At 40.6% G+C, this 144179-nt stretch overlaps 4 protein-coding genes across 5 annotated transcripts; 3 read left to right on the plus strand and 1 right to left on the minus strand.

Moving 5' to 3' along the window:
• Positions 1-440: 440 nt before the first annotated feature.
• Positions 441-34523, plus strand: slc22a23 (solute carrier family 22 member 23). Its single transcript, XM_046408073.1, has 10 exons — positions 441-1238; positions 7352-7455; positions 7581-7735; positions 20601-20769; positions 22981-23108; positions 25558-25660; positions 26414-26649; positions 28010-28042; positions 29074-29197; positions 30083-34523. Exons 1-10 carry the CDS (start codon positions 801-803, stop codon positions 31533-31535), a joined length of 2943 nt encoding a protein of 980 aa, XP_046264029.1. The 5' UTR covers positions 441-800; the 3' UTR covers positions 31536-34523.
• A 1087-nt stretch (positions 34524-35610) lies between these two features.
• Positions 35611-40426, plus strand: LOC124069202 (tubulin beta-2A chain-like). 2 transcript variants are annotated; one of them, XM_046408075.1, is made up of 5 exons: positions 35612-35933; positions 36331-36439; positions 36732-36740; positions 37684-37794; positions 38963-40426. In XM_046408075.1, exons 1-5 carry the CDS (start codon positions 35877-35879, stop codon positions 40045-40047), a joined length of 1371 nt encoding a protein of 456 aa, XP_046264031.1. In that variant the 5' UTR covers positions 35612-35876; the 3' UTR covers positions 40048-40426. The 2 variants fall into 2 exon arrangements, with proteins under 2 accessions (XP_046264032.1, XP_046264031.1); XM_046408076.1 differs by lacking the exon at positions 36732-36740 and having other exon boundaries at positions 35611-35933.
• Positions 40427-43614: 3188 nt separating this feature from the next.
• Positions 43615-52603, minus strand: LOC124069184 (desmoglein-2-like). Its single transcript, XM_046408052.1, has 14 exons — positions 52415-52603; positions 51585-51707; positions 50790-50945; positions 50534-50675; positions 50277-50440; positions 49809-49943; positions 49523-49708; positions 49118-49395; positions 48846-48988; positions 48520-48741; positions 48033-48263; positions 47525-47652; positions 47055-47399; positions 43615-46642 (listed from the first exon to the last, which is right to left on the minus strand). The coding sequence occupies exons 1-14, from the start codon at positions 52466-52468 to the stop codon at positions 45626-45628; spliced, it is 3324 nt and encodes a 1107-aa protein (XP_046264008.1). The 5' UTR covers positions 52469-52603; the 3' UTR covers positions 43615-45625.
• A 3489-nt stretch (positions 52604-56092) lies between these two features.
• On the plus strand, positions 56093-65128 carry dsc2l (desmocollin 2 like). The gene is made up of 16 exons (XM_046408053.1): positions 56093-56420; positions 56661-56751; positions 56876-57084; positions 57181-57285; positions 57791-57946; positions 58236-58380; positions 58474-58628; positions 58762-58896; positions 59016-59201; positions 59308-59555; positions 59743-59885; positions 60743-60961; positions 62209-62430; positions 62706-62821; positions 62980-63312; positions 63753-65128. Exons 1-16 carry the CDS (start codon positions 56382-56384, stop codon positions 63948-63950), a joined length of 2700 nt encoding a protein of 899 aa, XP_046264009.1. The 5' UTR covers positions 56093-56381; the 3' UTR covers positions 63951-65128.
• The last annotated feature ends 79051 nt before the right edge of the window (positions 65129-144179 follow it).

Genomic DNA, 144179 nt, shown 5'->3' on the forward strand with positions numbered 1-144179 from the left:
ACATAATCTAAAATATTGTATCTTGTGACTTTCTTGCAAGTTGACTTGATTTCCAGTTTCTGTTATGGTTTGATTTGATTTTATTCTGACGTTAAATGAAATAAACGTAGCATGGTTGCCAAAATACGCACAAAAACAAACAAACAAGCAAGCAAAATAAAACATCATAAAACAAAACATAAAAAACAACATGCTCTTTTATAATAATAATAAATATAGTAAATATTTAAATTATTTTTTAATTAAAAACATAAAAAAACCTTTCTGTCTTTTTATCGTATATCACGAAACAAGCTGTTAAAAGGAATAATAATACTGTTTTTTTTCTTCTAGTGGTAACCAGAGAAGGAGCATTCTGCTTTTAAGGTGGTTACTACAGGTGGCCATATTGGGGCAGAGTGAACAACACACGGCCTTTATGGGCAGGTGTGTTACCTGTGGCTCCCTCTGGAAGCACTTCCCAGTGCTCTGCTGCCACAGCTGAGCGACGGAGAAACCAATGAATCAGAAGACGGAAACGATCGCGAAATAGTTTTCTGTGTCGTTGCTTATCATTCACTGTAGTCGGCCCTTTTTTTTATTGGAGTGAAATCCCACAGTCAGTCCCGGGCGGGTTTTCAGTGACAGACGGAGGGAAGAGCTTCCTGATGGTAAAGAGGTGCGTCTTATTTCCATTCCAGTGATTGACTGCGCACGGCTTTCACCACCGGAGCTGAGGGCATTGACGCATTGTGGAGTCGACAGGGGGTAGCACTGCAACCCCGGCTTCGCTACACAACGGAGGCATCTATCTAAGCGCGATGGCCGTGGTGCAGCTCGACACGGAGGATCATCAACCGGAGAACGGCTTCGTGTCCCCCGAAACTACGTCGCCGGGTCTGCTGACACGCATCGACGAGTCTGTTCTGCCATTTCTCGGGGGATTTGGGAAGTACCAGAAACAGCTGATCGTGCTGACATGGATTCCGGCGTTATTTATTGGATTCAGCCAGTACTCTGATATTTTCCTCCTCGCCCAGCCAAACAACACATGTGTTGAGCCTTTGGCAAACCTGACTAATCAGACTGCAGATCTTTTCTCGCTGACGGACAGTCCAAACAATATCAGCGCGCGGCAGGCTTATATTTATACCATGGGAAGTTACAGCGCCTACAATGACACCAACAACATGCAGTGTAGGTGCAATGAGTGGAGCTTCGAGCTGCACACGGGGCTAGTGCAGAATGTGGTTACCAAGGTAAGCTGCCTGTCTTAAGGATGGGCATCCCTTCCATCATACTGTGTTATGCGTGTGTGATACCCCATCCGCTGTAATCCTCTTAGGGCCGATTCACGTTACTAAGAGGGAGAAATTCAGGCACTTGTCAGTGCTACACCCATCGTTAAAAATGTGACTCTAAAGCAGCGGCACGGTCATATTTAACATGAATTGTGCGCAAATCGCGTTCCTTCACAGCTTCTGTATTGTGATTATGCTTCCATTATTGCAGCCGAAACGGGTATTTCTCCACACTAGCGCTAGACTGATTTTTTTTTTATCATTATTTTGTAAAGATTCTCAGAGCCACGAGCTGGATCACGTTGGACCCGAAAGTGGTGGGATTGTATAAGTGAGACCCCAATGTTGTGCTGACACTGAGTCATCGTAGCAAGTTGACCCAAAGTGTCACGTATCGGTGAGACACGCCACCATTGGCACATTGGGCAAAATTGCCAGGGGTTGGTGGAATTTGCCGATTGTCGTAATGGACATAATAGACACGGAGCCTTCGATTTGGAGCAAAGGTCATTAGTTCTCTCTGTAGAACAACTCAACCCCATCCCTGAACAAACACCAGCCGCCTTATGACTGCCCGAAACAAACAAACCAGTGAGATAATCTTACAGCTTTCATTCTGGGCACTTTCATTGTGAAAAGTGATGTCTTTAGCTCCTACCACCACGATGTTGTGATATTCCTATCTGCACTATCCAGGCTGAGGAGACCATGTAGGCCTGCAGCCGGCATATTTGGTCAGCTATTTGGAGCAGGAGGGATTTGTCTGTCTCATCTTCTTTACCAAGTTTTATTTTAAAACATGAAATTTTGATCCTGTTTTTGAGCTGCTTTGCTTACAGAAAGTGTTGTTGATACACATTCTGATAAGCTCACAATAAATTGCATTTTAATCTGCAGCATCTTCACCACTGATGAGTTTGGCTTGCATGCCATAATCAAAAGGCTTATCAGGGAGAGTTAGATCTGAGGCCGGGCTTTGAAGCTTCTCTCTGCTGTAGTGCTGTAGCGGGGGGTTGTGGCACCCTGAGGTTGCGTCCACTGTGATGCAAACGGACCATCCACTTATCACTGATGATGTCATCATTTAAATAAAACAATTAAAATGCATCTGCAGCTTTTACAGTCAGTCAAGAGGCGCAGGGGAAGGGGGAGGGGGTTAAGTCAAGTCTTCATTTGGGTAGGTGGGGCGAGGGGTACATTAACTAAGGCCAGACTGATGAGCAATTTTTATGGTTGGAAGCATTCTAAGTAGTCTTAACATGCAGCTGAACATGAAGTCATACGTGAAGGGAATCAGTTGGGTGGATCATATGACTAACAATTGAAAAATGTCAGTTCTCTCATGGGTAAAACATGACAAGAACTTTCTTATGTGAAGGCTTTTGTACCAAAACATTACTGGCCCTCCTCTTCCCATGCTGGTGTAACCTGTAGATACTAATATTTGTGTTGGCTTTGCAAGCATACAGAGAATGTCATGTTGACACTACCACCACTGCAGATCGGTGATCCGGGTGACAGGCCTGAGCAGTTGCTGAAAATGTCTCTGGCTGTGCTCGTCTTCCCTAACCCACGCGGTCCACATTCTGACAAGGTCACCGTTGGGAGAAATTGAATCAGATGGCATGCAGGCGATTCCCAAAATGGAGCCAAAAATGGAGCAGAATTGACCCTCCAACTTGTCTCTTTTGACAACCCGTCCCTCACTCTTCCATGGCCGCTTCTCCACCACAGCACAGAAACTAGGATGTAAGACTACTAGCAGGAAGTGATGACTTGGCATTTCTCCTTGTGTTTGGATTGCATAGGCATAACTGCACACGACTGGGCTCAGCTGTCTGTGACATTTTCACCCATAAAAGGCAGAGCAGAGTGTCAACATTGAGGAAATGTGGTAGTGTCCATATGACTCTATACTAACCCCTCGTGACACACAAGGTAAACATGTATGTATATGTAGATGTTTTAATAAATTTCGCCTCCAAAATAACTAGCACAGGTATGCATTTCTACTCACTCGTTTTGCTCTGGGTCAGAACGAGGGCTTTGGTGAAGGATCCAAAGCGGCTAATGTGGAGACCCATTCTAATTGAGTCTTAGCTCTCCTCAGGGTCCGATTTAATTGGACTGAGCCTTAGAAGTGAGACTGTATCATCAGAGTCTCGCTGCAACCTACCCTCCTCAGCCCCTATTCAGACAGGTAGCAGCTGCACACGCTAACCGACATAGCGGCTTGACAACGTCCTCAATGCAAAGATTAACCTCCACACTGATCCCTCTGAAAGTTCGGCTCTTGTGAATTAATCTGAGACGCTTGCTACGTAGGGGCTGATTATGATTGTAACATCTAAAACTGAATGTAGCATTCCTCTTTTGTAAAACTTTACAGGTTGGTATGACAGGCTGCTGAATTTAAATTACTTTTAATCTAGGCTAATGACTTGCGTTTAGACTGCGTTTAGCAGAAGTAACAAATAGCAGGGTCTCCCAAAGTCACTTAGACTTTGGGAGACTTTGAGACAACAAGACATTTTGTAGAAGCAGAAGTAACAAATGACTCCCAAAGTCACTTAGACTTTGGGAGACCCTGCTCTTTGTTACTTCTGCTTTATAGACCTGACATTCACTAATTGTTTCAGTGCTACTTCAGTGCTACTTCAGCTTATACTTGGTACAGTTGCACTGTATGTCAGTGCAGCTGTACTATTTTGTATGTATGTACTATTTTTCTTAGGATGTAGGTTTGAGTATTGTATGAGAGTGATAAGGAAGATTGTAAAAGCATGTTAGTGGGTACACCCAGACCCGGGTCTATCACTGTGCTGGAGGTTGCACACCCATAGATCTGAAAGATGATACTATAGTTGAACACCCTTGCAGGCCTCTCTACTCTGTGTCCCTTCATACTGTTTACCCAGCTGGCTGGCTCCTTACACAGACCCTGGATCAGTGTGGGACACTTTGAAACCGTCTCAGCTGTCGAGAGGCGATGACCCCGCCGCAGACACCGAGTCAGCATGCAATGACAACCACTCAAAGACGCTTGTGACCAAAAGATAAAACTCTGTTGAGGCTTTATGTGCGCCTGTGTCGCAAGCCTATTTCTGATAAGTATTGTTTTGTAACAGGGAGGGGTTAACATTATGGGGCATCCGACCCCTTGAGGTTTAAGTTTGTTTTTAGGATTGTGTGATGGAATTCAAGTTGCAGCAGTGTTGCTCAGTTGCCAGTGTGTATCAGGTGTGTAGTTATGGTTCTTAACTGTCAACAAAAAGAGGCAATGAATAATAGATTGCCGGACAAAGCTTTGTTCTTTCACCATCTGTCAGTGTTAGTCGCTGGAAAATTTAACTGCCATCAGCCATCTAATCAAACATGTTAGTGTTGCTTATTTGTTTGGTATACTCTGGATGCTACGGTTGTCTGAGTTATTTACTTAAAACGTGGTCACACCTGGGTAATATAAACATGCTCCCAGGTTGTAAGCCCCTCAGGCTGCATTTCCAGTGTCAGATACCTGTTTGACTTCTTGACTTCTCTTTTCAACAGAAAGTGATTCGGTGTTGCATAGATTTTGCTCGCTCTCCTTTTGAATTACTTCGTTATTCTCTCTTACCCTCATCTATGAGCTATCATTCACATTATAGGGATTCAACACTCTTTGGCACTTGGAAGCAGAGAGAGCCTGATCAGCATGATCAGTCACTCAATGTGTTGTCTGCCCTCTCACAACTGCTTTTTAAGCATCTATATCCCTCCCTCTTTAGCCTCAGTCATCCTTTCCCATACCTTCCCTTATTCTTTAGTATTTCTTTCCATCTCTTTGAATGATCCATTTCTGCATTGTATAATCTGTCTTCCTCCCTCCTCCTGTGCTTTCTTCCATCTACCCCCCACCCCCTCCCCTTTCCCCAACCGCTCTCCCTCCTTTGAAACCCCCACCCACCTCTCTGTAGTTCAACGAGTGCAGAAATGTGCAGATGAAGTTGAGAGCGTCTTCATGGGAGCTAATGAGACTCGCTGGTCTGCACCGATCATTGGTGGTCAGTCATTTGAGAGAGGTCGGCAGACACCCCAGGGATTTTCAGCTGATTTTGCCCCTCATTGTACTGCATTTTCTATCAGCTAATAGTCTAAATGTGTCTAAGCCCAGCTCTACACAGTGACTTCTATTCATTACTCCTAAAGGAGCCAAAACACAATAGCAAGGGAGCAAATGACAGAAATAACAAAGGCATACCAGACAGGCTGCGTGGATTTGACTCATGCTTCTACTGAATCACAGTTTGCTTGGATTTCTCTGCTATAGGCCGACTATATTTTTTGCACTTGTGCTGATAGCAGTGTGTCCATTAATGATATGAGCTCAGTCAGAGTGTTGGCCTGGAGAGAAAACCTGCTTAATAATACATGTGAATTGATGCTTTTAAATGAGACACATTAATGATGCTAAACTGGCTATCCAAATCAACATTGCTCTCCCCGTTTAGCTACACATTTCAGTGGCACATAATTTTGTTGTCTCTGGCATGTAGCTTCAGAATGCTCATGTGTTTGTGTTTCACAGCACAAATCATCTGTGTGTGGTCACCCGCAGATCTGTGTCCTGTGCAATCACCAGACTGTCATCCATGTCTTGCCATGCTGGTCACTGTATATTTGCAGACTCAGAGTTTAATTTCAGTCTTTATGCTGGTTTGCCGCCGTCTAAAGGGAAGGCAAGCATTAGTTTTTTGGAACAAGCTTGTGCAGTGATTGTGCAACAGGAACTTGTTTGCCTCTCTCTGTCTTTTTCTCTGCTGACATCGATACTGAAACCATGAATGAGTGGCATGCTTGGATCATGTGATGACTGAGTGGCTCTGGGTAATCCTGGAGCGTTCCATTCTGACCAGGTCACTATGGTAGAGGTTATGAGAGGGCAGAGCCCTTCAGACAAAAAAATGGAAGAATTAAGTACTCTTTGTATTTCAAGATGAGGTTGACCAGCCATGTGAAATAAATGTGTTTTTTTTGTGACGATTTTGTGATGATAATATGTTCCCTTTTTTTTTGTGATGAATCCTATGAAATCATAGATGTTGAGTTTATAGATGAGGCACAGTTGAGGTCAGTGTTGATCAGCCTCCCATACACTGTGCACCTGCTGTGTCCACCACGCCCCTGTGTGCTCCTTCCTGCTGCTTGTGTTAGCGCAGACAGCTGGGAGGCATATGGTGCCAAAAAAAGGCCACCTTCTCACCGATATTCAACTTCTGTTGCTCTCAACGTTCCCAGTTGAGCAGCTGATCCTAAATAATGTCGGTGGTAGTTGAAGCGGGTTTGGGTTGTTTCCGTTGTGTGTTGATCTTCTTCATACAAGCAGATCAGAGGCATAAGAGCAGGGTGCACATACTCCACTAGGCTTTACATTTCCTACTGCCCCCCACCCAGTTCTGTTTGTCACAAGTTGTCACTACTGTGGGGGGAGAGAAATCTGAGTGTGCTTGATTTATGCAAAAGCCAACACACTGCATTGTTTGCACTCTAGGAATCCCTCTGCTGCAGGGGTGGAGAGTTCCAGTCAGAGAAGGAAATAAAGAGAGCTGGCTTGACTGTAATACTGTGTGGCTTTTTAACACACAGCTGAGGATTTGTAATTAAATAGTAAATTATAATCACTTATGTTTGTTATTGACATAAGCAGAAATAATTTAGTCCCTTTTTTTGAGAAGCCTCTTAAACCTTTCTGGTGGCACTGTAATGGAATTATGTGATGCATTAACATGCATACTAATGCAGGAAAACCCCAATGCATCATTTTGTGCGTTGTGTGTGTTTTGATCCTTAATTACTGACCATGTCAGTGCTTGTCAATGCTTGTATCAGACCAAATACCAGGAAGCCCTTCTGTTACACACTCTGCCCTCTACTCTCACATTTCAGTGTCATGTGTTTTGAGTAGTAATAATGCACTCGTCAATAGATAAAAAAATAAATCATCCTCAAAAATATATATTTATTTTTCACTTTATCACCCAACATGTTGTACATTTCTCAGAACTAATGCCAGTGTTTATTTATCTCTACAGTGGAGTCTGGTGTGTGACTCAGCATGGAAAGTCCACATTGCAAAGTTTTCTCTTTTGGTTGGATCCATCTTTGGATACCTGGTGTTTGGGATCCTTGCTGACTGGTAAGATTTTTGACAAACGTTTTCCACAACAAAGTCTTATTCATGAGAATGGTAATATCAAAATGTATTTTCCACCCGTTGAAGGTGTCCGTAATCCAAAAAATAATTTTGATCTCACTCTATAGGTTTGGTCGTCACCCAGTGCTGATCATATCGGTGCTGTTCATGCTGGTGTTTGGTCTGACTGTGGCCTTCTCTGTCAACGTCCCCATGTTCAGCACCCTGCGCTTCTTTGAGGGTTTTTGCCTCGCAGGGATCATCCTTTCTCTCTATGTCCTCAGTAAGTATTTATCTCTCAACTAAAGGTTCTGTGCTAGCTGACACTTAGCTAAGCCTAGCCCCTCTTTGTTACTGTCAAGCTACACTTGTCAAGCCCTTCATTGCAGCACAGCATATAGGCCTGTAAGTTTACAATGATAATGTTGACAGATTTACCACCAAAAATATGTAGTAGTTTTTGAAACAGTGGACCCTAGATTTCACACAGAAGTATACAAATACAGTTTTACATTTTTAGGTGGCGAGGATCAATTTTTGTCTTCTGAAATGACAAAGCAAGTCAACATTTTACAAAAGAAGAACTAATTGATATGTTTAGCTAGGGTAACACCTTTTCAGATAAATTAGGCTAGAGTTAATGAAAACTTCTCCAAATCCAATAAGACCCATTATCATTATTCTGAAAACCAATGTTGTATCTTGGCTCCCATGTAGTACATGTCCCAGTCCATGTCACTGGTAAGCCAACCAAATAATGTATTCAGCAAACACCTTGGCTTTGGAACAGTGGGGTAGTGTAGATAATGATAATTAAGCTTGGCATGTTAACATTTGTGGCTTACTTTACAGCAAAAAAAACACTGTTTAATAAATTCTTTTCAGCTTTTTTGTTTATGGTTTTGGGAAGGTAAAAATAAAAAGATCTGACCCTCCTCATTTAATACAGACTACTGCACTTACTGGAATTCCATGCACACCACTTAAGCTTTTTGAGAAATCCAAATCTTTACAGACCAGCCAAGCCTATTTGCGGTTGTAAGCTATAATTGGACAACTGTTCCTCACAGGGGTTTGGCAAACGATCAAATGGCATGTGAATCTGTAGACCTATTTGAATGTTTTCCGCAATACTTGTCTCATCTTTGATGACAAACTCAGCCCTTCAAGAAGCTCGTGCATTTTTCTTGAGGCAGAAGTGCTGATAAGGAATGTCACAGCACTAATGCAGCAGTATATTGTATAAAATGCAGGCCCATATTGGTAACTTGATGATTTACCCATTGGCTGGTGCATTTAGATTTTCGCTCCATATCTAGGAAGTAAGAATTTCAATAATATTATAATTGAAAATAATCTCATATACATATATTATATCATGCATACTTTCAATCATGGATACTTTCAAAATCTTAATCAATCGTCATCATCATTAATTAAATATGTACATTTTATGTACATTTAAGAATGTTGCCTACTAAAAGCCAAAACAAACATTAAAATGAATTAGATGAAAATACATTTTTATGACTCCGCCTCAGAGATAGCCACAGTGGGTGAATAAATACTGCATTTTGCCCATTGTTCCCAGTCATAGTCCTTAGTATTCTCCCACTGATGCTGTTCTCCTAATCAGGCACACCTAATCAAAAGGCTGTTCCACTTTAATTCTTGTCTCTAGCTGAGGGTAGTATTCAGCTAAAAGAAGATTAATTGTGTTGCAGTGACCTCCTAACATTTATTAAACTGAATGCTATTGTCAGGATAAATTCTCATTACAGAACAACTATCAGCCTCCTTACCCTTGAAGTGAACTCTTTAATTTTCATTTACCAGCATGTGTCTTTTCCTGAGATTTTAATCCTCGTTACTGCTAACCAATAATGTGATAATGGCAGAGGGAGATGGAGGTAGAGACTGTAATGTTCTCAGAGATGAATTCTCTCCAGTGATGTGACCTTCTCTCTGCCCAGTAAAGGTTTAAACAATTAGTTCTGCAGGAATATTGTGTTAGTTTGAAAAGACTGGGTGACAGGGGACTTTCTGATAGCTCCCTATTAGCGTCCCATGCAGTTGACTCACATCTCACATCTCATCTGGTCTGGTGTCAGCAATGGGTCCTTAAAAGCTTGTTTGGCCACAGTAATTGACCAGTGCAGAGGGAGGCTTGCAAAAGGGGAGAGGAGGGAAGATGAGAGGGAGGGAGGGCGCAAGGGCAAGATGTTGAAGGAAGGGGCCCTCTGTGTCCTTGTCATTCTAATTTACTCCACACTGTATACCTTGAAAAGCTTCGCCGTTTAGGACCGTTTAGTCTGCTCACAGGACAAAGGACAGAGGGTGTGACAGAAGGAGGCAAAAGGGTGGTGCTAAGCTGTACAGTATGGTGTCATATCAATTTTAAACAGACTTGACATCTGCACCCTTTGTTTTCACATTAGCTTTCAGTTTATAGTTCAGTAATGGCTGGTTCTTGACCTGGTGCTTGGAACCCAGTAGGAGGAACTGGATTGCACAGTAATTTTGTAGAATTTTTGCTTTGATCTTGTTAAATTTGGTATTCAGCCTGTAAACTTAGTCTGACAGTAGAAGAATCAAATGTACAAATAGGATAAGAGAAATAAGTTGTAAGATGTGAATGGGTATAGCTTCATTGTCTAAAGTCTACATTGTCTAAAGTGGTATTGATATTGCAGCTTCTTGTTTATATGTATGTAATTATATTATTGCAACAATGCAACTTGCTTTCTTGTGAAGGTAGAATTAAACCTAAAAGGCATTTGACAGCATAAATCATAAATCATACTTCTTTAACTTTAAATACTACAGTAGCCCAGCAGTATTTGACCTTTCTGACTGATGGAAATGATATTTGAATATATCTGATGTTTCATCAGGAGCAAATCTAGGGGAACAGGACTGCATTCAATAAAATAAACTACATTTGTGCCTAAGAGAGTGCGATTATTGTGAGCTAGAGTAAAGATTTATGCTTTTCTCACTACATCTCCTCCCTACTTTCTTCTCGTTCTTTCTGTGGTTTTGTTATCCCACTTCCCTTTCTCAGTCTACCTTCGTTTCTTGTTTTACCATGCTCTATTTTTCTGTACGGTAAAAATGCAAATACAATCTAAAAACAACTACAATGCAGCGATTGTAAAGTAAATCAAGTGGTCATGAATGATCTGTGGTAACTTCATAGCTGTTACTTATTCTGTCATTTTATGGAAACTCTTAGCAACACCTTCTGCAGCTATCAAGAAAAGGACTATAACTCTAAAGGGAGTAACCTTGTCCACCCTGACATGTGAAAGCCCAACATTTAACACCATAAACTAGCCTGTGGAATCTGGTCAGACAGCCCTTGGTGTTGATCCCCTTGCATCAACAGCAAAGACAAGTCCTGTACCTTTCCTTGCTTTATGCTGAAGCAGCTAATTATAATTCCTGCTACCGGTTCCTTATTTGACAAGCATAAAGCCAGCAGTTTGTCTGTCATCTAGTCAGTTAAATATGTTTCCTCCTTGCAGTTGTTGCAGCGGTTTTCCCCGCAAATTATTCATGAAATATGATTCAAACTAATTTCCCACATTAATATGCTGTTTTCACTAATGAACTGTGCCCAGGACAGTCATTTTCTATTTTTTTTAGAAATTAAAGTCCTGTCTATGAACTGCTCACTGCAGTATAAAATAGTAATGTCAACTTGAGCAAGGCATAGCTGGACAGATATTTGTATGAGCTTTGAATATTTGTATAGGTATTGTGTTACTATGCCTCCACCCTTATTTCTGATCACGCGTGACCTCTGTCACATGCTATTTATCCTGCAGCCTCTGTGTATTGACAAAACTCAACGAAAGCTGTTCCAAGAGTAGGAACATGCTGGTTCAATAATACATTACTGGAGAGAATCAATTGTTTTTATTTCAGGGCTTTCTGTATGGCGTATTTATTGCATTCACATGAAAGTTGGCTACATACATACAAGAGTTTAGCAAAAGCTGATATTCCTTATGGTACTGACTGAGTCATATGATTTTTGCATGTAACATTATGACCCACATGACCCTGTTGTGTGGCTTGCTTTGTGAGAGTCTGCTTACGAAGGAAAGTCAGAGCCAAATCCCAGCTTCAGTTTGTGTTTGCGCTGGAGACTTTGTGCTAATCCCCCCTTTTCCCATCAATGCATAGGTAATTAAGTCTTAGTTCATGTTTCTTGAGGTCTGGACTACACTGTATGTCATAGCTTTAATCTGGAAAATAGCAGTATGCTAAATGCAATCTGTTTGGTTTACCAGACAATTTTATACATCTTTCAGAGCACGGTCATGCAGTAATTAGAACGCCGCACCTTCCTGGCTTCACTGTATGTTACCTCAGTGTGCAGAAGGCGTCAATCAGGAAATCCACTGAGTCTTCAGGATAAAGCTGAGCCTCTTTTAAGAGTGCACGGCTACAAGCCGTTCTGCTAGAATGACCTGTCGAAGTCAGGCTCACCGCTAGGCCCATCATGGCTGAAAATTGCCAGAGGGACACAGAAAAAAAAAAACAGCAAAAGAGAATTGTAATTTCAGACTAAAGGAGAGAATGGAGCCCTGCATCTAATATGAGGAGAAAACAAGTGGAACTTAAAGACTGAGAGGAATGCTGAAACTGCACAGTGGAGAGAGAGAAAAAGCAAGAATGCTCACCTCTGATTGTAGACAGTTAGAAGTAAAAAAAATTAGATCACCACTGCTAGTGACAGTGAAGTGTTTTGTGTGTTAACTGTAAGCAATTCATATGTAGAACAGGCCAGTGCATCTTTCTGCTGCATTGATCTTATGTTGGCTCCAAGTATAACAGCAGAATAGCTGATAGCTACAGAAAGTCATCTGATGCTGTGCTGCTGTTTATACCCCAGTGCTCCATCCAGTGTGTGCTAGCCCCTTTAGCATTACTACAGTGGGGAGGACAGGCAAAGCTCACAGTCCCTTTAGCTCAGCATCACTGTGCTGCTCACTATTGCATTTTTACAGTAAACATCCCTCCCCCGCCCACCCTCGACACTCAACGACTACCCCCTCATATACGAACACACACAGCACTTCAGCTTGCTGAGTCATGCTAACTGGCTGCGCTGGGTGTTTGTGTGAGAATTTTATGATCGGCTTGAGATGAGGGGATTGTGTTCTGGGGCAGTGGGCCAGAGCCCACTTTTAGATTGCAGAGCATCTGTATCAGCTATTTGGGCCTAACATCAGATGCTTTTCAAAGATATAAACAATTTTCTTCCCTGAAGTATTTATTTATGCCAGCTATTCGTTTAGCAGTACTATAATAGTCACAAAAGTACACCTACTGTATAATTTGGTGAGAGACTTTTGAGTTAAAACAGGTTTCTCTCTAAGTGTGTGCACATGTATGAGTTTAATGTTTTTCAACTTTGATTTCCTGAAAGCAACTTTGAAATGTTTTAAGAGGCAGATTTACTCTGAGAGGTCTGTATGACTGCCTTCGAGGAAAGAGCGAATGTGTCTACACTCGTGTAGAGCAGAGTTCTCGCTCGCTTTCCATGCCTGAATCAGAGGTGGCAAGTCTATGCATGTCAAGGGTGCGTGGGAGCAAGACGCGCAGCAGACATACAGAGAGTGAGAAACAAACAAGACAGACAGACAGACAGACCACATGATTCTGTCATAGTCTTGAGTCGTGCATCATAAAGACTGTTGAGTTTTCTCTCAGTAACCTTTGACATACTTGCTCATGACTGTTCTGTGTGTGATCATACAGAATGCAGTGTAATGGAGAATGTACTGAGACAAACTCACACTAAAGGCCAGCTTAAATTGTTATCACGTCCTGTGTTTTAATAAGGGATATTGTTTTCTTTTGAGGTTTGATTCCTCTTCTTTTTTTTCACGATTTCTGAGGCGTTATGTAAACTAACCATGGGATTTCTGCCAGTATCGTTTGTTTTGGTCTTCCAGTAAAACACGTGTTGTTGCCCGGATTTGGTTTCTATTACATTGTCATGGATGGATAACATTAGAATGAGATAGTATAGTCATAACAAAAGCAAACACGCTTTGTTAGATGACAGTGGCTGACTGAATGTTCATTTAGCTAGTTTAATATTTACCAAATTGGCAAACCTCACCTGTTGCTGTATGCCACATTGCCAATAATGGAACCACTCCCCACACTGAAATGACCTTGTTTTCCAGGCTGATTTAGTTAGTGGTTTTGTATGAGTCTTGGCTAAAATGCACACAGCATACATTAATATTGTTGTCCCAATAAGCTTGTACTTTGTTTAGTTAATAATTCCAGTTGCTGTTTATGGAAACTTGTCAGGTCTAAGTGGAAGACAAGGAGAGCGAAATGGACAGAACAGATAAGATAAGTGGGTGTTAAATGCATCAGATTTCTGTCTAGTTACATGACCCTGCTTTATTAGCAAGTGTAATTTCTGAGGAGGAAAAAGTGGTTTGTGTCAATAGATTAAGATTGGTGCTGACTCATCCACTCACTCACACTGATGATGCGGGTAGTGTTTGCTGTCACTCCTTTTGTACATGTGCTCGACAAGAACGGGTACAGATCAAGCACACACATGAACACAGAAGACTACTGGTAAGACTAGTATTTTACAGGGAGGTACAATAAAATTCGATAATATGTGTGTCAGACATTACCTTAGTTCAGTGAGGGCACTATCAGCAAGGTTGCTATCCGAGATTCAGTTTCAGCTTTCTGGACAAATGGAAAAAAAAAATTCAGGTTAAATATTATCTGTGTTCAAAAACAGTTGACACAAACTGCTGATGCCCTTCATCATTCGAGAAGTAAAGAACATTTCCCTCTCCAGTCAGCAAGACAGGCCAAGAGATCTCTTTGCTTTGCCCAGTTCTCTCTACACTCTGCAAATATTTTCAACTTGTGCAAATATACTTTCTATGGCCTTAGGATGTAATCATGCCATGTGAAAATTTGGTTCACGTTTGGTATGAACGCATGGTAATTATTTTCACTGGACATTGTAACCAGAGAGTTTTAAATACATTGAACGCCAGCAGATTTTTCTGGTTTTAAAAAAAAAAAAGATTAGCAAATAAGGGAAACTTTCAGTATGGTAATTTTGCCCAAATTGCCATGCAGCTGAAAAGATCACCCGCAAAGCCCTCCGCATTGTGGATGACCCTGCACACCCATCACACAAACCGTTCACTCTTCTGGCATCTGGGAAAAGATACTGAAGCATTCAGACTGTGCAACAGCTTCTTCTCCCAAGCCATAAGACTCCTCAATTCTCATAGGGAGTTCTGAGTTCACTACACAACACAACATGCACATTGTCGCCTTATACCTCGTAATGTTTACAGCAACTGTTCTACCTGCACTTTATACCGTTGACACTGTGTACTTGTACTGTGTACCTGCACTTTATGGCTGTCGCAAACATTCCATGATAGGACAATGTCCTGGTCGGTGCTGCTCCTTGTTGTTTGTATCTATAGACTTTGTGCAGTAAGTATAGTGTTGTATAGTCTCTGTGCTGTGTGTATAGTCTGCATGGTCCTTGCCCACTATGTAAAGTCTTAGATCGGTTTACACTATGTACAGTTATTATAGGTGTATTTAAATTCTAGTGTAGCACCTGGGCCCTGGAGGAACGCTGTCTCTTTTCACTGTTCACTGTTTCTGTAAACAGCTGAAATGACAAAAACCTCTTGACCTGATGTACTTATATATATATATATATATATATATATATATATATATATATATATATATATATATATATATATATAATAGAATTTATACTTATCATTTATATAAACACATTTTATATTCATAAATTCATAGAAATCTAAATGCTAATACAGGAAGAGGCTCAGAAGTAAATTTGCTTAAAGGCATGCAGTGGTACAGTAGCAAGCAATCAGTGCTGGTGTTCTCAGCACCATACAGGATGTATGTAGCGCGTAGTGGTGGTTAGATGTGACGGCTCAAAAACATGTGACTGAAAAACGACTTCTGTGCCATACTCAGCAATACTCAGTTTTCATTCCTTGTTCTTAAAAATGTAGCTGAGTAAAATCACGTGAGAGCATTTCCTCTTTAAAAAAAAAAAAAGCAAAACCAAACCGAAACACACACTGGTAACATGACAACATCAATTTGCATCCTCGTTTGATCTTTCCTCCATGAAATTTTACAGATATAGTTGTGTGTGCTCCCTAGCTGTTTGCTCGCTTATTGCTTATTATTTTTACGACAGTAGATTAATGCTCTTCTATTCTGAAAGGGTCACTGTTTGTGTGTTATTCTGTATGAGGTGCTTGCCTCCTCTCCTTACCTGTCTCGCTCTGTGTGTTTAAACTATTCGTGTGCACGCCATTGATGGCTATCGCTCAGTCTGGCCTGATCTGAGTAGTGTGCGCCAGATCAGCACTCTGAAGAGAGAAGCTTTTCATTTCCCTTCATATGGTTATGCTTCCCCGAGGATAGCAGCCACGTCCGCCTCACACAACTGCAGAGAATTTGTGCTGCTATTTGACTGAACCTCAGTAAGGCCACTTGAAAGGATAATGAAGTGTACAGAGAGAGGCTTGGTAGGACGTAGACTGTGGACTTTGTACAGAGAGCCAATGCTTCAGCTAAAGACTGGTATTTTCCATGATAGACATGTTGACCTGTCCTCATCCTTCCCCTCGGTCTGCTCTAGCCGTCCCCTGATAAATGGGTTAAGGTGCAGACTCGGTTCTCTTTCCTCTAAGCAGGGCTAAAGTTTCCATTTGTGCAAAGTTTGCAATTTTCATTGCAGACTTCTTCCTCCCTAACGTGTTAGGCTACATATCTGTCTTTTCCCTCGTATTTCTTTATTTTTTTTACTTTCCTGTTTAAAGCAGACTGGGTGACCTAATGTGTTCTAATTGCCTCAGAGTGGAAAGAATTTTTAACCCTTGTTTTTTGTGAGAGTCACTGAATGACATAATCTCAAGCTATCTCACACTGCACATTACTGAGTAAAGTCTAGAGATTGGTGAAATCAGCATGTCTTTTGATGAGTGTGAAATTAAATGAACACTGTTTCAGGTAGTTAAATCTGTTGTGTTTGGGGAAACCTGCAACTTATGCTCATATTTGTGTCAAAGTGTAGCCTGTGTATCATTCTCTGCTCCTAGTTGGTATCTCCTGGAGAGTCAAGACTGTTGGAGGGAGGGGGTGGGGATGGTGGAGCATTGGGGTAGTTACAAACAAACACATGAACATTATCAAGGGAAAATACCCTCCCAGTTGTGTTTTACTCATGGTTTCATTATTGAGAATTTCATCACATGTAGATCAAAGGAAAATTCTTGTGGTTAGTTAAGCCTGGTTGCATTCTTTGCAGCTCCAGATCAGGAAATAATTGATCAGTACGACCTTATTCTTAGTAAATAGCGCCTTTTCAATGCTTGGAAGAAGGGAGGACACCTCAGGATATTTGTGTGCTTACACAATTACCCTAAGTATAAACAACAAGAGACAAGAGAAAAATACTGTGAAATCTGTCAGCTGGATATTTTTACTGCACCAACTCTAAAATAACTGGCACGAGCAGAGAAGACCACTCACTACTTGCGCCTTTAATTGACCTGTAAAAGGCCGTTGTCAGCAGAAGAGGCCTATTTATGCTTCGTCATGGCATTGGCTTTTTGCCCCAGCTTTTTGGATGATTATTCTTTATCGAAATGTGAAGAGTACCTTATGAGCAATGTGTACTGTTCGCAGCCACCCTCCCAGTTAAACCTGGGTCAAACAACTCTGTGCAATTGCCCCTGCACTGTTTGATTTCTTCTCTTCAGTATGTATGCATTTTGTGCAGCTTGTGTCTGTAGTGTCTCCAACCAGCCTGTCACTCAGAGGAAGCACTCAAAAAAACTCATCAGCAGTTTTGCAGATGCCTGAACTGAGTTCAGTCTCACCAAGTATTTCCATCTGTGACCACAGCTTTGAAGGTGCAGAGGTTTAACAATGTTTTGATAAAGAGACAACAGCAGTGGAACACCTTCACAGTGAGGTTTGGACAAGCCCCATCCAGACCACACACATGAAAGTGAACAACCTCTGTGAGCTTACCAAATGCATTATTATGTGGAAGCAGGACAGGAAATGAGTGACAAATTAAAGACATGAATACATAACGAGTGCAGATGCTTCCACACAGGGCACAAAGGGGGGTGCTGCTTGATGAGCCAAAAAATGCTGAAAATTATGTGAATAAGATACTATGGCGTTTACATACGCCAGATGTCATCCCACTTGGACACCCATAGAAGATTTCAGAGTGAGGTGTTTGGGCATCAGTATCATCAGTATGGGGTAGTGAATGCAAGGCAGGATTTTAACTTCCATCTCAACCTTTTTCTTTTCATTCTTCACACACTACTTGCTTCACCTTCAAGGAGAGACTGTCAAAAGGAGGTCTTTGTAGCTCAGGGTCGGTCAGGATCGGCATAGATTCTACACTATGCCAATCCTGTCGAACCCTGCTAACCAGACTTATTTCAGTTTCTGGAATGAATCAGATATGTGGGTGATGATTCAGAAGTCTGCGACCGGGGTACCACTGATGCTGAAGCATCAGAATTGACAGCTGCAGAGGTAGAAGACATTGGAGGAGAAAGAGGGAAGACATGTGCATGCTTGCAAGAAGGCCTGTTGTTCCAGGCGTGGACTGTGCAGCCACTGGAAGTGCTGCTAATAATAAACCATAATTATGCCATAAATATTACTTACAGCAAACAAACCCTTGTTATCTTTCAGTTTCAAGAAAAGCCACAGGGCCTCCTCAGCATTAAGTTATACTTAAGGGATTGTATGGCCAGGACTAGGCATTGAAATCATGGCATCAGGCCATATGGACCTCATGTGACCAGTAAAAGGTCATGACATTAGCCTGTGGGTACATGGAGAGCACTGAGAGCCTTTAGCGGTCAGCCAATCCCTTTCACTTGTCAAACAATGGGCCTCCTTGACTGGGCTGTGTACTCGACAGAAGGCTAGTGAGCTACTATGCACCAGAGAGTCTGATTCATATCTTGTTTTGCCAAAGTCAGCAAACCTGCCAAAGCTTCTTTGGAGATTATCATCGTTATTAACTGGCTATTCACTTGATGATGTCACTTCCTTTGTGCACAGTGTACATTGAGATGCATTTAAATGTCTGTTGTTTTGTCACCTCAGAGATCCCAGGGTTTGCATCACTGGTGAAGTTTCCTTAATGTAACAGCAGAATATTTAGTGGTAGATATATGTCAGTAGAACACAGGCTGCTGCAGCAGAGCATTGTGGGAATGCTGATCTAGTGGGTTGTGAAGGATTAGGGTCAACAGGAGTAAGGAGCTCAGGCCTCCTTTCCTTTCCACAGACTGTGGTATTCCTTCAGCCGCTTCATCTAAAGAGCATGTGCCATATTATATATATATATATATATTCACTCCTACTATCTTGATGTAATTATGCGGCCTGTACTGTGTCAGTACGTGCTAGTCTTTTCTTCCTAGCTCACCACAGGGTGTACATTTTTCCGGTCACGATGCATTGGACTGTTCAGTGCATGTGACATCTTATACATAACCGAAGAATTCCAATCTCATGCAGTCCACAACCAGTGAACTGTTACTTTTCTCCCAGCGGCACATAGAGAAGGGGGTTCGAGGTTAGTTGGTTCAGACTCAGCAGGTCTTGCACCCATCGCCCTGCTCTCAGCTCATTGGGTTTGTCATTCCAGCTGCGATAGTGTCCGTGAACAGAGAGCATTATTCATGTCCTCAGAAGGGGGCAAGTCCTAATTGAAATTCCGGTCTTTTCCATTGGAATGAAGTGGGGCCACCGACACCCACTGTATTATGCTGGCCTTGTCACCTTGAAAGGCCCATCTAGGGACTGTTCACATTCTTTGGCAGCAGAAAAAACACACTAGGAAAAAGAAGCAATGTATAACAAAAACGGTTGAATGAAGCAGGACAGAAGATTTGGGCAGCACAAGAATAGCAGCATTACAGCGCTGTTCACTTTCTATGGTTAAATGTGAAGCCATCCTTGACACTGCAGTAACTAAAGGGCTGGACTGTCTGTGGTTTCTCGCTGCCAGTGTGGTGTGCATGCTAATGGCTGGGTGAATGAATCAGTGCCATTCTGATAGAGGAGAACTGAGTACAAGGAACCTCTTTTCTGTTTGGGTAGTTCACTTTCACAGCAGCCTACTGTCTTGATCTGTCTGCTGTCTCTGAACAACAACTGTACGTGGTGATTTATTGCCTTTGTTAATGTCACAAAATTTGACGTGCTGTAGCTCTAAACGTGGCATTGGTTTTGACACTAGGACATTTTATGGTGTCAAGTGTTAACTTGTATTAAACATCACAGTGAATACATGAATACAGTAGTAGTCATAATGTACAGCTGCCATGGAACTATTATCTCTACTTGAGAATCATCATCTGTCAGTATCCGTGTACTGGCCTGTTGGCCGCACCTACCCCACCTACCACCCTCTTGTAGTTGCATAAGTACTCCTGGATTGGGTTCCACCAGATATTTGTGAATCCATTACCAGTTTTGTGTGAATTCTCTCCTATGTTCTTAGTAAACTTGCTAGTTTCAAACTTCAAACAAACAAACAAACAAACCCCTAAAACTTAAGAAGCTCGTAAAGATCTTAATAAAGTTTAAATAGATTTCTAATCTCTAACAGTGTCCAGTCAAAAGCAATCAGCTAAGTAAACTGGAAGCCACTGGGGATTTAACAATATGTTAAACTGACATAAAGTTTTATAATTTGATGTGTGCTGTATTGAATTTTATCAAATGCAGTTTAAAGTTCTCCCAGTTTACATCATTGTTGGGTTCCATATTATCTCCTGTCTCTTTTATTCTGCATTATGAACGGGTCCGTGTGAGGAAAGTGATGTCAGTCCAGTCAGCTAGCCGTGCAGCAGCTCTGCCTGGCAGTTACAGGCTGCACCAGCTGGTGTCGTATTGACAAGAAAGCTTGAAAAAGGCATATTTGCCTTGTTGCCATACATGCTCATTTTGTGTCTTTGTCTGTTGCAGAAAACCTAATAACACATTTCCCCCCCTCTTTCTTTGCCTCTTCTCTTTGTCCTGTCTGCCAGGGATTGAGCTGTGCCTGCCAGGATGGCGTTTTTCCATGACAATGGTGGCCAGTTTTGTGGTGTTGGGTGGTCAGCTGCTGATGCCAGGGGTGGCCTATCTGTGTCGTGACTGGCAGGTACTCCAGGCTGTTATCATCTGCCCTCTCCTGCTGATGCTGTCCTACATCTGGTAAGGAAAAGACCTGAGCATCTGCTGCACTTTGGCACCAATCCCTCTCTTGTTTTTGTTATTCTGCTGAAGTTCAAAAGGTATTTTTCAGTTTGAATTCTACATGCGACTCATCCTCTGCTGAAATATGTGGTGCCATCTGTGATCAGTTTCTTTGTGTTAGATTCTAGGCAACCAATGTTTCATAGTATAAATAATACCCAGATAAATCAACAGTGCATTTGCAGGTGTACTTGGTTTAAACAAAGACTTGAAGATGGTCTCATCTGAAAGTTCATTTTTCAGCAGTGAATTCCCAACTGAATTTAAAGTAATGTCTTTTGGTAAACTCATTTGCAGTGACCTTTACCTTGACTGTACTCCCCTTGCTCAGGCAATAAATACTTGTGTATTCACTTCCATTTATTCTACCCTGATGCTCAGTGCTCCATGGCACTGCCAATGTGTGCAAAGGCAGCAGAGAAATATTGAGGAATATAGATTTCTATCACAGGGTATCTGAAGCCTTGGCTTTCTTCAGTGGTGTAGAGGAGGAGGGGGGTAAGTCGGAACAGTAGGTCAAACGAGCCACCCCTTGGTATCTAGATGACATTAAAAAAGTAATCATGTGACCACAAATGACGGAAGCGTAGTTCACGTTACACAATCTGTCTTGGACAAATTGATTTTTTTCATGCCAAGGGAATTTATCATGTTACTAAAGTGTAAGTTTTGTATCTTATCTTATCTTTGTTTTCCAGTTTTGGAAATGATTACACATTATTTTGTGTATCCCACAAAACAAGGTCATAAGCATAACATAGCATAGCATAACATAACATAACTTTTTTTTATGGGTCATAGTTCTAAAACCATAATGAATAGATAACTGATTTAATTTCCATAGTTACACAAAAGCTTGGGTCTATATAGTAAGTATTATTATATATAAAAACAAAACAAAACAAAACAACACTTTTATTTTGTAGTAAAATCAAAATGTAGAAAGTGACTCATGTGACTCTGATCCTCTCTAGCTCAATAACAAAGGGGGTTTTCCACTCAGAAACAGTCGATGGTACTCGCTAATCTGATCAAACTTCAATGCTGATGACATAATGCACTTCAGTTTGTGTGGGACACAGAGAGCAGAACTCGTTAGGGATTGATGGGGATTTCTACAGTGATTAAGTGCAAGAGTCAGAAACCAGAAGCATACATCAGGGTAGTCCCTATTACACTGATGAATGGAAAAGCAGAACACAAAGTGAGTCGTGAATACTGGACCAGAAACTAGCCAACACTGTAGCTTATTTTCACATATGTAATAGAAAACAGGCCACACAGCCCCCACTACTGAGATGCACAAATACATCAATGAGCTTGAGTCAGAGGATTCTGGGACTTTCAAAACCATGGACCCATGCTGACTTTCATTATTAAGCCAGACAGCATTTATGGGCTTAAACTGGAGTCATCACTGATAAAGTAGCTGACTACAAATGTAAACTGGTTGGGCTGAAATTTGCTGATGTGGGAAAAGAATGTAAAACCACACCAGGGCAACATCATAAATCCTGTACTTTTACATTGCATAGCCATGTGTGCAATCTTCAAATCAACTGCGAAGAGAAGCTTGACTGCTGAGTGTACCACATAACACAATACCTCTAAGAGATAATAGAGCGTAACAAATGAAAGCAGGGACAACAATGGCTGACAGTCATGTGGTTGTTTATTGTTCACACTGTTAAGACATCTGGTTCTGCTAAGGTGAGACTTTGCCACCTGTAAAGGGTTTGTGGGTGTGCTGGAATGGACTGATTTCCTGTTCATTTATAATCTTGCCTTACCGTTACAATTTTATTGCCTGCCTTTCATTTGAAATGTGTTGAAGTGACGCACACTAGTTAAAGATATGATATGTGGCATTTCCACATTCGGCTGTCTAAAACCTGAGCAGTTCTGCCTGAGTCACGTCACGACAGATTTTCATTGGCAATGGTGACTCTTAAACAATAAAGACTCCCAAGATCCCACAGTACTTATGTCTTCTAATTTGTTTTTCTTGGTGGACCCTAGCGGTCAAAACTACATAGCAACAATTAATAACAAACGAACATGATTCAGTACTGTTTAAGAAAGATTTCAATCACCTTTTCAGAAAGGAGCATTAATTTAATTTTGGCTCCTTCTTATTAACAAGGACATCCTCCCCATCTTCTCTGACAGGATCTTCCCTGAGTCACTGCGTTGGCTGCTGGCCACTCAGCAGTACTGCCGCTCCAAGTGGATCATGGAACGCATAGCGAAGAAAAACGGAGCGAACATGGAGCTTGACGCCGATAATATCCTCACAGGTAATGAGACATACTGACCATAACATTAAAAGGCTGCTTTTTACATCTCTGTTAAGTGTTTGTTTATGTATTTGGTGATACATATTTTTTGTTAAAATAATCTTTGGGTCTGTATATTTGCTGCAGTATCACCATCGAATCCTTTTGTGTTTTGTTTTTTGTTTATCATTGTAGTAATCACCAGCTGTGCTTTCTGAAATAAGCTACACTGATAATATAATAATTAATATTATATGAGTTTGCTGTCTTGTTACCATAGTAACAGAGCACTCCAGGGTTTTGGACATTGCATTATGACACTCTAAAAGGTTCATTAATCTAATTACAGCCTGGATGGGTGGACTTGAGCTGACATGTTAGTGCACAGACGGCAGATGGACGCAGGTCAGGCACTTTGACCCAGGGGTTAACCGTGTCCTGTGCTCACACCTGGCAGAGGCAGAAGTGTGCTGTTGTTAAATGTCGCAGCAGACTGCATCCGTAGTGAGCCTCAACAGTGCTGTTTACTGTGGTATAGTTTTTATGCCTCCGTACTGGTGACAGCTGTGGCTAGAGGGTTAATGTTTTCTGTCCCATTACCGCGAACGCGGTAGCTCAGGAACACCCTGATGGAAATTCAGATTCAGCACAAACGTTCACTCGAACTCAAGGATGAACCCATTTGGTGGTCAAAGATCACTGTGGCCTCACAAAACATGTTTTTGGGAACAACTCAAGAATTCATGTGCGAGTCATGATTAAATGGTGAAGTAATGACATGATATGTCCAAAAGATAAATGATCAGCTTTTGCTGGGACCACGTAAGTTCCTGCAAAAACATTTTTCTGTCCATTATTCAACACCACAGCTCTGCAACAGAAGAGGAGATTAAGACCATATTTCACATTTGCTCGTCATCAGTCATGGGTGTTGATTGTGTGGATCTTCTGTGGTGCTGCGGTGAAGATGTGTTCGAATTTCTAGCTTCTTTGCGGCAACATTTGACACATTGTTCACTGTCACGGCTGCAACTTTGTGTTGTATCACAATCATCTTTATTGTCCAAGCGTGTGAACACATTTGAGGCCTCTGACTGTTCTTTGTTTCTGTGAGCGAACTGACACTCTAGCAGACATGCAGCAGTAGCCCACCCCAAGCTCACTGATTTTGGTGATATTGAGCTTCAGGTGATTGCCGTTGCACCATGTGATGACGCTCTCTATCAGTCCTCTGTACTCCTCTGTAAAAATAGTGTCTAGATGGAGACAGCATGCTTCTCACTGGAAATTATTCACTGAAATCATACAGGTTCGTGTATTTCCCCAGCAAATACACCTAATACATTTTACCAAATCCCTTCCAAGTCCTCAGTACATAATGTAAGCCAAGCATGATGTAAATTACAACTTGACTGTTTGGTGGAGGTTTACGACTGAACAGCAGTAATTTTAGTTCCATCTTTGTACTGCTGTGTTTGCTGTAGTTATCAATACATTTAGAAAAATAGTGCCGCGGCTGGGAAAAGGCTCAAAGAGGAACCACTCGGTGTGAAATTGACTGCACTTTTTCAGAAGTCAAAGACCGTGCGCTGATTCAGCATTGAGAACATTGCCACAGACACTCTTGTTCTTATAATAAGTGCCTGACCCCAACCCTTGCAGTAATAATTCCTGCCACAAATTGTGTGGCACTAAATACAGCGTTGGGGACTGACTGTTCATGTTGCTGCAAGGCACTCAGTCAAACACTGGAACGTGATAGATGTGCCACTGACTGGGTCATGTTTGGAAAGCCAGTGGTGTGATTAGCATACAGTAGATCTGGGTAGAGATTGAGTCTTACTCAAAAGTTTGCAGCTGGTTCAGGGTATTACTGGAAAGGCTGAGCAATACAGCTGGAGATAACCTTGAGGCAGTGGTGTGGAATGCTGTCACATGCCTGAGTCAACATGAACGTACAGTACCACAAAGCAGAGTTTGTGTTTCTGTGGCAACCCGCAGCCTGATACCAAAACATCCACCGTGTGCCGCACCTCATAACACTCATGGCTCAGGGGTGTTGTCCTCAAAGGCAATGTTCCTGTTCTTCTGTCAGCGTTGTCGAACCTGTCTCATAAAGCAACAGGAGACATAGTCATGTGGGATGAAACGTCCTCATCAAATATACATTATAGAATTTTCTGTGATCGCAATAGGGGCGCCCTTGTTTGACTCTTTAGAGGTCTCAGACTGCTGTTGAACTTTCCTACAATCTGAAAACTCACATGATGATATTAAGAAAAGCCCAATAAATATATATAACGTGCAAAATATATTATATTTAGTTGTAGTTACAATAATAATGTTTTTATACAATGACGAAGTGTCCAAGAGAAACCGACTGAAACAGACTGTCGCCCATATGACCAGTCTTCGAATTTAAAATGTCAGATATTGTCCAAGCTCTAACACGGACTTTTTTTATTTCCAGAACTGCAGAGAGCTCTTCAGAAGAAGCCCAAAAAGACGTGCATTGTGAAAATGGTGGGGACCAGGAACCTGTGGAAGAATATCGTTGTGCTCTGTGTCAACTCGTAAGTGTTTGTCTTATGTACTTAGAAAGCAGATTGGACATCTATGTGTTAAGTTAAGTGTGTGCGAGGATCAGGAAAAAGGAGAGAGAAAATAAAGGGAAGTGCTTGTGTGTGCTTGTATGTCTGTGATTTCCGTGTGGGGCGAGACAGTGCCAGTCAGACGCAGTCAAAATGGTGCTATTAACCCAGAGGCTCGATGCAGCATTGATCAGCAGGCCTCAGTGCTTTTGTCCTTCCATATTTATGCTGCTCTCTCTTCATCTCCTTTGGGATCTCTCCATCTGAGACCTCATCTCTAGCTAGGCAAACCCAGCTTCAGCTCTGCACGCTGTGTCCTTGATTCCCCAAATCAGCATAAATTTTTCGTGAGCTGTGTCCTTATGAAATGTCAGACAAGCAGTGGAGAGGGTGCGTGTGTTTGCTTGTGTTGTTATAAATGCTTAGTGGGTGTGTGCTTGTGTGTCAGTAAGTCAGTATTTACATGTGTGCATAGTGTGCACAAAAGGCACTAAACCTTGTTCCGGTTTCTTTCTCCACCTCCTCCCACCCTCTTTATCTTTTAGATTTGCTCTGAGCTATTTTCTCTGTTTTCCTCCTGTGCATGTTATCCCCTCTCTCCTTTTTTCTTCCCACCCTTCACTTATTTCTCTCCTATTGTACATCCTTTAACTCGTATCCCCTAACCTGGCCACTGTATTCTCCGATACGTTGACCCCCGCCTCACCACTTGCCCTGTGTATGTTCTTCACCCAGGCTGACAGGATATGGGATCCACCACTGCTTTGCCCGCAGCATGATGGACCCTGAGGCTCAGGATACGACCATGTTCCATAACTTCTATGCGGACTATTACACCATGGCGGGCATCGCGGTGGCGTCCTGCATGGCGCTCTGCCCAGCGGTGGGCCTGATGGGCAGGCGCGGTGGTCTTCTCATGTTTATGATCATCACTGCCCTGGCATCGCTGCTGCAGCTGGGCCTGCTCAATTGTGAGTACTTCATCAGGGACACGTGTTCTGCTCTTACAGGACGATGTTTATTGGTTGTGAAGTATTTAGTTTTGAAGAAACACTATAAAATAGTGTCAACAATTCCCATAAACAAACAAAAAACAAAACATAAATCATGCTACCTGTACTAGCAGGTACTGTCTATGTATCCAAAGTCTCATATATCATATTCCTCTGTGGGCACTGATGTTTTCCTTTCTTCACACACATGCTACTGCTGGAAATACTCACTTGTACACCAAATATGTATACATTTGTGGCAGAAAATAGTCCCCAACAAATTCACTTTTTCATTCCTGTTTGAGTAACGTTAGCTAAAAACAACAATACCCTGCTATTTTAGGGACTAGTTTCTTTTTTAAAAAACATTACATATTTGTGACTTGTTTTTAATGCTTATATCTTTGAGAGGTTGAAATGTATTTAAAGTACTTGACTAATAGATATTAATGAATACATAAAATATAGAAATGAAAAACAGGCTTTGCACACAGTTTTGATGAGGCTGTAGTCAGAGAGAAACATCTGTCACAACAAACATGACCGGCCAGTGTCCTATTAGAGCTGGACCATATGTCAACAGTATTGTTTATGGACTTTAATTGCGGTCATTTTATGAGGATATGATCTCATCGCACAACGTCTTGTGAATTTCAGGCCAAATGATTGATTCCAAGAAAATTAAAAAGTAAAAAATCTTTTGGATTTGTGTTTTACATATGAACACAATTAATTGCAGTATCCACCAAATCTGAATGTTATTTTGAATACATTTTCCTGCTGATATATGTTGATATATTATTAACATAATTATAGAAACCTCTATTTCAGAATATTAGTTTAAATTGTATAACTTATCCTATCAAATATTTAAACAAAAAGAATGACGAGCCAAATGTGTTGTTTTAATAGCACTACATGTCAAATACTTACTATAGACATTTTGTTTTAACAAGAGGATATATTTTTAATATAAAGGGACTTAGATTTGAGACAAGCAGCTGTTTTAGTCAATGTGTACCAAAAGGCGCTCCGGATCAAAACCGTACACAAGTCTGTTTATTCAGTTACATATCAGCGTGACTTAATGTTTAACATGAGTCAACACATCAAGGTCATGCTCGTGTTTCATGATCCCATTTGAGGTTGTTTGTGTTGTTACGGTGTTTTGCTTGCTTGCTTGGCTGAACATGCGTGCATGTTTTTGTATCCAATGTTTGACTTTGGATCTAATTTATTGTCTGAATGCATGTGATGATTGTACTTTTTCCTTTGTGTTCCTGACTGATGCATATATCTGTCATATACATATCTGTTCATCTCTATCATTCTCTTCTAGTGCTGGGGAAGTACAGCGGCCATCTGAATATAGGTAGGATCACCTGCTGACTTCTGCTCTTATGTCTCGGGGGACAAACTGATAATTGAGCACTCTTGTTTGGTCATTTTTATCAGCCTCACATTCTTTCTCAGTGTGAATTGAATTGTTTAGGTTGCTTGATGAGGTTTTAGAAAATGTGTCTGCATGCAGACATCCTGCAGTACTTCATTACAGCATATACAAGCCCTGCAGAGACACATAATGAAGACCCAGATGTAATTATGACTACCTTTTCACTTATTTATCCCCACTGTGTTGAAGAGGGTTAGCCCCTTTGTTATAGAGCTGTGAATCTCACAAACAGCCTTTCTTCACTGTTCTCCTCTGTGTATCAATCTCCTTATTCTCTCCACTCTAATCCCCCTGTGGGAAGCAAGAGCTGATCACAGAGCAGCCTCCTCTGATCCTCTTTGTGCCATCTTCAGCTTGTCTTATTCATAGAAAACACTGTATTCAAACCATCTTTGGTCTAAATGGGCTATTTATATGCAAGGCAATTGCTCAATAACCCATCAAAATAAACATAAGTGCTGGGAAACCACAACATTTTACTTGACCAAAGTTTATTGGCACTTTACCTCTAAGTCTTCCAAAGGCGTAGTTTGAAATTACTTCTAGTGGTACATTCTAAAATGCTGTAATATAAATGCCTCATGTGATCCAGTAACACACATTTATTCTGCTTCCATTTGCAGAATCAAAAAATATGTGCTATATATGTACTACATTGTTTAGAATTTTCTTTTTTAACTGAGTGGGACACAGTATGTGCCAACTATGGAAGCAAAGCTGATTTTGAACTTTAATTACGATTATGTTATGTTTGAATTTAAATGCCAGTGAATTTGTGGAATTTAGAGAAAGAAATGAGATCATATAAAGAGATGATCTCTTTATATGATCTGAATGTTCTTATTCCAAGCCTTTCAGGTGTCAGTGCTTCAAGTCTACTTCAAAAACCTTGATTTTAATTTTTTTCCAAGGTGATTGTCATATGTGTGTGTCTCCTGCCCTGTCTGCAGATAGCTCAGGTACACTGAATAAGAACTTCTCCATTGCCTTCTCCATCATCGGCATGTTTTCCTCCCACGCTGTCAGCAACTTGAGCATCTTCTTCTGTGCTGAGATCACACCCACTGTGATCAGGTAAAAATAAAACACATACAAAAATACACACAAACGCAGTGTTTTTGATACCGGCATTGTGTGCAGATTGTTGATTAAAAAAAAAAAAATATCATCCTTTTTTGTGTGCATTTTTTGTGCTGTGCTATCAAAAGATGTATCGAGTATTGTTGTTTAATATTAGTATTGTATCGAAGTTGTGGAAAGCATGTGAAAAATGTGCTTTCACTCTTTAGATGTGAAACAGCTGTGCTAATGTATACCACATGCTTGGCCATTACAAGTCCAGGTGAATAGCTGACAATGTGTTCATGTCTGCTCTACTTTAACTTATAAGTAATGAGAAAAACTGGTAAGCCAATATTTGGTTGACGTGCGTTGCAGAAATACCAGATTAGTTTATAATTCAGTTAATACAGTGATTGGTTTCCATTGTGTCACATGTTCCTGCAGATGGATTAGTTGCTCCACCTTCTGTTGCAGGAGAGGAATGAAAATATTGAACTGCTTGAGACAACAGACTCTTGCAGTTCAGTGTCAAATGTAATCCACATCTTGAACAAATTAGCCATGCCCTCTGAGAATAGATGACACAGCACTGGACGTTCGTTGTCTGGGGTTATGTAAAGGGTGTTGTTCTTCTTAGCGGTGCTGCAAGGGCAGCCTCTGGTGGTGATATTAGGCAATTAAGGGAGAGGCATGGCACTGCACACGGAGGATGGTTTTTGGCTGTACTGCAGCACTCTCTCGCTGTCAGTTAAAATGGCAGTGATAAGTCAACAGAAGCATACAGCAAAAATAAAGGCTTCCCTTCCTCTAGTTGGTTTACAAAATGTCTCTGAGGTTATGTGAGGAATATGTGATCATATATCCTACCATGTGATAACATTTTCCATTTCATTGCAGAGGTGGTGGTCTGGGCCTGGTCCTAGCCAGCGCCGGTTTCGGCATGCTGACTGCCCCCATCATGGAGCTCCACAATCAGAAGGGCTATTTCCTTCACCACATTATTTTTGCCTGCTGCACTCTCATCTGCATCATCTGCATTCTCCTGCTGCCCGAGACGCGCTACCAGCCCCTCCCTGAGACCCTCGCTGATGGCGAGAACTACACTCGTCAACCTCTCCTTCCCCCAAGGAAACCTGGAGAACAGCGCCTCTTGCTGGCCCAGTCTGAGAGCAGCAGGGACTACACCAGGGTGCATGACACGCCACTCCACGAAGCAGCCACCACCGTGGTGTCCACCATGGATTCCACTGCATCCTCGGCTGTTGATTTTACTGCTCCATCAGTTGGCGATATGTCTGTTCCCGCATTAATGGAGGTGCACCCCGACAAGCCGGAGCCTAGAGACCCTAATGGTCACTCAGTTGCACTGGGTAAAGATGGTATCATACATGCCAGTAAAGAGCACCTGTTGTCTTCCACTCCATTGCACAAAGTCCCATGCATCACAGACCCACTTTTGGCTGATGCTGAAGAACCTCCAGCAATAGTCGTAGATTCTACTGAGCCACTGACGGATTCTGCTGTTCCTGAAATGAATGACATCGGTCCTTCCCCTACAAAAGAGTCAGCTGCTTGCCCTGCCTCTCCAGGGGACTCTTCTACTCCCCCTATCCCTCAATCTGTGCCTGGCTCCTTATTGATCTGCACCAAGCCCATCATTGAACCCCCGCCTAGCACCACATTAGAATCCCCTGACCCGCTGGCTAATGAGATCGAAAGCATTACATTGAAATTCAACCCACCTTTGCTAGAGGACAATCATGCCACGTTAGCAGACTCCCCAGCTCCATCTATGCATGACAGTCTGCCTCCATCCCCTACTCCCTCTCCTGTTCCGATGACTCCTTCCACTAGAGACTCCCCCAAACCTCCTGTCATAGACTCTCAACTACCACAGTTAGACTCTACCTCTCCATGTGTTAATGATATATCTCCTCATTCCCCTGCTCCTTCTAGTCCAGTCACTGTTTTCCCCTCACCCAGTCCACTTCCACTCTCTGACTCAGGCCATTTGCCCTCAGCAGAGTGTTTGACTCCTTCTCACATAGATTCTGTCAGTACCACTACACCGATTCCGACCATTCTACCCATCACAGAAATTGTGCACACCTCTACTCCAGAATCAGCCACTCAGACTGTCACTGACATTGTTCAGCCCAGACAGGATTTGGCTGCCTCTCTTGCCGTAGATTCAGTACCAACATCCATCACGGATTCAGGCCCTACAGAAGAAACGCCCCTCTCTCTATTGGACTGCACCGTCTCCTCCCCCATAGACTCCGGTGTCCTTTCCATCAGGGACAGTGCAAGCACAGAAAACAACACCGTGAATGGCGTGGCGTCATCATGATCCAGTGTCACAGCCAGGAGACAAAGCTTTACGGTTGCCGAGGAAGCAGCCCACACCACATGAATATCAAGAAGGGTGCACAAACTGTTCTGCTCCGACTTCAGGCACTCAATGAAGACTGTCCCCACCTGGAGTTGAGCAGACATGTCCCTTCCTGCATTTAAACCAATAAATGAGACCACGCAAGTGAGAGAGTGCCAGAGGCTGGTTTGTGACAATGTGACAATATCTTCTGCTCTTTTTGAATGTCACTGGAAATCACCAGCCTATAAACTACTTTGATGTAAATGAATGGGAAATCACTGTCTGTTATTTTAAGGAGACTTACAGCTATACCCACAATCACTGAGCGGACTGGTGGAAAAAAAAAATGCAATGAATGAAACAAGCAAGCATACAAACAAAAAAAAAATCAAATCACTGGTACTTTTGCTCAAATGAAGTGTCTGTCTAACATGTTTGTATAAAAATACCGCCTTACTTGTATGGACAGAAAAAAAAAGAAAAATCTGAATGTTACAAAGTAGTATTGTTTTTTTTGCCATTACAAAGGTAAACAATCCAAATTGGAGGGATTTTTCTAAATACACGCCAAAAACTACTCTAACCAAAATCAAATGTAGACATAGTGCCAAAAAAGTATAAATGCAGTATTTGCCTGTTTTGGGAAATACTGTTTAGTGCAGTCACCTGCCATAGACTGTATGTAGATTTAAGTGAATCAGATGAACCCCACTCCAAAGTTCAGATTTATAAAGGAAGAATTAAATTAGAAAGTTAATGAAAGACTTTTCACCATTTGATAAATTAAAATTAAGAGACAAGATTGAGACTGCTAAATTGCAAAGATTAGACCCATGTTTTGTCGGTCTGAAGAAAACGTTATTTTTCCAATTGTTTTAGTCAATGAAATTGACGGTATGCAAATGCTTTTATTTATAAAAGTGATATTGTACCTAAATGCATAATTAGTTGTTGAGCTTGATTCAGTTTTTTTAAGTATTAATTTGGATAATCTTCCATGGCCTGCCCTTATTGTACAAACCTATACTTAATTCTTACAGTATTTGTGGCACCTCAGTGTGGTGGCAACTTATTCTGTGCAGTGGGGACAAAGCATGAAAATAATTGTGAATGTGTCAGTAAAACAAACTAGCAAACCTTAAAGAAGACACAAAAGCTATTTTTGAAATGAAACCAATGGATGACAAAACGATCGATGTGATTGCCAGTTTTCACAGCATTGCTAACACTGAATTGTGTTTTCCAAAACTTGTTTTGGCATTGACATAGTTTCTGTATGTCACTGTGTTCATGTGTTCACATACACAACTGCGTTAACCTAAAAAGATGAAATATTTACTTGTCAAATTGACATTTTAAAATACAGGTGAGATCCTTAATTCTAGATAGATGAACCTGTTCATACTGTTGAATTGACAGACTGTCTGTGGACAGCGTTGTGCTTGACTTAACACTGTATGTAACCGAACAGTTGTAGTTACACGCTCCATGCACAGGAGGTTGTCAGAGAAAGATGTACGATTATGGCTAGACCACTGTTTACAGCAACAACAATAATGATGAATAATAATTACATGTTACTGTAATACTTAAGAGCCAATTAAATGATGTCGTGTCATTTCAAATGTGATAAAACTCTCTCGCACTCGTCATGATCCAGGAAGTATTTGTGGTCTATTAATGTGTCATTCAGGGGTCAAAGGCAGAACCAGACTTGACAGAAGACTTTCTGTTATTCACAATTGATTCTTCACTTATGAAGGTCCTCACAGGTACTAAATTTTCTTTTGCTTTTATCCAAGACAAGGTTACATATCTTTTGCTATGTGAATGATGGACAAAACCTGCCTGCGGTTGTTTTCCTCAAATACAGCTTCAGTCAAAGTGAGACTGAAAGCTCTGCTTTTTGATTGAGTCAGGATGTTGATCTTCTAATAGGTCATCAAATCAACAAACTTCCATTTAGAGAAAGATTCATGTGAAGATTTAATGTCGAACATACGTATGCCATGCTGCTAAGCCTCAAAGCACAATGCCCTGCAATCATGTGATGTCAATTTTTTTTGGTCTTTTGACAGTAAGAAAAAAAAAGGGAAAATTGAGTGGGATTTTGAATACAATAAACAAACACACATTAACTGCAATATCCCCACATGTGATCTACTTTGTGAGAGGGTGTTGACACTGGATTTTATAAGGAATTTATGGCATCTACAGTAGAGAGTGGGTTGCAGTGGTCAGTATCTTCACATTACTCTGAGTACTCATTGTCTGTGAGTGTTGGTCTCTGTCTCGATGTGTGTGAATTTTATTGTGTATCGCCAAAGCCCCATGCAACCACCTGTGTAAGGTCAGTAACACAGCACAATACGTCCAGTGTCTTCTCTGAGATCTGTTGCTTCCATTTTCACAACACCCATGCAGCTATTTCATGGTGCTGATTGGAGCGAAAATACCTGTAAGCATTTGGTTTGACTTTATTTGAAGTAAAATTAAAGAAAAAAAAAAAATCAGTGAAAGCAATCTAATGTAATGCTAGCACCAGCGATAGCAGAGACTAGAGGGCAGTGGAAGAGCAAAAAAAAAAAATATATATATAAATAAATAAAAACAAATAAAAAAAGATTGGAAATATGCCTTTGTAAATAGTAAATGTGTAGTGGCACCCAGCTTCGATAAATGAAGGATCATAGATCATGAAGCGGACTGGTGAATAGTTCTCAATTTGATAGACAAAAGTCTCAGAGACATGAAGTTCCCCATGTACACATTTCAGGTTTTGCTTCTCTTAGCTGTGCAACTCAGAATCCCTTGACGGGAGATTTGAATGAATGTAAAAATCATGGATTGTACCATTTATAATTTCTGATTGTTTGGTTTCATTTTTGTTTTTGTTTAACAGACATAATGCACTTGTACATAAGCCATACCTGTTGTTAAAATAAACCACTATTTATTGATCAACCATTGATATCAGTCCTTAATTTTTACAACATTTCATGGATTGTAGATCACCAGCCAGAAAGACAAAATAATCAAATATTCCTTATGCTTGAGGCCTTGCATTTTTTAAAAAGTTTAACTTTTTAAGAAACAAAACAAACAAACAAACAAAAAACTGACTCATGTTTTTTTTATAATTCCATTATCAGTTATCCAATATACATGTTTTCAAAAATCAAAGCTTATTTACCAAATTAGCAGAACAAGCTAATGTCCCAGACCACCAGTGTCACAATTACTTTGTGGTAATTTGATTGATTAATTACACATTTGTTTGGTGAAAGTGCGTCACAAAAACACAAGTGACAAAGCAAAGACTTCATAGACACTAGCTAAGCAGCAAGATACTATGAGCTAAATGCTAACATCAGAATGCTAATATGCTAACATTCAGATGTTTAGTAGACCATATGCTAACCATGTTCATGTTGACACTGGAGGGAAAATCAGGGGTTCACCAACCTTATCAGGGTTCTTGCCCTGGGGAATGTGAATGTCTGGCCCAGTCTGTCATGGTTCTCCATAGAATAGTTTTTGAGAAATTTCAGCCTGGATCAAAATGGTGGAATGACCATCAGAGCAAAGCTAGCAGGCTAAATACTGAAAACAAAGGCACCCCGCCCAAGATGGCTTCTCGTTTTTTACCCAGTCCAGAGGACCTCTCTTATGAAGGGCACATGTTTCAAATTCTGGTCTTAATGTTCCAGTGGATGCCATGTGTACTCAGTAAAGGGCCGCAGATCCTTTTGCACCCAGGGTCTCCTAGAGAGTTAATCAGGCCCTGGTCGAGGCATTTCCTCATCTCACCTCATCTGGAGAATCTGCATTATTCAGACTACAACACGAAAATGTAGTCAGGATTAAAAAGCCTACTCAAAATATCAAATTTTATCTTGCAACCACAACTCTTTTATACATGCCAACCGCAGCCTGCAGTAGTACTCTGATGAAGTTTGACATAACCACACAACAATAGCCTGAGTTTTATAGAACAACCTCAGTACACAGGAGGTAAAAAAGACAACATTTTCCCTACACGGGACAGGATGATGTCAGGGCAGGGGATGATGCGGCATGGTTCCTCTGGTCCACTGCATCAAACCGGGGCGCTCCTATTGGCTGACTGCAATACTGTGATGCTGCGTTTTGTGTAACGTCATCTGACCAACAGCACGTTTATCTATCTCGCCGGCTCAACACTCGTCCTAGAAATGAGGCAAGTGCTGATTTTGAGAAACACAGCGGCAAGAGACTGAAGACGGGAAGCCGGCGAAGTCGAGAAAGGACGCTCTCTGCCCGCATCCGCAGCCCACCATGAGAGAAATCGTTCACATTCAGGCCGGACAGTGTGGAAATCAGATTGGGGCGAAGGTATAAATATTATAATTTAATTGAGCAAGGGGATAAATTAACGGAGGGATTGCATTCTTAATGCCTGTAGTGTATATCATTTAAATAATTAATTGATATTATTATTTTGGCGTCTATTGGGCAAGAATAGATAGATAAAGGTTTATTTTTTGAAAAGTTTGAGATAGATTATTAATTGTTTTAATATGTGCAGGGCGCGGTTCAGTCGGGCTGGGCAGTCAGCGGCTGCAGTGATGTGGCCCCTTTGGGCTGCGTGTCATTTTCTCTCTTAGCAGATGCGCAGTTACTGAGACAAGACCTGACGCACATGCTTTAACTCGTCTCCATACCCCGTTTGCTTGCCTAAATGCCCCCCAGCAATTGAAGTTCATGGGATTATGTTTTTTTCCCACCCTAGTTCTGGGAGGTGATAAGTGATGAACACGGCATCGATCCCACCGGTAGTTACCAAGGTGACAGTGACCTGCAGCTGGAGAGGATAAACGTATACTACAATGAGGCATCAGGTAAAAAACAACAACAACGTATTGGTCAAAGTTTGCTTTGAATAAACCACATTTGCATCGGAATAATTTATCACTTGATGACGCTTTGTTTCCATTGCTGCTTGCATGACCTTATGCTGCACAGACCTCATTTGAATGTCACTGTCTGCTAATGCCACTAATTTAACTGCAAGGAGAAAGTAGGTCCCGCCTTGAGTGCAGGAAAAAATTAGGACAGTGAATCTGCTAAAATTTCTCTCTCTCTCTCTCTCTTACTTTCTCCCTCCCTCTCTCCCTCCCCCCCTCTCTGTAGGGAGTACAGGTATCTGCAGTCTCTGTATAGCTGACCCTGAGCTCACTATGCCTTGGTTTCATCTCAGCGTCTGATTTTCTTGTCGTGGCATGTTGAAGGTCGTTTCAATTCCATCTTGTGTCATTCCTCACAGCGCCTGTGCATTAAACAACGAAAAAAAAACGTTCAGTAACCAAGCTTTAGGCAGATGCTGTCAGAAAAGAACAAGTCAGCGCAGTTCATGTATAGCCAGGATTGAGATCAAACAGCCCACTCATCGGCTTTGGATAAATCAAAAGCCTGCACAGGAGAAACTATACAGCATATTCACTACTATTGTCTAACCCTACCCTATTTTTGAATAGCAGTCATTATTGATTCTTTTTCCATGTTGCATGCAGGCATCAGTGTCACCAACTAGTTCACTTTTGCATGTGGACTAACTGAGCATTCAATAAACTAATTTTATGGAATAGAACAAGCGGGTATTTAGAGGCAACATTAAGACTTTATGCAGACAAGATGTTGAGAGGAAAAACAAGTATTGCCCATACTGCAAAGGCTGCATCTTTCTTTGAATGGACTCAGCACTTTGAAAACCCCACTGGTCTAGAATAAGCAGTGCAGCATGCTGTAGCAGTTTGCTTGCAAGAGGGGTTACATACAGTGAGGCTGGAGAAAGGAAAAGTACAAGAGACAAACCTCAGAAGGCACCATGCAATCTTCAGATATGGACCTTGATGGACAGGCTGCAGCATCCTCTAAGCAAAAGAATGCTTACCCATGAAGATTACCAGACAGCTGTGCTGTTGAAGTATCTTTTTAGATCAGTTTGCGTAATATGGAGAAAGAGTTATTTCCATGGCAAATGTTCTGACGTCATGCACGTTGGGACTGTTGATATCTTACTCCATCCTTCTATCCATTACCTCTCTCTGTATCCCCTCTGTCCTCTGCTTTCTTTTGTCAAAAGGCAGCAAATTTGTCCCCCGTGCCATCCTGGTCGATCTCGAGCCAGGAACAATGGATTCAGTTCGCTCCGGCCCATTTGGACAGCTCTTCAGGCCTGACAACTTTGTCTTTGGTGAGTGGATGGTACACCATAGTGTCACCACACATTGTGAACCAACTGCACATACAAATGTGCATATGTCAGCAGCTGCTGTCATATCCTGCAAAGCTGTGCATAGTTTCACCTGAGAGTTCTACACAGTGCTGTATATTCCAGGCACAAAGCCTTTGGAGCCTCTCAGCTATGTGGTGATACATTGTCCATGTACAGCTGTGTCAGACTGAGACAGCTCTTGTGGTGCCTCAGTGAATAAGAAATGTCCTGGGAGATGATGCTGCAGTTCTGAAGGATAAAGAGGCCAGTAAGCCCCACCAGCAGTATGACTCTCCATTTCTTCTTATAACAAGTACAAAAACAGAAGAACAGTCTTCTATTTTTTATGATAATGTGTGTGTAATCAATTCTGAACTAATAAATTAGCCACTAGACCTTAATAGAGCTAAAGAACAAATGTACATTTACCAATGTTTCCTCATGTTTCATTTTTAAATTAAGATACTATATGCCTGTTTCTAACAAGTGATACTTCATGAAGATTGTAATGAGTAAGTTGGAACAAATGGGTTTACTTGTGGTTAATAAAGGATAATATAAAGTCTACAGCCATGCTAGCAGAGGCTGTACTTAGACCCAGTGGTGCTTTGAGCTACGTGCTACTGTCAGTATGGTAACATGCTAACAGCGATTAGCACGTTGCTGTTTAACAGATGCACTTTACCATCCATTTTAGCTTGTTAGCACTGTAACATTTCCTAATGGGCATTAAATACAATGTACAGCCAGAGCTAATGGTAATGTTTTGTTGTCATTTACTTCAGTCAGTTTTTCAGATACTGTACATGTATGACGCATATTGAAAATCTGACTTAATGATGGTGGATGAAATCAGGGAAGAACGAAAAAATAGCACAAATCGTCAAGGATACATGAATGCAAAGATTAACAAATTTCACAACAATTCATCCAATAGTAATATTAATATGTAAGTATATATAAGTCCCAATAATGTAAACCTCATGGTGGCACAGTGGAAAAGTCAGGAAATCACAAAACAAATCAGGATCTAGATTCTGTGACCTTGAATGTCTAATGTCATGGTATAAAGTATGCCTTAGCAAGAAAGTGGTGTTATTATTTTTCCAACATGATGTGTCTCTAAACATTGCAATGCATCATACAGGTCAAAGTGGAGCAGGAAATAATTGGGCCAAGGGTCACTACACCGAGGGAGCTGAGCTGGTGGACTCGGTACTGGATGTGGTGAGGAAGGAGTCAGAGAACTGTGACTGCCTCCAGGGCTTTCAGCTCACCCACTCACTGGGTGGAGGTACAGGCTCCGGAATGGGTACACTGCTCATCAGCAAGATCCGCGAGGAGTACCCTGACCGTATCATGAACACCTTCAGTGTCATGCCTTCCCCAAAGGTGTCTGACACTGTGGTGGAGCCCTACAACGCCACTCTCTCAGTCCACCAGTTAGTGGAGAATACAGATGAGACCTTCAGCATTGACAATGAGGCCCTTTACGATATTTGTTTCCGCACTCTGAAGCTGACCACACCTACCTATGGAGACCTCAATCACCTGGTATCAGCCACCATGAGTGGGGTGACCACCTGCCTCCGCTTCCCAGGCCAACTCAACGCTGACCTTCGTAAGCTGGCTGTTAATATGGTGCCCTTCCCCCGCTTGCATTTCTTCATGCCAGGCTTTGCACCTCTCACAAGCAGGGGCAGTCAGCAGTACCGTGCCCTCTCTGTGCCAGAGCTCACACAACAAATGTTTGATGCCAAGAATATGATGGCAGCATGTGACCCTCGTCACGGACGCTACCTCACTGTGGCAGCCATTTTCCGCGGCCGTATGTCCATGAAGGAGGTGGATGAGCAGATGTTGAGTGTGCAGAACAAGAACAGCAGCTACTTTGTTGAATGGATTCCCAACAATGTCAAGACCGCCGTTTGTGACATCCCTCCCCGTGGTCTCAAGATGTCCGCCACCTTCATTGGAAACAGCACTGCCATCCAGGAGCTGTTCAGGAGGATCTCTGAGCAGTTCACAGCCATGTTCCGCCGCAAGGCCTTCCTCCACTGGTACACTGGTGAGGGAATGGATGAGATGGAGTTCACCGAGGCTGAGAGCAACATGAATGACCTGGTGTCTGAGTACCAGCAGTACCAGGATGCCACTGCTGATGAGATGGGAGAATATGAAGAAGATGAAATAGAGGATGAGGAAGAGGTCCGTCATGATATTCGCCACTGATTGTAAAACTCTGACATGATATTCCCAGGGACCCAGTCCTTGAAGTATTAATTGTTGTTGGACAAGTGCAATAAAATCATAAGAAGTACGCTAGAGATGCAGATGTTCAACTAAATATTGCAGTGTGCAGATGAAATATTGCTGTTTAGCCACAATTACATTGCATAGAGCTATGGCTTCTTCTGATCACGAGTGGGGTTACAAAGTAGAAAAATGCATACTATTGCAAGTCATGCTTTGCTGGTATCAAAAATGAGTACAGTCTTGTCCTAAATACAGTTTTGTAACATTCACTTCGATATGCACTCATTGTCTCTCTCTCTCTAACAAGTCTCGAATAAATGATCCACTCCTGTGAGTACTTCATGTTGTGTTTTTATTTGATTGTTATGCAGGTGTAAAGGTGACTAAGGGCTGTTGTTCTTGTTCTGATGCATGATGTATTTACCCTAGAGCTTCTGTAGATATCCTGTTGTTAAGGGAAGGATCTGGTAACATTTAATATTTTTCTAAACGTCAAACCAACCTAAACGAAGAAACCACCAAGAAATTTAGTTTACCTTTACTATCAAGAATTGCATGTGTATCCTTTGTGCCAAAGACTTCCATAGTTGTACAAACTATATTTAAAATCTCATCAATAAACTACATGATTGGGTGACATGTCCATGACATGCACATTGTGGTGTCTTTTAAGTCACTCCCAGTCCCGGTCAGAAAGCGAGGAATGACAGACAACTGCAAGGCATTGGTGCCTTTGGTCGCATGTCACTACAACTTCGTGCAGAGAGTGAGTGAATCAGGAGGGAAAGCGATGAACATGGCTGAATGTAAAGTCAATGAAACTCTAAAACAAACCTGTGAACGCATCTGCCTGAGTCACGTCTGATGCATTTTCATCAGCAGTGGTAGTTGTTTAATAATTATGACGACTCTCATGATCCCAAGCTATCCCACTAAACTACGTCTCAAGCTACTTCTTGTGTTTTCATTGTTTTGACTGAGTTGTGGCGATGGCAGAAATTCCAAACTGTGTGTCTAAAATTCTCTACCCTGTACAAACATTGTCTGTGGGCCTGCATCTATGGCTGCTCATTCTAGTATCTTTGTGTTATTCCCCCAGTCCTACACCCCTGGGGATAGCAGCCTCTTATCAAATTTATATTTCAATATCTTAAGTCAAGCAAATGTGACACTTGAATCTTGTTATGAAGTATGGAAGAAAAAGTGAAATCTGTATTTTTCTGATAATCTGCAGATCGGTATCAGATTGGCACACATCCAAACAGCCAGGGCAGAGCCCAGATGCAGTAAATAAATAAATGTGCTCAGAAATGCAGAGAAAGTAACATACATTAATTAATGACAGGCCGAGAATGTAATGCACAGATGAAACCTGTTCCTGCCACAGCAACTGAACACAAAGTACTCTCTAAGGGCTATTTGCGTCGAAATATTTTACATGTCTGGCCACACCCCAATCACTGCTGTCAAGGCAAGAATTTTGCATTTGACAGATGATGGAAAATATCTTCTTTGACATGACTGATGACTAAAAATGAGGGTTACAGCAGGGATCCAAGATGTCAGTCCTCAAAGACATCAATAACCTTTTTTTTCCAAGTCATATTTGACGAGTATAACCCATTTCTGTCTTACATGCCAGAAGTTATGAGGTTTTAACAAAATGACTGCAAAGAGTCTTAAGTGTTGTGTCTGCTTTCAGGATGACAAATTATCTGGAGGGCATTTCTCTTTTGGTCAGAGTAGAGTTTAACTTTAAAGAAAAAACAAAACAAAACAAGAAGGTGATAAGTCCTTTTTTTTTGGCTCTTCAATCTGCACCAAGTTTCTGGTTGATGCATTCAGATTTTAATCTTTTCCAAACACTGCAAAAAACAAATTTTTGAGGTGACTGAAACAGGTACACACCTTAGTGAGAGACAGTGAGATCACAAAGTACCTTTGTTATCTGCTCTGACATGCTTCAACTGCTCAGCCATAAAGACAAAGATTCACTCTACAGTACTTGCAAGGTTTTCTTTCTGTTGATCTCACAAAGAATATACCTTTGAATAATGCAGTACATACAAGCTCTAAAACCTTTTTTTTTTTTTTTTTTTTACATACAGCACACATCATCTCTACCTATGCTTCATCGTGCACATACCAACCCCATCTGTTGACTGCAGGGGTTGTTTGACATATGAGATTGTGGTAGAACATGTTCTTTGACTTCTATGCATCCTCAGATAACATCACAAAAGTTAACGCTCAGGCTTATATATCTATACTTTAGTCTACGTGTGAAGACTTTTGCTCACTCCGCTTTTTCGGACTGTGCATGCATACTAATCTGCAAATCTTCTGTCAAGGGAACCCAATTTTCTACTTTATGCTCTTTGTTTATGAGCAGCATAACAGAAGCATGGAAGTGTTTTGTTAGAAAAGCTCACACCAAAATCCTCTTGCATTTTAACCTCGCTGAAAGAAACTTGTTTTAACTGACCCCTGTTTTAACTAAAGAAATATGGAACAGGTTTACAGGTCAGGAATGGCTTTGATGTTTTTAACCTGGTAAACTCCATGTTCTGTGTGTCTGAATGGTTTCCTTTGACAGGTGGCATTTGTCAAATTTTCATTTCAGCTCAACTCTGCTGATTTTACAAATCAAGGTCTTGTGGAGTACTTATGTGACATACTCACATAATATGACAAAAGTTGTATCGGGCATTTTGTGCTTTTACAGGAAGATAGATGACTAGATGACTCAGTTGATATCACTTGAGTAAATGTCAGCTGAAGATTAAGCATGCAATTTTGCAGGCGTGGAGAATAAATGAGCTCACCAGATCTTTGTAGTCCAAAAGCAAGCTGAGCCTACACTGGCTGCCTCCAGTATAACACATCTGAATCTCCAACCGGACTATCAGCAATGACGTTTCGAAAAGGGAGAAGAAGGCATGGAAAAAAACAGAGGACATATCTGATTGTGATTTGATTTTAATCTTCTTTAAAAAAAAAACTGTCCATGATCAGTCCAACAGTGTTATTGGAGTGCTTTGTCGGATGTACTCTTTAATAGACGAGCCCTGCTATCACAGAATTTTTGGTTATGTAGTGGACTCAAAGGCTAAAATGGCATTATTATTTTAACTTATCGGATCCTTTTAGAAAAAGTACTTAGAGTGGAGGGATGTTTGCATTTGCTGATTTCCTGATTTGCTGTGAAAACAAAAACACCGTTTATCTGAAAAATGCTATATTTGTTGAAAGCTAGATGACGAAACATTGCGTTAGTAATGATGGTTAAGACATCCAGACACTTATGCCTCTGCCTTTTCTATGCACTTGTCACCACACATATGTGGGTGTGTGCAGCATTTTAACACTCCCAACAGTTAAAAGGATACACTTAAATCCACAGTTTTGTGTAATGATTTCTGATGAGCAATACCTAACATGACCTCACATGATCTGTAATGTAAGGTACTGCATTTGCATCTTCTTATATTATTTAATATAACAGCGGTGAGAAATCACAAAAAGAAGGACCAAGACAACAACTTTTTCTTTTCTTGTAAGCTTTTATTATGACAGGAGGAGCAAAACAGCAAAGGAAATGAATAAATGAAAAAATAAAAACTAAACATTTTGTCATGTCCAGTACACCTACTGTACCACCACAGCCACAGAGCATACAGCACAAGCAATACAGCATGTTACAAACTAGACATGATGTAAAAATATATACACATCAATAGCAAGAACGGCAATATGAAACAGTGTCATGCCACCAAATGTTTTCAGTGCTTGTAAAGCTCATTCTTGATTACTCTGCTTATCCGAATTCCCAAGTTATGCTACCCTTATATGCACACACAATAAAAAAAAAAATGAAAAGTCTATCTGGTAATTATGCCACAATATACAGTTGTTAAAAAAGATTACAGTTCTGGCACTTAGATCTCTAAACATGTGGCTTAGTGTAAAAGTACAAGAAATCTAAAAGGATAATAAAATGAGTGCAACAATAAAATTTGCGTAGCATTCTCTCCTTCAGTTTATAGCCACCATCTAAGAATGGTGTGGCGTCTGCTGATATAAAAAAAAGGGTTAATCCCTTGCTGGTGCACTAAATCATTCAAACACTTTGATGTTAGTTGTTGTGCAGAGGGCACTTTCCTCAGTTTTACAGTACAAACAGAATTTATCTATGCTGTACAGAATTTCCAAGGAAGCAGCGGCCACCCATATAACAGCTCCAAATTAGCTACCATATAACTAAGTTAAAAATCTAAAGGTCAAGAGATAAGCTCAAGACAAGGCTAGAGCTATAATTTACAAAATGCAACCCAAGCATCTGCAGAATCACATCACACTAAAAAAAACACACCCAGAACACTTAATCCCATGTGAAATGCAACATTATATCAATAGAAACTTTGTTCTATCTCTGCTTTAGTCACTCTCAAAATAATAATGAGCTTCTGAAGACTAACTGCTTACAGTATAATTATACTGACTACATAAATGACAATGCTTCTTGTTGTTCAAACTGAAATATTGATAATAATAATAACCCGGTCAGATTATCGAAACACATGAGTTCAATCACTGGCTTAAAGATGAAATGTTCCCACTAGCTTTTCAGTGTTATAAGCTAACATTGTTTTTTCTTGTACTTTTGAATTATATGTTGTGTGTTTCAGCCTCCTCTTGTTCTTGTTGAGGTGTGGATTTATTTGAGCTACAGCTGGAGTGCTTTGAGCGGAAGGTAAGTTTCATTGTGCAGGTGAGTCCTTGCTCGTGATTGGTTCCTCTTTGCAGCATGCACAGACAGCTGCTATCTGTGCCTCCCTTCACTCCCAGCTTGGGAGTGGAAAAAGGAGAGGAACCATCATGTTGTAAATTACCCAGCTGACCCTTACTCATACTCTACTCTTGGAAATGAAGGGGCAGGCAACCCCCCAATTGTTTGTGCTTTTTCAAGTTTCGCTTTGCTCAGTACTGTTTTTTTCATTTTTGTTTGATAGGTACGTATACGCTGTAGTTCAGACTGGTTTAGTTTTTTGATGTTTACTTTGGCTGTTCCTGCCCTGAAGCCTGTGTGTACCTTAGATAACTGCCATACATTTAGGGATGTCATTTGGTGCCTAACTGATCATTCCTGGGAGAGGAGAAAGAGGGAACCAACACTTGATTTCTTTCAAACTTTCCCTCTGCTGGGATGCAATGACAGGAGTCATGCATTACCTCTTAAAATCTTTTCCTTCGTCAAAATTCTATACTTTGCACTAATACTGTAATTATACGTTTTCATCTCATATATGTGAATCCAGTGCCTTTTATTGCCATGACAGTCATGTAGTACATTTTAACTACAATAAGCAGTGGCGTTATCATTACACAAGGACATACAGTATGACATTTTTAATCTATCCTTTTACCAGTTTTACCACAATCCATCTATCTGTATGAACATATGTATTTATTGCAGTACATGTTAGCATACTAAAATATATTTTGGTATATAGCCAAACAAGATTGACATTAGTGTTGTACAAAAGGGTTTGCTTTATGCTCTTGTGCTAGATTCAATGTTTCTCTCAGTCACTGAGACCTTTTTATGTTGCACAACCACTTTCTGGCTTCCTTGCAACTTGGGTGTGGCTGTTTGGGCAAAGTCCTCATTTGAGCCTAAGGAACCATGTGAACCCAATGAAAAACTCTGAGTTTTCACCTGCATACTTTGACCCCTGACCTCCAAACCCTGCTCTGCAGGCCCATGTGCTATCTTTACAAAGCCCTGTGGTAAATGCCTGACTTGCTCTCCACTTGAAGACCCATTCTCCACCAATACTTGTCTGGACCTGGAGGCGGTTCCTTTGGAAAGGCCCTGTGTCACTTGCCCTGTCACTCCACCCATTGCTACTTGTCTATCTACAAGAACCACACCCTGAGAACCTTGGAGGCCACCAACCTGCACCAGCCCCTGACTAAGCCCAACTTGGCCTACTTGACCAACTGCCTGCTGGGTGCCCTCCGCCACAAGCACCACTTGGGGCTTGGGCTCAACTACATACATGGGTGTGGCAGCATAGTACATAGTTGGCTGCTGTATGAGCAGTGTCTGACTGGGAATCACAATCTTGTCCTGGACATGTACCTTGGGAACAGTGGCTGAACCCTGGACTCTCTCAGTGATTCGCTCCTCCTGGACGATGGTGGAAGATCCAGATGCCACATTGGAGGTGTTGAGGGCGTTGACATTGACGTTGTCCGTGTCCCTGAATGTTTCTCTGTGAGTATGGACATGTGTGTGGGTAGAGCTGGAAGGCCTGACAGGAGACACTGGTCTGGGTGGACGGATAGAAATCCCTGCATCAACAGAATGAGTCTCCAGGGCTGATCCCCGACAGATCTCGGCCAGGGTTTTGAATTTAGGCCCAAGGTCATTGAGGAATCCAAGATCGTCATCATTGTCAAGGAGGCTGCAGCAACCTACAGAACCTGCAAGGGACTCCTGACCCTCATCGTCATAGACCATCAGAGCATCCATCTGTTGGGATTGCTGTGCAGCATGGCTTGATTTCTGCAAAAAAGCCAAACCAGAATGCACTGAGTCCAAAAACTGTGACAGTATGATGCAACTTTTACTTTCACTGAGATACTGTATAATGAAAACTGGTTATGTTCTATATCAGGCATGTCAAACCGGTCCACAGGAGGGCCGGTGTGGCTGCAGGTTTTCTTTCCAACCAAGTAGCAGCACACCAGACTTGACTCATTTAATCAACTGATCTCCGTCTTCAGACAGTTGATTGGTCAAACGGTGTGCTCTTGGTTGGTTGGCACAAAAACCTGCAGCCACACCGGCCCTCCTGTGGACCGGTTTGACACGTGTTCTATATGAAAGTCACATTCTGTAAGATATATACACAATCCTAAAATATCATTCATTAAAAACCATTAAAATTTTTTTAAATGACACCTAATATACTCACACTTGCATAATACTCTCCCAGGAACTGGTGAGACAGAGCCATCCCATCAAAGACACCAGCACTGTACTGAGAGAAAAGATGTTCTTGTCCGGTCATCATCCCACCACCTGCGTAGTCCATCTCCATTTGCCCACCGGAATGGTTGTATTGGTTGTACAGGTGCATGTTCTCAGCTACCAAGGTTGAAGTGTTTACGGCACCAGCTGAGGCTGCTCCTGCACCTGTTGCTGCTCCTCCTACTTCAGCCAATCCTCCCAGATATGCCTTTCCTTCATAGTTGTTGATGTTTTTGGTATGTAGTGTGCCACCATCAACTTCCACTGGGATATGTAGAAGAGGAACTTCCTGTGAGAAAAGTACAAGATCCCATGATGGTATTATAGACAAATTTAATGAGCGCATTTTAAAGCTTAAAATATCTAAATACTGTATAAAGTCCATTCATACCAAAACTAAACTAATCAAAATACCTTGTCTTCCCCCTGTCCCTCAGTGTGATATGAGATCAGCTGTTGTTTCGTATCATATGGAATGGGCTTGAAATCTCCAATAGCTGCTGCACCTCCACACAGGCAGAAGAACAGCAGAAGTGGCACCACTGAAACACATATGTCACTACGTCAATAAAAATTCAAACAAAAGTATACTTGTCAGTTCAAATCAGGTCCACTCCTACACTTAGGTGTTATCCTCCTTAAATCCAGGAAAAATCTGTGAATTACTTCCATCTATCAAAGGGATTTAAATAATATATTAAACTCAATAAATAACTGTGTAACTCATGCTGTAGTCATAGTCTCACTCTTTCAGAAGCTGGCTGTGATCCACTCCCTTTTTCTTTTTCCCCGACTTCTCTATTAGTAATCTATTTGTCAAGCATGCTACAACATGTCCGCCTAGGCATCTTTGTAGGAGAAAGTTTTTGAATCTCATCAAGACAATCACAAAGAGAAAAGAAGTCAGTAACACTTCACTCACACAGCAGAAGCAGCAGTCCCAGGAGTAGAAGCAGGACACCCAAAGCTCCAAAACTTTTCGTCACTGTACTGCGCGACACACAGGCTTTAGTGTGTTCGTGGCAGGTACACACAGTTAGATCAATAGTCTGAACATCAGCACACGACTTTCCCTGCTGATCTTTGATGTCCACTGCCACCTTGTACCTGCCTGGCCACAACTTGGCTTGGTCCCGCAGAATGGCTGTGGTATCTGAAGAAGGATGAGACCCACATTTTACAACACGGTACACAAGTTATAAAGACATTTGTTTGTGTCTTTTGAATATAAAGTTCCGCAGTCATTTCTTTTTGCAGAAGTAATGAAACTGACATTTTTCTTGACATTTACTTGTCATGGCAAGAAAAGCATAGATGAGCCTGTTGAAAGTCTAAATGAGTGTTTGTTCCATTCACTTAGACTCTCTCAATGATTTGCAGAAAATTTGCCCTGCTGTGACTAATCCTACCATTCAGTTGCTCCACCGTCCATTTCCCCTTGCTGCTCCCCTGAATCACAGAGAACTCAAACGGAGCTGAATTGGGGAACTTGTCTTTATCTACAGCTGTGACGTAGATGACATTGTCCTCAAGGCACATGGTCTGAGTTTGGGTGGTCAGTGTAGGACAGTGATCATTAAAGTCCTCCACCTGAATGGCTATGGTCCCTGTGGCAGTTTTTGAGGGAACCTCTGAAAGCCAATGGAGAGAGAGATTAATACTAACCTGCTGTGCACTTCAATAACTGGAGAACAATGAAGAATATAAGAATAAAAAGAATATTTATAGAACTCACCATTGGTGATGCATATAATTTTGGCATAGTATGTTCCATTGACCAAGAACTTGGACTCTCTGTCAGGCAGTTTATTCAGTCTGATATCTGCTGTCTTTTCATCAATAATCAACCAGTTGTCATCATCGCGGATTTTGGCATACCTATGAATATGGCAATCCACATATGTGAGGACCAAAATAAACTATTCATCCAAAATACACTGATTCAGAGAAACACAGAGATGTGTCTATACATGCTGTTCAGTAACATCTCTCATTCTGTGGCTGTACCTTACGTTGGTGGCTGTCCGTAGTGTGTCACTGTCAATTGCAGCGTAGGAGGCGATGATTTTGTTGAGGGAGATGGAGGTGTGGTCCTCAGAGATAGTCACCACTTTGACACTTGGTTGGAAACGGGGGGCTTCCTTCTGATTGACTACGTTGATTTTTATGGGGTAGGACTTTTGGACAATGGAGCCTGTTGTGGACACACTGCCAAAGCTGTATTGGGCTATGTTGGAAACAGCCACCTCCAAGTTGAGCACCTTAAGTTCCTCATAGTCCAACGCCTGCAAATTCAAGCATAACACACACACGATGTGGAGCTCACATTAGTTTTCGTAACACTCGTTTAATCATACTCATTCACTTTAATCCAATTTCACTGAAAATTACAATGAGACTACTCTCTTCTACCTTGTTAATCATGATAATTCCCTCATTGGTCTCAGGGTCAGTAGTGATGGTGAAATAGCCTCCCTCATTGCCTGAAATTATTTTAAAGACAGCCTGCCAGTTCTCAGTGTGAATCAAATCCATGTCGAGGGCTTTGATCCTCATCACTTCCATATTTATGGTGTTCTCCTCCACACTTCCTTCATACTGCAAATAAAACACACAACAACAGTTGTTTCAGATCAAATGTCAAACATTATCCTACAAGCCAGTTAAAGTCAGGTTCTGTTAATTGTGTCACACCCACCGACTCTTTCTCCAGGGTTGGAACATTGTCATTTATGTCCTTAATCTGGATCTCTATTTCTCCGGTTCCTGTGTTTCCTCCCACCCGTCCATTCAAGTCTGAGGCTATTATGGTCAACTTATATGTATCTTGTCTCTGTAAAATAGATCAGAGATACAATACAGCGATTGACAGTTTCCAGATTTTAGTTTCTGATAAAAGTTTTTAAGTACAAAATGCTTCTTTCTCACTGGCGTTGTGATCCAACAAGAAATTAGGTTTACAGTGAAAAATAAGACATGTTGTGTTGACTGATGTGATGGCTGAAATTTGACTTATGAATACAAATAAAGGTCACAGACGGGTATGACCTATTCATGAAAATAAATGGAAAACGTACGTAGTGTGATATGGAGATTTACTGTGGCATACATTGCATATAACAATGACAAGAGCGGAAAAAGAAATCAAGTCAATCAAGTGACTCACCTCCCTGTCTAGAGTGCTCTGGCGAACCATGATCTCCCCAGTCTGAGAGTTGATGAAGAACATCCCACCTATATTACTCTGCTCCACAATGCTGTAGTGGATGGCGGAGTGAAGCGTGTTTGGTTGATCGGCATCAGTGGCTATCACCTTCATCACAACAGTACCTAGAGAACACCAACATCACAGAATAAGTTCGTCAGCTAGGTACCTGTGAAAATACTTTTGCCATGTCACAAATACACTGCGGACGTCAGTACCTGCTGCGCTCGATTCGTTGACATATCCGATTTGTTGCACCTTAATGACCGGCGGGCAGTCATTTTCATCCACAACAGTAATTCTGAGGTCAATATCCTTTTCAGCATAGCTCCCGTCGGCGTATTTTGCAACACCTTTTAACTACAAAAACAGATATCACATCTGTAACATATCCTCAGTGTACAACTTAATAAAGTGTGGATGTAAATGCTTTGGACTTTACAAACTGGATGTAAATACAGTAAGTGCTCTTACGTGATAGGAGGGTATCTTCTCTCTGTCCAGGATTGAATATATTTTCACAAAGCCAGTGTCACGGTTGACTTGAAATACGCCTTCAGGGGGCTGATCTACACCAGGCCCTGTTAGATAGTAAAATATCCTCGTATAGTTCTCCTTATCAGAGCGTATCTGAAAAACAAGTGCGACAAGACAAAATTATTCCATCGGATCAGGTAACATCACACCCTCCAGTTATAAATAAAAGTTGAATGACTTTTTTTAATCCTGAAATAATAAGCTTAACTTTATGAAGATTAGAGGAACGCAAGCCGAAAAAGTGTGACGTCCAGGGTGTTTCTGATTTGATGAGAACAACCACTCACAGATCCACGTTATTGTTTGTTAGCAACCTACCATTACAACATGGCTCAGAGCCAGAAACGTAGAAAAAAAAAGCTGATACATGAAACCAAGATCGCAATATCAGAAACAGGTGTGTGAGTGTGTGTGTCTCAAGAACAAAAAGAGTATTCACCAACATGTACTGTCTGAACTGCATCATTATGAATGTAGAAGCTTGGCAATTTCTGAAGCTGATGTCATACATGTTCATTCTAAGCTAAAACACACACACGCACAAGTAGCCTGAGGATAAAACGTGTGACGGGAAAAAATGCCATCAATTTACTTGACAACGATGGGATTATTTTAGGGAATGATACTCTACATAAATGAAACACTATTTAAATAATTCTAAATGAAGAATTACAACATTCAGTTTTAACAGAAGTGAACCGCCGGACAGAAATGGAACATAAAAGTACACACTCTGGCAATACTCTCCAGGCCGGTGTAGTCGTGGTTCTCCTTCAGCTGTCTGGGCGCGACGATCCACTCTCTCTTCTGTCTCTGTAATGTTGGCCCGTTTCCTTCTGCTCTCACAGGAACAAGCTGCAGGTAAACAGTGAAGGAGGAAACACTTGGTCGTTATTCATGTGTAATAATTACAAATTCATAGGGCTCCTGACTCACACACAAAATTAATTTACACATTATTTTTTATATCTCAAGATATGTATTTAAAAACAAATAAAACAAATAATAAATACATGTGTTCTCACAGCAAATGGACTGTCTTTTTTGTTGTTGTTGTTTTTGTCAGTATAGCCTGACAACAAAAGAAAACAGTACTTTCATCCTTTCTTTTATTTTAATTAGAAGGAGGAAACTCTTTTTACATGACATAATTGGAGCACTTTTAATATATCACCTTCCGGATTATAATATACATCTGAATTCTGCCAAACTTTAAAACCTCCCCTACATTCAGATTTGAGCAGGATTTTGTGCGTCTCTCTTTTTTTTTTTTTTAACCCCACATTTTAGAGAAATAATTACGGAAAAGTGCTCTGCTGGAGAGGAAATAAAGAAAGAGTCGCTCCGTGAGCATGTAGACGTGGAGACTGCGCACTGACTTTTTCTTCCTTTGTAATCTTGAACTGCATTTGGAACCGCTGCATTAACTTTGACGACTCGTACAAAAGCGCCGGACGCACTAAATGGCCCTCACCAGCGATGAGCCACACCTGTGGCTGTCCTGACGGTCATTCCGCATTACGCATGAGAATTGTAAGCGCGTAGTGAATCGTTTTACTTACCGTTAGAAAGGACGCCATCAGGATAAAAAGGCTGCATTTCACCAGCGGATCCATCGGCCTGAAATACAGAAAGTGACAGTCCTCTCTGCTCAAGCGAAATCGAGTCAACTTGTTTGTAGTCTACCGTCGGTTTCGTACAGACTTTGACCCTGTGAGGGGTAGGGAGTTATACAGCGAGAGGCGGGTCCTCTCTCCGTTTGATTGCTCACCAGCTACTGCTGATAACAGGCGGAGAAAAAAAAAAGGGAGGTGGTGTGTCCACTTTGTGCATAGCTGTAATACTTGTGCGCAGGCTATTGTCTCAGAAAGCCAGAGAAGAAAAGGCAGACTGGACAGATAGTATCTGAGGTTAATCCAGAGTTGAAGAAAACACTTTTGCAACTTATGGTTAGACTGGGGTGGACATGTTGGGTTTTTTTTTTTTTTTTTGAGAATTAAAAAAAAAGCTTAACAATGACATTAAAAATAACATTCTTGACTTTGCAGTATGGGATTAAATCTATTCTTTATTCCGATACTCAGATTTTTAAAAAAAACAAAACAAACAAAAATCTCTTGGAGTCCTTTCAGAGCAACTTTCCCACTCATTTGTAAAACTTGACCTGTGCCTGTGAAATTCCCAAGGAGTGCACCTCTGTTGCTGGGATCACAACTAATAAACATTCAGCTGCACACTGGCCTGTGTGTGAGCGTGTGTGTGGGTGTGTGTGTGTGTGTGTGGAGGCATTGGCATTAGAAAACAAAAAAAAGGTGCGTATTGGCACAGTGAGAATTTATGTTGCCAAGTTACATGAAACTTTGACTCCCAGTGTCCAAAGGTGTGTGGGAGATGTAACAAATCAGTCTTATCTTGCCAGATTAGACCATTTCGTTTGATGGTTTGTTTAACAGGGATAACTTATGTTAATAAAGATTGCTCTAAATGTGCAGGGAGTTAGTTAAGAGGCTGATTTTGCATCAGTCGTTGCAAAGTCCCTAACAGTCATCTAGGTGTGATGTGCATTTCACATTTCACTGGAAGTTTGCGTTACTCGTCTCATTTTGGTCAGAAACGGTCTTCATCAGTTTTCGCAACCAGTAACTAAGAACTACTAATACAAAGGCGAATGGGTGGCTACTGGTATCATGACAAATACATGAGAGGCACACCTGAAAACAACAGAGCGAGAGTCATGACCATCAGTCAGTCGTGCTGTGATGACAATGAAGGTAACACATTTAGTCACCACTTCAAAGTTACTGATTTAGAGAGGCTGAAATGTTTAAAAAGACCAACAAAAGTTTTGACTGCTCACTTTTGTGCTGAATATGCAGCAAAGTGGGTCTGTTATAAGACTTGTCACGTCAGTTGGGCCTTGTTGTATTTTCGCCCAGTTTGAGGGACCAAACCACCTTACTGCTGGTGTGTGTGTGTGCACTGGCTCTTCTGACAGATCAATAAGTGTTTATGCTGGGGTGTTGGCACAGCACATTGGTAAGGATGTTATCTTAGGCGTTAGTTGCAATCAAGCAATATATTAGATCATAATAAAACAGTAAATTGATTTGAGAGTTGAATCAAGAAGATAAATAGATAGTTGACTTTATTCATCCCCGAGGAGAAATTAGGTTGTCATAGCAGTCCGGTATATTTGAATACAATAAAACACACGATAACATGAAATACCGAGTAGATTAAGAATAAATCTTGTATTTCCAAGAATTTCTACCCCACCACAAAAATTAATGCTAATATGACAATAAATCCTTTCTACGTGGGCCCTTGAACGAGTTTCTGCTAGTCATTTTGGATGCCGGATTATGGGATGTTGATAAACTGTATGGTGTTATACAAAGAGGTGTTTCTGATACATAAACAAACAAAAAAAAAACTTTCACTGCATAACACCTGTTCAGTAGCAGGAATTACCATTGCATAACTAACTTTGAAATACATAACTTTCATTAAGTCAGATTTCACTAGCGGGTTGTTTCAGGTAGGTGTGTCAGGCTGGAAAAAAGATAATAACTTACTTATTACAAATTACACAATAATAAACAAATAGCTATTAGTCACATCATTTTCTTAGACAAAGCAAACAAGCAAAAACAACAAAAAGAAAAAAAAATGGTGTTCAGCAGTTTGTCTCACCCAAATGCCATGCACATGACAGGCAAGCCCCACCCTGCCTCCCATTGGCACTCACCCATCGGGAGTGGAGAAGCCGCATTAGGTGCACTCACATAACGTTCTTATGCACGTTGCTGTCGTGAACTGGAACAGGAACCGCTTTGGCTATGAAAACATCTGTGGTCGCATTTATGCTGCGTCCGGTTGCATCAGGTTTTGTGTTTTTTTTTTAAATGTAGTGGAATTTCCCTTCAGGGATAAATAAATAAATAAAGGAATTCTGATTCTGCTACTTTCACACACTTTCCAAACTCGATTTTGCAACACGGTGCTGATTCACCTGGGGAGATCATAAACAATACAGAGCGCACCTGGCTACAGCACGTGTGCAGTCCACATAAAGTTGGAGTGATGAAGTCACAATGACGTGAAGACATTTTGAATATAATTCCTTTGAAAGTTTGGCGTCGTCGTCAGAAAATGACTCACTTTCTTCAATTCTGAGCAAATAAGTCCTTAGTTATTGTTATTCACTGAAGCAAAAGTGGCTCATCTTCGCCACACCGTTTCACGGTGAGTGGACAGTGCGTGACACGGAGGTCAGACACAGTGTCACCGAGAGAACAACTGGAAGCCAACCTATCTGTTCGTACTTATACTGCGTGCTGTGTACACACGCTGAAGCCGCTGAGATAATTCATTTTCATTTTTAGCCTGGCAGTGACAGAGGGGTATTTTGCTGTGTCTGTTTTACATTTACTGTACACACTCCCATCCCCAAGCCTGTTCATTATGTCCACGCCCATGACTCATAGTCTTCCTGACATTTTTCTCACCTTTCCTGTAGCAGCCCCGCGTCGTCTGAGATCCACAATGCACTTTTAAACAAGGTCTACCCCCCCACGTTGCAGCAGATCTGAGGAAAGGAGGGGGTGAAGACTTGTTTTTAAAGGACACAGTTGCTGGCTCTGGACACATTTGGTTTTTTTTATTTTTTTTATCAGCAGTTTATAGAGATAGCAAGCGTTTCGCTGTGGGAAGAGAGCCTCCCCCAACACCAGGCTCCATTCAGCACACATTCCTGCGGTGTTAAGCGAAGAGCCTGATTCTGTTCCTCCTAAGCCAATGCTCCAGTGGAGCTGCAAGAACAGAGAGGAGGGGCAGGCGGGGTGGGGTTTGGGTGGTGTTTGGGTCAGTCTCCTGTGTAGACCTGGGAGAGATTTCTCGAACCAGAAACTCTTGAAAAACAAGCAGAGAAAGAAGTAATTATCAGAAGTATATTGATAAAAATAAAATTGCAAAACATGAGCATATGACTTTTTCTCTGTGGCTGCTCAGTGTGAATACAAACCAGTATCAGACACCTGTGGGACATTATGGTGCATTTACAGACACGGCTCAATAACTCTTCCACGGAAAACTAACACTTTTTTCTTTTTTAATGTCTTGCAACAGTTTACAGAATCGCTTTAGCTGCATGAATATTTAAGTAAATGTTTCCCCCTGCTGGCAGGAAACAAAATAGATATATCTGCAAACTTTAAGGGAGTTGACGTGTTGAATAGAGACGAACACAGAGGGGACAGCCCTAAGGTGCTACGCCTGCTAATCCTAACAGAGAGGCTCATAGTCTGGGTGGGGCAGTTTGTCAAGGTGTGTCTGCCTGTTGACTCATTGTCAGCGGAGGGAGATATCTGAGGGAAAGTCTTCACACAGAGCACAAGTGTGGGAACAGGCAGTTTCTTTTGAACACCGACGCCAATACACCGTCCGTCACTCTCTGGCCGGTTTGACCCTCGGCGGTGTCCACCGTATACCCGCACGGAATAATAAAGTCGAGTCTGAAAGTTTCCAAACATGGCGAATGTTTTAATGTTCAACATCTGCCTGGTGTTGGTGAGTGTTTGCACTTTTGTTCTTTTCGGTTTTGTTGTATCCTTTGTGCTTTAACAAGTATTTATCGATACGGATATAACGTCAAGACCATTGTGTTTTAAGTTTTCTCTTTTTTTTACCCTCTGGCTTGTGTTCAAACCAAAGATGAATGTTGTTGTAATGCAATTATTCGCCATTAGCGAATTAATATCAGCAGTTTTTTATTCTGTAAGTCTGTATGAAACTCACTTTCTGCTTCAGATGCTGGCCTGTGTGGAGTCGTGTTTTATCCCGGACTATCTGTACGTAACCGTGCCACAAACTATCCAGGCCGGATACCAAATCACTAAAGGTACCTGACTGATATGTTTGATTTTATCCTTCTTGAACTCGTCATGGCTTTCATTTGGCTAAATTCCTTCCATTTTGTTTCGTAACCCGCCCCTCTCACTTTCCACTTTCTCGCTTTTTTTCAGTCGAAGTTGCCGACTGTGACACCAAGTCACTACACTTAACTCTGACGGACCCGAGTTTTATAATTAAGAGCAATGGAGAAATTGTAGCTTTGACTTCGGTGTCCGTGGCAACAAGCGGGCGGACATTTTCTGTGAGGGCTCGGGACAGCAGCGGACTGGACAGTGAGATGGAAGTGCACCTTGTCCGCAGTGCGGTGCAGAAAAGAGAGGTAACATGAGACATGTTTGGATCCTCGCATAGCAGGTTCATACAAGTCAGAATGTCGATATTTTTACGGTTTTCTGACTTGTTTTATATGCCACAGCACAAAGGTGAAGGCTTCCTGAAGAGGTCCAAGAGACGTTGGAGTCCCCCACCATTCAACATATTGGAAAATGATGTGGGACCTTATCCTAAAGACATTGAAACGGTAACCCTTGTCTTGCAAATGTGTCTGCCTTAGCACCATAGAGTAGCACAAGTAGAGTTAGCACAAGCAAAGTTGTTAAAGTAATTAAACACACCAGTGCTTACTGGTGTGTATTACTTTACTTTAGCACTGTGGTTTGTTTATAATGCAGTATTTGCATTAAAAATCCGCAAACTCTCCTCACTTGTGTGCCTCCATGTTCTTTTTTTTATTTCTGAGATTATCTTGCTCTCACACGCAGCCACACCTATTTAATTACACGACTTTCACATGATTTAATGCAGTCATTATCTCCTTTCCTGCGTTTCAAGATTGTTTGTTAGAATCAGCCAAAAGTTGTTTTGTTTTTTTTTTTGTTTTTTTCCAAGATACATATCAAAGTAATGCAGGCTGAAGGAGGTTATGGAAGGTTTCTTTAACTTTAACAGATGGTGTATGAGTAACAGAATCCATGCTCAATTGTGTTCATTTGTAAAGGGGTGAATCATTTGGTTTCTGTCTGTAGATCGTATCAGACTCGGCATCCAAGTACGATGTGTACTACACCTTCAGTGGACCTGGTTTCAATGAGCATCCAGTGGGAGTGTTCACTCTTAACCGGCAAACCGGGATGTTAACTGTGCACAAGCCAGTTGATCGTGAGGAGTTCCCGTCGTTTACTGTGAGTGCAAAACAGAGCTGCAACATACCATTGTTTTCCTTGTGGAATAGTCTGATGATTATTTCTTTGAAGAATGGACTCGTTGTTAGTGAAAATTGACCAAGACCAACCCAAGCCCAATAACTGTACTGGTTAGTATACTGAACTAACCCTCAAGTGGAATAATTAACATTGACATCAACATACATCTGTTTAAAGGGACTTTAAATTACAAATCTGACATGTTAAACCATATGAGTTGTAGTTTTGACTGTGCTAAAGGTGTAGAATGGACTTTTTCCCTTCACAGTTGGTCACCAAAGTTTTCGACAAAGCAACAAATCAGCCCACAGACGACCCATTACCCATCACCATAATCGTAGATGACGTGAATGACAACGCTCCGACATTCAAAGGCCCAATTCAGTGTACTGTGCCTGAGAAAAGCAGCGTAGGTGAGGAGCATGTAAATACACACCAGAAATTCTGCGATGTTCCGCCTTCAGTGTGGATGATGACAAACTCCGCGATCGTGTTTTGCTCCACAGGTACAGTGGTTGGGATGGTGAACGCTACAGACAGAGACCAAGCGGGGACCTTGCACGTCAAGATCAGGTATGCTCTCTTGGATGGACTGGATCTGTTTTCCATCGACTCAGCGACCGGTGTCATCAGCACAGTCACTGACACCCTGGACAGAGAGGTGAGCACCCGCACCAATGCATTAGTGATTGTGGTCAAAATTAGAGGACAAATGTTTTTTCTTGGCCTCTTGCCTTATTATCTTATTTACCCTTTTCTCATATTCTTTTGTCATTTTTTTTTTTGCTGTTTAGAAAAAAGACAAGTATCTGGTGACAGTACAAATCAAAGATATGAACGGTGCAGTAAATGGTCTGTCCAACACGGGGACAGCAACCATTAGTCTGGCTGATATCAACGACAACCCGCCAACTTTTACAAAGACGTCTGTAAGTGATTGGCCAGTGGCAACACACAAAAATGAAACATAGCAGGTGCATTTTTTTCTTTGTTCTCGCTGTACGGAGGGTGTCTCATTTGAGTCTTTTTTTGCTTCTGTTTCCTTTAGTATGAAGTCAACGTCAATGAAAATGAAAATGAAAAACTTATCCTCAGAATTCCCGTCGAAGATAAGGATTTAATAAACACGCCAAACTGGATTTCTAAGTTCGTCATCACTGAAGGAAATGAAAATGGAAATTTCAGGATTGATACGGACCCCAAAACAAACGAGGGGCTTCTGTATGTCTCAAAGGTGAGTTGATTTTATATTATTAGCAATCCAATAATATGACAGACACTTGCATATTATGGAACAGGCAACAAATTTGTATGTATAATATGCCCCCCTATTTCTCCAGGCCTTAAATTATGAGCAGACCAAAAACTTGAAGCTTAAGATCATGGCGCTTAATGAAGCCGAACTGGTTGGCACCACGGCCCAGTGGCTCTCCATCCCTGTGGATGTCACCGTCACCAACATTGATGAGGGTCCAGAGTTCACAGCTCCTTCCATCCGCTTGACTGTCAAAGAGAACACGCCGAACGGCACAGTGATAGGAACTTACACTGCTGTAGATCCCGAGACCAAAAGCAGCAACGGCATCAAGTGAGCAATGTTGCTTCATAATTGTTTAAAAGAAAGGCACTTTGCTGTGGTACAGTGTGGCTGTACCTCAAGACCTCACAATCAAGTCTGTGTTACTTCTTTTGACCATTTGAGGGCAGACTTTCACTGCTGAATCGAAAAATTTGCTACTAATACACAAGTAACTTTTTCCCTCACTGCCTCTCAGTTATTACAAGGCCACAGACCCAGCCTCCTGGATCAATGTCGACAAAAATACCGGAGAGCTGAGGGTTGCAAACACAATCGACAGAGAGTCACAGTTCGTCCAGGATGGAATTTACAACATCACTGTGAAAGCTGTTGATGCTAGTAAGTGATGTGTAAATGCTGTACATTTCATTTCCTCTTCATCAACTTGTATAAGCAGCAGAACTTCAGATGTAATTACAAAAAAGTACTCAGATGATATCATATCACATCTACCTCCTCTTTCTCTGTAATTGTGCTTAATCTCATAAACAATCACTGATAAGGAGGTCACACGTTTCTTCAGTGAGGTGTTGCCCAATTCTTTAGTTGCAACTATTACTTTTTGGTTTGGCAAATGTCCATGACGCTGTCGCCAGGGGAGCTGTGGTTTGTGAAAGTGTCTAGTGTACACAGTCAGTCGCCACAGACACTATGTTTGTCATCTTCGTGCTTGTTACACCAGCCAGTTTGTAAAAACACCAGCTCCACCCTCGCCAGGAGTTGTCTGAACAAAACACAGGTATGTTGATGACAGGATGGGATGCAACTAGCTGTTTATGGTGACTCACAGTTGCTTGATGTGATGGCAAGGATTGTGCCCTTATCACGGATACAACGCAGAAGTATAAATTTCCAGTTAAGTGACACCCAAGTGATGGCAGAAGACGTACAAATTCGTCTGTCTGGTTCTTGCCTTCTGACGTGCCCTCGTTTCACACAAGTACGCAAGTAAAAACCGCAGTTGAATCAGAGTACTTTGAACTAGTCGGTGATTGAGTGCAAATTACATTGCAAATTTTTAAATCAGTAATCTATTGGATTTTAAAAAAATCTAAAATCTAATCTTAATACTTCTGGATTATTTCAAAATAAAAAAATTCTCTTTAAACACCCCAAAACAGCGCAAGTCAGATGCATTTCGCATATAATTTGTTACTACCCAACCCTGGTGCTAACGTTATGCTAATGTATTTTAGGCTCCAAGACAGGCACAGGAACGGTCATCATTGTGGTGGAGGATGTCAACGATAACGTGCCAGTAATCCCTGGGGAGATGGTCATGTGTGAGAAGGAAGGGGAGCTCGGCTCTGTGCTGGTGGTGGCTGAAGACAAGGACGATTCTCCCTTTTCTTCCCCCTTCAGCTTTAGTTTGCCAGATGACCATGATGGCAAATGGTCTGTGACAAGATTTAATGGTAGGTGTTTTTTTTTTTTTTACCCATTTAATCTGCTAAAGAGTGTCTTTTTGAATGAAATACAAAAACCACAGAAAGGAGCTGATGGACAAAATGTTTAATCGGACAGTTGACTTCAAACAGCAGAATTTTTGGACGGCGAACGAGCCAGAGGAGTAATGCTGACTGTTTACAGCTCCACAGATAATGAGTGTTTGAGGCTGATATCAGTAGCAACTGTCATGGAAGAACAATTCAGGATGATTTATTTAAGTGAAAGTAGTAGTAGAATAGTAGTAAAAATACAATTTAAGTCCTGCATTTAAAATCCTACTTAGTAAAAGTAGAGAAGTATCCTGAGCAAAATCTACTGTAGTTTAGTACTTGTCATGCAGTAGAATGACCCCTGTTATAAATATTACATAACAGGGTCATTAGCACGGATGAGCAGTTTAATAATCTTGAACTCATTATGACTGTACATAGTTGGCCAGTTTGCCAACAGTTTATCGGTTTATTATGTTCAAGAGCTCATTTTATGTTTTGTAACTGTAGCAGCCAAATAAAAAGCAGTACACTTATGAAATACAGCCAAGTAGAAGTGTAAGGCAGCAGAAAATTGAAATGCAAGTACAGTTAAGTATAGTACATATACCTCACATTTTACTTAAGTATAATAACTCTGTAACTGTAACTAGTAAATGTCCAACATCAGAAACAGAGTTTTAAAAATCTGATAATGGTCTATTACCCATAAATGCAAAACATAAGCATTTTTGATGAGGATCCCTTGAATTATTTATTATTATTATAACCATGAAGTGTACTGAGGGGGACATTTTCCAAGTGGAATGTAAACTTGTGCACCCTGGTGGCCAAACTGTGAAAACTTTGTAGAAAGCTAATAGCTAATATAGAACAATAATATTTTTTGGAACATACAGGATATAGAAATTTAATATTTAGCATATTGTATTTTATAATATTTTTTAATATATATATATATTTTCTTGTTTTTTTGTTCCATTTTTTATAGCAACAGGTTTTGTAAGCTGTGTTCAGATTTTTGCTCTTACACTCAATGTCATAGAGATTGAATATTTTGATACAAAATGGCATGTATGGTATTTGTTATAAGGATTTGTTAAAAGCGTCATGACGGACACTTACTCTAATGTGTCCTGAAAAATTCACGTCACGGTGTTGCCTCGTTGTTCCATGGAGAAACATACATCTCATCGTGCTTCTTCCACGTGTTTCCTCCTCAGACACAGCAGCTACGTTGAAGCAGCTCAAAGAGCTTCCTACAGGGATACACGATGTTCCCGTCGAAGTTACAGATCTGCAGGGCTTTGGTAAAAAACAGACGGTGAAAGTCAGGATCTGCCAGTGCAGGAATGGAGCCTGCTTGGCCAAGGAAAGCTCTGTGTCATTGGGGGCACTGGCTTTACTGGCTATGCTGTTGCCTCTGGCCCTCCTCCTACTGCTCTGTGAGTCCCCTACTGCTATACTCTTGCCAGCAGAATTGTGTAGGCTAAACCGGGTAGATAATGAAACAGGAATTTTCTGCTCATGCTTGTGTAAAAGCACAGAAGGAGTGATAGAAATTTAGATGTTCTGCTACAGTTCTATGCTTTGTACTCAGAGCAGTGATACATTGTAGTATTGTAATGTGTGGTATATATGCCCACCGCATATGAAGCACTGTATTATAAGACATCCTCCCTCTGTACCCATTTCTCACATACTTGCTTTGTTATTGCAGGCATACTGCTTGCCCTTTTCTGTGTGACAAAGAACGAGAAGATGGAAATTGAGGATCTCGGAGACAGTGGTGGAATCTTGCTCAAATCAAACACTGAGGCCCCAGGGGAAGAAGTGGTAAGGACACAATTATCAGTTCAGCACCTGGGCTTATACCCGCATCAAGAAACATTATTTTCAGTATTTTTTTTCCCTGACATTTGCCTCAGTTATTTAGTTGTTGCTTGATCCCCCCCTCCCCCACCCCCACATATCTTTTTTTTTTTTTTTGTCAGGATTCAAGTCTCATCACGATTCCCACCACTGGGATTGAACAAGGAGTGAAGGGCTCGACCAAAGGTTCCTTTGTGAATGCAGGATGGCCAGGGAACAAGAGCTCCAGCACAATCGGAGTCCACAGCGTACGTGACAATGAGATGTATAAGACTGGCGTTGTCACTACCGATGCTCAGGAATACTATTCTGGCCAGTATGATAGCCAGTATGGAGGGCAGCAATTCACCGGAAGTCACCTTGTCGGTAGCGGTGTGGACTTTGACAGCAGGTACCTCTCTCAGAACGCCGCTCATCTTCAGACCTGGCAAACAAATGGACGCTATCTACAGCAGGTAAGGTTGTCTTAGCATGTTAAGGTTTTTAATGTATATAGAACAACACAGCAGAAAATGTGTCTGAAGGTGTAAGTTGGCACAAAAAGTAGGAAAGTGTAGCACAATTAAATATTTCCGGATTTGTGTACCATTCATTCTCTGGGGTTTAATAACTTCTTTGTTATCTGTAAGAGCTTCGGTAACTCTCGTGAGTAAAGACAATCTTGTTCTCTAAGCCGCGATGGTATCCTCTGTAAACTTTAATATTTCCTAGTTTCTCGGTGAGAAATATTACTTCTCTAACTTGTTGCCAAGTTGTTTGTTCGCTGTGTAATATCAGTCTGCCAGTCATATCCTGAGCAGCCTTGTGTTATCACACGGTGTAGTGTCTCCTCTCCTGTAGCTCAGGCTTAATCCACACTGAGTAATAACACACTTCCTTCCACTTTGTCTTGCAGAAGCTGAGCTTCATGGGAACAGAGGACAACAAACGGTACGCGGACGACATTGTCCACTCCTACGGGTTCGAGGGGGTCGGCTCCACAGCCGGCTCCGTCGGATGCTGCAGTGACTACGGCGACAACGAGAACCTTGACTTCCTAAACACACTTGGACCAAAGTTCAAAACTCTAGCAGATGTCTGCAGAAAGTCATGAACAATGAAGCCTCAAAAGAATGGTGTTTACTTTTCACTGTACAGGATGTTGAGAGGCCCAGGATCTGAATGCTTGGTATGCGCCTGAACAACAAGAAAAAAAAGCAGGTGGTTTCAGAGTGTGGTTTGTGTGCGTTGTTCTCTTTTTGTTTTGTTTTGGTTGTTTTTGCTGCTTCTTTTTGGTTAAAAAAGTCTTTTGCACTGAAATCTATTCAAATGCATTCAGTTGTACATACTTTGTGTTGTATATTGTGTGTATGTGGCCTTCAGAGTCTTAGTTTTCAGTCCATTCACCCATCAGCTATATTTACCCCCTCCTGCTTTTAGAGGGTGGCAGTTTTTGCAGGTTCATAATGGGAGGTGTAGTGATATATGCATTTAAGGGCTGTGGAGGGTTTGTATCGATTAGTAACAACTTTGGGTATTTTGGTTATTACTGATAATCTTTTATTATTCCCAGGAATTGACAGAGTTTTGCATTTGTGTGGCTGATATTAAAATGTTTATTTTTTTTTATACAAAAATATAACAAAAACCTAAATGAATTAATGATAATAATACACCTACCTTTTGTAACATTTGACATGAAAATATTTCACCTTATGTGCTTTATCCTTTTCTTTTAACAATTGCGCTGGCTGTCTACCACCAGCAATTGCCAATCACGCAGTAATTATCTGTGCAGACGCATTTTAGTGAGGCTCTTGACTGTTGACCGAGCAGAGTTTAAACCCTGCGTATTGTTATGGTTGTTGCAATGTTTTGGCAGTAATCCTAAATGTCAGCACAAGGGCGTGATTGGGTGGAGTCAGCCGCTGCTTACAACTGCCTGAATGCAACAATAACCAGCTGTAAGAAAAGCTGAACCTGCTAATGAAAGGGAATCTGAAATCCCCGTGTGTGCATGTATATGTGCAAGTTTGTTCAAGTTGTAATTTTGCATGACCATTAAAGAATGTTTCTATTGGTGCACTTGTACTACTGTGGCAGATGTTGTTATGTATAGGTCTCAGTTTAATTTAACAAGAACAAGAATTATTAAAAAAAAAAGTGCTATTGATCAGGCTACTGGACTGTAATTAAAGTGCTACTGCCTTTGCTTGCAGCTGGAATCTCATGTTACCATGTGCTTTTTATACATGCAAACTTACGTAATAATAAAAAAAAGGCTCTCTTGTGCTTTTTTGACTTTGTACTTTGGCAGAAAGATAAAACACAGTGTTAGCAAAGGAACAGTGGTTCATTGTGCTTAGGCTCTGTGTGGGCTGTGGTGAATGATTTACTGGATGTGGTACTCAGCTTGCAAAATACGTACGGCACAGTGTTACACCTACTGGCACTTAGCTAATGTTTACCTCCAGATTTCTGCAGGTCAGGCTGGTGCATTTGACCATGAAGAAGAACTTCCCTCCAGGGATTAATAAAGGAATTCTGATGAAGTAGTAGTTAGAAGAAGAAGAAGAATCAGAATCATTTTTACATACACACTGAATTTGTCTTCTGCGTTTGACCCATCCTTAGTTGAACACACATGCAACGCCCGCAAAATTACATGCAGTGAAACACACACAGGAGCAGTGGGCTGCATCAAGCGCTCAGGGAGCATATTGGGGGTTAAGTGCCTTGCTCAAGGGCACATCAGCCAGCTAATGGAGGGGGGGATCATATCCAATTTTATCCAATTTTATTATCCAATTTTCTTCAAGCCAGCAGTACCTGTTACCCCAAGTTTAGTTATAACATAACTGTGATTATTTTTGTTAAAGTGTTATACTTCAGTAGCCATCATCCTTGTAACATCTTTTTCCCCAGAAACAGTTGCAGGGTCCAATCAGCGCCCCTTTGATTTATTAATAATGCATTCAAAATGGGTAGATTCTGTAGATAAGAAGCTGTAGCTACATTAAAGTGCAGGGCTCTATAAATAAATAAAGCAGTAGGCTATAACAAATGTATTAAAACCCAAATTGAAATCCCCCATGAGTTGGTGATCACATTACTTTAAGGCTGATTGGGGATTATTAATTTATAGTTTGTATAAAAATGCACTGGTGCTCGTAAACAATTCTCCAACTTTTGTTAAGATGACATGCCGATCATGCATCTGTGTGATGAATCACAAATCTGGGCGCTGGAAATATAATTACAGGATCTAGAAAGGACCATCTGTCATGTGATGGTGGTGATGAGTATCAGAGATGACAGCGGAGAGCATGGAAAAAGAAGAGAAAGAGGTGCTGGAGGAGGATTTAATCTTGGAATGAAAACGGACTCTTGCTACGATCAAACGCTGGAATCTTGTTAAAAAATACAACAACATTATCTGCACAGATTACAATAACACTGTCACGATTATAGGAGGATGTGAACGAGATGTGAACATCAAAGATTTTTTGCTCAAAATCCCACTGGGGCCAATTAGGAGAATCTTGAACAGTCACTTAACTCAAAATAATGAAAATAAGCAGTTAACCCAAATACCTAAAGAATTCACTCCAAGCACAGACAGTAGCTCTATTACCCCTATTTTAACGATGAATAGGCTTTTTTTATCAATTAGTACTCTCTGCAGAAATAAAATATTTCATGTATGACTGTTATTGGAGAAAACATGCAGTGAAAAGCTGCAAAAACGAATTATCGTGTTTTGAAAAACATTTTTTTTTTCTTTCACAGTTTTTCACGAACCGCATGTTGTCGATCTGAGAGTTCAGGAATTTCTGACTTATCAAACTGGTCACAGTGATGACACACCATTAAGAGCTGCTGACGCGTTTATTTATAGACGCTTACAGATCAGTGGGTGTGAAATGTATCACAGATCACCAGATACTGAGGCGTCAAAGAGTTTGACAGTGGCAGATATTAGAAGATACGATGTGTCCATGTAACCTGACACATTTTCATTAAAAATCACACCTAGTGTAAAAGAAGCACTGCTGCATAGGCCTGCTGCATAACAAGACGCTCAGCTGTAACATATGGTGTGTGCACGCTGTGGGAGCTGCATGACAAAAATACCTTAGCAGCAATTAAAACGACAACAAACTAGAGTTTTAGATAATTTCTTTAAGGATTATCAAGTGCGTCTTTATGTAAAGTAAAGGCACCGATAAGCCACAACATTCAATAGACCACTTTGTGTGTCCACCCTTATCACAGCTGCTTGAGCCATCACTTCCAGTCACTTCTGTAAAGATGCAATTAATTCTAAAGCAGTAGCGTGAAATTAATTTATTTCTTGTAATTAGTTTTCGGCATACTGTGAAAACAATCTCTTCAGATAGGGTGTTTTCACCCTCCACCAGAGATTCTGAGGACACTTGGCTTGACTTGGAGTTCAATATGGAAGTGGTGCCTTCAGCTGCCAAGAATGTGGAGTGCAGAAAGTTCTTAACCCCCTGCTGACTTTGGCTTCAGGATTTATAGTTTTAAATGACACGTGCTAGATATGTTAGTTGGTATCAACGCACATGACAAAGTGATTTCTTCATGGTGTGTCTTGGGAAAGCACAAACCAGGTCATGTATATATGGAATTGAGGTTGGACTGTGAATAATTTAATCGCTGAATGTGCGGGTCTCTGCATGCAAACGACCCTGTGCAAAGTGCTGCAATGCATTCATGAAAGTGATGGGAATTATGCATTGCTTAAAATGATTCTCTTGTTCCTAATCATATATGATACCTCATGATAGGGTGGTACGAATACAAGATGTTATTACCACCAGTGACACTAGGTGGCACACTTACCTCTTGTGTGAGTTTTAACACAGGCTGTGGAGGCGTCTGTGGGAGGAATATTAATAGAAGGTGGCTGATTTCAGTCAAGACACTTTCCCTGCCTGTCACATATGTAACCAAACACTTGAAATCACTTCAATTAGGCTGTGAAGTTAAAGTGAAGTGAGATGACAAGCCTCATTGTGCTTCGATGCCAGGCTGTACATTTATCACGTGTACTTAAGTCACCTTCACTGATATTTGGTGTCACTTATCTAGCAAGATCGGGCTTCCCCATTGCAAATCCATGCTCATTATAATAAAAGTGTGATAGAAGCTGATCACCACCTCAAAAGGATAGTGGCCTTACTGCAAGCAGTAATGATTTTAAAATTTCCCAATGATTCAAACACATAAACATCCCTCGGATGCATTATTATACTTTTACGCTTTGCTGCAGTTAAATATCAACAAATTCAGGGAAGTTGTTGTGCTTTTGTTAGTGTTTTATTAACAGTGACCGAACACTGGATAACAATTTAATTTCTAAGGGTATTTTCCATGAATATCACATGACATTTCTGTTAAACACATCAACTATTACAAAAGATAGAATTAGCTAACAGGCATTTACAGATTCATATGATACGTGTGAGTGTGCTGTCATCACATTGCCTACTCCTCAGGTACCATATAGCAGAATGCAGTGCACCAGCATTAACTATGCAAGAGCTTGAAATTACTTGTAACACCATTTGTTCGAGGTATTGTGTTTCTTCCTGCAGTCGCACTCAATTGAAATGTGCAGCTTACATATTAATTAGATCTGCTTATCAGCGGAAACATCTGGGCTTTAATTAGTCTAAAGGATTCAAGTGGTAAACAGTTTAAAGAATGTATCTATAAATGGTAAATAGACCCATTCAATTAAATCCATAATTGTTAATTATACCCACATTTAGCCTAAATATCGGAAATTTGTCATTTATTTCCTAGCTGGTATTTGTTTTGTGGGATGCAAATTTTTAATCTGATTTACTGCTTTCAAAAATCCCCGACATCCATCCATCTCACAGATCAGAGAATGTTGCATCTGAAAAGGAAAGACTGACCTGAGTAAATATTGTCTGAATGGATATGTCATTATTCCCCTAAAATGATGAGTCCATGTGATTATTACTGAATAGAAGCCTTTTCCATCAGTCATCCGACTCAAAGACATGAGTGACGCACGCGATAAAAGCATAGATGGAGAAATGAGAGGATAAACCTACGGGTAAATTGTTTTGAAATTACGCCCCTCCAAAACAGCTGAAGCAAGATGAAAGCTTGACTTTCATCTTAATTCTCCTCCTGAGATTGCAGAGATTGGGGGACCAAGCTGCTGTATTCATCAAACTCACCATCAAGTGTCCACCACAGCCAAGTGAAGGAAAAGCCTCAGACTCATTACCGTACAGAATGGACGGCTGAAGATGGCCACTGCTGAAGTCATTCTTCTCAGCAGTCACACCTCTGGACCACATCAAGAGACTGTTTGGGTGTGTTTTCATAAAAAAAATGTGCTCCTATCCGCTGAAGAGACGTTTTGGAGTGTGATAAACCAGGGGTCAGGGTCCAGCAGCAGACGTAGTACTCGCAGAAATCATAAAGTACAGTTCCTGATCCTGGCTTGGAGAGAAATTTGTAGCTTGTCTTTGTTTGAGGCTGAAATAACTTGAGCACGGCAAAGTACAGCACGACTACAGAATAAAAAACAACAAACAAACAAACAAACAAAAGAAAAACCAGACACAAAAGATAACAGAGAACAGCTGCAATCCAGTGGCATCTCTGGCACAGAAAGCTTTGCGGGGCACAATAGCAATAAAATGTGCAAAGTACTTGCTCAGTGAATCCAAAAACAAATGCACCTCATCGATTAAATTACAAGCACATATTGATGTAACATGGTGCAGGAGTAAGAGTAAGAGACAGAGATATGAGTGGCATTTATCAATAACAGCATCTGAGTTCACAGAACTGGTATATTACTCTGCTGAAGAACATACCTGTTCTCTTCTGTTTGCCGAACGTGAAGGTCAATAGCGCGTTTGCGAGCGGCATCAATCGGAGCCGCTATATTAGCCCTTCCAAGCAAGCCTAATCTAACAGCATTTTCCATATGTGAGGTGCTGCTTTTGTGTTCGGCCAGTCACTCCAAAAGATGCTTCAGATCCTCGAATCCTGTAGGGGCCCAAGTGGCGTCACCTCCAAAGAGCAGGGAAGGAACGCAGAAGAAGGACTTTTTGGCAACCCTGGCAGCAAGCTATGTCTTTATTTTGAGCCACTTTGGATTGAAGGAGCGGTTTCTTCCTTTTCCCAGCTGAATGATGTTAAAATACTCCCAAATGTTTAATCTCTAATATTTGCTCAACTGGTAAGGTGCTAAATCAAACTTTTAATAAACTGTCCACCTGATTTATTTTCTTACCCTGCTAGTGGTGGCTAACATAACAGCTAGCTGTTGATCTAAAGCCCAATGGCAACGCCACAACATATGTCAGACTAATTAGTGCTACATTTTATTGGCTGCTCTCACCGTTATTGAAAGCACGTTGAACATGTAGATGCAGTTTTCAGCTGCTGACTTGCTTAAACAAACCCAGACGGGTCAGCTCCATGCGCACCAAAGGAACACTGTTAGAGCTGTCCTGACTTTCCATTTGCAATGTATTTCAGTGCTACCGTTGTTGTATGTAATAAATGCACAACAATATTAGTTAGTTGTGAAGAAAAATACATATTAACTGAATTATCGATCATTTTGTGCAGTGCTCAGCAGGGGTTGATGGGGCCTGGCCCCACCGGCTGCTAATGTAGAGACGCCTCAAAAGCCTGTTGTTATTGTTGTTGCCAGAAAGCCTTTCTGATACATGAGTTTCTGTCTTGACACCCGTGACGTTGCTGCTCATCAGAAGCACCGCATTCTAGCACACTGGCCCCGTTACGTTTATCTGATGGAAACAAAAGAACGGGACCTGACAAAGTAATTCATAATGAAAGTGATGTCATATTGGTGTTTGAGAGCTGCTTCTGGGGACTGATGTCAGGTATTAAGTCTGCACAAAGATGGAGGCTCTCTGTGGCTGTGTGAGTGTGAAACCCCCGTAGTGAGGATCTATAAGGCCGATCGGACCACCTGATGTGGGAGCTGCCGTTCTTGCCTCGTTGCCAGTCTCTTTGGCTGGGTGCAGAGAGAAAGACTTCAGCAGACTACAAAACGCAGTCTCACACTGGGGTTATGCCCTGATAACCACACAGTCTTGGCAAGGAATTTAATTGGCCCACTACACATTTGACTTCAGGGAATGTTTTGACACTGTAGGTGTCAAAACAAGTTGAGCTAAAGGTTGAAGCTGTAGATACAAAGCGTGCAACCAAAATCTCTGCCCCCTCAGCCCTCTGAGCTCAATGGCCATAACGAAAAATTTCCATATTGATGAGGAAACTTGGAAAGTTTTTTTCAGCTATGAGTAAGCATTCGCGTTTGAAATCAAAACCAAGGATTACTGAGCTGAAGGTAAATGCTGTTTTCTGCTGTGTTTTTGGACAAATATGTGCTTATTCCATGTATTCTGCAAATCACATGGCAAAGCAGACCTGTATATCAGTCACTGAGAATCTGTGTGAGTAAGTGTGACAAAATACATACAAAATGCACACACTGCATGTATAAGAGGGCACTTAAGAATGCAACTTCATTATCTCTGAAGAAATATATCCTCGGAGGTAGCTAAGTATCCAATACTGCACAGCAGCAAATCTCTTACTAAGCCCCGTGACCACTTTGTTGTTTATTTATACCAAAGTCTTGAGAAGTTAAACCACACCGACACCTCTTACATGTTGATCCCTTTCATGTTCTAAGGCTGAGCTCAAAAGACATTTTTTATATCCACCAACACTGATGCTAAGGGAATACATTTTATTGATTTGTTGTCAAGCTTGGATCAACAACGGTCCTATCAGGAGGCAGAGTGCACAACAACAACAACCCAGGCGGTGGACAGCGAGCACAGCTCAGATAGACAAGCAAATGATGATGTGTTCTGTGGAAAATGCAGAGGCTGACCCTATACTTCACGCCACCTCAAAGGAAGTAGCATCATGCATGTGGGCGTGCTCTGTTCACTTGGCTTGCATTCCCAGACAAGTCTAGTTTAGTCATTTCATCCTCTGCTGCAATGATCACCAAAGCAAAAAGTGTTATATACCTGAAAAGTGCTCTAATTTGATTGGTCAGTGCAGTTCACTGTCACAAAATGCTGCACGGTGTTGGGACAATGGCTGACTCAGATTTAACTCTTTTTTTGCCCATACGCCCCACGTGTTTGTCTCTGAAGTCCTCTTCCTCGCTGGTTTTCTCTGAAATGAATGAGACGACTGCGGGTGTGTCGCTGTCTGCTATCGTCAGAATGAACACAGCCAAAGTGCTTATTCACTGTCACAATGTTAGCACAGCGTTTCCTTTTTAACACCTGCTCACAACACCTTATTTGGCAAACAGGCAACCTTGACCTGCTTGCTTTACATGCGGGATCACCTGTTCCCCTGCTGTTCACCCATTCGCTGCATGTAGTGGTCTGTCTGGGACGAACGCTACGCCTTTCTTTTAAATAAGGGCGAAGTTCCTTCTTTTTTTCTTTCCAAACCACGACTTCTTCTTCTCTCATCGATCACCACTCCAACATCCCAGAAATCACTCCATCTATTGTGAGTGGCAGGTAACGGCACGACGGAGGAGGATAAATCGATACACATTTGGCAGTCATTCCTTTCCTCTGACCTTTCATCCTCTCCGCCAAGAGGTCAAATCAAAGCTCCATTATCAACAATTCCAACAACAGGGAATAAATTGTTGGATGTTTTTCTTTTTTTTTTTTGATTTTATCTTAAATTCATCTGAGTGGTCTGAAATATATCTAACAACATCAAGGACCTGTACATGTGACCTTTTGAGAGAATTGAAAGAAAAAAGCAGAGTTTCCGTTTTGTAAAGAGATCTTCCAGCATTTAAAGTTGTCCAGTGGCATTCATTCTGCTACTGCACCCCAACTGTAATATCATTTAAATATTTAACCTAATGTTTAACATGGTGAGATGTCCTATTAATTGGGATGCCTTCCTTGTCGCACGACAGTAAGATTATTTCCCATTTCTATCTCAAACACATTTAAAATAAATCTTGACTCATTTATTATGCGCATATACGTGGCTCAAAGAGTGACCAACGCCTGGAGAGCTTTGACCTAACATCATATGAAAGTATTACTAAGAGCCTGTGATTAATTACCAACAGTTCCTGCAGCAAATTGCCGCCACAGATGACAGCTCGTGTGATAACGTTTCTTATCGGTGACCTCCATCACCCCCCTTCCATGACTCACAGAGATCACACAGCCCTGATTTAGACCCTCTTTCATGAAAGGTATTAATGGAGCCATTGTTGCTAAGAGATTGGTTCAGTGAGAAGACTTCCAGCCTTTATTTTGTATTTCATATTAAAACTGTGTTGCACGTTTAAGGTACAGGATAAACAAGAAAACCAAGTTTGAGGCGTCATTACACCAAATATGGTGATGTTTAGGCAAATAATAGTGCTCTTTTAAGAATCGTGGCTGTGACAAAATATTATTAATTTATGGCTGAGAGGTTTATGGCAGTGCTCATCCACTGAATGTAAACATAGGTCATCTTAAAGCTTATAAAACTGCAAGGTTGTATCTCTGGTGAGGACAGGCTCAAAACATTCAAACATTCCTCATGTATTATTTCATTTTGACGTCTGTGTTATCTCTGGACACTGTGGGATCTTCACTAGAATTTAAAATGATGTTGTGGGCTTGTTGTCCACATAACATGAATTGAGAATGAGGGAGCCACCAGCAGGTCAGCGGAGTCGAAGAGGCTGAGATAATTAGACCACCGAAACGTATGTGTCACCAACATCCATATTAAAACAAAGCGTGCAAATTAATCATAAGATCACTTTCAAGCTAACATAAGCTGCGAAAACCCTGTCCACACAAACATAACTTAAAGCAGACATGGCTCACACACACACACAATTGGAACATTTTGAACAGTTTAGCAACTTGAAATACCAACAAAACAGTTTTTTAAAGTCGTCATCTTAGTCAAAGTTCAGCTAGCCAAAGAGGTAATGATCGTTTATTATCAACATCACAGTGGAAACCGCTTTTATTGATGTGGCTGGAGGGTTGTTTTGTGAAAAACATCACATGTTTTCCCAGTTGTGGCCAATACATTAATTACACGGAGACCAATGACCGCAGAACAGGTAAAGCTTTGCATTCACTAGCTCTGCAACTTTCAGCCCTCAGATAACACCGGGGTTTTAAAAATGTCACTATTATACACCAAGATACAATATTCCAGGATACATTAGAAGAGCACATCTCATACTTAGGACAGACACACTTGAAAATGTTACTCATCTAAAAAAACAAACAAAAAAAACTCACAGGATTACCTTAATTATTCATTTTAACAATTTTTCTATAATATTCCATTAACAAAACAAATGAAGAGGCTCTAATGTGATCTTTTGTACAATTCCATGAAGCAGTAAATGGAGTACCAAGGCAGCATGAAAGCCTAAATGTATCTGTTTAGAGATTTTTAGGGTTTCTTACAGCTAATGCACTGAAAAATCCCTGAGCGAAGGGAGCATAGGCACACACTGACTCACTCCATAGGCAGCAAGTAGCCATCACAATAGAGAACAGGGCAGATGAAGGTTGCATGTAATTACACGTACCCTCAGGCTTAATTAGGTCACCCTTAAGTGAGTGTTTGTGATCGTGTGCCTGTGTGTTTGTCCCGTGAGCGAATGCCTGTGTGTGAATGCTATCTCCAAACAGAGCAGAGGTCCGTGAGTCACAAGGTCAGGATGAATATACACGAGGCTGCTGGAAAGTGCCTCTCTACTCAGCTGAGAGCAAATACTTATGCAGTGAGTGTGTTCTCATGAGTCAAAACCAGTTTTTCATCCTTTTTTTGTGCTTACATGGAACATGAGGGTTATTATCAAGCCTGTGTTCAGATTTTTTTGATCATTGTTTGTTGTCTGTGCAGGGGAGTTTTTGACTCCTCAACATCAGAGTCATCTGATTACATTGTCTCAACAGCTGAGTATGAAGTCTCTTTAGTGTATGACTGCCAAGATGCTGCTGCATTGCAACACAGAGTCTGACTTTTTCATGTTATTGCAAGGAATGGAAGTTTAGAGCTTATCCTCCTACTGTTTGCTTTGCGTGTCTGACTAACTCCTGTGTTACTCCTGTTAAAGAACAGTCGGAAAAAGAGCTCAGCCGTTTCTGTAAGGGCTTATCCAGCTTTCTGCGTCCTGTAAAAAAAAAACATTCATGTACTGCACACACATTAGTGATGCAGTTGTGGCATTGTTTGTATTTCTAAAATGTATCCTGTGAAAACTAACGTAATGATTTTACATAAATCTGGTCATGGTTTGTGTTGCATGTTGAGACTGAAACTTCACACCAAGCTACTTGTGATTCAGTCATATTGACTTTTTTCAGATACTGTCATCACAGAGGAACGTCTGGACCTATTCATTTAATCATACTGAAATTATTCCAAGGTGACATTACTGCCTGCATTCCACATGTTGTGCTGTTTTTTTCTTCCACTGCTTCCATTTTTCATTGTCATTTTAAACTGTCAACCTTTTGTCCTGCTCTCTCTCTCCCTCTTGCTGTGTCCTTGATATAAGTACCCACTGCTTCTGTCTGAGACACCATTATTACCATGCCTGGGTGTTTGCTGAAAAAAAAGAAGAAAAAAAGAAAGAAAGAAGAGAGAGAAAAGCTAATGATGTTGGCTTGAGCTCAGAGCTAATTAAAATTCTATAAATATGGTGGAGGTAGGTGCCGTGATGGATGTAGTGTGTCAGAAGTCCGGTGAGCAGGGAGGTGCGTGGCGATGTCCAGACGATCGATACCAGCATAGTGGATGCATGACACTGCATATGCATTTAATGAACCAACAGTTTTATCTGTTAATTACACAGCGGGACACACACCTTAGCATTCCTCACACTGTGCTAAACCTTCCTGGCTGTCCTGATAATGCCCTGCTATTTCACACAACAAATTTGTAAAGCGTGGACACATTTCTCTATTTTTACCAACTCACTTTATCTCTCCCTCTCCTGCCTGTGCTTTCATTTATTGCACGTAATTCTCCATGCAACACACTCCACGCTATATTGATAAATGTAATGCATTTCTCCTTTTGTCCCTTGACCACCTAGTTTAGAGTAGCATTCATCCTGCACACATTGTATCTCTGAGAAAGCCGGCGGTTTCTCAATGTGCTGGGAAAATTGTGTGGGCAGGTAGAGGGGCTATGGGCTAATTGGCCTAACAGAAGATGTTGGTACATCAAGAAACTCTCACGTTAAAGCCCCACATAGAAATCGTCTTCGGCAGCTAAAGAAAAACCTGGTTTTACCGTCAAAACTTTACTGGGAGTGCTTATGTAAAACGAAAACAAAGCAATACTTTAATGCCTCTCTTTGCCCGTCTAAGCCGTGATCACAATAGGACCATCGCTGGCAGCAATGTAGTAAAATATCACTCTATCATTGCTTATATTGCACCATCGTAATTCTTTCAGAAGAACTTTGTGCCGTTTCAGTTTATAGCTTTAAAAATCCTGCAGAGGAAGCAGTGGTATAATCCCTTATTACAGACGAAATCCTTCTGTGATGGTGAATTATTTTGAGGGTTAAGCTTTGACTATTATCTCACACAGAGTCGTTTGTTGTGTGGAGAAGAGGTAATGCTGCATGCAGACAGTTGTGTAATTTAATGTGAAATATGAATAACACATAGAGGTGAAAAGTACACAATACAAACTGCGCGCTTTGCTCTACTTTACTCTAAAAATTGTCACTAACGGATCGAAGACCAACCTATAAAGCTATAAAGTTGAGTGAACAGTTTATCCTTCTAATCACTTTATTTTACATCTAAGTAGTGTTATAACAGTATCACAACCATTTTTTTGTTGGCTCCAAACTATGGCACATTGGATATAAAACAAAGGCCAGACAAAAATGAAAACTGTGTTTTTTTTTTAGTATTAAATATTTAAAATAAATATTAGTGTGTTCACATCCACATCAAATTAATCGTGAAGATATTTTAGCCCCTTATCAACTTATTTTAAAAATGGTCCTGCTCTGGTCGCCCAGTAAGGATGTGAACTCTGCGAACGCCCTTAAAGCTGCTCGAAGGCAACTCTTAAAGCCCGCACAGCAGAGAGCACAATGAAAAAGCACCAGACTGTCTTCATAATTGCAGCCTGCGATGTAAGTTATTCATGACACACACACACAGGGAACTGAACATTCAGGTTCCTTAAACTGGCAGAGGTAGAGCAGAGAGCACAGGGCTGCTGGGACAGTGACTGTGCTGTGAAAGCTCTGGCTGTAGTCAAAGAGTGGGGGCGCTGCTGAAAAGTTACTGCAATCCTTTCAACACATCTGCCTTGTCTCTCTGGCTTACATTATCAGAGGAGTATCTTGACAGCTGCCAGAATACCCTCATGTATGATGTGAAAGCTTTATATATCTATATATATATATATCTCTGTCTCTATATATATATCTATAGCTTCACATCAACACAAAGTGGGCTGCAGTAAAATCCTAATAAGATCAGATAAAGAATAAAGACATGTTTCACTTATCATTGTATCTAAGTTGGTATCGGGATGGGGGGGGGCTGGTCTGTCATAATTTTGAATAATGATAAGCAGACTCAGATTCAGACTTGTCAGAAACAAATAAAATATAATGTGAATTGGACTTCTACGTGGAGTTTGCATGTTTTCCCTGTGCCTGCGTGGGTTTTCTCTGGGTTTCTCTGAGTGTGTGGTTGTTTGTCTTTGTGTGTTGGCCCTGCGATTGACTGGCGACCAGTCCAGGGTGAACCCCGCCTCTCGCCCGTAGTCAGCTGGGATAGGCTCCAGCTCCCCCGCGACCCTGATGGATAAGCGGTATAGAAAATGGCTGGATGGACTGAAATCATGTGTTTGAAGATAGACAATGTGTATCTTAAGAAAATCAAATTTTGGGCCAAATTTATTTTATCTTTTATCTTATTTCTTTTTCTTCCAGCTTCATTAGTCTTTAGCCGGAGAGATGTTTGTTCACAAAATCAACTCTCCTTGTCTCTTTCTTCCTCTTCCTCTGTCTCTCTCTCTCACACACACACACTCCCTCACACACACACACACACAGAGCTGTGACCTCTGGACCATTAGGTCGGCCTCTTGAAGCTGTCTCTACAGCTCTTGCTGACTCTCTTCCCGTAAGTAGAGTTTCTGTTTATTTTTAACACAAGCAGCTGTATCTTGTCTTTTCTTTCACTCTTGGATGGAACACGAACACACAAGACTTTCATATGAGCTCAGACAGACGAGGAGGAGGAGGCAAAGAAAACATTCCTCAGCCTCATAAACTCCTCACCCAAAGAGCAAGCAGCTTTGTGTTTGTGTGGGATACAGGTGGTGTTGAGGGTAGTTATTCACAATGAAAGTATGATATCTTAATGACTGATAATGATTTCTACACAGCAGGGGTGGAGTTTTCTGTTAAGGGAGTGACTCACGAGCCATTTGTTGAGTAACTTTGTTCTTCCTGTCACAGGTGAGCTTAAAAACAAAACCAAAAGAACAGGTGTGGCATTTTTTTCCCCTCCTACGATTTCTCATCTTGATAGGATTTAAATTGCAACATAATTCAAAAATTTTGCCTATTTTGTTTTTTTCTTATGTTCTTTAATTTACTGAGAGCATTTTGAAGGAATAGAAATAATTGCTGACAAAAATACATGCGCCATAATTATCATTACCAGTGAAACAAAATAAAACGTTAGCGTTACCAGCATGAACGTTGGGTATTGCACATAAAGATGTTGGCCATATTTGTAAGCTGAAGCCTAAAGAAAAAGTTACTATTGCCTTGTCAAACTCTGATGGTAAAAAGGTTTGCTTGTCATAATATTAATAATTAGACATAATGATGTTATCTATCACATTTCCTAACCTGGTGCTCTTTTCAGTCTTTGAAGAAGACAAGGCGTCTGTTGACGAGCTGCTTTGCCAAAATGGATGTGTTGGCTGCTTTGGCCTGTAAGAATTCATTATGTTTTATTTTTCACCTGACCGTCTGCTATGTATGCGAAATAATTCCATATTTTGCTCCATGTTTATGCTTCGTCGAGAAGCCATGGACGGCTGGCAAGAGCGCTTGTACTTTCAACTACGCCTCTGGTTCTGTTATGCATAGGAGAGAATAAATAAATAAAAAAATTGGCACACCCACCATGCCTGCAGGGAATGGAAGCAGAGTACTGCACGCACGCACGCACACCCACCCACAACCGAACTTATAGGAAATACAGCTCTTATTAGAACATTCTTACGCGCTCTTATAGTGACGCTTTTAACAGCAGGATATTGCGATACCTTTCTAGTGTTGCAATAACTCGCCAGGGAGAACAGAGTGACGTGATCATTTAGCTCACGCTTTGGGAACAAGGCAGGGTGATACTTTTGGCATGAAGGACAGTTCTACCTGCTAAGACAGGTTTTGTAGCCAGAAGCAGGGCCATATCTTTACCATGCCGGGGAATTCTGCCTGGTAGCTGCCTGTTAGGTAAGTTGTTTTTCTAGCATCAGGCAACAATTCTGTCATGCAAGGAAGCTCTGCCTGGTCGGCGGGCAGTTCTTCCAGAGGCAGAGCTACAGGGCATGAAGGCTGGCTCTTTTACAGCTCTGCTTCAACTTCCATTTCCACACAAAATTCTACATTTGGACAAAAAAAAAGTGGTTCAGCCGTCACATTTACTGTAACTGTCTTGACAAGAAATCTTGCTTAAAATGGCAGCCGGTGAAGTTGATAATGGATACGGCAGTCGACCTGCGGAATAAAAAAGCCACAGGCAATTAGGAGAGGTGCCAAAGAAGGCTTACTGCACTCCATTATGTACGAGTGTGGTCCAAATTAAAATCTAATTTAAGGTAGCATCAAGATTTAAAAAAAAAAAATGTGTGTTTCATTTCTTCAATTTGCACAACTATTCCATTCCATTAGACATGTAATTTCTGCTCATCAGACACCGGGTGAAATTGGTGCCCCAAAGGGGAGCTTTTTTCATTTAAAGCAATTAGCCCTGGAGAACAGGGATGAGCAAGCATGCACGCATGTTTGCAGTTTTGTACATGTGGGCAAGTGGAGGAAGACGGGGAGAGGAATAAAGAAGAGAAGGAACAGGGGAGATTGCGATAAGGCACTAATTATTCAGTGATTGAGTTTTGAGGTATTCATTGCAGCCAGTCATCTTCGAAAATACTGGGATCTCACAAAAACTGGTTCAACCTTTTCGACTCGAGGGAAGAAAGAAATTAAGCTGACCAAGTGAATGAAACAACGCGAACCCGTTACATGAATTCTTCTCCTTTTCAGGTTTACGTCCCTCACACGTGGACGACGCTGTACTGTCAGCGTCCCCGTAGACAAACACAGATAAAAGGTACTGGCTTGTAGAGTCAAAGAAGTGAGATCCCGCTGAGATGACCTGACTGCTGCCTGCTCACTTACGAAGCTTATTAGACTGACTCACTATATGGACGACCACGCTCAGGCCCATTTACCAGTATCCAGAGGCCATCCAGGCAGGGTGAACGCGGTGGGTGGTGGTGAGCTGAGTTTCTTCTTTGTACTCAATCCATCAGCCATGACTCTGATTGGAATGTATTTGAGTCACAGTTCTGTGTGTGTGTGTGTGTGCTCTGTTCCCCCCCCCCCCCCTCCATGTTTCTTCTCCCCGTGCTTACCTGAAGTGAGCGGTGGATCGCTCTCACTAATCGAAGCCTGGAGCTTTAAAGCCTGAGGAGAGCGAGTGCCGGATGTCAGTGGGCGAGATGGCAGCATTTGTGCTGTCTGTGAGTTGGCTGACCAGACTTCAGCTCTTACTGTAAACTGCACTTGCTTCCTTGAACAGAGGGTGTGATATTTTATCTTAAATATTCGCTTGACTTAAATTTAACTTTTTTTTTTGTTTGTTTTGTTTCTGTTACAGGCAGGTCTGCAACTTCCTTTTAAGAGACCTGCTTTCATGTCATCTGTCTGGGAAACTCCAGTGGATTTTTTTTTTATTGTTTATTGCAAATAATTTCCCTTTCCTTTCATTGTTGTTTAAAATGCAGTCTTTTGGAGATAATAACAGAATGACTGTGCTCCACTGTGCGTAACAGGCCTTCTGACTAAACAGCAACAAACAAGTTGAAAGTCGCTTAAAGCTCATAACAGAACTAACAGTCTGACCAAAGAAAAGTTTTCATCAGAGACTGCCGATCTGCACAAAAGTACAAGCGTCCGCAGAGCAGCTGAAAACAGCAGACACACGAAAATATACACCAATGTGGCTGCTGCACAGGCACATGCAAGTGAGATTTCTATTAAAAAATAAATAGAATAAAAATTAACATTATTATAGTTTTATATTGATTATCATATCGTATTAGAAATTATTTGTTATTGCTAACAGACAATCCCTTATCTCAAAGAAAAAAAAAGAAACTGTGTACATCCATTAAGTAATCGACATAGTTACACTGTAGCCCCATCCAACTTCCTGGCCAATATACAATAGCTCTCAACTGAAAGAACTCTATTCACAGCACTAAAAAATGTTCTGATCATGGCGACACAATTTTATAAAAACATTCCCACACAATGAGTGAATAACTGTATTCGTTCACATGTTCCTCTATTGAATGTGTTTTTTTCCTGTATTTCAAGCTCAAACAAAAAGCTCTGCAATTAGAAAGGATTCAGTGAAGGCCACAGTACTTACTTAAAACGCAGGGGAAAAAAACGACCGTTTAAATTTGTTATATTGTAGAGCTGTGATGTTATGGCTTTTATTAAGCCATGCATTCCTCTGGTTTGATGGTTTAAAAAATAAATAAATAAAAAATTTAAGCCATGTGATACTGTTATAAGAGCAGTGCAGCTTCGAGGAACAGTGAGTGAGTGAGTGCAAGGTGGCAGGCAGCTGATCTACTTCCTTCCGGCGTCCATGTTAACCAAGCCGGGCTGTTCACACAGAGTGAACTCCAGCATGGAGATCCATGATTGTTTCTCTGTCTCCTCCATTTTCTCTGCATGCTGCGAGACAATAATGCCAGAAAAAAACATCCTGATAACTTATTAGCACTTCTATTCCAGCTGTTTATGGCTGTGTTTTTATGTACTTTTTCCACATGTTTATCAGTTGTGTCTCAACAGACAGGGAGAGGAACACACACACACACACACTTACACACACACACACACACACAGGCTGCAAGCAGGAGAGAAACCCCAGCTCGCTGATTACTGCACAAAGCAATGGTCCTTTTAACTCCATTGTTGCAGCAGGTTGTTCTCGGCAACAAATAAGAGGCTGTGAGCTCTACATTCAAGAGGTTATTGTGAAGATCAGCTCTGAGTGTGAACGCAGGACTGGGAGGCCGATGTAGGGGAATGCACTTTTAACGTGAACAGCCAGGCGACTGTTCGTGTGCAAACTGACCTATCGTAGCTCTTCCGCCTCCTGTGCATCCCAGGCGTAAGCAGGAAAGGCTAACAGCAGCATTGTGATGTGTGATGTTCACATCGCTGTGATCGTTTCCCTTTCACAGGCTTTGTAATCCAGCTTTGACTGCAGTGTCTTTTTGGTTTCCTCATAAATAAAATCTATAATGATAAATTCATCACTGAACAGTTATTGTTATTCATGAGGATATGGCTGTTAGCCGTCCACAGTCAACCCCATGATTCCTCAGAGTGTGTCTCTCGACCAATCGGCTGTGGGCATGATCCCAAAAGCATTACACAGTGTAATAACATGAGATTGACCCTACAAAGAAATTTGCGGTGATAACAGTAATGAGCTCAACTGAGCGGTAGTCATCACGTGACTGCGGTCTTGCGGTCATGCAGTTAAGTTGATCATTGACTGTTTAAGAAAGCAGAGAGTGGGGCAGCCAGCTGCAGAGAGCAATGTGCTCAAGCAACACGCCCTGTCAACGCAGGCTGCCCTGCCAGTTTGATTAAACCGTGTACATCAACAGGCGTGCACCCCAAAGGCCCTGGGTGACAGAACAGCACGGCTCGATGGAGTGAGCGAAGAGTGTACACTGCTGCCTTTTAACATTACTTTTCACTGCAGGTTTGTGTCAGGGAAAAAAAAAAAAAAAATACCGTCACAGGCAGGCACAAGTGGTGAGATCTCAAGTGTAATTCCATGGCGTCAGAGCTGTGAGAGAGTACCAGCTGGTCTGTGAATGTTTTAGACCCACTGTGCTGCTGATGAATCTCTGCTCAGCTGTCTTACTAGGGAGCGTTCTATCTACCCTGCCACACCTGCGGATCCAGATATTCTCAAAATCCATCTCCTTCTCACCCAGGCCGATGTTATAGAGTGCTCCCTGTAAAATCTCGCATGATACCGCCTGCACCAGGCTGGGAGGCCTGACCCAGATATGGCATCCCAGCATCGCGCGCACACAGCAGCTGGCAATATCAGTAAAGCTCGACATCTCTCCCACGCTTGCACACAGCTCTTTCCTGTTTCTCCTTCCCACTCCCCTCCCCTCCCCCCAAACCTTTTTAAAAAAGTGTAGAGAGCCACAGAAAAAAGCTCTCCCGGGGATTAACAATGAGAAGTTTGCAAAAAGAGTTAGAGGGTCTGAGCAAAAATGTGCAAACGTACACTGAACAGTGAGGCAGTGGAGATATTGCTCCAGTTGTTCAGCAAATTTGTTTTTTTCTACAGTATATAATTATGGTAATTATAGTAATGTTCTGGAAAACCATTGGGAGAATAATAGTGTTCATTTATATCAATGGCAATGCTTTAAAGAGTTTAAGTCTCCCAGGTAAAAATTAGCGGCTCTAGTGTTCCTCTATAAACACAATAAACAGCTTCATTTTTCAGAGTATTTTCTGCAGACAGAACAGAGTTTACATAGAAACAGTATAAAAATAGGATGTTAAATATACACCTTTGGGTGTGAGCGAGCGCAACGCTACCTCTGGGTCTGTGAAGCTATATTCTTGTCGAGTTAGTTCTGTGGTGAATGACCTTCAATAAAACTGCACCGTGAAGAACCTTTCTGTCCTTGTGACCAGTTCCACAGCGAAAGAAGGAGACAGATACTGTGAGGCAAGCACCACTAAATCCAGCCGGGCCACTCAGAGTGAGCCGTGGGTTAAAACGGGCTAATTTATCAGCATTACGTCAAATAAGGAATAGATAGAGAGAAGTGGTGGTAGCGGAGGGTTGGGGTGAGTGGGGGGGTATAGTGTGGGTTGAGTACACATCAGTAGGGCAGAAGCATTTAAAAGAGACATCAATAGATAATGACTTCATCCCCCTTCATCTTCAGTAAGTGTACAGAGGTTTGTGGTACCTCGGGCTCTTCAGATTCTCCAAAAGACGACAAAGGAAAGAATGACTGTACTGTTGAAAGATGACAGTTTTTAGCGGCGAACAAATGCTGCTTTCCTTTAACTTCCTCCTTGCTCTTTTATTTCCATCAAATGGGCCACTGTTTAGAAAACAAGATTAAATTCGAGCTATCAAAATAGCAAAGAGGATTCATCATGTCATGCTAACACGGATTTATTATTCTTTCTGCCTCTCTAATGCAGACGCACACAAATAAATACAAACACACGCTCACGTGCACGTACAGGCTCGTGCACACACACACACACGCAAGCGCTCCTCCGACAGATCAAAGGGACTGCCGGTGATGGCGTCCATGACAGATTCATCAGTGGGTGGTGGGCGTGGGTGAGTTGATGTAGTGTGTGTGGGAGGACATGATTTAGTAGACACTGAAGCTTACCGCAGTGAGACATGATGGCTCTGCTGGTGGTACAAAATTGTCTACATCTAGTTGAAGTAAGATCATAGCCCTCCGTCCTCAGCTCGTCTTTAATCTTGCTCTTTAGTCTTGAAACTTTTTAAATATATATTTTTTTATTTCATTCCGCCATTGTTTGTCATTTGCTTCATCTCCGCATTTCATCTTGTTCAGATGATTTTATGCTTGCAGGGGAAAAAAAAAACAAAAACAAAGCATTCTTGGTAATGCCTGAAATTGTTTTTGTTTTTTTTTCATGTCAGTTTCCTGTGTTTGCTACTGACATTGTTACAGAAAGTGATATGATGTTCTTTGGTCTAAACAGCAGCTTTTCTTTGAGTTTCAGAATTTACAAGAAGGAATCATTCTGACAATGTTTCATAAAGTTTTTCCCAACTCAACAACTCACAAAATTATGCAATTTTTCAAAGGGGAATTCCAGTGTTTCCAAACCCGGGCCTTTATTAACAAATTTCGAGATGTAAATGATTCATACTTGCAGTTAGTTTCATAGGTTGTCTCAACAGATAAGAGGACTTTCTTTACAGGCAACAAAGAAGCACATATTGACTGCTGTTAAGTGTGTTTGTAAAACAAGTGAACCAAGATGATGTGTTAAGTATACAAAAGCCAAGCCCCGACAAGTACCACATCAACAGTCACGCAATCCGAACATTGTTATTGTCCAGTTTTATTCTTTATTTAATCTTCCCCAAATGTTTTAAATCAGTTATATGCCTTCTGTAAAGCACTTCACATGACCTTTGTGTTTGAAAGGTGCTATACAAATAAAGTTGACTTGAAAGTAAATACAATTACTCAAAGAGAATCTTGTAGAGCTTGGTACACTATTGAGTAAACTGTTGTTTGACGCTCATAATGTCAGAATTAAATTCATTGTCATGCGATCTGCATACTGTCAATAGAGGAACAAATAATGAAAAAGTAAAATCACAAAATAAAAATCACCGAAACTGGGTGGTTTTCCTATAACAGCAGCAATATGTATAGTTTTGCTTTGATTAAAGGTCATCTCCCTCCTTTGTGGCTGTGATAGTTTGCTCTAGGCTCCAGCTGAGGTTCTTGACACCATCATGCCACAGGTTTATTCCCCTGTTCACGAGGACAATCATCTTTCAACCCTGCTGTGCCCCTTGTAGTGACGGCACAGAGAATAAATCACTGCTGCCCAGCCGAGAGACACGGCAAGGCTGTTAACAAGTTCAAGAGGGGCCCGAGGCACTGCCCAGGAGGGAGCCAAGTGTCAAAGCTTCACAGCTGGGTTAGTAGGTCAACTCCTGACCATGTAGACTGGTATTTGCCTGAGCATGGGCACTGAAATAGCTAAAAGGAATTCAGCCATCAATTTAATTACAAGACCTGCGCTTTCCTGCTCTGACATGTCAAAATGTGCTTTGTGAAAAGGGGCATTTTCCTGCATCTTCCTCCTCCAACATGTATAGCCAATCTCATACTTTCTGGAAAAAGCTAATTTAGAGAAAATAATTACACAGAGTTTGTTTTCATTTGTTTACACATAAAAGTCCAGTGATGTGACAAAAAAGAAGGAGGAATTAAATAGTTTAATGTAGAACAGAATTACGTTGGCTTGGTGAGCATTTAGGATAGTCAGAGTTCTTTTTCTTCGTTAGGAGAAGCACTTTGTGTTGCCTCATTCAGATTCTTCAAATTACTGTAAAATGATGAACAGTGATAATACAGGACAAAAGCAATATAATGGCTTTATTTTGAAAAATTAAAATCTGTGGATTAGTGCTTCCAGCTCCATTCGACCATTATATTCTGCCTTTAGAGGGAAAAGTTTAAAAGCTTTCACAGATAACAGCACATTTTCTCAGATATTCCAAAGTTAACAATTGCCAAGGCCCATCTATTTAAAAAAAAGCCACTCTTTCCATTTGCAGTCTGAACAATTTACAGCCGCTATGCCGTTACAGTACAAACCCTATCCAGTCATTTTATATTAAAACAAAGAGAAAGCTTTGCAATTCTTTTTTTTTTTCAGCCAAAGAAGTTATTTTAATCACAGAGCTCTAATGAAAGCGTTTGAAAACTAATTCCCAGTCTGCACTGAGACATGCATCTTCCTTCTTGTCTAATACCCGGATTAACATTTTTCAGACACGGCATTTTTTTTTTTCCCTTATCAGTATAAGACAGTAGGAGATAATTACATGCCATGGTACTCTATTGCCTGTACAAATCACTTCTTTGGCTTCTTCAATCAATATCAGTTATAGCAAGATGGATAAACAATTTCGCCTGTTTAGAAAACAGAAAGAGTTTCATGGGCGTCGCGGCAGGTGGAAACTTAATTCGCTCCAAACTGTTAATAATAACGCAGTGGTATGTCTTGATTTCAGCTTTAAACTAGTCAGAAGGAGGATTTTGAGGCGTCCACACAGGCGCTTATTAAGTATTGCTTTACCACATATACCTCTAAATTACACGATATGGAGATGAGAAGGTGGGCTTCAGAAACGAGTTTAATCAACTGTAATGTATCTGGACATTTCAAGTCTTTCTTCATCCTTTGACCTTCTGACTGACTGCCACTCGGGAATTCGTTTCCTCGGCGTTGCTAACTTCTCTGATTCCGAACACATGTTGTGCGTTTCCGCTAATACATTCAGACCTGAGCATGGGACTTTTTGATTAGAAGTGACCTTATTAATTCATGATCAATTTGTTATCTTGCAGTGTGTCTGAACCCGTCAAGGCAAATCAATATCACGTTTTCGCAAAAAAAAAAAAGATTAAAAGGATGTTAATGCAGGAAACACTGAAACATGGTCAAAAACTGATTCTTATCACCCGAACCTGAGCGTGTTGCTGATGTTCAGCACTCTAATGAATAGTGATGTGTACACTATGTCTTTCATAAATTATTCATGATTTGTCACTTGTGACATTGATAAGTGAATGAGTTACTTATTTCCTTGTAATTTGCTTTGTAAAAATGTGCTGGCGACGAAATTTTGAGTGTTTTGTATTTTGTTTTGTGTTTAAAGCTTGTCTGTCTTAACACCACTCCATATTAAATGTAAATTAAACATACTCATGTATACTGGCTGTTATGAAGCTCCTCTTTTCATGGTTGAGATCTCATATTCCCATTTCAGTTTAACTGGCGAGTTGCTTTAATGGACAGCATTAATTGAAATAGGTCTATCAGTAAGAATTTTTTTTTTATAAGTGAAGCTCTTATTGAAGCTCTTATTCTTGTATAGCACTGGTTTGGATACATGTGTTTTATTCTGCCGGGGACTGATTTCACAACGTACTGCAAACACCCAAAGGTTCTCTATTGGCCCGAGATTAGGGGCAGGACAGGCGTAAACAGGGGTAAACAAAAGTCATCACCATGGCTCTGGATAAATGGAAAATAGGTATGGTGTTGTGCTCATTGATAGCTGTGCTGGCACTTGGTTGGAGAAACTGTTGACCAATCAGAGCTTTGAAGGTAGGATAAAGAAGGGGGATACTGGCCAGGTGGTTACATCCATGTAGCACAGCGACAGAAAAACAGTCAGAAACATGGATGAGGTTGGAGGTTGTTGTAAATTGATTTCCAGAAATATCATCTCTTAAATGGGCCTTTTATAAATTACTGTGCAAAAAAAATATCTGATTGACTGCTAACACTGCAGAATTTTCAGTGTGGATGGAAGATGATGTTAATAGATACTTGAGGGGCCCAGGCGAAACAAAACACAATAACGCCCCTCCCCCATTCCATCAGCTAACATGTACCAAATATTTGGCCGAGTGGATGAAAGATGTGAACTGAAATGGCAATTCTGTGTCATCAGATCAGATTACAATTTGTACTACGGTGAGTGCGTAGCAAGATAACATTCTGATGTGGTCTTTCACTGTTGGAGATTTGTGTCCTACAAAGCCTCTCTGAAAATCACACTGTTGAGCTGCTGTCTGCTATTTACACGTGGCCTTCATTTGGCTTGCATGGCTCTTGCTACTCACCTCTGACTCCTCTTACACAGCATGGCTGCTACTGACTGGATATTTTTTAATGTTTCTTTCTCTGCAAACACTTGAAGCATAATGCATGAAAATCCCGGGGGTGTTTGTGCTCACAGGGTTTCTGAGATGCTGGAGGCATATCAGGCACCTGTCAAAATACCAAGTTTGAATTCCTCACAGTAGATCACATCGTGCCCATTTTAACATCTAGTTGAGTAGTAAATGAACCGAACAAACCTGCCTGCGTGCTTTATGCTTGTAGTTTATTCATAAAGATTGGAGGAGTGAGGTGTTTGTGTTGAAAGGACACTAAAAACAAATGGCAGCCTTTTACCACCTTCATCATTTCAAAGTCATTTTCGTAGCTTGAGACACTAAATTGCCACCATTCAAAGCTCATTAAACGAAAACATTTTCAATTGCCCATCACGATGCATTTACCATTGCATGTCTTGTCCTTGGATATGCTTATTTTCTGAAATGCATAAATGATGTACTGACTTTGCCTTGAGACTGAATACAAATACCAAATGTCATCAAATTGCAATCAAGCACAACACACGCACAGACACAAAGTGACCAAGGTCATAACCATGGAGTCAACATAGAAAAAAAAGAAGAAAAAAAACCCACTGAAAATTAATTTCTAATTTGTAAAGACATGAAGTTGTGTTTATTCTGTTCTGCTCTGATTTTATCTTCTTGTCCCATCTTATTTCCAGCCCTTCCTGTTCTCCTGTCACCTGGTCCTATATTCTGTTCTCCTCACTTTTGACCTGTTTTCCTCTCCTCTCATCGAGGTCATATAACCTGTGTAACACACAATGGACGTCAGATATTTTCTTCTCTTTTTTTGCAGTCACCAAATCCAGTCAGTTCTTGTGGGAGGCTCAGGGGCTACTTCAGTGGGCCTCACCTAACCTTGCAAGTGTGAGGGCGATGCATTTGCCTGGTGTGCTGAACAAGGCCGCTGACGTGCTTTCTCACAAAAAGCCCCCTCAGGGCGAGTCGAGGCTGAACCCAGTTGTGGTACAGATGATCTGGATGAGGTGCAGCAGAGTGGAAGCCAATCTGTTTGCGTCAGAAACACTGACACACAGTCCGCAGCGGTTCTCCCTCTGGGAACCAAGCAGTTCGGGAAGTGAGTGGGTGAATGAAGTCTCCGTCTCTGCACATTGCAGAACCAAGTTTAGAAGTTCTCAACAGATTGTTTAGCTGTTCAAGACTTGTGAAAAAGTGCACACATGACCAAGTAGTGGAAAGCAAACGCAGCCAGCCAAAACCCCCTTCAGTCCAAGAACACATGCAGCCTTAGTATGGCAAAGCTATTAACATAAACATTGATAATGACTTCTCACTGAGAAACAGGGGCCCACAACTTGTTTTCCACAATAACTACACCATCCAATTATCCACAGATGTTAACTTCACAGAATGCTGGTTCACCACATCTGCTTGTTGGTGGGAGATCTCATTATAACAAGCCTGTTTTAAACCCCAGCATCAAACACCGCTTGGCACATTTTATTGCGGTGCGTTGAGCATTTCAGCAAACATTCCCGAATGCCGTAAAAATCTGCATGTCAAGTCTTGATGACTTCCAACCGTCAGTGAAATTCTCCTAATCGCTGCTGATTGCAGTCAACACATTCTGTGTCGACCTTTGCGCCACATTGTATCACTCAAACTTAAATCGTCATGAGGATTCTTTTTCCCAAATGCTGTATTTCAAATTATAATATAGAATATTTTTTCTGAAATGATATGAGGCTGAAATCAAACACTATGTAAACAAACTAAGCTGCAGCCAACAACTGCAACATTTTTTTTTCACTTACTTGATTAATTCACGACTTGCCATAGCCCAAGGTCATCAAATTGTTTATTTTCACTAAGATATTTACAAGGATATAAAACAAAGACAAGTAGTAAATCCTCACATTGGACGAGCTGAAACCACACACAGTGCTTGACAGTTGTGATAGTTAAATTAAACAATTAATCAGTTATGAAAAATGCTGCTAATTAATTTCTGTTGATCCCAACAAATAATTTCAGTCCTAAAATAAACTAATTTCCATTAAATTCCATATCAAATTAAACAGTCTTAAAACTACACTAATACGTTCTGCTGCAACTTGTTCTTAAGTGAAAATGTGAAAAGGTTCTTCGAAGTCAATTACAAGTAAGGTCATTTAGAACAGTGAACTAGAACAATAAGCTTGAAGACGCTAAAAGTCGTAGTTGCTAAACATTTACTATGGTTTATTACCATTTAGGTCTTTGGCCATCGTTTCCATCTTTGGGACTGTCATTGTGCTTAGGAAAAGTAATTTGTTTTATGTGGGAACACAGCAACATCCCTACAACTGAGTCAGATGGGGGGAAGATATGAGAACTTCAGATTATCCAAATCTCTTTTCTGCAGGTAAAACAGAAAGTTTGGAATGCTCAAAATGTCAGTAAAAATATAAATATATCAAAATATGTCAATCTGAGATTTCATTAAAAACATCTGTATTCTGTCTTCATATGAATAGGAATAACCAGATCTTCAAATAATCATCTTTTTGTCTGTTGGTTCACCAGTTAATATTCTTCTCGCGATTCTTCTGATTCACTGTGAATAATAAAAAAAAATAATAATAATACAATTATAAATTTATATAATATGTAATAATATTTGTAAAAAATATCCTTATGGATCTTCAACTGGTAATCAGGAAAACCAAAACCAGGGGCAGTCGTGGATCAGTGGTTAGGGTGTCGGACCCATAACCGGTGGATCGCTGGTTCGATTCCCCGTACTGGTGTCCATGGCTGAGGTACCCTTGAGCAAGGTACCTAACCCCCACCTAACCCACCCAAGTGTGTGTGCACGTCACTTGGGTGGGTTAAATGCAGAGCACAAATTTCGTTGGAGTGAGTTCCCTCCAATGACAAAATATGTCACTTTCAAAAGACAACTTTGAGGAGTACACCCACTGGAATATCCCCTCTTCCTCTCCACAGAGTCAACCCTTGAAAGGAAACACAGGGTTGCCTGTCCCCTGTGGAGAATGTTCAACATCACACCGTATTTGAAAACATAACTCTCACCTAAATTACAAAAATTGCAAAGTAGACATTTCCACACGTCAAGGACACAGTGGGGGCATGTGTGTGAAACCTCTTTTATTTCATTATATCATAGGGACACAAGATGTCAAGCAGAGATCCCATGCTGATAACATAATTGTCTCCTTGTATGGGAGAAGCAAAAGCATGACATCGTGCTCCCCGTGAGAAAGATGAGGAAATTGAAAAGGAGTAGAAAAACCTTGTTGATGTGCACACATGCATATATCTGTGACAACTTACAGTGTTAGCAAGTCAGTAATTAGTGTGTTTCTGCAATCCCAAAATACCACGAGTGAACAGAGACGCAAGAGTGTGCACTTATCTACTCAGAAAACATTTTGGTGCAATTCTAACAGATCTGTCAACTTCTCGGAGTGCGGAGAAGAGAAACGGGACCTTAGAGATGCCACACTGCGTTTTACACTCCCGTTCTGAGTCAACACTGAGGCCCCTCAGGTTTGCAACATAAATCACTGTTGAGTTGGAGGTTTGTGATCAATTTACATACACTGCTTACAAACGGTGCCCTCTATAAGGATCTTGTAGACACGGAGGCGGTGAAAACATGACCTTTAAAAGCTGCTTTGTTGAGCAATCCGTGCTTGCACACACTGCAGTACCCGGTCTCCGTGTCCCCTGTAGAATTAGGTTGATTGAGCATGACCTAAATTGGATCAACCATATCTTGCATGCTGGAGCTCAGGGCCCGTTAAATCACCTGGAATATGAGGTGGCCAAATACTTGGCAGGACGGTTTGCAATCCAAAGCCTGGGAGAGTTATAAACCAATGAGCCTCTGTGACTGACTGCTGTCAGAGTGCATATCCAATGTAATAACTAATGTAGTATTTATACCTTTCCATTCACTGAGCCTTCGCTGAAACTGTTTGACCCTTCAGAAACTTTTTTACAGCAAGTTTGGTGATCAGTAAATAAGAAACGGGCACATACACACCTGTTTACACACACACACACACACACACACACACACACACTGGTTAAGAAAGACTGTATTCACCAGTGTGACGTGCAGACCGACAGAGAGACTGTTTGACATACCTGACTCGTGCTGTGACACATCTCTGTCAATCAGATGCCATAATGATTACGCAACAAAAGACAGGTGAGGCACAGAGAACTCACGCACGTTTCCCAAACTTGCAATGAGCAATTTTTCGTTGTGTAATACGATAATGACGCTCATGAAACTTCCTGATAAAAGTTTGCATTGCAGCATAATGGCATTTTGAATATTAATAAAGTTTCAAAAGCAAAGCTCTTCGCCATGGGGGTTGGTTCCAAACAGTTTCAGGGGGGGTTTAGTGAATGGAAATGGAAAATATTACACTATTTTTCACACTGGGTATCAAAACCAAATCACATGCAGTTAACATTTCAGTGTCTTTGTGATCAAATAACATAATGGCGATCCTATCGGCAACCAAATATCAAGCAAAAATAAGCAAGTAAACTAAGGGAAGGGATGCTTTCAAGCTTTGTCTGAGAGGAGGCCCACAATCTCAGATTTTTTTTTTTAATGAAAAGGAAACATTAAAGTGCTCAAATAAAGCATGCCATCCACCATGCTTAGCCAAATTTTGCGTCTGTTTGTGAAATTTAACAATTTACTCATCTTATTAGTAACGAGCATCCACAGGGCATGAGGAGATGGACGGCAATGGTGTACCATTAGCTCTCAGCCTAACCACCCTCAAGAGTCACATTACATGAAAGAGAGACAGATTTACAGTCTTACTTGGTGCTGCACTAACAACTATCAGCACCAATTAAAAAACAAGAAAAAAAAAAAAGATTTCTAGCCTCCCTACATGTAAGAGCTGTAGAAGCTATTAGTATCAATCAGGTCTCAGTGGAGAAGGCCATTTGAGAGAAAATGAGGCTCAAATCAGCTCTGCAAAATAAAATTGATGTGAGATATTAAGATTTATCACTGCTCTTCAACCCCGCCTCTCGACACACACACACACACGCACACACACCATCTTCTCTGTCTCCCACTTCTTTCCCAAGTGTCGCCCCGTACAGAGAGCTAGCCTGGGTTGGGCAGACCGTTTCACAGCTGGGGGCTAATGCAGAGAGGGATGGCTGATGAGCCAGGCTGCAGATGGAGATGTGCCATGGGAGATTAATCCCCAGCACAGTCAGAGGGCTCCTGAGATTTTAATTATGCCCCCCCCAAAAATGGAGAGAAACAAGGGGAAAAAAGTAAGGAAGTCTGTGACATTAATAATTTATAAACAACAACAGAGATTTTTTTTTTTTTTTCAGCCAAGGGACTGTCATTGTCTAACTGCATGGGACAGACCCATCCTGGCTGTGAAGGCTGACTGGTTGATGATTATGGCGTAATCGTGGCAATGCACTGTATTAGTGGGGGTGAGAAGGAGAGGTGAGAGCAGAGTGGCACAGGAGAAATTGATTGGCGTTGATGGCTACACGTGACCATCTCTTTTCTTGCACATTAACAGACAATAATACCGTTGTCTTCAGTTGTGTGAGTGGGTTCCTAAAAAATGACCTTTAATAACCTGCTGGCCTGCAGAGACAGACAATTACGTAACGTGATATCCTGATCGCTATAAGCGATTTTGAAAGAGATTAATATATGAACCCATTTGCTGCTTGTTGGATCAGCAAGGAAACGCGGAGCCCTGAAGCACATGTGCAGGCTCCTCGTTCAGTTCACACGTGATTAATAATCACAAAACACACTCAAGAAAAATGTAAAAACTTTTTGCCTTAAGCTGGCATTGATTACTATTCAATTAGATATAAAGTTACAAGAGAACCAGGGTAACTTTTGGTCTGACAAACTGACAAGTATGCAGTAATGACGTTTATCAAATAACAAATGCATAATAGTAATTGCGCACATAATATGATTTGTGATGCAAAACTTCATATCACCACTGTACGCGAGTGGCTAATGATATTCATACTAATTGTTTCCACTATATGGTGTCTGATTGCAATTTAATAAAATTAAATGCAAAATAATTTAAATTGGAAAACATGTGCAGCACATCTCATTCACTTGCCGTATGCAGTTTGGGAAAGGTTTGTGAGAGTAAATTGCAAATCCATGAGGGATAGCCGCATGAATAAGTGCTATTTTTACTGCAGTAATTTGTAATAACTGAACAAGGCTTTCAAGTACAAATGAGCTCATTTGTTTTCCTATTGAAAAGTCACACAAACCGCTGCTTGCTGAAATAATCTCAGCTTGCCTCTAGTCTTTGTGAATCCATTTGAACATTCTCAGTGGTATCTATTTGGTAAATTACTGACAACAATTATCTTTATTGTGTAAATAAACCATCACAATTTAGTCAATATGTATCGGAGATATTCCACATTGTTGCAGTATGTGGACTGAGTGCTGAACAGCCATCTGCATGATTTGTTCCAAAGGGCAATCGTGGCAATAATGGTGTAATGGACTGAAGACAAATACACAAATAATGAGACAAAGAAATCAATAAATAAGAAATGGGCATGAAATGAGCACATACACACGTATTTATGGACACACACACACACACACACACACACACACACACGCGCACGGGCACACGCACTGGTTAAAGAAAATCAGGACTTTGGAGCTGGCAGACTGCCCCGTCTATTCACCAGTGTGACGTGCAGACCGACAGTGAGACAATGAGAGACTGTTTAGCATGCCTGACTCATGCAGCGGCACATCTCTGCCTAACAGGGGCCATCATGACTACACAGGAAGAGACGGGTGAGACATATCAAGCCATATGAGCAAGTCATCCTCACTGCCATTCTCTCAACAAAAGAGATGTTTGATTAAGTTTAGTCACAGTTTAACCAGGAAAAAAAAAACCCAAAGATTTGTCACATGTTGGACACTGCAGATGGCACAAAGTCCAGCAGTGCAGCTTGTTTGCATAAGGGAATCATGTCTGTCCATCTCGCCTCGTCGATCCCTCTGATGTTACATGTAAAGGTAGCGGCTCTTACTTTGACCGTTGGGGATGACAGAACAGCAAAGGTTTAAGTGAGGCTCCAGAATTTAAATTGGTTGAGGCGACAGGATCAGGAGCAAACAGATTTGGTTGAAGAGATAAGTTAAATGGCCACTAGATCGGACAGAGCGAGGAGTCTACGGTTCAAGTTGTCAGAGGTAGCGGAGTGCTTTGCTGCGTATGACAAGGTGGATATGTTACCTGCCCTGGCTTCACTCTCCACAGGGGACAAAAACATTCCTGTGGTTGATTCCTGTTTGCTGATGGGTTTTTGGTTAGATGCAAGAAATGAGTGCTGCGGTTAGCACAAGCTCAAGAGATTTTCACTTTTACACAATGTATAATATAAAATATGTCAATAAATACTCCAATGATTAATTTTGAAGCGTCTTAAATAAGGCGGCTAAATTAGACCTGAAAGGTTTTCAGGGACATTACCTAAACGTTATTGTGCTGGACACTGAAACTCATCTGGGGCTGAAACGTTTCCTTGAGTAACTCGATTAAAAAATAAAATCATCTGTGTGAATTCTTCGCATGGAAGCTTTGTTTAATCCATATAGCAATATCCAGTGTGCGGTGTTTTGCACAGAAGATTATTACTGAGGCACTACACTCATGTACGTTTATTTTATATGTATATATAGGGTTGCCCTACGGCTACTTATTGTTAATAAAGAAAAAGTATTTATTATCCAATGACTCAATTAATCTGTGGAATAAGAGAGAATATTTGATTACTAAAATAACCCACAGCTGCAGCTCTGAACTCCACTGATCACTGATCTGATCTTACAGTCTTGTTGTTGTAGTCAATACTTTAGATGTATTCCTTTGTAAAGTATGTATGGTGTACTGTAGTAGGAAGCTTGGTGGAGATGGTGGTGGTGAAGTTATGGGACCACGATGTTGTTTGTTCATGGCCTAACGTTAGCTTTCTACATCTGCCGATTGCATTTAAAGCTTTCAAGAAAGGATCATTATGTGAAGGTTGTCTTGCTAAACTAAACTTGTATTTATCATAACTTTTGTTCGTCACAGAGGTTATTTCCTGCCGTGATCCAAAATCAACCAGAGCTGTGTCAATGGTGACAAAAATTCGTCGTCCCCGCAGCTCTCTGTCATCAGCTGAGTCCGTCTGATTGGCATTTTGTTGCGTGTAAGAGAACAGCAACGGAACAATTATGGTGTCTTCATTTAATCCTCATTAACACAAGTGCTGTCATGATGATCCTTATTACCCACTTCATCATTACCATGGAAGTCAGCTCATTCTGAAATATCGCCAGTGAAACACATTTATTTTGTATGCTGATAACTCCATATTGTGCTGTACTTACCACACCTTAAAGAGATTCCTGCTCGTTCTGCTCGACCACAGGAGAACCTTGAATTCTTAAAAGGATAAAAATCTGCTGCAACTTGCTGTTGGTATGTCTCGCTGATAACAATACAGGACTGAATGGTGCTCAATAAAGAATCATGCAAAGAGCCTTCAAGGCGAGATATTGTGCAGGAGCATTAGTCAAGGCCAGAATATTCTTCACCTGAAAGGAAAAGGGGAAACAAAGCATTCTTACAACTGGGTCAGGCAGACTCACCGTAGCAATGAAAATGAATCACTGTCAGAGGTTACAAAAGAAATGATTCAGACACCCCTACTGAGACACACACTATAGGTGACAGTTCAGAGAATTACTTTTAATTAGCCTTGTGACTTGTATAGTGTCATCTGGTTATAGGAACCTTACAAAAGTACCCAACATTAGATTTCACTCTTGATTTCCTGCTGCTAGATTTCATTGTTACTTCAATCAAAAGTGAAAGAATTACTTTGCTTTTTTTTATTGAAGCACTACCTCCGTGCATCAAAACGGTGCTTGGCACGATTATTCGCCGGCGGCTCTTGGTGGCTTATATGAACGGATAAATCCTATACATTTTGCTGTAATGGTATGCACATGATCTTTCTCCTGCCTCAGAGGACTGCTGGTAACAATCTGAGCATCCCGACAAAGACCCGAGGAGATGAGTCTGAACAATGCTGCACTGCGCCTTAACCTCTCTGTGAGACCCAGAGAGCTTTGGGTGTGGATGTATGATACTTAATTTTATGCAGCAGCCCACAAGCAAATCCTTTGAACTGTCAGAGATCTACTGTACGTTGCTGTATGTATTTGTCCGTGTCTTTTTTTTTTTTTGCCTCTGGGTTGGCTTTATATGTGTTCTACAAATATTTTGGCTATGTTCAAATAGTTTCTTTGTTTAATTTATGAAAGGGAAAAACACAAAAGGTTTTCATGGAGTGCTTGCAAACACACCCTGAAAATAAGAGTGAGAGAATTTTACTGACTACTCAAGTGTGCCAAAATATGCCAATAAAATTTGAAAATTTCATTCAACAAAGAGAAAATCAGAGGTACAAGAAAATGCATTTCAGTGACGGTACAAATCTAGTTTTAGCTAATGTAACATTTGGTTGGAATCAGTTTGCTACGACCAGGTTCATCCAACAAACAGTGGGCTATTATGTTCCTATGTTCTATATTCAGTCCCTTATCAGACTTAAACTACATGGCACATTTCTCACCTTTTAAACAATCAGACTTCTGCGAGGACTGACAAACTGTCGGCGCGCTGTAGCAAATGATCAGTGATGGGTTCGACTGAATCAACTCACAGGCTGATCTTAAAATGTTATTCATACATTCATTCATCACCGTGTGATGACAAGTTCAACAAGGTGAAAAGTGGGTTGGCAAAACCTTATCTTTGCTGCCTCTAACTGAGTATTGGGGATGCTTTTGCACCTCTTGCTCCACTCTTCAGGTTTTGCACTGAGTTCTCTCCTTGATGAGAGATTTTCTCTGCTAATGTGTACCACTGTTTTTACATTCTTTCTTCACAGCATGTGGATTCCAGTGGGCCTCCTCTGCTTTATTTTTCTTGGATGAAAACACAGGTTTGCTGTTTATCTGTGCCATCAGCATCTGGCACTTATTATAGAGGGATGGGAGCGCAAGCTTGGATTATTAGGATTAGTGGTGGATTGGTGGAAGAACTGGATTCATAGCAAGGTTAATAATAGCAAACTCTCCTTTTACCGACATAACAGCAGATACTCAGGCCTGCGGCCTTCCCTACATTGCAAACGTCTGAGCCTACCCCCCCACTTTTGGAATACGGTCCATGAGAAAAATTCCCCCCAGCAATCTCCTCTGAAGCTGCTTCGCTACCTAAACAAAGGCAAACACATGCACAAGGATGCACACAGCATGATAACATAGCCTGCACTATGAAATACATGTGTATAATATTTTTATTATAATTTTTTTTTTTTTACAGAAATATGAGGATGACTCATAAATTACAGTAATTCAGGGACACCTCGGTGTTCGTTAAGCACATTTACAGCTTCAACACCTCGCTGTTACATTCTTACCATGTTGCTATCCTGTCAGCATGTTTATCTGTATCCGCCATGGTGTGTGCGTTTGTGTTAAGAGTGTGCACTATATGTGTGTGTGTTCTATTCCTCAAAGCAGATATAAAAGGACCACTAATCCAGAGCGACAGTGGAATAAACACAATCCCTAATCTCATTGATCCCTCACAAAATCATTCAATTATACTCCACCACTGAGTATGGCACCGTACACGAGGGGAGAAGCGGTAAAGGTAAGAATCTCTTTCTCTCATTACAAAACAAGAGAGCCAGAACTCAGTGAAACATGGTTATGAAATACCTCACAGGAGCACAGAGATCTATTCAAAAGAGGCCTGTCATGCTGTTTTATGACCATGAAAACATGGCAGTCTGATGATGTGCTATATAACCAGCAGCAACAATACTTGAGAGGAATGTAGTTACTCTTGTCAGGGGTGGGGGCTAGCGGGTGGCAGTGCTACAGAGGAGTACTCAGGGCTTGGATGCTCTGTTTGAGGGTAAATAAGAAGAAAGTCTAAGGAGTGAGGAGAGGAGCTGAGAGGAAGAAAAATTTAGAGAGCTCCACAGATGCATGCACCACTAAGTGACCCAGTTTAACGGCCTAAAGCCTGCTACCTATTATCACAGGGGAAGCCTGTTTTTCTCCTGCAGCTTCAACATGGAGGGCAGACCTGCTCTGATATCAGTGTGACAGCTACAGGGTTGCTGCTGCCTGCTCATTGATTCAGGGGTTGTGTTTTTATCCTGTTCATTAGAGCTTCCTAAGCGGTTGGGGCGCTTGTAGGTTTGTGACATTTCGGCTCGTCACATCAAAGGCTTTGGCAAACTGGGGGGGGGGTTGCATGGAGTAGCTGGGGGTATGAGGGCTGGGAGCCTAAGGTGGGATTGGCTACATACATACACACACAGATAAAATGGATGAGCAAGCACTCCTTTTTTCCTCTCTTCTCATATTTCTCTAAAACCAAACACAAGTACGGATGCATTTCTTGGACTGCCGGTCACCTGAATAATAGGCACAAAATCCTGTTCTGCCTCCGGACCTCATGACCCCCCCACCCCACCCCACCCCTGATAAAACAAATGTTAGTTTTAGAAGTTAGTTTGATCAGGCCAACATTCAGTGTGCGGGGCGTGGAAGGTGGAGGAGCTAGTTTGATGTATGGCACCAGATGCCCGATGCCAGATGTTGTACAGGCTGACATGCAGGTCTGGCATGAGACTAGTTTTCTGGGCTGGCTGTGAACTAATTAATCTACTCCCGCCCTGGTTTCACAGAAGGTCACACTAAAAATATGCAAGTTTGTGAATATCTGAATGTCTGAGTGTGTGTGTGTGTGTGTACGTGCGAATCTGCGCGGTATGAATCGCATACTTTAACAAAAGCTTTTGTGTCTGAGAATGTTCATCATATTCAAACACGGCATGCCTAGTATCCTCTTTGTGGGAGTGTATAACGGCCAAAGAGCATGTCTACCAGTCAGAGGATAAATTGAAACAAGATGTGCTGGCCCCTCGCTCCTTTGAAGGTGTTCCACATCATACCTCTGATTCTGTGGAGGGTAGGAGTACTACCATAAAAGGACACTCTGTTTACCTTAACCTGCCAGCGTCTGCTTGCCAGATGTTCCCGAGTTTTTCTTTCATCTCTTCACACGAACCTTATTTTTATTTTTACAGCGAGTTTGTTGCTCTACATTTTGCACTGATGAGAAGGAAGAAAAGTCAACTTTCTCCTGCTGGAGGGAGGAGAGGCTAAATTTGAACAATGTTTCATATGCCTTTTCGAAAGCTTGCGGAGATTGAAGGATTTGAGTGGAGAGGCAGACAAGGTTCGCCTGCCTTCACTGATGAAGACATTGATACCACAGGGACTAGAGAGGCTGGGACCTGTAAACATGGCCTTCCATTAAGTCCTCAGCTTTGGGGAACTCATCTACACATGTCAGACTTTCCCTCACAGTCCCTGTTATTCTAACTGAGGTGTTTCCTTTCCTGGATTACTTTTGAGCTGATTGCCGATGACTGCTAATAGCCATTTAAATTCTTCTTATTTAGCACAAGGACACGTTCAAAAAAGAAGGTGGAAGGTGAATGGAAATATTCAGTTTCAGTGACAGACCACTTCTGCATTGAAATCACAATTTGTTTTCATGAGAAAATGAGAAAACAGAAGACAGCTTTCTTTTTTCAGCACTATAAGGATTTTAGAGCAGCAAATACTTCAGCAATGAGCCTTAGCGCATGAGTGCAATGTGGAATAGATTAGCTTCACTTTTTTTTTTTTGTCGGCAGTGTTATGCGTTTCTGAAAGATGGCATGTTGCGTGCTCTCTTTTTATAACTTTTCACAGAGTTGATGGTTTATGTTATGATGCAAGACTTGGGTTACTAATGTTATAGAGAGGGGAACGACATCTTGATTCAAATTTTTTCAATGATTGCATTTGAAATGAAGGAACATGTGGTTTGAGGTACTGTGCCCTCAATATTTTCCATATTGTTAGACAGAAAAACTGGCACAGCACGGTAGGAAAAGACGAAGGTTGATTGTTAAGTTGTTATTTTCCATGTTCGAGTGAAAAAGTAGGGCAAATAGGGAAATACCCCCGGAGAAATGCACACTCAATCATAACCTAAAACAGATATACAGTTAAACATATATTGTTCAGTCACAAGTACAGTAGGACACTGAACATTAATCGAAGTTAAGCTCTTAAAGGTTGGCTTAAATGCAAATGTCCTCCCTTTTAATATAATCAAGAAGACCACTTTTCATGGAAATGGTTTTAATGTAATTATTTATAATAAATTCTTAACCTTGAACCTCCACTTATTTTGATTTGAAAGAGAGCCATTGAAATGCAGTGGCAGTTAAGACCAGTAATTACAAGGCCCTTAACTGAATAGAGGAGAGAAAAAAATAAAATAACGAAGAGCAGAAGGTCATTCACTCTTGCTGCCTTGCTGCCATCACCTCCTCGAAAAACACTGAAAACACTGACAGAATAAAAGCTTTGTATGAATGAAAGTGGAACAAAAGGACTTGATTATTCAAATAGTGAAAAATGGTAATAATTGTGGTGTATGTTGGTTGATGTTTTTTAAAACATAAAGAATAGGAATGTGCTAAAATGTTGATGTTTGCACACTTTCAATGTTAGCCTTAAAGGCGTGACTAACTCCACAGTAGATGTAATGTATGTAATGCTTGCATGTATGTAATGTTCAATACATGCATGCCACATTTCTTAAAAACAGGATTCTAAGTATGGATTATGGATACTATTCAAGTGGTGTAAATGAACCAAAGTGTGCAGATGAATCAGCCTCCATTTGTAATGCAGCGATAACATCTAAATGAGGTCTAATGTTTGAGAGAGAAGGTAACGGAGAAATATTTTCTTAAACTGGAGATGAATACCGATAGTGTTGACTTGTTGAAAGGTTCAACATTTCCTTGTGTTTGCGGATACCACAGAGAGAAAGGAATGTCTGACTGATCATAAACAGTTCTGCTTTGATAAAAAGACAAAAATTACAAGCCCTTGCTTGATGAAAAAACAAGCAAACAAACAAATTAAGTAAGACTTTAGAGGACATTTGGCAGCTTTGAATTTTCATAAGGTGCCTGTTGATGATTTCTCACCAATCAGATTTCTTCTGGTGGGTTGAGGAGTGGTTAAGTCCTGTGGAACATTGTTCTTGCCAAGGTCAGACCATTCAGTGCCCACATGAACGTAATCAGGAGAAAATGTGTATAAATATATATATACAAACATCCAAATAAAGACTCTGATAAAATAAAAACAGTCATTGTTCACCTGGGATCATTTAGTGGTTGCTGAGATTCTCACAGCAATGAATCAAGTCAATTATTCCATAAGACCGCCTGTAGCTGTCCTGCACACTCGGTTCTGCTGTATTTTGTTCTTCTAAAGCCTTTTGCACCACAAGACGAAGGACGGATCCTCCAGGAAAAAAAAATAAATAAAGAAAGAAATCTCTCTCTCTCTCTCCTTTTGTCTTCCTGTTGTTACGGCTGCCACCTGAAACCCTGCTCTCACCCTCCTCTTTTTGTCGAGAATAAAGTGACAACATTTTCAAAAGGCTGCTTGATTAGGCAGAGTGCAGTAGTCGCTGGGCCCTGCGGCTGTTGTCAGGCTCGTCTCTGCACCACTGCCTCTGCTGGTGAGATTTATCCTGTTTGTTTTGGTACAGTAGAAAACATGTTTCTCTTTCTGAGCAGATATGCACCTTCACTCCCTCGAAAGAAAAAAAAAAAAACAACATTTTCACAGAAGGAGAAAAAGAGAGGCAAGGAACAGAGGCAGGGACCTGCACCTACTTTCAGGAGGGATTTTTCACTGGCGAAGGCAGTGCATAACACATTTGGTGTTCCTTTGTCTGCTCTGTTTTGAAGGCGCTTACGCACCTTTATTCATGTGAACACTGATTCATACCATAACACTTGCTGTACGATCATACAGCCCAGGCACAAAATGCTATTGTAGCTACACGTTCTGCTCAAAGAACTCAGGTAAGACTGTGGTACTGGGAGTCATTATGCCATTGTGTGTTGGTGTGTGTTCGTGTGAGTGTGTGTCAGGTGTATTCACACATGCATTGCACCTGCTGTGACTGAAAATACTGTGTATACTGCATGTACAGCTGCTTCTTTTCCCTTACATTTATATTCACACAGTACATAATTTTGTATATAGTATTTTTCTCGCCATACGCACACATTAGGGAGGACGAAGCGTGATATTCAGTTAAAGCTTCGAGTCACCCTCTCCCGTGACAACATGTAATTAAAATGATGTTTGAATTGTTGAGCTTTGCTCACCGTGGATGGCGGCAGAGAAGCCTGCTGTTTATTTAAATCAGCCACTGCAAAATAAATAAATAAATAATAATCAGAAAAAACCCACACCAGCCACAGATCATGATATTTCTGTGTTCATGCCGATTAATTTTGATGCAGGAGGATACAAATGCGGTCTGAAGGGTGTCACTTTCAGTGTACTGGCTGTTTTGAACAGACTTTATAGGCACTGTCAACCGGGACGGTGCAGTCCAACAAACCAATTAGCATTACTCAACGGTAAAGTACAAAAGCATCTCAAACCATACAAATGTGCTTTTTTTTACATGGATATTGATAGCAATGTATTAATGAAAATAAGAACAAAACTCACATAAAGGCTGGCACTGAATCCTGCAAGAGGAACGCGTTTCTACCTTCACTCTCTGCCGTCCTGTGCATTTATATGATGAAAATTTTGGGTATAACCGGGCATAAAAGATAATGTAGGGAAAGTAGTTTCACTTGTGACAGTTGCTCCTGACAGGGAATGCCTCAAGAGAAACCATCTGTCCAGGCTTTCTCTGACTTTCCTAATAATCATTAAATCACAGTGTGCCTTGCACAGCGTGGGAACGCTACAGATCTCCCTGTGATTCATATCACACACAGCTAGCGTGTCTCGTTAATGGTGCCACCACGGTCATTGATGTTGCCCTGGCCTGGCTTGCCTATCGGGCAGTGCCTGCCTGCTTACTGCAGGGGGTCAACAAGCAGTTGAAAATGAAGTATTGTTTCGATTAGCTGGCACACTGGTGAAAATAAATGAGGGCCGCTTTAATATCTTGCTCCAGGAAGGAAGGCTGGCACTAAGGATGCAGCATAACAGTAGAAGGTGTACTGCCTCTTTGCATACATCCACAAATCCAGGACAAAGTGTGACAGACTGAGAGTGGGAAGGAAAGAAGACAGGCTTATTGCTTTGTGTGGCTGATCTTGCGAGGCTGACAGTCTGTGTCCACAGAGTGTGAATTGTTATGGCACAGAGAGCTTAGCAGCTGGTTGACGCTAATTGTGGGCCTCAGGTGAGTTGGCAGCTGATGCTTTCTCAGACACCTGAACATCGCAAGTCAGAGTAAAGTCATCATCAGATTATTGGAGTAAAACTCACTTTAACCAGTTTCCAAGGCAAACATGTACAATTCTACAGCAAAAAAAAGGAGGACTGAGCTGACTTATTTTAATAAACTATGATTTTAAGAAACTATCAGATGTCTTCTCCACGTAAACATCTTCACCACAGTTGTTTTTGTGCCAAACTGCAAAATATTCATTTTGACAGATCATTTTATCTACTTTGAGTGTTGGCAATGTTTGAGAAAAAGGTGTCAACCACCACCTCAAATTTGTTCTATTCTAAATTTTGAAACAACATTACAAATAGCACTACAAAATAACACTAAAAAGTGTGACAGCAAAATGTGGCCCTAAACTTAACTTCCGTGCACATTTGTCACACAGTGTTTCATAGCAAACACACATCAGGTGGATCCTCATGTCACACCTGCTCATCAGAAGCCAATTGTCTTGAGGAGCCTGTCGCCAGGTTTAGAAATGACCCAAAGACATGACACCAAGTCCATAAATGTCCACTTTTCTTGCCATAGAACGCTTAAAACATCTCGAAAAGATGAATTAATTTGATCCATCATCAGTCACGTCCCTTTAGTCTAGCTGACACCTTAGCCAGTGGATAATAGTTAACAGCTACACCTTAGCCACCCAAGCAGGAGACAGATTAACCTCAGCATACTAAAACAACATGTATAACAACTTACACTGGCTGGGAAACAACCTGATGCCCAGAGTCAAATGGAAGGTGACCTGCTCAGTGTAGCCAAGGTGTCCAATAATGTCTTACGTGTCCCAAATCTCACTGTGTAAACTTTGGTTAGAAATATGTTTGTTTCTAGTTTCTTACTTTGGCAATTTGTGCGGCCTTGGTGCTTGGGGCTTGAGGACTCTTGCCGGCCTGATGTGATGTGCCTCATCCAACAGAATTTAATTTGACCGTACCAAACAAAGTGGTAGTTTAGGTGAGTCAAATTGTGCTTTGGCCGTCGGCACATTAAGTTTTCCTGAGGCACAGTCAGAGTTTTCGTTCTGGCAACACAACTCTGTCAAATAGAAACGCACGACATCATACACTGACCGCTATTTCAAACCATTTTGTCAGCTAATTTTCTGTTGCTGCCAAATAAATGGAACCCGACGTAACAGTGCGTGCCAGAAGGAGACAAAATATATAATTGCTTATTTATTTTCAAAATTACATAGAGTCAAATAAATTGCATATGCTAAAGACTGTAATAAGCTTTCTAATCGAGTATGACCTTTCCTGTGTGGGTGTGTATTTTTGTCTGTGTGAAAAAGAACAGAGGAACAGACGGAGAGAGAGGATGAAGAAATAATACTGTTTTGTATCCGTTACCCTGTTGCCCTGTGGCGATGACATGGTCTGTAGGAGTTTCTCCATTAGTACGCGCTGACCTAATGTAATAAACATCCAGGGCTGAGTCCTCCCAGACCATGGGTACTTTATCACAGATGATAAACCCTGTTCTGTTAAGGCTGGGGGAAGAGGACTAGAGAAAGGGGGGTCTAGCGGGGATGCTTAGAGGGTGAGCACAGCCATTACAAAAGGCAGAGACGGACCGCCATGCCTTTGCGTCAACCTCAAACCCCTCTTTTCTCTCCCTTCTGTCTGCATTCTGCTTCAGTTGTCAAGGAAATTGGCAAGCAGTGAGAATGAAAAAACGTGGCTCAAGTTGAGCAAGCTCCCAACTCACAGGCCAAGCTCAGGCATTGAAAAAGAAAAGTAAAGGTCCTCCCTCTTGACAAAACAAGCGGAAGGGGAAAAAAAAAAAAAAGACGAAACAGACGATTTATTTTTAGACCAGCTTTTGCAGCTGTGAATATTTTATACCCCCAACAAAAAGCTGTCAGTTTTGACTGTGCTGGAATCAACATCTGAGCATTCAGGACCATGTAAGGAATCATGAAAGATGATCAGGGCATAGATTAGTTTCTGTGAAGAGAAGTTAAATTCCCTTGCAGACGCCATTGCACTTCCAGCAGAGCTGTGTTCAAATGGAAAAGTATTGGCCAGGGGTGCAGGTGGTTCTATTCTGTCACTGGAGCAGCTAAACTCTTTACATGAATGCTAAATGAGTTTTATCATACTGTTAATCACTCCACTGTAGCTCTCACAAAGTGAAGGTGCGATACATAATGTGTGGTATCTGTCAGGAAGGAAGGTGTTTGTTTTAACAGGGAATGTGCACAAGAAGAGAAAAAGCCCACAGACATGAGGCACAGACTGAACTACACACACACACACACACACACACACCCACACACACACACACCCACAGAGGTGCACACTCTGCCTTGTGTTACTAAAGCCTGACCCTTAGTCCTATAAAAACTAGCCAGGTGGGCCCGGTATAAAAGAAGGATTCTGTGTCCTGGTGTTGCTACAGCACTGAGCTTTAGTGATTAGTGATTAATATACCTCCCACAGTGTGCTCTCATTTATCAGACAGCTACTGAGAACCGTGGGAACCGTTGCAATTCGGTGAAGTGCTGGGCTCCTACTGGTCTATTTTCACTCTTACTGTGTTAACTCACCATGTGACTGTCATTCTTGCAGCTTTGTTTAACTTTTATTTAAGTAATCCCATTGGGAAAATTAGTTCCTCCTAACAACTGGAAAGTGATGGAAACTTATATTCATGTAATTCATACCGCTGCAAGGTGCTGACATGCACAACAGGCCAACTCGCTCGCTTCCTCCCAACTTCGTTTTGAGGTTGACTTGCTGGGGGTTGGAGGCAGGTATAGGCTGATGATGCCTCGCCCTTTCGATTTGTTGCTTCGGTTTGATCACACCTTCTTTACTCTAAACATTTGTGAGAGGTTCAGACTCATGAGGAAGACTCTGAATTGATTTAAATATGCAGCATGCAGCTCGAGAGCGATAGTGATTTAATCCAGCTGACATCTGCTGGCAACAAGACTTGAGCTGACAGTGGACTTAACACGTTACACACCAAGTCTTACTAATGGCACCTGATGAAAGCCCAGGAGTTTTCTGTTTCCCCCCAACAGTTTTAGCTGTCCAAAGGTATATGTTGTGGTTTATATTATTTCTGGTGAGAGCTGGAGTGGGTTATTAGGGTAGGATGGTGCCAGATAATACATTGTGGTAAACCCATTAGGACCCATTGGTACCTGACTGTCTGATCAGGGGGGCCAATGCCCTGGAGAAGTTTTCTCAGTCCGTCCATTTAGTGTGTTTGCAGTTGTGCACATGCAGTCGACAGCCTTGGACTTTTGACTCTTTCAAATCCACAGCCAGGTGACAGGAAGGGAGATAAAGGGGAGAAAGATGTGTTTTTAAAAAGACTGCTATGGATGCAAAGAGTAGAGGAGCCATGGATGTTCAGGTTTGTTGACTTTCCTACTGTTTTTGAAAGGGTGTGTGTGTTGCTGTATGTACATGAGGATTTTTGCCAAGTGAAGGAAAACACAATCCAATAACATAATCAACAGTTAAAAGCTGTCTGAAAAAGTTATTTTGTAACTTTGTGTGGTAATACAGGCGTTTTAACTCAAAGAATATTAAGCAAAATCTAATTCATAACGTGCAGTTTTAGATTGCACAAAGAAAATAGCCTTACACGTAGTACACATAGGTGTATTGGTTATATATGTTGTTTTACTTGAAGGATCTGTATTACTGACGCTATTATGATAACATCTGACAGTGAAACAACACGTTAAGCCTGCTATGATAGAATACGTCACAATGTTGTAACCGACTTTAACAAACAATTAACCACAAGACAGTTGATCATAATAGCATTAAACACTGGCCAAGTTTAATTTATGTTCTGTTCAATGTTATGACAGTGTTAGGGCAGCTTTACGCGCACCCATTCAAATGAAGTGTTAACCGCCAGTTCAGTGCTAAGAAACAGCTAAAGGCTTTTCACTGCGGTTTTACAAAATCTGTCTCCATTCCGAGAGAGCTAGATGCACGTCCTTCTGATATATTTGCATTTTCATACATCTCCTGACAAATCCTGGGGGATACGGGCCATTAGGAACTTGGGCTAAAGGTACTATACATGAATGCTAAATGAGCTGTTAAATAAAATCACCCTTCCTTGTATTTCATATCCGGGGAGCTCAGCAAGCCCTGTCGTACTGCTCACAGTGACATATTGCTACAAATGTGAGTGAGTGGAACGTATGTCTCACTTTCTGCAAAGGATGGACGGTATTGCTCGTTGACTCTGCTGTCCATGCATTATCTTTTAGTGCTTCTGTGATCAATGTATATTAAGTAATTAGGTTTTATATGTTTAAAGTTATATAGTTTATTTTTTTGCCCGACCATATCTCTTTCGCAGGCCACATTTTATAATCCTTGAATTTTTTTGATTTTCAGTAGCATCAGAGTATGTTACCCTGCCTGTTGCTCATTTATTATTACTTCTTATGTGTTTTTGAGCAGATATATACAAGAAACATTGATTGAGTCCTGTGTGCTGTTTCTTTTAAAAGAAACATTTCATAAGAAAAAAAGAGGCCTGCCTCAACATGAAACTCCATATCAATATGCTCTGAATCTGAGAATCATCGTCCAAACTTCTGAACAAAACGAAGGATAACTTTGGTTTAGGCCCGATGCGTCCCTGTGTGCTTTACATTTGCAAAAACTGTGAGGGGGGCCACTGTGAAAAGTGTTGCTGAACATCAATAATTAAAGGTTTATGAAAACGACCTTTGGTGTGATTGGACGACCTTTGGTGTGATTGGACTTCCTCTGCTCCGATGCAATCTCCAGTGACGTTTTTTTAGTGCTGTTCAAATTCGAAAGGCCGTTCTCGAGCTTAAAAGTGTAAATTCAAACTAACTTGGCCTTGTACTTGCTCCCTCTCTCTCTCTGTCTCTAAATCTATCCATCTAACCACACATCAAAGCGCAGGCTGTTAAAGCCCTGTGGTGAGCGCTCCAGAGGCCTTGCGTAGTCCACAACCACTGAGGTGTCTGCATGTGAGAAAAGTTTAGAGAATCACCAGGACTTTCAAACAACTTAAAGTCTTGTTAACGTGGGATTATGATTTCTGATTCTCTTTTATAGCCTGGAGTCTGACAGCGCTGTTGGCCTGATACCAATCAAAACAACCAACTGTTGAGTCGACGGATAACTTCATTCTCCAGGCGGTATCACAGCGTACTAAGGAAACTACATTTGACAGAATTTCCACAGAATAAAGCTACTCAGACACTGTTTCCAGGGAGTGCACATTAATAGTAGGCAGGTTTGCATTATTATATTTGTCAAGGAGGCTAATAAAATATTTTCCCTTTACTTCACATCATCAGCTTGCCTTGTGTTGATGATCTACACACACTCACACGTTCTGCTGTAGGGCCGTGTATTGAGAGGTCTGTAATGCACTGAAATAAAAGCCAAAAGAAAAAATTGATTATTTTATTTTCCCTCTTACTTGCTAACGGAAATGTCAAATTTATCTCTGCTTGAGGCAATTTGGAGAGTGCTTTGGCGGAATTGAACTCAAGACGATTGCATTCCAAAGTTGCACACAGAAAGAACTAAGCGGAGGGCAAAAGAACGTGGTCTAAGAAACATAGCCAGGCAGTGTGTGTGGAGGGAAAACCGGATGTACTGTAAGTCTACTTATGTGTGCACTAATGCTGGATATATTACACTCTTCATTAAAAGGACGTTGACAATTATCATACAGCGCATGCTGCATGCGTCGTGTATTAATTTTTCATTATTGAAATTGTCTTGACATGATGGATATGAAAACATGTACAAGAGAAACAAGAGAGGTATTAAAGCCCTCATGTGAGCCTTGAGGTTTGCAAAATTTCCATCTATTTCGAAATGTTCTGTTAATTGTGATTCATAATCACTAGTCTGCCAACACTGACAAGCGACAAGAGGAAATATAATGTAATTCCCATAACACACATTTCTGTCGACATATTTGATGAATGTAAAACCTGACCATAATGACACACAATAGCACCCACTGCATATTCACTGTGTCCTTTCGCTGTTGTATGTCAGAAGATGGATTTGTAGTCGTGGTAGCCAGAAGGGTAAGATCTGGACGAAAGCACTGGATTGGCCCAATACTATAATGTTATGATATTATAGCTTTACAGATCAACGTCTAAGAACAAAATTGTTAAAAAAAGATTTTGAACCTTTGATGACAGAAAACAATGTACATATATATATATATATATATATATATATATCTGTGCTCTAAAAGGCTTGTGCTTGCTTGCTGACCTACACGTATGAAGTTGTTTTGCTGCATTAGTCAGATGACTGCATTTGCCTCTTTAGACAGACAAAAATAGCCAAAAACGTTCTTAAAATCTTCCTTTCAAACCTCATAAAGCCCCTGGGAGTGGGTTATATTTTTAGTGGTATGAGATTTACTTGACTATGCTTTTCTGAAAAGTAACAAAAGATAAATTACCTCTAAGATACCAAAAGGGCCCATGGTTGTCTCATATATTTTTCATGTGGTTATGTAGGGCTCGCAACTTGATGCCAAGGGCAAGGCTCTTGTAGTGACCAGGTTTTTCAGCCTCTGTCCACGTGTTTTACGGTTGTGTGTCTTTTGTGTTATTGATGTTGTGTTGCTGCCTGCAGTAAGATAAGTTTCCCTCCAGGGGATAATAATAATAGGGTGTGGTGTAAAGAAAAAGAAAAATGCTTTCTGTCAGATCAAAACATAAATATGTCGCAACTAAAATAAAATTCAGTTCATTTATTCACACGTCAAAGTCAAGCTCGGTGTGAGAAGGATGTCTGAAGTTCGGTTTTAATGGGCAATAGTACCACGTTTGACTTTACAGTCTGAGTGTGGCTGATTGCTGCATGCAGTTTTTAAATTACCCTGCAACTTAATTCTCTCTCTATTTCAGTGTAAAAGTAATGTTTTTTGGTATATGTGTGTGTGTGTGTTTAAAACACTTTCCTTACACTGTCAACATTTCCCTTGTTCACCTTACAAATTTAAGCATTTAGGCCACATTATGCAACGTTTGCCAATTTCCCTGCAGGGATTGTTAAAATTTAATTTAGTCTAAAATGGTTAGGAGAAGTTTGCAAGACTTTGTATATAAAACAAAACTTTAATTCACCTTCGTTCATCAACATACAAGCCTGGCCTTTGTGGGCTAAGCAACTAAACTCAAAATATGGGAACTGTTATAAGGAATTCATCCTGAAATTTTGTTCCTTTGGACATTTTTGTGTTTTGTAAACAACACTGGATGCAGCGAATAAATGATTTAAAGGAAAAACAAAACAAGTAACAGGGATAAACTTGCAAAAACGTTGAGGTGAGGTGAAATAAAATACATCAGTGAGCAGATTGTTGGAAATGACAAAATAGCATAACCCCCGCTCATTAATTCACTGCATTAAGACTTTCCCACAGCCAAAAGTGTCACCTCTGAGGCTTTTCACTTGAAAATCAGATCTTTATTTTTTTTCTGATCCTCTCATCTCACCAAATGAAGACAGATGGACTCATTTATTTGCATAACTTATTTCCTACATTAATTTGTTATTCATAGGATACAGCATTTTGGCATGAGAGTTTCCTCTGTCTTCTTCAGATATCAGTACTTATTGCTCAAGTGTTGCAGATGCGTTTCACTCCTTGATTGAATGACAGATTTTTATTTAAATTTCTCTGGAACTGACATCACATTCGTCCACCCTCACCAGTAGAAAATAAAAATCATGCAAGACGTCTGTTTTTAGATACCCAGCTTTCAGTTCTGTGACCACAGTAATGATAGCATAACAGCAACTCAGAGTAAATGAGGCTCAATCAAGGAAGCTCAGGTGCTTTTTTCCGCTGATATATAGTATAGTAAAATTTGACGAGCGATGTGCTTTACATGACTCAGTAGTAGTAGAAATCCTTTTTGCACAGGGTTGAAGAATGTAATTTACAGACAAAATAAGGTGAAATGGATGTATGCATGCATTGTATGTTACATATTTGCATTCAAGTTTCAGAGTTTAGAATCAAAAAAAGATGAATGAGTGTGAAAACATACAGCAGAATGAATTATCTCAGGCTTAAGTGGGCCTTATTCTCCTCTATTAGACTGGTTCACTTCAAATTTTCTGGTTTCTGAAAATTACTGTCCTTTTTCCTCTTTTTTTTTTAATGCAGACAAACACACCCAGAATGAAAAAAAAACCCCAATGCTATGAAATCCAGGTACAGTAGACATGTGCCCATCTTCTCCTACAGTGATAATTCTTCATTTCATCCACATCAGAGCACTGCCTCAGGGGACGAGGATGGGGAACGTAGACAGAGACTGTGTAGTTCTTTCAGTGATGGGTAGAGAAAACCTGAAACTGGCACATCAATCATGGCTTGTTTTTATATGAAGCAGTAAATCACATTTGTTACCTTCTCTTGAGAGACAGACTTCGTACTTGTGTAATATCACCACGATTGCCTCCTGGTATGCATTTGAAAATGTAACATTTGTAGTCTGCCTTTTTTAAAGGTGATGTTATGTTTAGTCTCTAAGGTCTTAACTACAGGCAGGTTAGGACTCATCAGTAGTTTGTCTTTCCTTAGCATCAATAAATATCATAGCACTTTTGAACTCATGAAGCAGTGCAGACAGCTGCAGAGGTTAAAATCAGGAAGATGAATGAAAATTGAGGAGGATAGAAGAGTTGACCAAGTTTCTACTGATATCCTTCGGTTGGTTGGTGGATTTGCTGGTTGTTATGCCCTTGACTGACCAAATTCCTTATTGCTGGTTTGACTTTAATAATGAGGAAAGTGCTTCTTAATCCATCAGCAACATATTTCAGACAAGTTGGGACAGGGGCAGCAAAAGACTGGGAAAGGTGTGTTCTGTTTGAAAAACACCTGTTTGGAACAGTCTACATGTAAACAATGTAAGAAATTTCTAATTCTATCCCTGTTTCTATGATGCATATTTCTACTGTATCCCATACATGTGACAATGAGTGAGTCCGTGATAAAGCTTGGTACCATCCTATCTGGTTTACTACTATACACAAATACAGACCTGGAGTTTAATTCAAAGTAAATAATCACAATCGCTGTGTTGGACAGAAAATAAATAAATAAATTTTCCTTAAATGGTTCAGCCCTTATTATTACTGTAGGCTACAATACTTCATAAGCAACAACTTGAAGGATCTTTGATTCTCTAAAATGAAACATCTACATTCCGGTGGAAAAGGATGGATATCTATAAATAATGTTATACAATAAAAACTGTACTGCAGGGGAACTGCATCAATTTTAAGCTAAAGCTTTAACTTCTTTGTGCTGCAAAAAAAATTTGCAGTCTAACATGTACAGTAATCTAGAGTTTGGCAAAAATAAACAAACAAACAAACAAACAAGTTTGATTAAACTTCCTAACAATCGAAATAAATTAGGAATTTAAATTCCTGTCATTGCGTCAGTGAAAGAGCATTGTATAATCATTATTTCAACTTTGGATTTTTTCTTTTTTTAAATGAAGATTTTTAAATAATGAGTCGTGCACTGCACTGATCAAAAAAAAAAAAAAAGATCAAGGATTAGTTCTCAAGGATTTCCCATGAATAAGCGATTCAACAAGCTTATGTTGCATCCTTAGATTTCTGTCCACATCCCAGTCAGAGCAATGGGCATCATCAGACCTCAGTCAAAGATAATTGGTCCATATAGTCATCTCTGACTACTGGTTATGCAGACCAGTGGCTTAATATCTAATCAATCTGAATGAATTATGAGCTCCTGTCATCTCTATTACAAATACAGACTTGACCATTACATTTTTAATTAACCCCAAGTACAACATATTGGAGAGCTGTCCCAAGTGTCACCATGTATAACTCTGGGTAATAGAATGAAATGGCTTCACATTTTTCACACGCTGAATTTGAAATCATATTGGAAAGTGAATGTCTTTGGCCAGACGAGAGCAGAGTTTGTACTACTTATCAAGTGATTAAGGCAATCTCTTTATTCGACTCTAGTTTCCATGGAGACGTGGCTGGATTTGACAAGCACAATGTGTGTGTGTATGTGTGTGTGTATGAGAATATGTTTTTGAGTGTGTGTGTGTGTGTGTGTGTGTGTGTGCTCTTCAATTTGCACAAAAGCCCAAAGCAGGAAAGAGATACAGCTGAAAGTAAATGCCAAAAGCTTTTTTTTTTTTATGGTAAAATGCACATCCTCTGTAAGACTGCAGGATGGCAACCAGAGGCAAGTGAAGGACAAATCTATATATCTTCATGTTAAAAGGCAGGATGTTGACTGGATAGAATAGTTCCTTTGACTATTTATGAAAAGAGCTGTAACTGATTGAAACTAAACACAATCTGTATCAGCCACATGGTGTAACTGGCCCAAGGCAATGTGCAGTGTCTGGAAAGCCAGATGTAATTTTAAGTCATAGAGGTTTTCAGTGATACCCAAAAAGAAAAGGAAAAAAAAAAAAACAACTACTTGGAAATCTGCAGGGGAGGGTTTTACCAGAGGCAAGACTTGTTTGATGAATAATGCAGTCATCAACAAAATTGCAGAAATCCTTACACCACTTTTTTCACTGTGTTGCATATCAACAGCAAACATAAGTCCAATGTGTGTGAGAAATGCTGTTCATCACAATTTTCACTCATGAGAAAAAAAAAAATACTAGAAGAATGTCAGTCTAATGTAACCCCACAAAAGCCTACAGCCTTCAAAATTAAAATAATGCACCAAAATCACTGTGTCAACAAACACTGATTATTATCAGTTTCACAAATTTTAGATTTATTGCTATGTTTCTGTCTTAAATTGCATATTAAGAGGTTCAGAGAGAAAAGGTGGTAGTCTCGTAAGGTTGTCTTGTTTGTGGCAAATTTGTTTTTTAATTAGCTTAGTCGTCAGTTGAGTTAATCACCTTGAGTTGATCAGAAAAAAAAAATCAGATGATGTTTTTGTCCAGTTAAACACATGTAAAAGTACAGCATGTTATAATATATACACAGCAATACGGACTCTACATTCCTCACTCTCTTTCACACGCACACACACACACACACATACTGTACATCCATCCACACATTCACTGGCTTGCTTTAAAGACTCTGCGAGAAAGAGGGTTTTGGGGACTGCCTGAGGAGCTGCTGAATTCATCTGATCCTAACTGCACTGTCCTGCTGGGAAGAAAATGTGCATCATTATAGCCATTAGTTATAATCATAGGCGATTAAGGCCAGAGCTAGCATGCACATGGGCCAGGCCGTATCAGCTGACAAGGGTTCATGAACCAGGGTGGGTTATTCATCCATCGTCCACACGTGATGAGCAGCAGCTCCTCTCAGTGCCTGTTTTTCGATGATTCCCAGCTTCGAGTTCAGTAACCACGGTGATACAGCTCTGTCACATCTGCATCATACCAATTCGGACAACATATGTTTTTTTTGTTTTCCTCTGATATTATTATTTCTATTCGAATCCACGGTCATAGCAACAAGACAGCAACAAAGAACTAATCCATTTACTTTTAATGTAAAAGTTGGCATCTTGACTCTAAAATACCTGCAGCTCCTTGGCCACTTTCACTGGGCAATATGGCCACCTGCTTTGATGTCTTTGCTCCTACGTGGGATTGCATTGTGCAAAAAATGTATTGTTTCATGGGACGGCGTCATGAATGGTGAGGGATTACTGGTAGATGTTTGTCACGTGTCATAGGTTAATGACCAGTATAAACTGGGTCAAATTTTAAGAACTTGCAATTTCTTTAAAGACTGAGGCTTTGTGGCTTTTGAATGAATACACACTTAAAGTATAATTTTTCTTTTCTTTATCCTGGTCAGGTGTTATCTGCAAAAATCACACGCCAGCTTTTGTTGCCACAAAAGAGCCTAGACTAATCCTCAGAGCACATCCTTCCTCCTTTGTAACTCTATTACACACATCTCTCAGGCTATACACACACACACACTGCAGCAACAGAGCAGTAGAGGTCATCTGTAGTTCAGTCTGCAATTAACTCTGTGCAATTAATTGCTGATTTCAGAAGAAAAAAAATGTTATGAAAAATAAAGCACTCTGTGGAATTTGGAACGCTATGGTTTGATTGGCTTTCATGAAATGGTTCATGCATAATGGCTAACGCTGTGCATTAGTATGCCATTAGGTCTCCTTTTGCATATGGGGATGAGTATGCATTTGGCAGGAATATGTAATCAAATATGCCTTGTGTGTTTGAATTACTGAGGAATAAGAGGGCTCTTATTTGTCCAGGTTGCCCATTAGTTATCCTTGACTCTCATACAAATTAATTTAGCCTTCAGCACCCAGAGGAAGCCATAGCTACTCAGTATGCATTACCTGATACATTATGGTTGTACAGTTTGTGTACAAGCACAGGTCAAAAGTGTAGGTCAGTTACAACCTCCAGTGTCCAAGGCTTATAAGGCCTGGGTGAACCTGGGTTTGATCTCCAGAGGCAAGGGGGGGGGGGGGACGGGAAAAGGGGGGTTGAATGTCACAGTCGGAGCGGTGATCCGAAAAAGAGAACTGGGCTTCTTTGCCATCTCTTTACAATTAGCTCAAGATCTGGCCTTTTTTTTTACCAGAAGAATAAAGAAGAGTTGATTAATTTAGACAGAAAAGAGTTTGCGGCCTATGAACCATTTTAAAAATGACATGGAGCAAACTAATCACAGAAAATCCAGCAGCCTCAAAGACAAGAGAACAGAGATGACAGGCTAATTAGCTTGGTTCCAGCCTGGTTCAGGATAGAAAGTACTGATGCTGTGCTGTGAACCACGGTGTAATGATGAGAGAGTTGGAGTGTGTGGCCCTGAGACCCAGAAGTTTCGGATGGCGTGGGAGAAAGAAGCAGCCAAACTCTTCCCCATGGCTCGACAATGTTTGTTTCACCATCTGATATTATGATATTTGACATAATGAGCAGAAGTATGTATGTGTGTGTGTGTGTTTTGTACATGTGTGCAGGCTTGTAATTTCTAGTGAGAACAGACTGGGAAGGTGGGAATAAATGGGAAGAAGAAACTGAGTACTTCTTCTGGTGATGGGCACTTAAACTTCCCCTGTCAACTTCCCCTGTCAACAATCCCTAATCCTGTATTAAAAGGACACAGACTGTGGTGTCCATCCCTCACCAGAGCCCCCTCTGAGTGCAAAACATTACTCTCCGTGTGTTAAATAAAGAGATAGCTATGCTGCCTCCATCTTGACAGCACAGGTCATTAGCCAGTGTAAATATAGAATACTGCGACACTTTTGCCGAGGGATTGGGCATAATGCAAAAACAAATTTAATTTTGGGCGATTAGATAAAATAGAAATGTGAGGAAATTAAATGAAAATGACCCAATAAAATCATGTTTTCCTGTTCAATAGAGAAAGAGAGAAGTACCAAATCTAATTTAATGCTAACCTGAAGCAAAAGCCATCTTTCTAAAAATTTGTTTTGGGCCTGGGGTGTTTAATCAATTTAATTTGTCAGATTTCGGTCCAGTAGTCATTAATTAATATCTACTGTATGTTTTGTCACATACTTTGCTACAACTTAATAATAATAACTGACCATTCATTAGGCAAAAAGAAGTTGGAAGGGGTTTGCTCATCATACAATGGTTCTGGAAACTTCTTGCGACTTCTACTGTACGCGACTCATTTTAATATTACAGTAAAATGAAGTAAAATGGTAAGACCACTTTTCAAAAAGATGTATGATGATGAATATTTTAGTGAAGATGGGATCACAGAGGCTATCTTGGCATTAAGTACAAGAGACAGTTGACCGCTTCAATCACCCCATCACAGTTATAAAGCAAAGATCTCAACCAATTCATGAAGAAAAATGTGCTAATAACTTCAGTGTTATGGCAGAAGTGAAAATACAGCTTCAATATTTTCTGTGCACCACATGGCCATGAGTCATTCTGTGGTTTTAACGTCAAAGAAAATGGTGTGTTTTCTTACAGCCATACTGCACTGTTTTTAAAATGTAGAGAACAGAGAGTGGGAGACAGCAGGAGACTGAGCCAGATAAAAATGAGAAAAAAAAAATGTTTTGATTGCTTTCCCAAAGTTCTAGTTAAACTGGGATTTAAAGATCTAGTAATCAGTCATTCAGGCTGTATCACACATACCCCTCACTGCTTCACAGCACACTGCCAATGGCATGCAACTGTGCAAAAAGAGAGGCTGAAAGCAAAATGGGAATAACATTTCTCTAGAGTCTATGATTTAATAATCAAGGAAAAATACAGAGCTGGCAAATCCTCTTTGTCACATATACCGTCTTGCACAATGCAAAATCTCCATTGTTAAAAGGTGCAATATGTAAGAACTGGCCACCAAATTCATACTCCAAACAAACTAGGGGCAGTGTATCACGAGAAAGTAATGAAAGGAACAAGGGAATGCAATCCCTAGCCAATGTTAGCATTAAAAACTGTTCACATACCAGTCCAGAAGAAACAATGTGAGTTCAAGATCAAACTTCATCCCTTTACTCATCAAGAGCTGTCTGCAGCAGTGGGACGAAACGCCAGTTTGAACTCTCGTTTTGCTTCTATTTCTATCACTTCTATTCCTTTCTGCTGAACGCATTTTCTTTCCATGAGTAGATGGCGGCGTTGTTGGTGATAGTAATTGCGTACCAAGAGCTTCAGCCATTGTAGTGTTTACTGTTGCCTAGTCTTTAAATGGTCTAATTGGAGGGCAGGACTGTCAATGTGACTGACATGTAGTTAGGGCCTTGAGGTAATACCACTTCTTCATCCCCTCATGCTGAACTGAGGGCAGACTGGATGCTACAGTGACTCACTGGACATCACTGACCCAGGCTAGCTGGTTAGCACAACAACCTTACTCGATATCATAACATAGAGCTCCATCATGGGTAAGTACACTTTACTGTGGAAAAAGAAACTGTATTCAGTGTATTCAAATGAACTGTAAACATCATCACTGCTTTAAAGTTAAAGAAAGTTAAGGAAGGCATAATTTTATAACTGCAACTTGATTTGCATTTGTAACCCCAAGCGTAGACAGTCTCTAACATTATTCATAAGCTAACGCCGAGCTGAAATCTAAAAATAAATAGAATGACTGATCAATAAAGGATCATATTTCCAAAAAACCAAGATGGGTTTGTGTCTGTCAATACCGGTTGGAGTTTTCTCCTCCCTCAGTAAAGTCTTCCATTTAATCTAGAGAGCTTTTACTTCAGGTTTATGTGTGATATTGAATGAGAGAGCTTATTGGGTTGTGTGTAAGTGGATTTGGCTGTGACGATGACCAACAAGCTCAACACCAGAGACCTCACAGACAACACATTTGAGACCCAGGAATGCCAGCTCCAACCGCCTGTCAACTTAAAAGCCATTAAAACAAACAGCACAGTGAGAGATGCAGGGAGAATATTGACCTGTACTTTACCCAGGGGATGGTAGGGCAGAAAAAAAAAAAAGAAATGTCAAAGAAATCTGAAGAGGGGAGACACAGGTTGTTTCCACTACCTGAAATACTTTAGTGTGTTGTAAGAAAAGACTTTTGGAGAAAAGCAGTAATGATACAGTGGTTTCCCCTCTGAGAGAAATCTGGAAAAGTCGTTACAGCTTGTGGTAACAAACTTTTTTTGCATTGTAGTCCAGAGGATTAAGTCTGTTTCATTACTGAGATGTTTTACCATCCCACACCATATCTGCTCTTGTCCCTTATTCCATCCATTATATCCTTTAAGGAATAGCTTTGTAGGATAAGCAATTTAGAAGGACACAAAGGGCAGCCTGTGTTAATTCCATGAAGCTACAAACTTTTAATTAGGACAAGCCACGAAACAACAACATTAACAATAGAATACCAAACAATAAAAGGGTAATTATCATGAAGCCATACTCTGGCTGCCAAGAAGACCATAAAACTAATTACAAATGCCTGACAGCAGATGGTTTGGGGGCAGCAGGTAACAGTGGGAAGGTATATCTACACCAGATGATGTGCATGTAAAGTTGCTAATTCCAAATAGAGCCATCTCAGTTAGCTGTAAGCATTTTCAGACCAGAGTTTGAGAGGCAATACCCACTGGGGAGCTCCTATGAGAACTATATACCTTCAAGGGCGTTATTTACACTGCCAATAGCTGGCCGGTGGCTGTTATAGCAATGTCACTTAAAGTTCCTCTTGTGCTGGGAGAGTACCTACTCTCAAGTAGGAACTAAAGAGTTCCTCAAAACTGAATTCTGAGACTGAAGATTGAAGTTCTTGGTTCTTGTGGTGCGGATACAATAAAAAAAAAAAAAAGGAAGTAAAGTTGAAAAAGGTTCAGTTCAATTAAATTCAGTCCAGTTTGTTTACATAGCGCCAAATCACAGCAATGTTGTCTCATGACACTTTCCAATCAGAGCAGGTTTGAACCAAATTCTTAAATTTTGTTTTTAGTACAAAACCCCCTTGAGCAAGCCCTTTGTGACAGTGACAAAGAAAAACTTTCTTTTAGAAGGCAGAAACCTCAGAGCAGACACCAGCTCTATGTGGGCGACCATTTGCCTTGACCAGCTGGGTCGTGAGAGAGAAAGAGAAGAGAATGAGAGGGAGTGAGGGCAGACAGAGATCCGTAACAACTGCAGTCTTAACAGAGTACTGGAAAGATAAAAAAAATGTATTGACAGTAGTAATAATAATGATAGTGGTACCAATAATAATAACAATGCAGAAATATGATTAAGGTAATAACAGTCATTGGGGTTAAGCAGGACAGCAGGTTTTTTGGTTCTTCTGGTCCAAAAACACCTAAACACCGGCAACAATGCACTGGGAGAGATGTAAAAGCGGAATTACCACCAGACATTACAGAATCACAGAACGCCTACAGAATGGGACACTGTTCAACCTCCAGTTTCACTGACCGGTCTTGTCCAACACACTTTTAATTGGCTTCAGTTGTTGTGGAAACTGACCAGTGCTGCCTGCAGGACCTGGCAGCTTAAGTTCAATGGGAGGTAAGAAGTCAGAGAAAGGTCACTTGATCTGTCAAATAGAACGCAGAACAAGCAAACATGGCCTTGTCAAAGCAAACATCATGGGAGTGATTTCCAGCTGATATTATATTTGATGTAAACTATGTCAAGCTATTAAGTCTTATCCCTGTGACCCATGCAGCTCAAAGCCTTACTTAATGGAGAAGCATATTTGTGTCTGTCAGAGCAGATTGACACATTCACACGTCTGCCACCATTTTAACAAAGCTAGTGCGTCATTTAGTTTAATGATGTTGAGACAATATCCGTCCTGCTTTTAAACATCTGTCTTTGTTCCTTATATGGCCATGTGTGAGCTGTCTGGTGATTGGAAGAGTTCCCTAGCCTACTTATTGAATTTCAGGACTGATCACTCAGCCCCATTTAAAAGGCTGAACCTGGAACATGTTGAGGGCACCACTTTATATTCCTGAAAGCATCATGGCTGCATTCCAAAAGTGCTGGAATAAATGTAATTAACAATTATGGTCTGCCCTGCTTGACATCTCATTATTTGAGCTTTCCTGATGTCCTTCGCCTTTCCTGCCTGCATCTCTTTCTATACGGAAATGCTTTAGCCCGTCAAAACACACAATGACAGCTTGGGGGGGGGGGTGCGGGGTGCGCGGGGGTGAGACAGACAGGAGTCTAAAGGAATGCTTGTGTTTAAGTACATTTTTGGCTTGGGCTTCAAAACCAAGGGTTGAAAGAACTTCCAGCAAACAAGTGGATTAGAAAATCCATTTGTGAGCCTTGACACTGTGCTGCCTGCTGATATTCCGACATTAAAAGAGTAGGTGGGTATGTGGTATGCACACATCAAACATGACTGTCTGCGGCAAGCCATTAGGCCCAGGTGAAGTGGCTGATGGATGATATCTGTCTTCCTCGAATCGTTCACATCCAGCTTCGTCCAGAACGTGACTGGATGAGGTCTTGTCGAACTTCTCAAAGTCATGGAGTGAGCCAACTGTCTCAACCAGCTCACTGCTGAGCATGGTGACAGCAAAACATATCTTTTCTTCCTGTGTTACTGAAATTCCTTGAAATTCTCGCTTTGCATAATGATGTGCTCGGATTTTACATATCAAACACATCCGTGAAGCAAAAATGCATTCGAAAAATGTGACATCTACATGTAAAGACACATCTTTGCTTTTATGTATCTCATTCAAGTCTCATTTAACAGTCAGAAATATGATCCAATAAGACAAACTGGAAGATGTGGTACAAAAAAACAATAACAGTATAGCCTGAGGTATCTGCAGGCAAAGAAAAACCTTGTCATTCACTGAGTGATCTCACATTGAAATCAGGCTAACACTCACTGACTGATGCACTGACTGATGAAAAGCTTGCAAAATGATTTTTAAGCACACTACACCAAGTTGACAGAGAGCAGCTCTGGTCATGGTCAATTAGAAGGCACTTCAGCACTCCAGGCAAGATGACTCTTGGGTTTTTAGGGTAATCCCACTTTTAATTCAATGTGTTTTGAAAAAATATGTGTTAAGTGCGATGAAGGAGCGGTCATTCAAAACAGGCCACAAAACATAGTGCACCTCATCATTAAAGAGTTAAAGGGATAACAAAATCAACTGCTGGGACACACAACCATCTGGATGAAAACACGCTAAGAGTGTAGTTTAACAAAAAAAGCAGCTTTTGAATTTTAAAATGAACACCTGTTCAGATTTAGTGTCCATATGAACCAATACATGAATAAATGTTATTATTATTTTATTTACTTATACTAAGCATTATCCCTGTCCTCTACTGGGACCTTCATGATACTCATGTGCATGCCCAAGTCTTCTGAAACAATCATGTACCGACATTAAGAAAATCTCATATCTTCTCATATCTTCTGATATATTTAAGGCATGTCTGCACATGAAAATGTTCTGGTGATGTGTTCGATTTTTGCGTGACAGGTTAACAAAGAATTTGAACATCTTAAACCAATCAAAATAATCAAAGGCAGACTTTCAACTCATTCTGATCACGATGAAAAAACATTCCTTTTATATGCAGTCCGAGAGTTTTTTATTGTCATCGTGTAACACATTTGTTTGAATTCTCTATTGGTCATCAGGATGGGAACTGTACAAAGACTTGTCAATGACTGAGTGAAACATAACTTGAGAGAGCAAAGCCCCGTATTCACACAAGTGAGTAATATGAATATAATTGGTGATAATTGGCGTCGTCCTACCTCAGCCTATCAAGTTTCAGCAGTTTTCACATGTAGCTCATAATATATATGTACTTTTAGAGCTATTATGAAACTTAACCCACTATCTTGGGCAAATCTGTAAAGTAGAAAAGAAATATGACTTTGGCAGCATCCAAACATTCAGGTCCAATGGTGCTTGGACAATAATTGTTATTTACAGTTACATTTACAAATTGTTTTTATTTTAAAAAGTCTCTCGTGACCTCACATTAAACCTTACATTACTTTGCTTTATTTTAATTACCCACTTATTTATAACATGCTCTTATCTCACTAAATCTAAATCTCAATGCAAGTTTATTCATATTTCAATGTAAAAACAGTACTAATAATGTTACCGCTTCTAGTCAAGCTCTCATAACTCCAGAACCAAAATAAAGTGTGGCTTTTGTAAATACAATACTTTTAAGCAATTCACCTGTGAGTACAGTCAGTGTTATTTCACTGTGCTACCGAAAATATTTGCTTGCAATGTCTCAGCTTTTCACCATTCTGGCTGTACCTCATCAATGTTTACAGCCAGTCTAGATGTAAGACGTGTAGCGAGTGTGGCCCAGATTGGGAAGTTGGGAGAGGAGTATTTTTTTCTCTCGCTGCTACAGAAATCCCTGCTAAGGGAGAAAAAGGAGCTACACTTAGGTTGGATCAATACAGAGTCTGACTGGAGTAAAATGGATGACACGTCTGGCCCGATGAACTTGTTGGAACAAAAAGTCATCAGACCATTATCAGAGCATTCGTGCAAGATGACCACGAAAGCAGAGAGAACAAGGACAGACTTTCAAGAGCAGCTTCTTGATGACGCACAAAATCCACTCAACAGCAAAGAAATGTCACAAAGTCAGCTAAGAGCACTGACCTTGCAATATTATTTTGTAATGTAAAATTATAACGATTGAATTAGATGCTGCAAATTTAAAAAAAAAAAAAAAGCTAATCTCCAGAGTGAATTGTTTTGTTATGCAACTGTGTGTTATTAAAACTTTCTTTCTGTCATATTAAACTAATTTACTGCATTGCTGAAAGTCAAATAATTGTGTATTAATTGATTTGATGGAGGCTGTTCATGTACCTTTTATGAAACATCCTCATTGTATTGATCAGGTAAAAATATACAATTGCCTTGCTCTTCCATAAGAGAGGAATCACTCAGGGGAAACCGTCCTATAATTAAGAACCTGCCCAAAACCATTAAACTGCTCAGTAGCTCAAGCCTCTTTAGTTTGGCGTGCACTGCCTCCAATAGTCCATTACTTTGATCTACAGGTCACAGAGGAACAAAACTCAATACGCAGGCTTAGGCGGCGTTATGAGCTATATCAAGTTCAGGTGTTGTTGGTTGGAAATCCCTGACTTTTCTACAGTATATCAGCTGTAATTTCTCAATATGATGGAGAAAGGAGATAAAAATAGCTTAAGACTGTCACAGTGCATCAATTCAGTAATACAGCTGAGCGGCTCGATGGTGACAGAATAAATGAATGGGAAGCCCCTACTCCAAACAGCTCCATCTAAATCCCCATAAAAAAGATAACTGCATTTCACCACATTTGAATTTCAGTGAGGTGTTTGCTGCAGGTGTGCAACACTTCAAAAGATAAACTGAGGTTCTTGAATAGCGAGGACATATTTGCAGAGCCCTCCATACCATATAAAAAGTTTTAGCACCGACTTTGACCATGAGTGTACAGTGCAAAGCCAAGATCTACAGGGAGAAAGAAAAAAAAATACCGACAGACTGCTACAACAACCAGATTACATTTTATAGCAGAATATATTAGTTTAACCCTGTATAAGTCAGAGGGGAAATTAATTTTCTGAAACACATTAATGACCGTCTCAGTCGATGTGATGAAGGTGGTTTCCACTGGCAGATTTAATTACCTCTCTTCTTTGTTTTTGATTTGCAAGTTACATGACTAGTGTTTACTGAAAAGGTCATTTCAGAAAGAAATACGTCCAAAGAAGTTTCAGTGCAGATCCTGGAAATGCCTGTCTTTCTTAATTGCAATATCTGGTGTGATTCTGGTTGCTTCTTGACCACAGAACTGCTTACTGTGTGTCAATCACACATTCTGAGCTCATTGTCAGTGCAAACATGCTATGTCATGGCATAGTGCATGTGATCCAGTTCTACTTCATGCTGATGTGGTGTGTGATACATGCTAGAGTGATATGTACGTCATCAAGCACATAGCACAGGTTATGTTAAGTTGCCTGATGATGTAACAAACCTACCATTGGGTTGCACTAGCATTTTGCTAACAAATGGAACCTGAGCCAGCAGTGTTGCAATAAACTGAGTTTATTACCTTTCCAAACTACAGAATTCATTTGCCTCACACTAACACATTTGATGTGCTGCATAGTTAGATTTGGACTATGAGAGTCTGCATCTTGACCCAAACTGGGAGCTTGGCTTTATTTCAATGAGCATTGCTAGAACACGCTACAGCTCCCCTGCTCTGTGTATTCTGGTCTGTATTCTGTGTGTTCTGTGTATTCTTATGTCTAATATGCACGATCCTGCTCAAGCTGTTATTGTTTTAGTATTGCACCTGTTGTCACCAGTGGTTGGTATGGTTTCAAATGGTAACATACATAACTATTCTGTGTATGTATTTCTGTTATTTTGCTTGAAATTTCAGCTTAAGTGAGTTAGGATGAGTTATAGTCTAGCAGTAAAAAAAAGGTGAAATCACAAAATCATTAAAACTCATCATTATTACTCGGTTTGCTTCATATTTTTGTCTTTGACAAAAGAGGCTCACAGGAAGAACTGACTTTTTGAGAGGTAAAAGCATACAATAAAACAAACTAAAAAAAAACTTAACCAAAAGATTTTTCAGTCTACTTACTTAAATTTTCTGTTGTTTCAATTAACTGGGCTTTCACAAGCAATGGGACTAGTAAGAAGTGTTGCAGATTCACACTCCTGCTGTCGTCCAGGAATGTCCTGAAAATTCAGAAATAATAGCAATAATAACCAGAAAAACACTCAAAGCTGTAAACCTGTTCAAGGTTGTGCATTTCTGAAGAAAATGTCGCTAAAATCTGTTTATAATTTTCTGAGATATGGTGCTCACCATCTAACAAACAAAGACATGCGACTGAAAACATTATGTCCTTGGTGGAGGCTAACAGAATAAAACAGGGAGGAAAATATAGGCAGAATGCAGAGTCTCTGCACATTCGCACAGTGACACAGCGTGCCATGGGGGAATAAGTTATGACTGAATATTTCAATGGGGAATCCTGTTCATTCTTGTTACTCTCTTTGAATGCTGTGACCTCTTGGTTAATGCTTGATTTTGGTATTATTTACAGCAAATTTACTAAACAACTGCTCTAGATTTAACCAAACCAAACTAAATTATTATTGTGTTTAAATGATGTATTGATGTAATGCTTCTTTTCAAACTCTGAGCTCTTGCTTTCTGTGTTGACGAGCGAAGTGATGCACAAAGCTCTACTTTGAATTTGAACATGAGGAAAGTGTCCAAGCCGATTATAGTCTAATGAAGGGACAGTAACTGAATTCAGTTGTACGAAATTAATAAAAGATTACTCGAAATATACACAGTTAGAGTAATAATAGTCCCATAAGAGTGAGTCATAAAATTACAAGTGAAAGAGCTTTAATATCTTATAATACCATAGACTATCCTCCATTTCATGGGGCTGAGACATCTACATGCAACATGTGTACTGAAACTCCTTTTTCAGAAATTGGTTTTCTTCTTTTCCCACAGTTGGGATAAGCTCAAGTGATTTGTCTCAGTAATTACCACCTTAATTCTCCAGCAGCGGTCTGAAAAACCACCTGTGGCCTCCAGTATGGCAGTAGTACCATTTTAATATCTGATTTCAGTGGTTTTAAAACGCAGGTACAGTAAGTGGTAAATGATGCAGAGTTAGACTCCCTGCAGACAGGAACACCCTGACCATAGCAATGAATTTGCAAAAGCCCTTGTGAGCTAATTATGTTATGTTTCAGGGTGAATTCATCTAAATCAATCAGCACAAAAACATTTGCATCTAAGGCGCGGTTTCTGCTGCAGTGTCCCATTCTTTCCATGGGTTAAAAAAAAAGAAAGAAAAAAGAAAATGCCTGCTGCCATCCTTTTAGTGTTATTGTAATTTTTCAGAAAAAAGGGACTCCAGAGTAATCTTCCTTTATCCTCTCTCTACTAAATGTTTAATACTTGAGCAAAATGCTGCTCCGCCTTCTTGATGAAACAGAAAACTGCTTTATTGTTTTAGAGACGTGAAAAGCTTTATTTTCTGGAAATTCAGGTCTTGATTGAATGCGTCTTCTTTTAGGAAATTTAATCACATCATCTATTAGGTGAGTAGATTTCCCATGTCAGGCGATCAGCAATATCCTTTTCATGATAGCTCCCTCTGGACTGTCAATGCATGTGACAACAGTGCCAGTACCCATATTTCAGTCTGAGAACATAGTTTTTCTTACACCTTAATCAGTGCTGTTCAGTGACAAGTCTGACACCAAAAGATGTTTCATTTACTTCCCAAAAGGAGATTTTCTACAATCAGGCTCTTGTTCTTTTGTTTCCAGAATGACTTTGATGATAATCAAGCTCAACTAAATTTAGGCATCAAAATGCTTTGCTGCTCCTTTGAATTAGCCACATACACCCATTAAGTGCAGTAAGCAGTGGAGCTGCACAGCACAATATATCTCTCGTATCCAAGGTTGGCCAGTCCACTTACTTTAAATCTAATCCATTCCAAGTACGGTGACATTTTATTAACCCTAGTCAACTCTTCGAAAAAACTGTATTTTAAGCATTATCTATGCTCAGAGAAAAGAGAGGTCATAAACCCCAGTGCAGCATAAAAATTAAAACCAGGGATCAAATGCAGAGAAAAGTGTGGTGATTTGTTAATTAGCTTCTCCTAGCTATTATGTTGTCTTTTCAGTGAGGGCAATTTTCAATGTGAGAGCACAAGTAAGGCATTTACATACTAGTCTGAAATGGAAAAGGGTTCAAAATACCACTGCTGTTCTGTATGTATCAGCTCTAAATATATATTTTATGTTATATCATTACCTCCACAATATTGAAGATCCCAACAGCTTTTATGCATGTTTTTACATGCGTTTTTCATTTGTCTGTTTTATCCCTGTGAGGTGTCATGCTGGTGTCTCCCTTTATTTTAATAGTCATACTATACTGATGCTGTCAAATCTCCCTGTAATCGTCGCTGAAGAGGTTACAGCGTTTCAGGTGATTCTCAAGTTTATGTGAAACATAGTCAAAAGATATTCAGTGTCTTCAGTGCTACTGAGACCAGACTAGTGCTGTCAAAACAACAAAACAGGGAGAGAGATGTGTAGCAACAGTATGTGTGCTGTACATATTTATCCGAAGGAGCAATGTCAGAGTGAAAAATAAACCATTACTCACCATTAAGGCAACTGAAGAATGTGGGGTTTGACCAGGATAAATATCTTTCCAGTCATTTGTGGCTATAAGTCTCCTTCCAGTGCCAGCTAAGCCCTCATTTAGCAGGCTTTAGTTAGCTATTTTTTAGGCACTTGGATTGGCGGGCACCACAGGGGCCTGTCTGAACTTGGCTGAATTTTTGTACTTGCTGTTGCTGCTTTGACCACAACTCATTCCTCAGCTGCTACAGTACCTGCTCTCCCTAAATCTAGTACTGTACTCAGTCAGGACAAACCCCATCCATTACTATCTGTTTAATTAATTAGATTTTAGATTTTTAGATGAAGTGTAAATAACAACTTATGTCTTACTTTTGCCATTTCATTTGGAAAGGGCCTTCAGTTTGTTAAACATCTGTTAAGTTGTCAGCAGTTGTTCTGAGGGTGAGCTTATTTATAGCTCATCACAATCATCACTCTTTGTTTGTTTTTCAAAAGAACAACATTTTTACATTATTAATCCAATATTTAAATATATAAAAAGCATTCCCTATTCTGGTTTGTATTGCCATACTTTGACTGCTTATTTGTCTCTTCGCACTCCCCTACACTGTCATCACTGAGCTGAAACACATGGGAGTGTTTGCAGGGCTAATGCCAGGTCAGGGAGGACGTGTCACTGCCGGTCCAAGGCATTTTCAGTAAAGGCTCACAGGCCAAGGCCTTTATAGATACTGTATCTCTGGGCTTAACTGAATTACTGCCAGCACCACAGTAAAAACCTCACAATCACCGAAGCAGTTTCAGGTGAAACTGGAGTGGAAAATCAAAGTCAGGTCTATGAGGTATTGAATGCGTTAAGTATTTATTCAGCCTATCTAACAAAGATTACTTCAAACCCTTTTGTTTTAGAACATATTCCCAAAAGCTCCACCATCTCAAGGAAGGAAAGTGTGAGACTGATATCAACTATTGACATCTAGAGCTCATGAGTAAAGTAACCACAGGCTGCAAAGGAATGTGCTTATGTATTTATATTCTCCAACTTCCACTCTGTTGCAGTACAAGTGGTCATTTCAACTGTGGATTCAAACAAATGTTATTTGTTTAATTTCCAGCTATTATTATTCCCTGACTGGGAAATAATCACCTTGGAGTTTGCTGTAACTGCAGTGCTTTATCACAATGCAGCATTATATTGTAGGCTTAAATAGCTCAAGCATGGAGCCACATAACTTCTCTATCTGTGAAATGTTTTACCAAGAGAGCTTGCAGGAACAATGTGTGTGTTTCACACAGTGCAGGTTAAGTACCCTCATTCAAAGAAAAAAACTGTATGGCTTCTCATCTAGCTATACGCTTATTGAATGATACAAGAATGCGCCAGACACATTTACATCAAATAAACAGTAAATCAAGCAAATTGCTTGTGTGCCTTTCAGTTATGCATTCGTAATGTCTCCATCCGATGACCACATATAATTACAAAAATATGGAGAGGCGCTATAATAGAGGTCCCTTAGAAAATCAGTGATGGTTACAGGAACCAATAATGTTAACTGCAACAGCAGTATGCAAATTCACCCGGTAATTTGTTATTGTGCCAGCATTAGAGATATTCCATTTAACAGAGAGGTGGGGAAGAGCAAAAACAACCACAGACAGCTACACGCTCCGACTGGACAATCATCAACAGATCAGCATGGTGCTGACAGCATCTCGGCCATATTTCTGCTAACAAGGAAATAATGTGGAAACCAGGTTATTTTTGCTGCAATCCTGAAAAACACTATTTCACAAGAGGAAGTGCATGGGCTTGGGCATGCACAGGTTGATGATTCCAGAGACACTGACAAATCAATACTGCTGACAACTAATTTTTCAGTTTGCCTCATATGTCCTGTCACCTTGTAATCTGCTCATGTCACTATAGAAGATTTATTTTTTGATAACTTGTTGGTTAATGGAGATAAGAGCCAGGGTTTGGGCACAAATTTATGCATTTGAGAGTTGGTTTCAAATGAAGCATTTTGTGTCAAATGTGGTATTTTACTTACTTCAAGTATCATATAAATATGCCACTGGAACTAGCCTTCACAGCATTTACAGATGTTAATACCACTGGATAGTCATTAATCCATCTGTTTATCCCAACTAGTAGAAAAATGAAATCAGTCCCCATTGGGAAAGAACTTTTGTCCAAATGTTCGACATCAGTAATTCAAAAAATGATTGTGTTTTTCGTTACTGTTGTTACAATGGAGCTTGTTGGCAATGCACAGACAGCAAGATGTTTCCACTTTGTTGGCAGGATTAATGGTAATCATAAACATGAGTATGACCCATGAAGGACATTGGTAGGAGAAGCCTGTTTAACATGTCAGTATTCACATAAGAAATCTAATTAGCTATTATAAGATAACACGTTTTCCCCTGCTTTGCATGCAGGGAGATGTCACACTGTCCTTTCAAACTGGAAAGTGGAATACAAATTAAATTAGTATCAAAATTGCAAGGACAATTTCCAGTATCCTATTCATAGCATCTGTTATTTTTACCCAGTGACTGACTGAAAACATCTGAGTTGCCTGATGTGTTTGAGAAGTAGATGAGACACAGTTTTACATGACATAGAAAAAAAAAAAGGTTTTTTCAATAGATTTTGCAAATCTTCAGCCTCATTTTTGGCATATTTTTTCCCTAGTGATGGGTGGGAAAGGACAACAAAGATGTCCAGCTCTTCAGCTCAGAGCTTTGGTAGGAGCCTGATGATGATGATGACAGGAAGCCACAAAGTTGCTTCTCTGCCTGTGTGATTAAGAGGCATCATCTCATCAGTGTAACAGTAAATCATAAAAAAAACAGTCTTCAAAATATTTTAAGGAGATTAAGCATCAGAAATAACATGCCTTTGAAATCAATCCTTCTAATCCTATAAGTAATAACACAGGTTGTAACAAGGTGATTCACAGCGTATAGAGCAGCACATTAATGGAATACAATTGAATAGCATAAAACAAGCTAAAAATAAATTTCATTAACTGCAGTTAATTAAATTCAGATGGCAAATTGCTTCATAAGAGCAAAAGCCTAAAAAAAAAATGCAAATAAAGGACGACAACAGAGTGAACCTTCATGAAAAACACAGAGCCTGCGAGAGATTTTTTAAAAAGCACAAATGTTACGTGGACATTTCCCTCTGAGTTTCTTGAAAGCTGGCATGAAATTGAGCAGACCATTGCACACATTAGTTTCCTGGATTCAGAATTGCTCAAAGAACAGCTAAAAATAAAATGCAGGTAATGGGAAGTGGTAAATCTCAGTTGGGTTCCTTCTCTATTCTCCCACCGTATTTTGTGATTCCAACATGATGCCGTGGGGACACTGAGTGACTTGTTCCAAATTTGTACTGCGGATGGGGAGGTTCGAACGTGGGACCTTTTAGCTTTTATCTGACTGTTTCTGGTGCTCTGAGTTGGTTTAAAAATGTGTTTTTAAAAGCATATAGCACCTAGATAAAAAAAAAAAAAAACAACAACTAAAAAAATGGCAAAGTGGGAAATCATGTGGTTCACATTGAGCAGTATGATGCCCAGAAACTAAAAAAAATCACTTAGTCACACTTCCGTCTCATGTGCTCACTGCCGCTCTCCACCTCGCTGCCTCCTTGTTTAGCCTGATCCGCCAATCTTCAGCAAGCTAATGCAAGATGACACTTTGTCACCAGAATCCTAAACTCTACCCACAATGCAATTTGTCATCACATTCAGGAGCCCATGACATTCATAAGAGCTCCTCTGTCAGTATCAATTTCAGTCTCATTTTAAGGGGTCTGAGCGCTGGCATTCTCACCAACAGATGCTCAAAGAGTGTCCCTAAGGTTCATTGCTGTTGAGTAAGCATAGAGTGCCCATGGTCCTGACTGACAGCTGCTCATATCCATATATCTACATTTCCTTTGTATGCTTTTGGTTTACCCCCTTTTGAAATAGCAATTTTAAAAGAAACAGAACAAAAGAAAAACACTCCTGTGTTTCTTTTGTAGAGTTTCCAGAGTGGGGCTTATGGAAGTAGTTAATTAATTAATTTAATACATCATCACATGCAATTATAACTGAAGCTTAAACTTTGCAAAAACAACCTCCAATCAAGGTAACGTCTGTCTAATTTGGCCCTTTAGGCAGTAGTGAAATACAAGCGTAATGATGCGTTTATGAGAAGTAATTTCTGACCCTCAAGGAAACAAAATAAATTAGGCACTAGGGCATTAACATTTTAGCTCTTGACCTAGACACAATTACTATAGTAACATTTACATTACTGCTTTCTGCATAGTGTGAGAAATGTGAAGAAGGTTTTAATTGAAGGTTGATGTAACCTTTTCATGTGTAAGGTTGGACAATCAGTCTTAATGTAGGGGGTGCAATGCTCGGTTAACCTACTCAGGTTACATCACATCTAATATATCTACCGCCTGCAATCTGCCTGCATTAGAAAAACCGAGTAATGAAGTGAACATGGAACCTAATTAAAAGTTGACTGTGAATCTGTATATCAAAAGGTCAGCAATCTGTCTTACTGCAAACTGGACTTCACAAAATTAACCCTGTCAAGTTAGATTAGGCTAAAAATACTTGTGGCAAATACAGACACACAAATGTAAGCGGTCCTTCAATGAAATCGATGTGACTTTAAAAGGTGAAGTCATAACCCGTCTTTGTGAAGTTACTGCTTCCCACAGCCAGGCCTGGCAAAGTGATTAATTCTTCTATTTTTAGAACAGTTCACGATATATTTATTTCTTTATTTTGTTAATGTAGAAGGCAGACGGCAGCTCTGCCAACAGAAATACTTTGTCAGCAACTTGATTACATTTACATGGTAGAGTGAAGCCAGAGCTGGAGCAAATTAGAGAGCTAACCCATGGGCGCCGCTAAAATAACAGGCACTTGAAGAAATGCCACGTTGGGAGACTTCTCAAAATCAACATGTCGGGAATGTGAGTCTTGTTTTGTTTTTTTTTAATCAAAAACATGCCCTGAAAATATCACGACTTATCATGTTTGTTTCACACAGCATCATCTTTACGCTGAGATTTTTTTTTCGCACACAAACCGTTTTGCATCCTAAGAATTTGGCTACTGTAACAAGAAGACAACACTATGATAAGATTTGTATACAGCAGCAGATGGTCTTTATTATAAAGTAAATCTTCCAATGAAAATTCCCCAGTTGGATTCTTTATTTTACTATTTGCAGGTGTGGATAGTAAAAAGTACATTTATTTGAGTCCCTGTATCTAAGTCGAGTATTAATTTTTGCACTACTGAAAGACAAACGTGGGACTTTTGACTTCACTATATTTCTCTGTTGGTTGCTATTGGTGATTAAACATGGCTTTGAAGTCAGTGGATGATTTTCGTTTTTTTCCTTTTTTTTTTTTTTTTAAATGCTTATTCATTTCACTGTCTGAGAACCTGAGAAACAATGTAGAGGTATGTGAAAGTTTGCTTCATTCCATGTAAAAAATTTTATCAAAGGGAAAATAAGTTCAGTACTTATTTTCAGGTTATAGTTGGTCAAATCACATGACTTTTTATTGATTTAACCCACCCGAGTTGTCATATTTGAGCTGGGTCCTGTATGAATATGCTGCTGATGTGTTTAAGTTAACATTAATGACCAAAGTAATACATGTTTTCATCTTGTCAGATGAAAACAGTGCTATTTGTAATGTCACACAAAGACAGTGGATTCACGACAACGTGTTGACATCAAAAAGAAAATGTGCTTTTCAATGCTCAGGGTTTTAAATCAAGTAAAACTTTGACTGAACAACCTGTCAGTGTCAGTATCCATACTTAGACTTGAGTAATGTAGTTATGTGCTGTGTCCATCACTGTTGAGTTGTGATGTTCATTTTATGCTTTGTAATTTAGAAGTACTGTAAACACAGCCTTAGTGCTGCAGTCTAGTCAGTGAGGCTGTTAAAATGTCCTTAGTTTATGATTTGATTCATGTTTTTGATGAAGCATTGTTGCTGTGATGCATTTGCACTATTAAAAATGTGTCAGCTCTGAAGAGGTCTCAAGGTGACCTCACATGTAGTTTATGACTGAACTGTACATAATATATATATATAATTATACCACTATATATAAATACACCACTAAGCAACAGGCTCAGAAATCTCCTGAACTGTATACTGTTTGACTGTGTTTGGGGGTGGATATTTCCTTTTGGGCAGAACTTTCCTGTTTTTTTTTTTTGGTTGCAGCAGTTATAAACACAACATATATTTGCCTTATAAACTCATTATGGCGAACAGAAGCAGTTCCTTATTTACAGATCCAGCAGAGACAGAACGACATTAGCATTCATTTGGAGTTGTGTGTCTGCCTACCTGATAAATGTAACTCCAATATTCACTCTCCATTTAGCTCAGTTTTGGTCTTCACCAACTCCTGAGGGAAATAACGGGTTCTTTAGCTGCTAAGTGCTTCATTATGTTCACCTGCTAGATGGTAACTTTTTCTTTTAGCCATTTGGTGCCGAGCAGGTGATGTAGTGAGTTTATTCTGTTGCAACTGGTAATGAGGCTGATGACATTGGTGGGACTGTGTACATATCACATACTGCGACTAGTACACACACATTCACAAGATCATAGAAGTAAAATATACTAATAAAAGACATTTTTGCAAGTCACACTAGAGTATATGTTATCATCTGACCTGCCCTTGTGGCCCCAGAGGGCCCTGAAGGATAGAGAGTATGTTGCAGTAAGGCTTGGTTTTAAGTCGCCTTTTCTCTGTGCTCTAGGAATGCAAATCAGTCCACCTTGTACATTAAACTGTAATAATATCTACATAAGTAAACAACTTCTAGTTCATGAAAACACCAGTGGCCCATGAAAACCTAAATCAAACAATAAAAGCCCACTTTAAATTGTGAGTTTGGACCATCGCACTGTGAATACAACAGTTGTGTGAGGTTGATTCATGTAATATCCCCTTCTCACTAGCTCCAGAGTCCCGCTGACACAGCAGCTGTGAGCAATACGTATGTGTGTGGGCGTGTGGGCGTGCGTGTGTGTGTGTGTGTGTGTGTGTGTGTGTGTGTGCGTGCGTGCATGTGTGTGTGTCTTTGTGCCTGTGCAGGTGGTAAGAGGGAGGGACAGCAATGCCTGTGAGCTGAATAACAAATCTAGCATACCGCACACCTGAGGAGCTGTCACTGTCATAATCAGCCGTTTATAATGCATGGCAGAAGGGGGACAGGAGTCGAGAGGAGGAAACGAGGACACAGTTGGTATCAAAGCTCTGTCTGTGTTATATCCTTTTCTTCTTATCCTGTCTATTGCTGTATGCCGAATTGAAAGGGTGAAGTTATTCTTTTTTTCTTTTAATTTTCACTTATGCTCAAATTTCCCTCAAGTTACTGCTTTGCTCTCCGTCATCCACTGAGTCACAGTGGTCACATATGGAAAGCTGGATAACCAGCTCTACTTCCTCTCTGCCTTCATCCCGCCTCCTTCTTCACACCCCGTCTGGCCCAGCAGGATCGTGTCCGGACACCTCCTCCGGAGAGCTCAAGGTGACACATGGCTGCTCAGGCACAGTTGAGTGGCTGTGTCCCCAGGCCTCTTGACGACCGTCACTTGGCCCCTTCACTCTTTCCATTGGAGTCCATGAGCAGCGGGCACAAACACCCCCTCCTCCTCCCCTGAGCCTTTTGTTGTTTCAGTGAGACGCTAATCTATGGTTCTGCTGTGAGGGCCACAGGAGCGGCAGGTTGACTCACTTCCAACTCACTGACACAATCATTCACTGCTTGCGTTGGGAGTGCCGGGCATGTGTGTGCAGTCGGAACAGTGCCTGTTAGACAGCCCCACTGATATTTTTCTGCAGGGTCAGCAGAGACTTGGCCAAGCCAGCATCATGGAGGAGTAAATCAATGAAACCCAATTATATACCACGAAAGGTGAGAGAGGAATTAACAGCAAAAAAAAACCACAAGCTGAGACAGAAAGAGAGAGTCTTCTGTGAAAACACTTCAAACACATGCAAAAGCACCAAAGCAGATATTATAAATGACACAAATGAAGACAGCTTCACTCAAGATTTGTGGGGGCTTCAGAAATACAGTGTGGTATCTGTTTTGTTATGTGCTTTATCTAAGTGTGGATTGTGTGAGTCATGCTGATGCATCATTCTGCTTCCCTTTGACCAAATAAAGCTCTGTTATGGCTATGTCGAGCTTTTGATCCAACAGCATGCATGAACAAAACTCTGTGAGACACCTGAAATATTTCAACTAAAAGCAGTTTACTTGGGACGTTTTGCTGCTTCCCACTGACCCTTTGATATTAGTCTTGCCGAATTCCCCAGCGGGTGCAGGGTGCAGTCATGTGTCTGTGTGGAGGGCGAGAGTAAAGGCAATATGTCTCATGATCACCTCCTGAGCGAGCCAAATGAGGCACCCTTAGCTCTGAGCAACCTGCCACTAACATCTGCTGCTCCGGCCGCAAATGACCTTGCAAGTTACTTAAATCCTATCCTATTGAACCATTCTCTACGACACATGGTTCAAAACCTTCAGAGAAAACATATATAACTCTTAAACAATCAATTTTTTCGTAACTTAAAGTAGAAATATTATAGCTGACAGGGACCTGCTTTACTGAAAATAAAGGCAGCAGTCAAAAGTGGAAAACCCATGGATGTAATGCAGACTGGATCACTATAGCGCACTTGAAAATGTTTCATATTGTTTCGCAGGTCTTGTATTTTATCAGATTCAGATGAAAACTGCAGCATTATTTTCTGAATTAGGGGGAGAAAAACAGCATCCTAAGCATTTGATAACCTGCTGACTGCTAATGAGCTGTGGAGATAGCATTATGCACCAGATAATAATCCTGTTCACAATGGCAGGGGAAAAAAAAATAGATAATAATACCCACAGGCAAGTGTGCTGGAATAGGTATGACGGCAATTACAAAGAATTAGGATCATATTTTAATCTCATTAAAACACATTGTATTGTGTCGAATCAACAACACTGCAAAACTACATAATGTTCTTGTTTTAGTCCCTGTCTGTAAGAAGGTCTTTTTTTTACTTACAATGTTTAAATATTACGTGTGTTTTAGATAAACTGCTGTATGCTACCATGATAAAGGGAACGACTAATAATAATGCATCTTAATATTCATTGTTTCATTTATCGCAGCGACATATTAACTAACTTGCCTTTTATCATGATTTTAATTCTTTTAATGAACACACGCTACTTCTCTGTGCAATCTGACAAACTCAGTGAGCAAGCCAGCCCTTTGCCACCTTCTTAAGCCCAAAGTAATTATTAACAGATTTTTATAATCAGGTTTCTCTGCCATTTGCATGAAGGCAATCTAATGAATGTGAAAACTAAACTCTCCCTGCTGAACACATTAAGATAACCAAAAAAAAAAAAAAATCAAGCATTTGTAGAAGTAACCTCCAATCTCATTACCTCAGTGATTACAAAAAAGAAAGAAAGAAAGGGAAAAAAAACAGTGTCTCATTGCTCTATTGCCTCCAAAATGAAACTTGTGATAGGAAAGCCCAGTGTGAGGTGGAGGACAGCACAAGGGTGGATCAGCAGCAGCGACAGGCTCCATATAAATCCATCCAGGTCCCTGTGCTCAGACAGGCTGTTGGTCCACTCTTAAATCAGACAGGCCAGGCTGTCACGACCGGAGACCTTGTCTTCTTGCAGATCAATAGTGATAAGATAAAATAAATTTTGAACTGCAAATCCCACAGACACCAAAGAGACACTCAGCTTCACAGCAGCTCCATGGGCATGTACGCTGCATTTTTTTAATGTCATGTTGAGAACAGTACACGCTGAACTGTTGTCCTGTTTTGCAGGTGGTCAGCGTATTTGTAGGTGCGAGTGACCGTCACTTGACTGACCAATCAGTCCTGTATAGAGCGCACAAAGCAAAAGCAGTTTATTAAAGCAAAACTTTCTACTTTCACCCTGAAAACTCAGATAACAACACCACAACCATTTGCTCATTCAGTCCTACAGAGAGGAACAGAAACTTGTTTAGTTGCTTTTGTCTTGTTGTGTCCTAATATTTTATACTCTTGGTTTGTTTTTTTAGGTGGCATTATTTGTCATGTCAGTTGGTTCAACACTGATATAATACCTACTTTTCATGTAAAACCACCATCAGGTCAAAGTCCAGAGGCCTAATTTGGTTTATGAACTCTTGACTTGACAACTCTTGAATACCTGCAAAACTAAATACGTTTCATCAGCCAACTTTGGTTGCACTTCTAGCAAATCTCGACACATTAAGACATTAAGCTAAGCTGGTAAACGTGATCAGCATCATTCCTGCTATACCTCAGCATGCTGGCAGAGTCACTGTGTCCAAGTTAGCTTGCTAATATTAGCATTTAGCACAAACCACCGCTGCGCCTCAGTACAGCAACACAGAACCACTAGCACTAGAATCACAGCACCTGCTTGGAAAAACTGAATAAACCATAAGTAATTTTTTTAATAGTCTTTCAAACAGTTTTGAACTGAAATGATAATTTTAAAAAAAATAAGCACGCATTTTACATACATTAAATTTTACATGCAAAATAACCTCTTGGATATGGTTGGTTTCAAACAACACACAGCATAACAAGTGAACAACAAATAATTGAGACAATTGCTTTTTAGCACACATATGCCATTGCACATCAATAGTCAGACTTTTATTTCATCGCTAACTAAAGATGCTTTCTTCTCTCCTTGGGTTGCTCTGGAGTTCAACACAATTTGCTTCAATCAGGCAATCAATCACTATTAGATCTGTGTGCCACATGAGCACACAGCAGGCAGATGCGGCCGCCAGCAAAAGCTACTATCCCTAAATTGGGACAGACACACACTTGTGTGAGCCCTGTGACTCAGTAGACGTTGCCAGAGCTGCTGCCAAAGATTGCAAAGCAGCATTTTCCCTTTATTTGTCGACAAGAGGGTGGCACCAAGCTGCTTTACTGACATGTCTTTTTCACAGGAAATTAGAGAGCAAATGCTCAGCGGAAATGTTCTTGCATGTCTCTGTCACTGTTTGTCACCTTGTATACAATACAGTATAATCAAACCTTTTATAAGGTTATAAATTTTCAGTAATCATGCGATATTCTTTGTCAAAAACACCTGCCATGCACGAACATTTGGAGGGTGACATGCTGTGACCTTGCTATAAAATTCACGTGAAAGACAGAGACAACTTAATCAGACATGATTTTGCTCAGGCACAGGACAGATACACACCATACGTTTAGTCATATGTGTGTGTGTGTGCACTCTAATACATGCCTGACTCTATTTGGCTCCATTGTTCAAATGGCATACAAGGCTGAATGAGCTGATTTGGCACAAGAGGAGAATAATCAGAGCATTACTATGGTCCTTAGAGATCCTTTATTGAATGCATAACAATGAAGCTTGATTGGAATTGATAATGGCTTTTGAAGACTACGTTGCTCCTTTCCACTCACCAATTTGTTCCAAAGCAACCTTTGACATGCATGGGATTCCCAATGATAAGGTAATAAGACAACAGTCGAGAGCGGTTAAAATATGTGTGTTTGTCTTAAAGTAGAATACACTCCTCCTTTCTGATTGAATACTGAGGCTCTGTGCCATTTCAAAAAATACTGCAACTGTGTCTCTGTCAATTTACATAAGCAGGCAATACATTCAAATGGAAGAGGCTGCATGTATGTGTGTCACTGAATATTTGCGTCTATATTTGGCATTCAATAAAAATGACTGAGCTCTGAATTATAGTATGTGGGAGCGGAGGGTGAACCGTGTGATATTCATGTATGAACACACAGTCAGCATGAAGAAGTGCCACAGATGAGAAAGTGCTGCTGACCTCGTCCATTTTTCTTCCAGTGCCATCGAGGCCACCGTGCTGCAATGTCCACACTGCATCCAATTGTGCAGAGTAAAAGGTGTGGAATCAAGGGCTCCTCCAGGCCACAAGCCTGCGGACACCTGCGTTTATGGGAGTCAACCGCAGTGTCAGCAACACGACCAAAACATGCATCATACAGCTGCCTCACGTGTGCCTGCAAAACAATGTTATCTGTCCACACGCAGGCAGCCCAGGCCAGAGAATATATTCACTATAGACTGCACAGTGACCTTGATGGTAAATTTCTCCTTTGACTGCAGATTTTAGACCATCCCAAATTCAGGTGTGTGCCACACGAAGAGTTCAGATAGGTATCATATAACCTGATATTGTTTGATTGAATGCACCAAGTTCAGATTGCATTCTTTCAAACGCCTCCACCCTTCCATGCCTAGGCAAGTACTGATGAAAGATAACCGCCTCTGCATTAATCAAAGAGATGGGGCATTTTGATCCCACTCTCAATTAGATTAGATTACATAAATTTAACAATTTGTGCAAAATGAGATATCAATTATCAGCAGGTCATTCAGTTTGATCTCCTGCCCAATTCTGCCACAGTAAATAAAAGAAGTGCACGCTGAATCTGACTGCCTTTGGTAAAAACATGATTTTGTCATATTTCATAATAGCTCTTAGGAGAACTGGCTACGGGAAACCATAACAACACAGTATTTATTTAATGGGCTAAGCATGCTATCTTAATTTTTTTTTGCAGCATCTTTTTTTCCTTTGACTGCATTCATTTCCACCACAAGAGACAGTCTAATTATTTTAAAACATGGATGATCAGGCGTGCTAATCAGTGACAAGAGAGAGAAGTGACATGAGTCACTTATTACAAGAAGCGAGCACTTTCAAAAACTATTCAGCCCTCTCTCTCTCTCTCTCTGTGTAATGACTGAATGTAGGATGTGATAGTGCTTACTGTTTGTTTAGGATTACAGTGCACTCTCAAGAATGGATGGTTTGATCTGTAGTGGGAGGCATCACTCACATACACCTCAAAATGCCAATAACTTGGAAAACAACAGATTGCCCAGGAGGAGATGAACCAAAAGTCAGCCCATGTTTATTATTTGGAGATTGAAGATTGAGTATTTTTCTCATCTACCAAACTGAAACATCTCTGTATCACCAATGCAATGTATTCCACACTCTTGACAGTTAATTGGGTGTCAGCAGCACAACTGAGGAAATTTAATGTTCATCAGGCTGTATCACATGAGAAGATAATGTAAGGGAATTATTCATTGCGTATTTTAGTGGAACATGAAAAAAAGCTTAACTTATGGACTCCAGACTTAAGTGAGGATAAATGCACAGAATGTAAAATCCCAAAGTCTAGAGTTAGAGTCATTTGTGAAACAGTGAACTTATTCACTGTGAGAAGGAGAGTGTGCCCATGCATATTGTAAGAGAGAGAGGAACACACGCACACACACATTTAGCACTGAAACACTGACAATTAATAATCCTCAAGATCAAAAGTGCAGTAAACAGCAATTATCTAAGGGCAACGCGATCAAAATCTCCCTCCTAATGATCAATAAGGTCTGGGCTACTCTTTCGGTCTGTCTGAGAGACAACTGATTGAATCCTGAATTACTGAAGTCCATGACTTCAGAAAGTACTTCTCTCAGAGGAGTCTGGAGCTAATAACCATAGAATTAAATGGGAAAACAGTATATGTGTGTATGTATATGTACATACAACCCAGTGTATCACTAAATAAAACACTATCACGCGGTAAGTGCTAATACAACACTGGCAATCCCCAGTGCTATGCACAATAAGATAAGATGTCACATATTCACATACAACAATGTCTGTTTTAATCATTTGCCTTTCTGTGCCTCTAAACATTCTGCCATTTGAATATAATGTACACGAGTAACCGAAAATGGAGAATGGGCCTGAGCAAAGAAACCGTGACTTCAAACTCACCTTAAAGTAGGTCTTAAAATGCTACTGTAGTGTGTTGTAATCTGAAATAGTGAGTGTTTTGAGTGTTAATTGAATTTTGAATGGAGGGACAGCTCAGTGATAAAAAGAGTCATACAAAGCCTTATCAACAGTTTCGTGTTTGCACACCTTTATAGGTTGATGGTTGTAAATAAAATGAACAGTCATGATAATTTGAAAGTGTCATAGCCACATTTAGAAGTGCAAGTATTGTACTTAAGTACAGTTTTGAGGTACTTACAGGTCCATTTTGGTATTGAATATTTTTCATTCATTTCATTTTCATTTTATAAAAGTACACTTTTACTCCACTAGCTACATAGCAGAGGGATTT

Source organism: Scatophagus argus, chromosome 13, assembly GCF_020382885.2.
Source record: "Scatophagus argus isolate fScaArg1 chromosome 13, fScaArg1.pri, whole genome shotgun sequence".
In the NCBI taxonomy this organism is placed as follows: domain Eukaryota; kingdom Metazoa; phylum Chordata; class Actinopteri; family Scatophagidae; genus Scatophagus; species Scatophagus argus.

Excerpts from the sequence above, each read along its gene's own strand:
- slc22a23 (XM_046408073.1), top strand. The coding sequence starts at position 801 with ATGGCCGTGGTGCAGCTCGACACGGAGGATCATCAACCGGAGAACGGC. Across the intron at positions 7,736-20,600 it reads CCTTTCTCTCTATGTCCTCA|GGATTGAGCTGTGCCTGCCA; the intron begins GTAAGTATTTAT and ends CCTGTCTGCCAG. Across the intron at positions 26,650-28,009 it reads GCAGCTGGGCCTGCTCAATT|TGCTGGGGAAGTACAGCGGC; the intron begins GTGAGTACTTCA and ends ATTCTCTTCTAG.
- LOC124069202 (XM_046408075.1), top strand. The coding sequence starts at position 35,877 with ATGAGAGAAATCGTTCACATTCAGGCCGGACAGTGTGGAAATCAGATT. Across the intron at positions 35,934-36,330 it reads GAAATCAGATTGGGGCGAAG|TTCTGGGAGGTGATAAGTGA; the intron begins GTATAAATATTA and ends TTCCCACCCTAG. Across the intron at positions 37,795-38,962 it reads GCCTGACAACTTTGTCTTTG|GTCAAAGTGGAGCAGGAAAT; the intron begins GTGAGTGGATGG and ends TGCATCATACAG.
- LOC124069184 (XM_046408052.1), bottom strand. The coding sequence starts at position 52,468 with ATGGATCCGCTGGTGAAATGCAGCCTTTTTATCCTGATGGCGTCCTTT. Across the intron at positions 50,946-51,584 it reads GCCTGGAGAGTATTGCCAGA|ATACGCTCTGATAAGGAGAA; the intron begins GTGTGTACTTTT and ends CTTGTTTTTCAG. Across the intron at positions 49,944-50,276 it reads AGAGCACTCTAGACAGGGAG|AGACAAGATACATATAAGTT; the intron begins GTGAGTCACTTG and ends TCTATTTTACAG.
- dsc2l (XM_046408053.1), top strand. The coding sequence starts at position 56,382 with ATGGCGAATGTTTTAATGTTCAACATCTGCCTGGTGTTG. Across the intron at positions 56,421-56,660 it reads TCAACATCTGCCTGGTGTTG|ATGCTGGCCTGTGTGGAGTC; the intron begins GTGAGTGTTTGC and ends TTTCTGCTTCAG. Across the intron at positions 62,822-62,979 it reads AGGCCCCAGGGGAAGAAGTG|GATTCAAGTCTCATCACGAT; the intron begins GTAAGGACACAA and ends TTTTTTTGTCAG.